The 133835-nt window shown below is 52.3% G+C and overlaps 8 protein-coding genes and 1 long non-coding RNA gene across 38 annotated transcripts in view; 5 read left to right on the top strand and 4 right to left on the bottom strand.

Moving 5' to 3' along the window:
* The window catches only part of CCT3 (chaperonin containing TCP1 subunit 3), a 17647-nt gene extending 1216 nt beyond the window's left edge, over positions 1 to 16431 (top strand). Inside the window, exons 2-14 of one of the 3 annotated variants that reach the window (XM_072829942.1) lie at positions 827 to 888; positions 1971 to 2021; positions 2110 to 2172; positions 3524 to 3620; positions 8309 to 8426; positions 9947 to 10133; positions 11023 to 11172; positions 12342 to 12474; positions 12656 to 12737; positions 13701 to 13881; positions 15080 to 15325; positions 15593 to 15724; positions 16093 to 16431. In XM_072829942.1, the coding sequence (XP_072686043.1) occupies positions 827 to 888; positions 1971 to 2021; positions 2110 to 2172; positions 3524 to 3620; positions 8309 to 8426; positions 9947 to 10133; positions 11023 to 11172; positions 12342 to 12474; positions 12656 to 12737; positions 13701 to 13881; positions 15080 to 15325; positions 15593 to 15724; positions 16093 to 16197 (1607 nt within the window). In that variant the 3' untranslated portion in view covers positions 16198 to 16431. The remainder of the gene's footprint in view (positions 1 to 826; positions 889 to 1970; positions 2022 to 2109; positions 2173 to 3523; positions 3621 to 8308; positions 8427 to 9946; positions 10134 to 11022; positions 11173 to 12341; positions 12475 to 12655; positions 12738 to 13700; positions 13882 to 15079; positions 15326 to 15592; positions 15725 to 16092) is intronic. The other 2 variants (XM_072829944.1, XM_072829943.1) reach the window with 2 other exon arrangements.
* A 3906-nt stretch (positions 16432 to 20337) lies between these two features.
* On the top strand, positions 20338 to 23163 carry GLMP (glycosylated lysosomal membrane protein). Of its 2 annotated transcripts, XM_072829951.1 has the most exons (6): positions 20341 to 20501; positions 20924 to 21181; positions 21364 to 21564; positions 21682 to 21900; positions 22322 to 22578; positions 22687 to 23163. In XM_072829951.1, exons 1-6 carry the CDS (start codon positions 20382 to 20384, stop codon positions 22850 to 22852), a joined length of 1221 nt encoding a protein of 406 aa, XP_072686052.1. In that variant the 5' UTR covers positions 20341 to 20381; the 3' UTR covers positions 22853 to 23163. The 2 variants fall into 2 exon arrangements, with proteins under 2 accessions (XP_072686053.1, XP_072686052.1); XM_072829952.1 differs by lacking the exon at positions 22322 to 22578 and having other exon boundaries at positions 20338 to 20501.
* Positions 22395 to 30329, bottom strand: TMEM79 (transmembrane protein 79). 4 transcript variants are annotated; one of them, XM_072829954.1, is made up of 6 exons: positions 30001 to 30329; positions 29370 to 29451; positions 28967 to 29084; positions 27365 to 28167; positions 26987 to 27200; positions 22395 to 24368 (listed from the first exon to the last, which is right to left on the bottom strand). In XM_072829954.1, exons 4-6 carry the CDS (start codon positions 28122 to 28124, stop codon positions 24155 to 24157), a joined length of 1188 nt encoding a protein of 395 aa, XP_072686055.1. In that variant the 5' UTR covers positions 28125 to 28167; positions 28967 to 29084; positions 29370 to 29451; positions 30001 to 30329; the 3' UTR covers positions 22395 to 24154. The 4 variants fall into 4 exon arrangements, with proteins under 4 accessions (XP_072686055.1, XP_072686058.1, XP_072686054.1 ...); XM_072829957.1 differs by having other exon boundaries at positions 28967 to 29080; XM_072829953.1 differs by having other exon boundaries at positions 29370 to 30329.
* Positions 30330 to 30390: 61 nt separating this feature from the next.
* SMG5 (SMG5 nonsense mediated mRNA decay factor) lies at positions 30391 to 56880 on the top strand. 3 transcript variants are annotated; one of them, XM_072829934.1, is made up of 22 exons: positions 30391 to 30637; positions 34572 to 34670; positions 35168 to 35291; positions 35631 to 35787; positions 38007 to 38096; positions 39011 to 39100; positions 39771 to 39849; positions 42413 to 42538; positions 42642 to 42710; positions 42848 to 43056; positions 43692 to 43829; positions 43989 to 44573; positions 46320 to 46495; positions 47519 to 47594; positions 48126 to 48301; positions 49114 to 49272; positions 52750 to 52809; positions 53241 to 53400; positions 53801 to 53891; positions 54782 to 54856; positions 55279 to 55417; positions 55600 to 56880. In XM_072829934.1, the coding sequence occupies exons 1-22, from the start codon at positions 30564 to 30566 to the stop codon at positions 55681 to 55683; spliced, it is 3036 nt and encodes a 1011-aa protein (XP_072686035.1). In that variant the 5' UTR covers positions 30391 to 30563; the 3' UTR covers positions 55684 to 56880. The 3 variants fall into 3 exon arrangements, with proteins under 3 accessions (XP_072686035.1, XP_072686033.1, XP_072686034.1); XM_072829932.1 differs by having other exon boundaries at positions 46215 to 46495; XM_072829933.1 differs by having other exon boundaries at positions 30403 to 30637; positions 39804 to 39849; positions 46215 to 46495.
* A 35-nt stretch (positions 56881 to 56915) lies between these two features.
* PAQR6 (progestin and adipoQ receptor family member 6) lies at positions 56916 to 62097 on the top strand. 5 transcript variants are annotated; one of them, XM_072829960.1, is made up of 9 exons: positions 56916 to 57629; positions 58832 to 58907; positions 59045 to 59162; positions 59309 to 59436; positions 59547 to 59752; positions 59997 to 60123; positions 60493 to 60589; positions 60755 to 60905; positions 61179 to 62097. In XM_072829960.1, the coding sequence occupies exons 4-9, from the start codon at positions 59330 to 59332 to the stop codon at positions 61451 to 61453; spliced, it is 963 nt and encodes a 320-aa protein (XP_072686061.1). In that variant the 5' UTR covers positions 56916 to 57629; positions 58832 to 58907; positions 59045 to 59162; positions 59309 to 59329; the 3' UTR covers positions 61454 to 62097. The 5 variants fall into 5 exon arrangements, with proteins under 5 accessions (XP_072686061.1, XP_072686060.1, XP_072686062.1 ...); XM_072829962.1 differs by lacking the exon at positions 56916 to 57629 and adding an exon at positions 58091 to 58212; XM_072829959.1 differs by lacking the exon at positions 59045 to 59162 and having other exon boundaries at positions 57031 to 57629.
* A 100-nt stretch (positions 62098 to 62197) lies between these two features.
* On the bottom strand, positions 62198 to 63070 carry BGLAP (bone gamma-carboxyglutamate protein). The gene is made up of 4 exons (XM_072829970.1): positions 62930 to 63070; positions 62760 to 62801; positions 62595 to 62664; positions 62198 to 62465 (listed from the first exon to the last, which is right to left on the bottom strand). Exons 1-4 carry the CDS (start codon positions 62997 to 62999, stop codon positions 62336 to 62338), a joined length of 312 nt encoding a protein of 103 aa, XP_072686071.1. The 5' UTR covers positions 63000 to 63070; the 3' UTR covers positions 62198 to 62335.
* On the bottom strand, positions 62959 to 100469 carry LOC140635373 (solute carrier family 25 member 44). 5 transcript variants are annotated; one of them, XM_072829946.1, is made up of 8 exons: positions 100303 to 100469; positions 94510 to 95147; positions 88979 to 89106; positions 86965 to 87152; positions 67728 to 67833; positions 67023 to 67123; positions 65859 to 66054; positions 62959 to 63095 (listed from the first exon to the last, which is right to left on the bottom strand). In XM_072829946.1, exons 2-8 carry the CDS (start codon positions 95132 to 95134, stop codon positions 63045 to 63047), a joined length of 1395 nt encoding a protein of 464 aa, XP_072686047.1. In that variant the 5' UTR covers positions 95135 to 95147; positions 100303 to 100469; the 3' UTR covers positions 62959 to 63044. The 5 variants fall into 5 exon arrangements, 4 of the variants coding, with proteins under 4 accessions (XP_072686047.1, XP_072686046.1, XP_072686049.1 ...); XM_072829945.1 differs by lacking the exon at positions 62959 to 63095 and adding an exon at positions 64369 to 64836 and having other exon boundaries at positions 100303 to 100468; XR_012032700.1 differs by lacking the exon at positions 62959 to 63095 and having other exon boundaries at positions 65916 to 66054; positions 66926 to 67123.
* On the top strand, positions 88220 to 98450 carry LOC140635382 (uncharacterized). 2 transcript variants are annotated; one of them, XR_012032702.1, is made up of 3 exons: positions 88220 to 89469; positions 90290 to 90421; positions 97387 to 98450. It is a non-coding gene; the product is annotated as an uncharacterized lncRNA (long non-coding RNA). The 2 variants fall into 2 exon arrangements; XR_012032703.1 differs by lacking the exon at positions 97387 to 98450 and adding an exon at positions 91108 to 92389.
* Positions 100470 to 105145: 4676 nt separating the features above from the next.
* On the bottom strand, positions 105146 to 130248 carry SEMA4A (semaphorin 4A). Of its 13 annotated transcripts, none has more exons than XR_012032695.1 (17): positions 123992 to 124176; positions 123522 to 123637; positions 122908 to 123072; positions 121296 to 121456; positions 120348 to 120410; positions 119994 to 120092; positions 119668 to 119773; positions 118826 to 118942; positions 118405 to 118529; positions 118078 to 118250; positions 116908 to 117058; positions 110578 to 110758; positions 108589 to 108701; positions 108338 to 108495; positions 107937 to 108067; positions 106477 to 107590; positions 105146 to 105376 (listed from the first exon to the last, which is right to left on the bottom strand). XR_012032695.1 is itself a non-coding variant. In XM_072829938.1 (16 exons), exons 3-16 carry the CDS (start codon positions 123041 to 123043, stop codon positions 106995 to 106997), a joined length of 2310 nt encoding a protein of 769 aa, XP_072686039.1. In that variant the 5' UTR covers positions 123044 to 123072; positions 123522 to 123637; positions 127378 to 127518; the 3' UTR covers positions 106347 to 106994. The 13 variants fall into 13 exon arrangements, 7 of the variants coding, with proteins under 7 accessions (XP_072686039.1, XP_072686036.1, XP_072686037.1 ...); XR_012032694.1 differs by lacking the exon at positions 105146 to 105376 and adding an exon at positions 105454 to 105759; XR_012032698.1 differs by lacking the exon at positions 105146 to 105376 and adding an exon at positions 105454 to 105759 and having other exon boundaries at positions 106702 to 107590.
* Between the last annotated feature and the right edge of the window lie 3587 nt (positions 130249 to 133835).

Raw genomic sequence — 133835 nt, 5'->3', positions numbered from 1 at the left:
GTAGCCACTGGCTTGTCTCCATTGGGAGGGCCCCAGGGGTGAGTGGTGGTTGTGTGTGAAGCCTTTTTTGGGTCTTCATTATTTTCTGGCACTAGTGACTATGACTGAGTAGGCTCCCTGTTAAAATCTGATGGTAGAGCGGTTAGTGAGGCATCCTTACTTATATCCTAGCATGCAGTGATTATCTTGCAAACTGAGCCACTCTGAGAGGACAGTCTAATTCCACAGCACACTGTGGGGGCGCTATCAGTAATTGTGCTGGGATGGTTAGTATAATTCTTCCTGCCCAAATAGGAAAATAAGAACCCCCAAACTCCTTCCTTTTTTTACAGAAAGCAATGACTGATGCTTTTTTTTAGGTTACCAGCTCTTTGAGAATAGGATATAGATCCTCTTCCCAGTCAAGAATGCAGTACCTTCCCATTTTCTCATATAATCTCTAGGAGTTTACCGTTCCACTAGCCCATTTATGGACCTCAGTATGAATCTTTGCTGTTAATTCGTGAATATTTGGTTAGTGGGAAAGAGATGACCAGGGTTTCATAGTTGAAGTGTTAGGGATTGTTTGTATGCCAGGGGTTGACATAAAAATGTAGCCATAAATACATGTTTTAGTGTTGTTGTTGTTTTTCACTTTTCAAAGGTATTTTGATATGTAATAACCTACATGTATCTAGAGCATAGGATTCATTGAGGTTTGTTCTTTGTATATCTGTAAAACCTGTGTGTGCATGTGTGCGTGTGTTATTTCCAAAGGTCAGGGAGTAAATAGTTGCTACACAGTGGGTGAATCCTGGTCTATCACATTTTACTTTATCTGTTTTAGGCCAGAACACAAAGCGTGAATCTGGAAGAAAGGTTCAATCTGGAAACATCAATGCCGCCAAGGTAGCATATCATTCATTCATTTAAAGATTAGATTTAGGGCAGCCCTGGTGGCTCAGCGGATTTAGTGCCACCTCCAGCCTGGGGCGTGATCCCGGAGACCCGGGATCGAGTTCCACGTCGGGCTCCCTGCATGGAGCCTGCTTCTCCCTCTGCCTGTATCTCTGCCTCTGTGTGTGTGTGTGTGTGTGTGTGTGTGTCTCTATGAATGAATAAATAAAATGGTTTTTTTTTTTTAAATAAAGATTAGATTTATTTATTTGAGAGAGAGAGAGCAGGAGCGGGAGAGAGGAGCACAGAGAGAGGGAGAAGCAGACTCCCTGCTAAACAGGGAACCCGACGTGAGGTTTGATCCCAGCACCCTGGGAGCTGAAAGCAGACACTTAACCAACTGAGCCACCCAGGTGCCCCAGTAGCATATCTTTTAAATAGTTTAACGTTGATGAGTTTGCTTTCAGCTGCCTTCCCTAGTATTTCTGTATTCATTTGCAATTAGGCAGAAGAAAAGTTTGACTTGCCTTTTTTGAGGGCATTTCTCTGATGGTGGTAGGATGCCCTCCCGCAATGAGTTAGGCTTAATAGTCTTTTCATATTGTGCATAATTCTATTAGCGTATATTTTATAATCTGTTTGTGTTTGTCTCACACCATGTGGAGTTACTTTAGGGGAAGGATTGTATTCCCTTTTATATCCCTAGCATCCATTGTAGATCCTGTCTCGGTATTCAGTTAATGTAGTTTGGATGAAAGAATGAAACAGCCCTGGAGCTGATTTAGCATGGTGTGGAGGCCACTGTCATGGAAAGAAGTACTAACACATGGACTTCCAGTTATCTGAGTTATGGGAAACTGAAGCTCTGGAAGCCATGTCCCCTCTTTTCCTGTGAAAAATTATTTATGCATCCACCTTGAACTCATTCCTGAAGAGGAGAACAGAATCCGGACATGTAATCTCCTGTATCTAACGTGGCTTCTCCTAACACACACATTCATGTGGTTATCTGATTGGTGGTTACATGTATTATATTTTCTTTTTGATAGACCATTGCAGATATGGTTACATGTATTATATTTTCTTTTTGATAGACCATTGCAGATATCATCCGTACATGTTTGGGACCCAAGTCCATGATGAAGGTAGGCCTGTCTCTTACTGAAAATTGACTACAGATTTTCCCTTTCTGTTATCTGGAAGACTTAAGTATAACTTTTACTTTGGCCCTAGATGCTTTTGGACCCAATGGGAGGCATTGTGATGACCAATGATGGCAATGCCATTCTTCGAGAGGTATGACTTTTTATTCTAGCAATTTTATAAAGGACCCGTAAAGTTATATATATATGATTAGTTTCTTAGGACTGTTCTAACAAGTTACTACACAGTGGGTGGCTTTCAACAAAGAAATTTATTTTCTCACAGACTGGAGACTAGAAGTCCGAAATCAAGGTGTCAGCAGGGCCCTACTCCTCCTGAAAGCTCTTGGAAAGAATCTTTGGTTTTGGTTTTTGTTCTTTGTTTTAAGATTTTATTTATTTATTCATGAGAGACACAGAGAGAAAGGCAGAGACATAGGCAGAGGGAGAAGCAGGCCTCCCACAAGGAGCCTGATATGGGACCCGATCCCAGACCCCGGGATCACGCCCTGAGCCGAAGGCAGAGGACACTCAACCGCTGAGCCACCCAGGCATCCCATGGAAAGAATCATTGTTGCTTCCTGCATCCCGTGGTTGACCATAATGGTTGACATTCCTTGGTTTGTGGACTTAGTCACCTTTTCAGATGTTATATGCCATTCTTGTGTCGTGTCTTTTATTCTAAAAGGACAACAGTGGTTGGGTTTAGGGCCTATTGTAATAATCTTGTATGATCTAATTTTTTTAAAAGATTTTATTTATTAATGAGAGACAGAGAGGCAGAGACATAGGCAGAGGGAGAAGCAGGCTCCGTGTAGGAAGCCCAATGAGGGACTCAATCCCAAACCCCGGGATCATGCCCTGACCCAAAGGTAGACACTCAACCACTGAGCCACCTACGCGTCCCTTGTATGATCTAATCTTAATTATATCTGCAATGACCCTGTTTCAAAACATTCACCTTCACAGTTTCCAGAGGTAGGAGGACTTCAGCTGTCCTTTTGGAAAACACAGTGCAACCATGACAGTGGGGCTCCCTGTAAATAAGCTAAGAGAGTACTGATCTGTCTTTGAGAAACTTTTTTTTTTTTTTTTTTTTTTTAATATTTATTTACTCATGAGAGACACACAGAGAGAGGCAGAGACACAGGCGGAGGGAGGAGCAGGCTCCATGCGGGGAGCCCGATGTGGGACTCGATCCCGGGTCTCCAGGATCACACCCTGGGCCCAAGGCAGGCGCCAAACCACTGAGCCACCCAGGGACCCTGTCTTGGAGAAACTTTAATGGTTAAGTTGGCATATGCATTTTTTCCTAAGAAGAAGGAGACTTGGAAAGAGGATTTATTTACATATTTTGGGGACCATTTTAAATCTTTCAAGCTGGTAAAATAAAGATAAGGGAGTGAGTGTGGAAGTAAGAAGCTCAAGAGTTAGGACCATGGAAAGTGGATTCCAAAGTCTTTGAGTAGTGCTGATTCAGTGGCAATCTGCATTTTCCTTTTCAGATTCAAGTCCAGCACCCAGCAGCCAAATCCATGATTGAAATTAGCCGGACACAGGATGAAGAGGTTGGAGATGGGACCACATCAGTAATTATTCTTGGTAAGTAAGAGGAGAACAGTGTTGATAGAGAAAATTGGATTGAAACATGAAGGTTTTTGTCAGAAAGTAGATCTGCATTCTAGTTTAAGAAGGAAATTGTTACCAATCCACTAATTACAATATTTAAGTAATTTTTTGCTAATTTCCTGTGTATTTTCTCCCAAGTGAACACAAAACACTCCTCATAGTGTAGGATGAACTAAAAATCTGGTTGAACAAAATATAGTGGTTTATTGTCATTCACAGTAAGTTATATTCTAGAAAGCTACCACAAATCCTAAACCGTCATTCCTGGGGGAAATACAGGTTAGGCCCCTGTCAGCCTCTTCACATACTCTGATAAATACATACTTTGGTTTTATTTATTTTGGAGAGAGCGTGAGCGAGCATGGGGTAGGAGGCAGAGGGAGAGAAACCCAAGGAGACTTCCCCACTGAACAGGAGTCTCATATGGGGCTCAATCCCACGACCCTGAGATCATGACCCAAGTCAAAACCAAGAGTCAGGGCACCTCTGTATCTTACTTTATGTGAGATTTTGTTTTATTTTATTTTATTCATGAGAGACAGAGGGGCAGAGACACAATCAGGCTCCATACAGGGAGCCCAATGTGGGACACTATCCTGGGACTCCTCTCTGAGGCCAAGGCAGATGTTCAACCACTGAGCCACTCAGGCATCCCTGTTTTATTTTTTAAAGTAATCTCTACTCCCAGCATGGGGCTTGAACTCAAAACCCTGAAATCGAGTTACGTGCCTTTTTTTTTTTTTTTTTTAAGATTTTTATTTATTCATGAGAGACAGAAGGAGGCAGAGACACAGACAGAGGGAGAAGCAGCCTCCATGCAAAGAGCCTGATGTGGGACTCGATCCTGGGTCTCCAGGAATGGGGCTGAAGGCAGATGTTTAACTGCTGAGCCACCCAGGCATCCCATGGGTTACATGCTTTTCCAACTGAGCCAGCTGGGTGCCCCTTTTCTATTTGTTTAAAGACACCTTATGGGGGCTTCTGTGTGGCTTAGACATCTGACTCTTGGTTTCGGGTCAGGTCATGATCTCCTGAGTCTTGAGATCAGGCCTGGCATCAGGCTCAATGCTAAGCAGGGAGTCTGCTTAAGAAACTTCTTTCCCGGGATCCCTGGGTGGCGCAGCGGTTTAGCGCCTGCCTTTGGCCCGGGGCGCGATCCTGGAGACCCGGGATCGAATCCCACATCGGGCTCCCGGTGCATGGAGCCTGCTTCTTCCTCTGCCTATGTCTCTGCCTCTCTCTCTCTCTCTCTCTCTCTCTCTCTATCATAAATAAATAAAAATTTAAAAAAATTAAAAAAAAAAAAAGAAACTTCTTTCCCTCTCCCCCTGCGTGCAGGGTATGTGTGTAATGAATCTTCAAAAACACCAAAAAATTAAAAATAAAAACACCTGGGACGACTGGGTGGTTCAGTGGTTAGTGTCTGCCTTTGGCTCAGGACGTGAGGATCGAGTCCCACATGAAGCTCCCCACAAGGAGCTTGCTTCTCCCTCTGCCTCTGTCTCTGCCTCTCTTGGTGTCTTTCATGAATAAATAAAATCTTTTTTAAAAAATAAATAAAAATAAATAAATGAATGAATGAATAAATAAAAACACCTTATGTAAAATATGTTGCTGATTCACTAACACTGAACTCAAGGCCGGTAGCATCGTAACAAATGCCTGAATGAAGCTTATATAATGTGCTGTTTGCTCTGTAAGGTACACACAGTCTTCTTGCACTTAGGAAAACTGGACTGTACTTTAGTGCTACACTTGGGGGCCAGTTCAAACAGTGGCATCACCAACAAAATGTACAAAAATGAGGGATCCCTGGGTGGCTCAGTGGTTTAGTGCCTGCCTTCGACCCAGGGGCGTAATCCTGGAGTCCCAAGATTGAGTCCCACATCAGGCTTCCTGCATGGAGCCTGCTTCTCCCTCTGCCTATGTCTCTGTGCCTGCCTCTCTCTCTCTCTCATGAATAAATAAAATATTTTTTTAAAAATACAAAAATGAAACTATACCTCGGAAAGTATGACAGCTGAAATAAGGCAGAGCATTGTATTGAGTGACTCAGAGTTTTCCACCTCTGCACATGTGTGTGACCATGAAAGTGTCCCCAATGCTGATTTGGGGCTTACAAATAACGTTTTTGCAAGTAATGAAGTTGACAAATGAATCTTGACAATGAGTCGTGACCATACAAGTTTTAATAACTGATCTCCCATTTTCTATAGGATCTTGGAGAATCACTTCTGAAAACATTGCTTTTATTTCTCTATATGTTTTAAGTCAATGGTGAATTTTTTTAATCAAGGCATTTTTAAAAACCTACATACAGTAACACATTGATAAAGAAATGAGAACTATTTTAAGGAATGCCTCTTTTTTTTTTTTTTTAAGATTTTTATTATTTATTCACGAGAGACAGAGAGGCAGAGACACAGGCAGAGGGAGAAGCAGGCTCCACGTAGGGAGCCCGACGTGGGATTCAATCCCAGGTCTCCAGGATCAGGCCCTGGACTGAAGGTGGTGCTAAACCACTGAGCCACCAGGGCTGCCCAGGAATGCCTATTTATAGTGTTGACTCACATGCCTAAAAGTAGAATCCATACAATAGAATTATTATAGGAACTTTGATTTAAATTTTTTTAAGATTTTTATTTATTCATGAGAGACACAGAGATAGAGAGGCAGACACAGGCAGAGGGAGAAGCAGGCTCCATGCAGGGAGCCCGACGTGGGACTCGATCCCAGGTCTCCAGGATCATGCCCTGGGCTGAAGGCAGGTGCTAAACCACTGAGCCACCCAGGGATCCCCTGATTTAATTTTTTTTTAAAGATTTTATTTATTCGTGAGACAGGCAGAGTGAGAAGCAGGCTCCATGCAGGGAGCCCCGATGCTGGAGTCGATCCTGGGACTGCGGGATCACACCCTGAGCCAAAGGCAGATGCCCAACCACTGAGCCACCCAGGCATCCCTTACGTGAACTTTTAAAGTGGCATTTTCAGTTATTTTTAGAATGTATCAAATTGGGTGGAGATGTACTGGAGTCACCACCAACTAGGCACTTTTTTTTTTTTTTTTTAAACTAACATTGTACATTTTTTTTTTTTTAATTTTTATTTATTTATGATAGTCACAGAGAGAGAGAGAGAGGCAGAGACACAGGCAGAGGGAGAAGCAGGCTCTATGCACCGGGAGCCCGATGTGGGATTCGATCCCGGGTCTCCAGGATCGCGCCCTGGGCCAAAGGCAGGCGCCAAACCGCTGCACCACCCAGGGATCCCAACTAGGCACTTTGTTATTTTAGTTTTGAGAGAGAGCCCGCATGAGTGGGGGAGAGGAGTAAAAGCAAAGGGAGAGAATCTCAACAGATTCCCCACTGAATGCAAGGCTCCATCTCACAGTTCTGAGATCATGACCTGAGTTGAAACCAAGAGGCAGATACAGCTGACTTAGCCACCTAGGTGCCCACTAAGCACTTTAGACCCAATTTTTATGAAGAGGAGTGAAAGATAATTTGGAGTCGAAAGAGGGAGGACAGATTTTATATGATTTCTTACTTTTTTGGTAGAAGATGAGCGGTAGACATCAGGCAGAATTTCTAGTTAACAATCTTTGTTGAATCTCCTGGAGAGCTTAGATGGGTTAAGTATCCATATGTCTAGGTAGCTCTGCCATTCCTAGACTCATTTTTCTTGTTAAGTTATCCTGACTTCTCTAGCAGGGCGTACATATTCTTTTCTGAGTGAACTTACTCAAACATCTTTTAAAATGCTTAATTATCTTTTAAAATGCTTAATTATCTTTGGGGGCACCTGGTGGCTCTTGGTTACAGCTCAGGTCATGATCTCAGGGCTGTGAGACTGAGCCCCGCTTCAGACTCCCCACTTAGTGCAGTCTTGTCCCCTCCTCCCCTTCTGTCTCTCCTGTATGCGAGTACAGACATGCACTTGTGCTCTCCCTCTCAAAATGAATAAATCTTTTAAAAATAAATAAAATTACTATCTTTCAGTGTACACGTTGGTCACTTAGAATTGGTGTAAAGTATTCAAGAATTCAAACATTTGAGGGACACCTGGGTTGCTCAGCCGTTGAGCGTCTGCCTTTGGCTCACGGCGTGATCCCGGGGTCCCAGGATCGAGTCCCACATCAGCCTTCCTGCATGGAGCCTGCTTCTCCCTCTGCCTATGTCTCTGCCTCTCTCTTCTGTCTCTCATGAATAAATGGGTAAAGTCTTTTAATAAAAGAAAGGCTTCTGTCACACCACCATTTAAAAAAAATAGGTCTGATGATTTTTTTTTTTTTATGAATTCCCTTGTATAAAGTATAAAATTTGAATAGTATTAACAGCCAATTGGCATAGCTTTTGGGACAGTATTTTAGGAAAAAAGATAATAGTATTTTGAAAACTCAATGAAGTTGCCTTGAGAGATCCCTGGGTGGCGCAGCATTTAAGCGCCTGCCTTTGGCCCGGGGCACGATCCTGGTGACCCGGGATCGAATCCCACATCGGGCTCTCGGTGCATAGAGCCTGCTTCTCCCTCTGCCTATGTCTCTGCCTCTCTCTTTCTCTCTGTGACTATCATAAATAATAATAAAAAAAAAAAATAAAGAAAAAGAAGTTGCCTTGAAATCCAGGTACTTTTAAAAACCATTATGGTGTATCTTTTTTCAGCGGGGGAGATGCTGTCTGTGGCTGAGCACTTCCTGGAGCAGCAGATGCACCCAACAGTGGTGATCAGTGCTTACCGCAAGGCATTGGATGATATGATTAGCACCCTTAAGAAAATCAGGTATTGAGATCAGAAGTTACTATCATCTCTGGGGAGCCTGGAAGACTGATCTGTTCTGAGGTGATGAAGCAAGGCCAGACACATCACACAATTTATACGCTGGTGTCCTGTGCTAGAGTGAGACAGGAGAGCAAAACCAACAGAGGATGAGAGATGTAAACATTTTGGAAAATGACAAAGGATACAAAGTAGACAAGAGGGACTCAGTACAGTTCTTCAAAATATCTCTTGGTGCTGTTTGCTTGTTTCTGTGTTAGGTGCTGCCATGGAAAATGTTAGATGCCAACGGGTGGAATTAGTTGAAGAGTTAGGTAACTGTAATGATTCAGGACTTAATAGTAAAGTGTTCTCCCAATCATGACTGATGCGGTCAGTGTTCTAATAAAATGCTGTGGAGAGTGTAGCCGGCAGTTTTCCATTCAGGTCAGAAGGAAGGGGGCTGAAAATGCTTTTCGAGTCCCATCTCAGAATTGAAGAATTTGCCCCAAGTCTGCTGAATACTAACAGGGTGGTGATACGACTGTGGAAAGGCAGGACTTCTAACATCAGAGGATATTAAGTGATGACATAATGCAAAATGCTTTTGATTTAAAAATTTTGTTTGAAACGTAGAACTTACAATGTTGTTCTCTACTGGGTCGCTGGGTACCTAAGTCTCAAGCAACTTGATGAGCTCTGTACTGTAGTGCCTGTCATTTAGAAACAGCATATGAGAACACGTGTCTAGCACTCGTAGGGAATGCAGTGTTTGCCTGAAGTTATTTATATGAAGTAAGGTGTGTAAGAATGTATAGATAACCAAAAGATTTATTGAGTTTGTGGAGCTGAATTGATAGAAAGTTTTTCTTTTCAAACAATAATTGTCTAAATATCTTAGATACTTGTAGAGCTATTGGTTCTTCCCTGAAATCTGTAATTCAACAATTATGTAATAGTAAATTGTGTGCCTTACGTTGTTAAAAAAGGGATTTCAGCAATAGGAAAATTGGACAAGATGGTTTCCGAGGTCTCCTACAACTTCATTTTTAGCATTGTAAACAGTCTGATTACGTATTAATGTATGCTGCTGTTAGGAATGTTAGGAAAGACCCAAGCACATAGACACAGAAAGCACCATATGATATACAATGGAATGGAATAAGGTGCTGGATAGAAGAAGAGAAGAGAATCAGGTGTTCAGTACAGATTAAGGGTCATCATTGGGATAAACTCTCAGAATTTGTTAGCTATGGGAAAAGGTTTCAAAGACAAAATGTGTTTTGGCTCAAGTTGTAAAAGTTGAGTTTATTTTGTTGAAGCAGAAGGTAAAAAACAAATAGTCTGGAGGGTTGTCAGGCAAAAGAACAGATTACTCCAGGATTTGAGACACCTTTCAGGGATGGGTTAGTTGTAATCTTGCTGAAAGGCAGAGGGATGAACAGTTCTGCCTGTTGGCCCACTCTGATCCCCACACTAGAGAGGAGGGACTTCTTGAATATGCAAGGTCTCTACTGAGCATACTACCTGTTTCTTCTTTCCAGTACCCCGGTTGACACCAATAACCGAGATATGATGCTGAACATCATCAACAGCTCTATTACTACCAAAGCAATCAGTCGGTGGTCCTCATTGGCTTGCAATATTGCCCTAGATGCTGTCAGGACTGTGCAGTTTGAGGAGAACGGTCGCAAGGAGATTGACATCAAGAAATACGCAAGGGTGGAAAAGGTAAGCTTTTTAAACAGTGTGTGTTTGGAAGACAAGTTCTTTCCTAGTATGAATTAGCCCACTTGTGGAGGACATAGGCTTAAGTCTTTATAGTTAGAATAATATTTGCTGCCCAGAAAACAAAAACTTGAAAAAGAGAGTTCCAAGGAAGCATTCCCAAAATAGTACTTCTGCTGCGTTCCTACCAAGGTTTACAGAAGCTACAGAAAGGCTTATTGGTGTCTCTATGTTTGTGCATTTTTGTACATACTTGCCACTTGGTGAGGATATGAATGAGGTCTCTACACTCTCACTAATAAGCCCCAAAGAACTCTCTTCCATCTCTACTCCTTTAAGGACAAAATGTACTATTAATAGCTTGTGACCTGTAGGGGGAGCTCTAGGTATAAAAATTTTGTGAGAATCTTGGGGAAATAGAGAATCTCAATCACTGAATCTTTTAGTCTCGGGCTGACCTTTTCAGATTGGGGTCATGGTCCGTTATTGGTGTGTCCTCCTAGAGGGGAAAAATGTGATTGTAACCATGTTTGTTTTGACGTTCAAGGAAGAAAGCTATGTTAGAAACCTGAAATAGGGCAGTCCCAGTGGCGCAGCAGTTTAGTGCCGCCTGCAGCCTGGGGTATGATCCTGGAGACCTGGGATCGAGTCCCACGTTGGGCTCCCTGCATGGAGCCTGCTTCTCCCTCTGCCTATGTCTCTGCCTCTCTCTCTCTCTCTGTGACTATCATAAATAAATAAAAATTTAAAATAAAAATAAAAAATAAAAAAATAAAAATAAAAAAGGGAAAGAAACCTGAAATAGTGCTCATTGGGGAAAGATGAGTGTGCAGGAGAAGAGTTGAGAAACTGTTTACTCTTGGTTGTGGATGAAAGTGGGTCTTTTGCTCAGATACCTGGGGGCATCATCGAAGACTCGTGTGTCCTACGAGGAGTCATGATTAACAAAGATGTGACCCATCCACGAATGCGGCGTTATATCAAGAACCCTCGCATTGTGCTTCTGGATTCCTCTCTGGAATACAAGAAAGGAGAAAGCCAGGTAAGGTTCCTGGCCCTCTTCCTTGAAGTTGGCGTGAAAATCTGATTGCTAATAGAGACAAGGGAAATTAAAGGTGTGTTCATTACATTGTCTGCTCTGTTGTGAGTGATCTTCATATACAGTTTCTGCTTCTTAACAAGAGCTGTTTGATGTAGTTAATACTTCAGTTTACAGAGGATCCGTGGGTCGCTCAGTGGTTTGGTGCCTGCCTTTGGCCCAGGGCGCGATCCTGGAGTCCCAGGATCGAGTCCTGCATCAGGCTCCTGGCATGGAGCCTGCTTCTCCCTCTGCCTGTGTCTCTGCCCCTCTCTCTCTCTGTGTGTATAATTAATTAATCAACTAATAAATAACTATCTTTAAAAAAATACTTCAGTTTATAGATGAGGGATCTAAAGCTCAGAGAAGTTAGGTTAATTGAGTAACACAACTGTATTGACCAAATCAGTATTTGAACCCAGCTCTGTTGGCTTCAGTTCCATACTACCATGCCACTTTTCCTAATGTATGAGAACATAGAGTAGGAGTTAATTTAGCTTGGAAATGCTAAAGAATTTCCAGAGGGAAGAGGTTCACAAGACTCTCTAACCTGTGGATATAATAAAGTAATTAAAGCTTGTTAATATAAGGATTGGGAACAAGATTTATTTCAATGTGGAAAGAATTAAGACCCAGAATTTTCACATTGACAAGACGGAAGAAACATTACATGGAGGTTCAGGGACCTTAGGCCACAATCTCCACTGATTGCCTTTGACTTTGAATTGCATTTAACGCATAATTAAGGAGTTAAGCTGACACCCTGGAGCTAAACTAGCTTCATAGATGTGGGCTCCTGGCTTAACAGGACTCTGACACTTCCTGCGGTGCATGAGAGGACTGGGTAGGGGAGCCTGGTACTTGGGATGATCCTGAAGAGCATCACCTGTCCAGGTTTTTTTTTTTTTTTTTTTTTTTTTTTTTTAAAGTCCATGATTTTCAGGACACTTGGGTGGCTTAGTGGTTTAGCTAGCACCTGCCTTTGGCCCAGAGTGAGATCCTGGAGTCCCGACATCATGTCCCACATCGGGCTCCCTCCATGGATCCTGTATCTCCCTCTGCCTATGTCTCTGCCTCTGTCTCTCATGAATTAAAAAAAAAAAAAAAAGTCCATGACTTTCTTCACCACATAGACTGACATTGAGATCACAAGAGAGGAAGATTTCACACGAATCCTTCAGATGGAAGAAGAGTACATACAGCAGCTCTGTGAGGACATTATCCATCTGAAGCCTGATGTGGTCATCACAGAAAAGGGCATTTCAGGTAGGACTCCATTCTTTTCCCATCCTCCTTTTGAGGTAGAAGAGGATGGGTTGACCCCTTACCCCTTGGGCATGAACAGCATAATAAACATGTGATGGTTAGGGTACAGTGAGGATGAAACCCGGTTCAGAAACCAGGAATTCTGACTTCTAGTTTGATACCTCTACTCTTGGGTTTACAGATTTAGCTCAGCACTACCTCATGCGGGCCAATATCACAGCAATCCGCAGAGTCCGGAAGACCGACAATAATCGCATTGCTCGGTGAGTAGGCCACATAAAAATAAGATTCTTCCTTCCCATGTGTTTTTCTTTTTGGAGCTTTCTAATGCAATGATCATTATCTGAAAATGTTTAATACAGGACACAGCCAAACCTGGTACAGGTGGGAATGCCCTGGGTTTAGCTGTTGTGTACCCTCTTCAGAGAATCTCCAGTTGAAGTTATCTACTGCAAGAGTCTCTTTTATACTGCCACTAGCCAGTAGTGATCCGCTCGTGATTAACCATCTGTGGTCCCTACCTTGGGGTCTGCTTTAGTCTATTTAACTAGCTCAGAATAGAGCACAAGCATCAATTAATTTCCTTGATTGTATCTTTAGCTGTTGTTCATGCATTTTTATCTTAAAAAGAGAAGTCTGTCCCAATAGCATATATCCAATCCAAGTCGAATTTTATACTTCGCTAGTTCGGAAATGGCTTTGGGCATATATGGGTACAAATGGTTGATTGCATGCCCACGAGTGGGGAAAAAGTGACAAATTAGTTTTGTTCAATGAAATTGAGTTAGACATACACTAATGTACTTATTTTCCTCCTTGCTTGATTTTTGCGTTGTCTGTAGTACAATTCTGTCACTGGCCTTGAGCTCTGGGCAGTATGGGACAAATTCTATCTAAGAAAGACCATTATGTGGTCGTATGCATATTAGATATGCCCGAGAACTCGTTTGTCCAGCTTTTAGTATCCACAAAATATTGAATTAAACTGCATTTGGTTATAGAAGTTGCTCTAGGGATATACACATTCATTTGTAAAGACTTGTTAGTGTAAGGAAACTTCCCTGTACATGTTTGGAAATCTATCTCCCCAGGCAGCCAAGACCTCCCAAGTTACATAGCAGTGTTTCCAGCAATCCACTTTTGGCCTTATTCCCAGCCACAGACCCTAGGGACTAGGAGGAAGCATAAAAGTATCTAAAATCACCTGCCCCCAATCTAATCAATAGAGCCTGTGGGGCCCGGATAGTTAGCCGGCCAGAAGAGCTGAGAGAAGATGATGTTGGGACAGGAGCAGGCGTGTTGGAAATCAAGAAAATTGGAGATGAGTACTTTACATTCATCACTGAGTGCAAAGACCCCAAGGCATGTACCATTCTCCTCCGCGGAGCCAGCAAAGAGGTTCTCTCGGTGAGTCCACCTTAGAAGTGTGACTGCATGGACCAGGTCCTTTCGTTTCTTGAGAGTCCCAGAAGACCTAAAATCCTCCTGTTGCCCATTCATAGCTATTTAATTTTTGATATGTGGTCACAAATACCATTTCTTAAGAATTAAAAACAGTTGTTTTAGGGACACCTGGCTTGCTCAGTCAGTAAGGCATTCAACTCTTGATCTTGGGGTCATGAGTTCGAGTTCCACTTTGGTTAGATTACATACATACAAACACATAATCTTTTTTTTTTTTAAAGAACAATTTCTTGGGCAGCCCCGGTGGCTCAGCGGTTTAGCGCTGCTTTCACCTGGGGTGTGATCCTGGAGACCTGGGATCGAGTCCCATGTCGGGCTCCCTGCATGGAGCCTACTTCTCTCTCTCTGTGTCTCATGAATAAATAAATAAAAATTAAAATAAAATAAAATAAAAAACAATTTCTTGGGCAGCCCGGGTGGCTCAGCGGTTTAGCACCGCCTTCGGCCCAGGGTGTGATCCTGGAGACCTGGGATCGAGTCCCACATCAGGCTCCCTGCATGGAGCCTGCTTCTCCCTCTGCCTGTGTCTCTGTCTCTCTCTCCCTCTCTCCCTCTCTCTGTCTCTCATGAATAAATAAAATCTTTAAAATATATATATATATATATAAAGAACAATTTCTTAATTGTTAAAAGTATGATTTACCATATTAATTTTTAAGCCTACGCATTCACGTTCTTGGGCAATAGATCTCAGGACCTTTTCATCTTGCAAAACAGACATTATACCTATTGAACAATGACTCATCATTTCCCCAGCAACCACTGTTTCCTTATTTTTTAAGTTGACATTGTAAATACCACTTTTTTTCCTCAGGTTAAGTACCCAAAGGTGCACAGCTAGTAACTACACCACGCAGCCTCTTAAGCGAACACAGTTGGGATGGGTCAAAATGGGGTAGTGCTCTGTCTAGCCAGACTTCACAGAGTGACACGCCTGCCCCCTGGCCCTCTTGTGCAGTTATAATTCATGTGTTTTTCCAAAGTAAAGGGTATCTGCCCTGCCCCACAAGGGTTCCAAGGGCCTTTCCTAGTTTGATTTTGATGGTTTACCAAACTTGGCAGTTAGGAAGCCCTTCAGTGCCTCTGATATATTCCTGAGTCATTGAGCTTTGGCTTCACATAGTCTGTTTGCTTTCCCAAGGAAGTGGAACGCAACCTCCAGGATGCCATGCAGGTGTGCCGTAATGTCCTCTTGGACCCCCAGCTGGTTCCAGGAGGTGGGGCCTCTGAAATGGCTGTGGCCCATGCCTTGACAGAAAAATCGAAGGCCATGACTGGTGTGGAACAGTGGCCGTACAGGGCTGTTGCTCAGGCCTTAGAGGTCATCCCTCGCACCCTAATCCAGAACTGTGGGGCCAGCACCATTCGTCTGCTTACCTCCCTTCGGGTGAGTTCCTTCCCATGCTTTTGCTCTTGATGGGGTGGGGAAAGCTGACCTCCACCAGGATAGTTTAAGAGGATGGTTCACATCGTGCATCAGGCTTTCCTGACAGCTTAGGCCTTCTAGTGTCCTCTCTCTGAGCATGCCACCTATTTGCTGTCATTGTCATCACCTTTTTTCATTTCATTGTTCTTGGTTTATTACCTTCATGTTCCCTGCCCGCTTCCTCGTTCTGTTTTTGCCTTGAACTGTTGATGCTTCTTCCAACTACAGGCCAAGCACACTCAGGAGAACTGTGAGACATGGGGTGTAAACGGTGAGACAGGTACCTTGGTAGACATGAAAGAACTGGGCATCTGGGAACCACTGGCTGTAAAGCTGCAGACATACAAGACAGCAGTAGAGGTGAGGCACCCTGAAACCTACGCTGTGCTGTTTATTTACAGATAACCAGAGACCAGGGTGTTGGGCTCAGTCTTGAAGGGAAGGGTACAGAGGCAGAATGTTCTCAGATCTCCTAGGGAATCTGTTCCCCTACTTAACTTCCAGCTCATACAAAAAGCAAGGTAATAGCAGATATGCATTGCTTGCTGAGGGAGAGGTGCATTTTACAGGCAAGGCTCTGTAAAAGCAGGCAAGGCTTTTTACAGGCAAGGCTCTGAAAAGGCAGATCTCAGATAAAATGCTAATTATGTAGGAGGAGCTAGGTTTTAAAGAAAACAAGTGTTCTTCCTTTCTCTGCTGACCTCTTTGGGGCTGTGGTTTTTCCCTAGACGGCAGTTCTCCTGCTGCGGATTGATGACATTGTCTCAGGCCACAAAAAGAAGGGTGACGACCAGAGCCGGCAAGGCGGGACTCCTGACGCTGGCCAGGAGTGAGTGAAGGGCAAGGTGACCTCAACGCACAGAGCCGGCAGAGGCTTCCTCTTCCCTGAGCCAGACTGCCAGGGACACTGTGGACGTCTCTGTTTGGAAGGGATCAGGTTGAGGGGCAGCCCTGGCCTCTTCCTGTGGTAGCTCAGTTTGCAAAAGGCACTGACATATAATTCTTCTCTATTGTAAGCTTTCCATTTAATGTAGTTTGCTTCCGTTGATTAAATCTAAGTCATTTGAGATGGTGGTATGTGTTTTTCAACGTTGGTTCACATCTCTGCCTCCTGGCAAAGAGACACGAGACAGAAGATTTTGCTGGGGAGGAAGGGAGATGGGAATGAGGTAAGTACCTGCCTCCCTAGAGGTGTATTTCAGACTTCTCAGTAGTTGCTGATGGGAGACACTCTTGGTTCTCTCAGAATTCAGAGGTTCATACTTTAAAACTTGAAGAAGCACTGCTTCGTATTCACCACCCAAAGAACAGGAGGAACCTGTCCAGACCATGGGTGTTCCCCATCTGTGGTTGTGAATAGAGCAACACCCAGTATGTGCTAGGGCTCAGGCATTTGTCCTAAATAACATAGAACATGTGTATTTTCTATTGTATCCTTCCCATCTTACCTGGAATGCTTCCTCCCCTGTTCTTCCTGACTGCAGTCTGTACTCTGGCCTGCTTGTGTCACAGGCAGAAATAGAAGGTTTAATCTCATTCTCTGCTTTGTTTTTATCAAAGGAGAAAAATAATGGCCATGGGATGCTGGAGGTCAGGTGGGGCCAGCCTGTGATTTCTTCAGTGTCCTTCCTCTTAGCTCCTGGGCCCTCCACACCCCCTTTGTCCTTATGATTCATACAATTAGACTTTATCTCCTTCCTGATCTCCGGACTTGGTCATATTAAGTTGAATACTAGGTAGGATCATAATAGCACATGGAGCTTCCTGTATGATAAACATTCTAGTTACTGTGCACATATTAGTCTTCATGATGACACTTAAGATGGGTAGTATCCCCCCATATTGCCATGGGGCATCTATCTGGTGCAGATAAAGTTGTGTAAGGGTCACAGGGCTGGGAAGTGGCAGACTGGATTCCTGTGTGGGCGATCTGCCTCCAGGAGCCAAGCTCTCAGGCTGTGCTCGCTGCATGAGGCGTGCAGGGGGCTCTGGAAGCCTCTGGTCTGTCCGCACCCGTGGCCCAGCGCCCTGCTCAGCTGCTCGAGGTCTTTGATCTTCCCCCTGTCCAAAGGCTCTGAAGTAAGCCCACCTCTACCTCATTAATCATCCCTTCAGAGCTCCAAGACCTTAGAGAAGAGATAAGTGAACTAGGTTTTGAAGAAAAACACAAAGACCCTGTGTATTCTTCCTCCCGTTTGTGATTTCCCCCATGTCCACTCTGGCTGCGGTTCTACCAGTCAGGCAGGGGGTAAATGAATGCTGGGTGGATGTGTGGTAGCCTTCCTGCTGTGGTCAGAGCCTCTCTGTGTGCCTGTCTCCTGGCGACTTCCATCATTACACACCCCTTTGGCTTTGAGAGCCCCTTCTAACTTTCTGGGCTGGAAGTGAACATGGTGATTATGGGATGCCTCAATCTCTGTACTTTGTGGTCCTGGGAACCCAGTTTTGCCACCTGCTTGACTTTGCTCATGGTCCTCCCTGTCAGACTCCTGGATTTCCTCCTATAAAGCAGCGTTTCTTGGGTGGTGGGGAGGCTTGAATCCCTGATTACCCTAGCTCCCTCTACTTAGGCAAGACTCTTGTTTCTATTTCCCCCAGTCAGTTCCCAAAGTTGATACCTCAGATGATACAAGTACTTGTCTCAAAAAAGTTTTTTGAGAAAACTTGAGTTCATCCTAGAGTAGCCGTTTGGGGGAAAAATGAAATTGGATCCCTACTTCATCCACTGTTTGCAAAATTAGTTCCAGGCAGCTGAAAGATTCTGATACAAGAAAGTGAAACTAGAACACATGACATTTTTTACTATATCAGAGTGGGAGAAAATAAAAATTTGCATTGTGAAAACAACAAACAGGAAGTAGGGGGTTGCGGATGCGGTGATATTTGTTCCAATACAAAAAGTAATTTCTTTAAAGAAATTTTTTTTGAGGGCAGCCCTGGCGGCGCAGCGGTTTAGTGCCGCCTGCAGCCTGGGGCGTGGTCCTGGAGACCCGGGATCAAGTCCCACATCAGGCTCCCTGCATGGAGCCTGCTTCTCCCTCTGCCTGTGTCTCTGTCTCTCTGTCCCTCTCTCCCTCTCTGTGTGTGTCTCACATTAATAAATAAAATCTAAAAAAAAAACAAAACTTTTTTTTTTTTTGAGATTTTATTTATTTATGAGACAGGCAGAGACATAGAGGGAGAAGCAGGCTCCCTGTAAGAAGCCCAATGCAGGACTCGATCCCAGACCCCAGGATCACACCTTGAGCTGATGGCAGACACTCAACCACTGAGCCATCCAGGCATCTCTCTTTAAAGAACTTTTAAAACTTGGCAGTCAAGGGGCGCCTGAGTGGCTCAGTCTGTTAGGCGTCTGCCTTCAGCTCAGGATTGTGTTCCCAGGGTCCTGGGATCAAGCCCCCCAGGCTCCCTGCTCAGCTCAGTCTGCTTCTCCCACTCCCTCTGCCCCTTCCCCAGCTTGTGTGCATGCATGCTTTCTCTCTCTCAAATGAATAAAATCTTAAAAAAAACAACAAAAAGAATTTGGCAGTCAAGGAGATAGGGCCCATAGAAATAATAGGCCAAGGGTGTAAGCTCCAGAGAAGTGACAAACACAGAGCTAATAACATTACTTGTTAGGGACATGCATGTAAGTGTGAACACTTAATGAAGCCCCTCTGGTACGTGGCCTGCCCATCAATAGACCTCATACACAGGTCAATTTGCCCTGGCAGTTTGAATCCTGGCTGCTTATCTTCTATATTTGGATTCAAATGTATATGAAATGCTGTACCTACAGAGAGATTCATTTCAAAGGGAAATTGGGAAGTACCACAGTTATGTTAAATGTATCCCTGGGACCTCCTCCTGCAGTAATATACTTAAGTGGAGAATGAGTTCCAGGTGCAGAGAACAGTCTTCAATGTGTAAGTGAAAAAGAAAAGCAAACAGCAGAAGGGTGTTTGGATTCCATTGCATGGTATTACATATATGTGCACACACGCAGTGTGCATGTGTACACATTGTGTACAAAACATCTTTTTTTTTTTTTCAAGATTTTATTTATTCATGAGAGAGACACAGGCAGAGATGCAGACAGAGGGAGAAGCAGGCTCCATGCAGGGAGCCCAACGTGGGACTCGATCCTGGGTCTCCAGGATCACGCTCTAGGCTGAAGGTGGCGCTAAACCGCTGAGCCACCCGGGCTGCCTTTGGTTTAGTTTTATTAAGTGGGCTCTGCCCAGCATGGGGCTTGAACTGTAGGCCCCAAGACCAAGAGTCGCACACTCTACCGACTGAGCAGGCCAGGTGCCCCTGCATGGAACATCATTGGAATGACACTATTACCAACGCAGTAGTTGTCTCAGGACCTGGGTTGCTGGGGAATAAAGATGACAGACCCCTTTCACTACCTTAGGAAGTTTGTGTCATAGGCATTTATTATTAGTCAAAATAATTGTTTTTTAGTCAAAATAATTTTAAGCAAAAACATCCAAGAACAACAAAGCGATTTATTCAGCCAGATATGAACTCTGACAAAATGTATGTGGTGTTCTCAACTATTTATTGAAGTATCTTTTCTCCGTAATAAAACTGAGCTCTTCTGGGACAGGAACCTGCATTACTTAGGGGTTCAATAAATATGAACAACTGGCAAAATCAACTGGGCTATACTGTCCCCCGCCCCACCCCTAATTTCTGCAGATTCTGCTCTTCCTTCTCTACAGCACAGTTGGCTTATTGGGATCATTGGGATCTTGGAGTCCGACGTCATGGCCATTACAGGTAGCCAGTGTGGCCAGTTGGGTAGGAGAGGCCGTATGGCTACGCACCTGTCTAGTCTGGGGTGTCTTGCTTGGAGCCCTGCTGGGGATGACAAGCTCCTAATTTCTGGGGTTATATTCTCTCTCCAACCTCAACTGGCTCAAGGGAGTTGTCTCTTTAAGAGCTGGTGGCAGCCCCGCCCCACAAGGAGGTCAGCTGGGTGTGTGAGTCACATGACTCCCAAGTCTCTTCCGCCCTCTGCAACTGGGGCCTCATGTGCCGCCATGAGGGGCCCCGCTGGGGCTGCGGGCGTTGTGCCCCCAGTTCCATGCTCCTCCTGATTCAGCTGCTGTCTGCAGCCCCGTTTGGCCTGCTGGGGGAGGAAACTCGCCAGGTGAGGGGCTAGAGCAGTAGGTGTTCCTGGAAATGCTACCCTGGGAGGCACCCAAGCGGCAGGGCTGGTGGGGCACCGCCAGGGCCCTGGCACAGGATTGTGGACGAGGGGGACTCCCGGGCTCCCTGTCTTAAGGGGACACCTGCCAGCGCCTGACTCAGCCCTGAGTGACCCAGGTCCAGCAAGAGTTGGGCTGCTTCTCACCCCTGGCCCCGTATCCTCGTCTGCCTGCTGGAGTCAGGGTGGTTGTGGCTCTGGCCGGCTCTCCAGGCCACATCCCTCCAGCCGATGCCTGTGCCTCAAACCAGATGCCCGAGTTCCCACACCGCGTCTCTTGCCTTTCCCCATTGTTCCCCAGCTGCTCTGTCCTGTGCCTCTTTCCTGACCTCGTTCCCTTGACCCTCCACTATGCCGTATTCCAGGTGTCTCTGGAGGTCATCCCTGACTGGCGAGACCCCTCCCCGAACCTGCTCCACATCCGGGCAGTGGGTAGCAACTCCACACTGCACTATGTGTGGAGCAGCATGGGGCCACCGGCAGTGCTGCTGGTGGCCACCAACACCCCCCACAGCACCCTGACTGTCAACTGGAGCCGCCTGCTTTCCCCTGAGCCTGACGGGGGCCTGAGGGTGCTCCCCAAGAACAGTATCCAGTTTTCTTCTGCCCTTGTCTTCACCAGGGTGAGGAGGTTGGGGAGAGCCAAAGGGGAAGAGTGCTGAGCAGAGGGTTCACCCGGGCCCAAGGTGGGGACCGAAGACCAGGGTATGGGAAGTAGAGTCAAGCATAGGAGCCATGGGGCGGGGGTGGCTCTGGGGGTAGCTAGACTCAGGCAACTCCTGTCCCATCTCACCCTGCCTGCCAGCTGTTTGAATTTGACAGTGCCAACACATCTGAGGCGTCAGCCAAGCCTCCGGGAAAACCGTATCCCCCGTATTCCCTGGCGGAGTTCTCTTGGAACAACATCACTGACTCATTGGATCTCGCTACCCTGAGCGCCACATTTCGAGGCCGCCCCATTCAGGACCCCACTGGGGCCTTTGCCAATGGCAGCCTGGCCTTCAGGGTAAGGGTGTGGGGAATGAGAGGAACACCAAAGGCTGTTTTCTGAGGGTGGGGGTGGTGGCCTTCACATACAGGCAGGTCCCTGCTTCCCATGCCTCGCCCGCTTCCCCCATCCCAGGTGCAGGCTTTCACCAGATCCAGCCGCCCAGCCCAAGCCCCGCGCCTCCTGCATTCAGCAGACACCTGCCAGCTAGAGGTGGCCCTGTTTGGGGCCTATCCCCGGGGAAACCGCTCCCTGTTTGGGCTGGAGGTAGCCACCTTGGGCCAGGCCCCCGACTGCCCCTCAGTGCAGGAGCAGCGCTCCATTGATGATGAATATGCACCTGCAGTCTTCAAGGTCAGTCTTCAGGCGGAGAGGCGGATGGGTGGGGGATGGTAGGACTTCAAAGAACCTTGTAACCAGTTACCAACTAGTGGTGCCATTCAGCTCATTCAAATGCTGGCCACTGTGCTGACCCAGCCTCTGCCTTCAGTGGGGAAGACAGAAGGCAGCCAGGCCTGGGGGCCGGGGGTTGGGGGAGCCTGGGGACCTGGGGCTGTGAGCTGAGTATAGGCTTATGGACGTCAGGGCTGGGAAAGGACCCAGTGTTCCCGAGCCACCTCTCTTTCTACAGAGGAGGGGCGGAGGCCCTATGTAAGCAGCCTTGGGGGCAGCCTAGGCCTTTGGACAGTTGGTAACATTTGGGAGGCCGGGAAGGGTGGAGGAACTGGAGGGTGGGCAAAGGTTGGTCCTCCTCATCCTGTTGTTTTTCTCCCAGTTGGACCAGCTGCTGTGGGGCTCCCTGCCCTCGGGCTTCATGCAGTGGCGGCCAGTGGCTTTTGCCCAGAGGCAGAGGGGCCGGGAATCATCCCTGCCCTGCCAAGCTTCCCCTCTTCGCCCCACCTTGGCATACCTTCTTCCCCAGTCTCCCATCGTCCGAGCCTTCTTTGGGCCCCAGACTGACTTCTGTGCCTTCAACTTGACATTTGGGGCTCCTACAGGCCCCGGCTACTGGGACGAATACTATCTCAGTTGGTGAGGGCCGGGGCAGGCTGGGGCTTTGGGAGTGGACGTGGGGGTGCCTGGCTTCCTGGTCTTCCTGCCTAACCTACTTACCTGTCTTTCTCACTCTCCCTGCCCTAGGTCAATGCTCCTGGGTGTGGGCACCCCTCCAGTGGACGCCTTGTCCCCGTTAATCCTAGGCATCATGGCAGTGGCCCTGGGTGCTCCAGGGCTCATGCTGCTGGCAGGAGGCATATTTCTGCTGCTGTGGCACAAGCAGTGCTCCCAATACCAGCCTATAAACTGAGGCCCACTCTCTGGAGGACGGGACATTAACTAGTGGGCCTGTGTTGCTGGTCTGCCAGTTGAAGGGTTAGCTGCTCCCTTCTCCCATCTTGCTTTTCTGCAAAACCTCAGGGAACCCCCAGGCGGGGCTTCCATCATACTCTCAGGAGGGACCAGCAACAGGGTGATTGCTAGAGGTGGGGGGGGGTCCCTTAGTGATACTCCTCTGCCCTTCCACCATTTTCCTGGCATGAGACTCACAGACATAAATCAAAGGCCTTCTGATTGGTTGGCTGCCCCAGAAGGCACAAAATAGACTTATTTTCTCCCTGGTGCTTGTCTCAGTGTGGATGTTGTGGGCAGGTGTTAGGCTGGTTCCAGGAACCAGAGGCTGAGATGTGGGCATGGTAGACGTGTCTCCCCTGGTGCGCCCCCTTCTCGTCACCAGGCAGACACTCCTCTCCCACCAACGGGGCAGCAGCTTCTGGTGCTCTCTGGGTCAGACGAGGGACAGACACCTGAGAGTGGGGGTCAAACATGAAGAAAGAGCCAAGGAAGACTGGCAGCCACTTCTCGTCACCCACATGCTCCCACGGGGTTGACATCAGCTGTTGGGCCCTGCAGCCAGTTCCTGGCCACCACGTGTGAGGGCACACACGCATGTACACTTGCACACACACCCCTCCCCCTCCCCTGAGGCGGGCCTCTTCTCCCCCCTGTACCTCTTCCCCTGGGAGACACATATTGTGGGCATTTCAGAGGTGGGAGGTTACAGGGGCCTAACTGGGTTGGAAGACAGGAGACCAGCTCTGGGCTGGAGCAGCTTTAATTATCTGAACTGAAGCTAAAGGTCCCACAAGGGCCAGCAGTGGAGGGTCCTGAACCCAGGCCCTCCAGAAGGTTTTCACCAAATGTGAAAGTCCTGATTGATCGGATGCCCAGTGTTTTTCTTCAGCCTGGGCAAGGTTTCCACTCTCCCTGCGGCCCTCTACTTAGACAGTGGCACAGAAACGGCCAGTTTGGCCGTAGCTCTGCCCGCTTGAGGCCTTGCAGGAGGCTGGAGGGTGGGGCAGGGTCCTGGGGGCAGTGCTGGGGCTGCTGGGGAAGGAAACACGCCCTTGCTCCTGGTGCCCTACCTGCAGCATGCAGAAGGGACATAGCTGTCCATCTCCTTCCCCACAAGAAACCAGTCAAAGTCCCTCTCTCATAACGGCCCCGGGCTCCTGAGGTGAAGGGCTACACCAACGGGGGGAGCAGGGACAGTCGGGGCAGTAGTGCAGCTTCTCCCCCGAGGTGCCAGGGCTGGGCTGAGGCTGCAGAGGCCTCAGCCCCAGGGCCTTGGCCTGTGCTCCGAGGCTGAGCGGGCATGGTCGGGGTAGTCCAGGCGGCTCTCAGCCGCAGTTAGCATGCGCTCAGGCTCCACCAGGAACATGTAGTAAAGGTTCCACACCAGCATGGCCAGCAGGGGCAGGAACGTGAGGCCATAGCCAAAGCCTCGGAAGGAGCGGCCCACGGCAAAGGTCAGCCAGTAAATGAGCCTGCGAGGGGAGGGCAAGAAGAGGTCAGCCTCCCCTGGAGGGACGTGCATCAGCTAGCTGGCCTGGAGGCTGATGGGAAGAGCAGATGGGGGTCAGTGGGTACTACCGATACTTCTAAACAGCCCATGCTCGTGCACCACTTTAGAAACACCAACGTACACATCTTCACATCTCCATGAGACGAATATATTATTCCCCTCCTCGTTCACTTTCCAAATATTAAGTTTAAAATTTTTACGTAGGGATCCCTGGGTGGCTCAGCGGTTTAGCGCCTGCCTTTGGCCCAGGGCGCGATCCTGGAGACCCGGGATCGAATCCCACGTCGGGCTCCTGGTGCATGGAGCCTGCTTCTCCCTCTGCCTGTGTCTCTGCCTCTCTCTCTCTCACTGTGTGATTATCATAAATAAATAAAAATTTAAAAAAATAAGTAAATAATCAAATTTTTACATAGGGATGCCTGGGTGGCTCAGCGGTTGAGCGTCTGCCTTCAGCTTAGGTCATGATCCTGAGGTCCTGGGATTGAGTCCTGCATCGGGCTCCCCACAGGGAGTCTGCTTCTCCCTCTCCCTGTGTCTCTGCCTTTGTCTCTCATGAATAAATAAATAAAATCTAAAAAAAAAAAAAAAAACAACCTTTGCGCAGGCAGGATACATTCACGTGGTTCAAAATGCAAAAGGCTCCAGTGCACATAGTAAAATGTCTCCCTGTCCTGATACACAGCCACCCTAACCTGGCCCCTCTGCCCCCACCTCGGATGTCCAGTGTCGTGGCGGCTTGCCCATCAAGCGCTGTTTTATGCGCAGATGAGCGAGTAAATGATTGATGTTTTCCTTTTCCCCTTTTCTGAAGTGTGCTAGCACTCTGTGTAGACAGACTATCCTGCACGCTGTTTTTTCCCCATTAACGTTATATCTTGGAGCTTAGTGTTCTATCAATACATGACCAGCTTCCTCATCTTTCACAGATGAAGTTCACCCCCCTGTAGGGATGTCTCCTTTTGCAGATGAAGAAACTAAGATTCCAAAGGGGTGAAGAAAAACCGGTCCAAGGCCACATGTCAGGGAAATAGTAAAACCAGGCACGAACCTAAGCCCAATCAGTATCCTCTCTCCTGCTATTTGAGAGGGGCAGAGGGGAAAAGAGTAAGCAAGCCATCTCCACGAGGGCCCGAAGCCCAAGGGATGGGTCTTTCGGCTCCCCGAAGATCCACTCAAATACATACCCCTCAATGCCAGGACGGCAGCAGTTCCCTCTCAAGCCATGAAGGACTACTTAGTACAAGACGGACATAGCTGTGCCCTCCTGCATGGGTCGGAGGGAAGGATGGAGGAAAAAGCCCCAGTGGGCAGCATGACAAAATTAATGCTGCTGCTGAGCATTCACTGCGCCCTGGGCTCCTGCGAGGGCTGCATGAACAAACTCGTTTAATTCCCCACAACTGTGCTGCACAGATGGAGGAGCAGAGGCATGAGTGCTCAAGGAAGGTGGGGAAGGGAGGGGCCTGGGTGACAGCCAGAGGGGCCTGCATTCCAGGCCTGAAGGGCCTCGGCCACTACCCTGCCCTGCTCTGCGGTGCTCTACTTGCTGTGAAATGGGTGAGCAGGGCCAGATAAGCACTGGGCCTTCCTGTAATCCCCTCACTTCTCTTACTGTGTAAGCCAACTTCTGAGGTCGGTACTCCTCAAGATACACATGGGAGAGTGAGTTCATCTTGGGAAGCATCTGGGAAAAAACAGGCTGCACAATGGCCAGCACACTGGTGGGACAGATGGTGCTAGACTACAGTCACAAGTGACAGCGACAGCAAACACATGCTAGCTCAAGAGGAAGAATGTTCTAGCAGTTAAAGGGACCTGGAATCCTGTACCAAAAGTAACAAAAGCAAATAGGGAAATAAAGTTCTGCATGCGCCTTCAGAAATTCAAAAGTGCCTCTGGGTTAACAGCAGTTGACATGGACACACCGTGAGATTTCAGGTGATTTCCAAACAAAGGCAGAGGAACGAGGCTGCATGAGAGCCAACAAGCTAGTGAGCACCAACAAGTAGGACAGTCTTCTGCTCCAAGGGAAGGTCATGAGACTCAGGGACAAGGACCGTTTGGTAAAGTAAACCCTGGGGGAGGAGGGTGTTGGAGTGGGGACATGGAGAGCTGTTGTCAAAGATCTGGGTTGTCCTGGGCAATTCCAGAGTCAAAGTCAGGGCAGCAGTTTACAGCACTTTCTAGTAACTGGGACCTTTGATAAATGAGACACACGGTCTTACACTGAATTGAGCTTTGGTGATAGGGGCTGTCCACCTGCAGGCCAAAGACCACCTGACCAGAGTCTCTGGGAGGAGTGGCAGCAATGGGTGGGAGGCTGATCTAGGCGACACCTTCCAGCTTTAGTAAGTTGGTCTATGGGTCTCTGAAATCAACTTCCTTTAAGAAGACACATAGCTGGTCACCTGCTACCAGGTGAGGTAAGGTGTAAGGGAGAAGGCAGACTCACCGATCCAGGTGCACAGCCGGCTAACACAGAATCCAGAAGGCTTCCTGTCCCTGTCATTTCCCCAGACAAGAGGCCTGGGTCCCTCCAGCACCATCCCCTCCCCCAGGCCCCACACCCAGCCAACTCACCGGGAGACAGCAAAGAGACCAGTGAGCAGAGGGAGCAGTTTGAGGGTCTCTTGGGGCAGGTAGGTGGAAAGCACAGCCATGTTGAAGAAGTACAGGATGAAGAGTTGGACTGACTGGGCCACATACCGCCTGTGGATCTCCACCTCCCGCCGCGGCTCCCCAAAAGGCCGCAGGGCCGAGAAGCACAGCAGACTCAGCCCATACACCAGGAGCCCTGTTGGCGTTGCAGGATACACAGGGTCAGCTGGGGGCAGCAGGCGGGAAGCCAGAGAGGTGTTATAGGGGGTAGGGAGGGGTGCACCCACCCCAGCCTGGGCTAGCCCGGGGTAGGGGATCTCCTGCCCCCCTACCCTGCTCCCTTCTCCCGGCCTGGCTCACCCAGGATAATGGGGAAGGTGGCAAAGACCCCGCAGCGCAGCGTGTAGATGAGGCGAGAGCTCATGGTAGGCAGCCGAGGAGCGTCGAAGGGCAGGAAAGTGTAGGCCCCATACAGCAGGCAGGGAAAGAGGACAAGGGCGGCCCCCATGGAGGCCACGGCTCTCAGCCCCTCCCGGCCCCCGCAGCCCCTGCAGCCCCTGCAGGAGCGGCCAGGCGGCTTCACCACGGCCTCAGCCCACTTGCGCTCGCGGGGCTCAGGCTGAGCAGCCCGGGAGGACAGGCAGGCCCGTCTGCACTCGCCCTCGCCCGCCTCACAGTGCACAGCTGAGTCCTCCTGGGGCCGCCGCTCGATGCACTGCAGGTCGATGGGTACAAAGGCCCGGGCCACCTTCTCGGGCAGCAAGTTGGCATCATCTTCGCACAGCTCCTCTAGCTTGGTGGGTGGCTCCGACCGGAGTGGCTCTGGCTCGATGTCCCGCCAGCCTGGGGGGTCTGGGAATGGGGCGCTGGGCTGGGGGCCGGTCCCCCATGGCAAGGTGGCAGCCTCACTCACTGTGCTGTTGAGACCATCCTCAGCCCCCTCTCCAGCCACAGGAGATCTAGCTGGAGACCCCATCTCGGAGGACTCAGCTCTGTGGGACTCAGCCCCACCTTCCTCTTCCGGCTGCTGGCCATTGGGGACCAGGGCCTGGGGCAGGCTCTTCTCCACAGCCTCAGACCCCTTCACTTGCAGCAGGGCCAGGGTTTCGGGTTCTGTCATGCTGGGGCCTCAGTTCTGGTGTCTACCATAAAGTCATATCACCCTGGAGGGAGTGGAGGAAAGCTCTGTTAGAAGTTCCTGGCTTCTGGCCCTTGGGACAGGTTGATAGAATTGGAATGGTTCCGGGCAGCTGGTCTCATGGGCATTAGCCCCTTCTGGGACCTTAGGGTGAACATGGTACAGAGGAAGGTGTTGACACAGGAGATGGGAGGGAAGTGAGCAGCCATAATGGAGACACCTTTTCACCATCAAAGGCCATCCAGCAGGAGAGGGTGAGTCAGGGGGCACAGGCGCTGGCAGCTGTGGCCCCGGCCAGTCCACCCACTCTTCCTAACCCCTCCACCCAAATCCCTGGGGTCATAGCCACCCTAGTGCGGAAACAGGAGGAAGAGTGGGTTTCTAGAGCTTTGCCAGGAGCTTCCTTCCCACTAGGGGCCTCCCTGTGGATGGAGAAGCTGCTCCTTCACCTTCAAACCTCCCCTTCTCCTTGTAGATTCCTGCTTGGAACTCTCCTGGTAACTGATACCAGGGATCTGCCAACAAATAAGTCCCAAGGAATTAGCAGCAGTAGTGCGTCCTGCTCTTCTGTCTCCAAGTTGTGTACCTGGGCAGTCTCCACACTCTTCCTTAGCCCCTGTCTTTCATCCTCCATCTCCAGAGGGCCTGGGGCTGTCCATTCTGATGTCTAGGTCTAATTATGGCTGTTCCCATGCCTCCTCTCTTGTCTTTCTCCCCTCCCTGTTTCCTCCATCGCAGTGCTGCTGGAAGGGGCTGAGTCCCGTCTCTCCACCTCCTCTAGGGCCTTCTATCCCTTGCCACGTGGACCCATGACACCCTCTTACTTTCCATCTGGAGAGGCGGAGGGTCCCCAACGTCTGGAAAGGAGCTGCCTGGGTCCTCTGCTGGCTCCGCAACTATTCCTCTCAGTCTCTCTCCCTCTACCAGTGTCTCCAAACCTGTCTGACCAGAGCAGGTGGGGCCCAGATTAAAGGGGCAGGCCCCGCCCTGCTGAATCTGCCGACAGAAAAGCCCTGGTGGAGGATATCCTGCTTTCTGAAAGTGGGGGTGCAGCTGGGCATAAAGGTCAGTGTGAGTTCCAGGCACATGGGATGTGTGGGAACTTGAAGTTCAGGAAAGCAGAGGATAAAGAGTGGGTCTGTACGTCAAAGGGTGTTTGGAATAGGTTGGGATACCCAGAAAAGAGGTGGAATTTCTACATTTATCCATGCAATATTTGTTGAGCACCTGTTTTCAGCTAAGCGCTCTTTTAGGCACAGACACAGGAGAGAAGATGACAGGTGAGGTCTCTGTCTTCAAAGAGCTTGTTCTATTGGGGTAACAGATGATAAAGACCTTAATCAAGAAGACAATTCGAGTGAAGAAAAACCTCTTTGCCAAGATGACATTTGGGCTGTGACCTGATGGGAAAGGAGGAGTGTCTCGAGGAGAGAACAGGGGAATGACCAGCTCAGGCAATTTCAGGAACAGAAGAAAGGCTGGTGGCTGGAACCAGGAGACAGGGGTGGGAAAGAACTCGTGTTCCTATTACAGCTTACACAGACCACGAAACACCTTGCTTTGTAGCCAGGTTCAGGGTTAAGAAAGCTGTAAGAATTCAGAGCGACTTTTCAAGCAGAAATGTGAGAGTGGCTGCTCATCCCTGTGGGACCTCACCCCAGAAGCCACCTGAGCTTTGTGAGGGCGGGACAGTGTCTGGATTGCTGGTCCCTGCATCTCCAGAGCCCTGGCTTGTGGCCAGGGGGCAGCAGGTGTTCCATGAATTTTGCTGGGCTGACCAGAGACACCAAGTGAAATCCAGCCGCGGGAGCCCAGGGCCGCGGCGCCCTGCAAGGGTCACGTCTCGGGAGAGCCTTACTCTTGTGTCCCACCTTTTCCAAGGAAACCTGCACATTCACGTTGTTCAAGTGATGGGGAAAAGGAAGAAGGGGAATCAGCAGTCATCTGAAAGAGATGCGGCTCCAGTGGGGGGCTGGGAAGGGTTGGAAGGATGGTCAAATGGCCACTGCAGGACAGAGCAAAAAGCCTCGCTCCGGGCTTCGGGCCCATCGGCAGCCACCCAGCACAGATTCGGCCCCACTGTCCGTCCCACGGCAGCTTTGTCAATAAAGTTTTTCGCAAGGACGTGGAAAAACCGGAAGGAGGCTGCGTTGCCCAGAGTTAGTTCTGGCAACTTCCCGGAGGGAAAACGAGCTTCGCGAGATTTGGTAACCTTCAGGCCACCGACTCGCAGCTGGGCAGCTGCTATCGCGAGATTTGGCGGGCGGAGGAGGAGCTGTCGCAGGCAGCCGCCTCACAGCGATGGCGGCCGAGCAGGGCCGGCAGCGGCTGCGGCTCCGGCTCTGGCCGGACACGACAGTGGTGGCGGTAGCGGCGGGCGGCGGGGGCCTGTGACCGGGAGCCGCCCCGGACCCGGGCACCATGAGCCAAGGCCCCCACCCAGGGGAGAGCAGCGAGCCCGAGGCGAAGGTCCTCCATACCAAGCGGCTTTACCGGTGAGTGGCCGGGGCGTGCGTGCGGCCGCCGGGGGAAGTGGGCGCCGCGGGGGCGGGACCGCGGCGGGCGGGGACGGGGTGCGGTGGGAGCGGGAGGGCGCGGCCGGGCGGCGAGCGGGGTCCGCGCGGTGGCGGGCCGGGGCCGAGGGCCGAGGGCGGCCGGGCGGCGGGGGGCGCACGTGGAGGAGGGCCTTGGCCGGGAGCCTGAGGCGGGCCCCGAGCTCTGCAGGCCGCGGAGGTGAGGATGCGGTCGCCGGCGGGGAGAACCTGGAAGGGAGAGGCGCTCCGAATCCCCCAGGTCCCAGAGGGGAGCGCCCCGGATTACAGCCCGGAGAGCCGAGCGCTCCATGTGACCTTGGGCCTCGCTCTCCGCATCCTGGAGGGGTCAGGCTTCGGCTGGATACGCTCTGAAGTCTCTCTGGCTCCAGTTTTGGGGAATTCGAATGAAAAGAGAGGCTGAAGACGAGTCGTGTTGGCCTGGAAGGGCCACGAAGGGCATTGAGCCCGGAGCGTTCCCTAGGTCATGGGCGCCTATTTCAGGGCACCTGAGCCCTCCCGCTCTTGAGCCCTGCCTCCTCACAGCCTCATGACTACTGCAGTCCCTGGCCAGGCAGCTTCCATTCCTGGTTTCTGGTTTCCGCAGCACCACTCACTGTCCTGCAGTCCTGTCTTCACCCCTCATCTTGAGGCCCCTATGCGCTCTCTCACCGGGGTTGGAGGATTTTTTATGCGGGGCTCCTGGACCGTGGGCTCTGGAACTGGGGCAGAGTGGGGTGAAGCATGAGACCAAGCTGAGGTTGCTGCTTTCCAGTAACTGGTAGGTTTGAGTTTTTCATTTAGCTCAGGCTCTGTAGAACAGAGCCCTCAGAGCAGTGGGCCCCATTTTGGTAGTGAAAGAGTCAAGAGCATGTTGTCTTTTCCTCCCTGGAGTAGGCATCCTGCTGGCTTGGCCTTTGTAAGTAAGAGGCAGAGGGGAGTATAGGCTCTTCCAAAAATAGAAAAGTGATCCAATCCAGCAGCCCCTGGGCGCCTACTGTAGGCTGCCCCAAGCCATCTCAGGGATCCTGAGAAGTCAGCTGTAAGTGGCATGTATGCCTCATCACGCTGCCGAATGTCAAGACTGCCTGTCAGTGTGGGCCCTGTCTTGTACTTGTCTCTAGCTTTTCATAATGGCCCTGGTTGTCCTTCTAATCCTTCTCAGGGCTAGTTCTTTCTAAACCCACTACCCTCACGGGACTGATGGTCTTAAAGTGATGTGTGTGCACGTGTGGCTTACATGTGTGCACGTGGGTACCTCTGCCTGTGACTGTATGTTCTTGGCTTTGAGCAAGGCAGAAACGTAGGGCAGGCAGCAGGTCTCCATTTTTATTGTTTATTAAAGCAGTGGTGATTGTTAGAAGGAACTGGGGAAGGAAGGTCTGATTTCTCTGCCCAAGATAAATGTGTTTTTATTTATTTATTTTTTAAAAAGATTTTATTTATTCATGCGAGAGAGAGAGAGAGAGGCAGAGACACAGGCAGAGGGAGACGCAGGCTCCATGCAGGGAACCCGACGTGGGACTCAATCCCGGGTCTCCAGGATCAGGCCCCAGGCCAAAGGCAGGCGCTAAACTGCTGAACCACCAGGGCTGCCGATAAATGTGTTTTTATTTTTATTTATTTATTTATTTTAAAGATTTTATTTATTCATTCATGAGAGAGAGAGAGAGGCAGGCTCCATGCAGGGAGCCCAATGCGGGACTCGATCCCGGGTCTCCAGGATCATGCCCTGGGCCAAAGGCAGGCCAAACTGCTGAGCCACCCAGGGATCCCCTAAATGTGTTTTTAGACTATGAAACTGTTACTAATAGCTTCATTAAATTTGGGAAATTCCCACAATCCGTTTACAGAAATGAGATTCTGAAATGTTTTAAGCCCCTCAGAAGAAAAGGCAGCGGTAGAAGGGGTGCTAGAAGGGCCACAAACACCAATTAATTAGGCCGATTAACTGTTTAAAAAAACATGTTTTTTGGGGTGCCTGTCTGGCTCAGGAGAGCATGCAACTCTTGATCTCAGGGTCATGAGTTCAAGCCCCACGTTGGATGTAAAAATTACTTAAAAAAAAAAAATTTGCAATTAGAACTTCCTAGAAAAAAAAAAAAAGAACTTCCCAGAGTAATGGTTATTAACCTTTTTTGGATTCAGAACTAAGGAGAGCTCTGGAACTGGTCCATAGAGATTTATGCACGCACTTCTGAGATCTGTCCACGGTACAGAAGTTAAAAAGCCCTGCCCTGGGGAACTAAGCTGGCATAGAGTAAAATCACTGATGGCTGTCAGACGGCCCTGGCATTGAGGGTCAGGCTGGCTGAAAGGCAGCCTAGAAGGCATCTGGAGAAATGCTAAGCTTTCAGCATTGCCTGTGAGAAGGCCTGGATTACCATCCCACCCCCTCATCTGGGTGCTGGTGGTCACTTTGCCCCATCCGGACAGCTTTTGCCAGTATACCACCTAAGCCACCGCGGGTGCTAACCTGCTGTGGCCCACTTTCCCTGACCCAGGAGCCCATGTCTCAGTATTCTGAAACAATCAGATTGTTTTGGGAATCATCACTCCTCGCCCCCTCCTCCCCCACCTTCTTTTGGTTGCTTTTGTGTGCAGAGGTATGTCTAAGCTTACTGTTCTCGCAGCTGCTGTCTTACTCTGGATTTTACCTTCTGGAGATGATACATACCTCTGGCACTTCTTAGCCATCCATTGTAGTTTCCTTGGCTTTTTAGTGTCTGGAGTCTCCCCCTTAGCCTTATGACAAGAAAGATGGAGACTAATACTTGAATACTCCGCGTGTACAAGGTACCTTTATGAGTGCTTTGTGTATTAGCTAATTTAATCCTCACAAAATAGGTGATATAATTACTCCCATTTTTTTTTTCTTTAAAGATTTTATTTATTTATTCATGAAAGACAGAGAGAGAGAGGCAGAGACACAGGCAGAGGGAGAAGCAGGCTCCATGCAGGGAGCCCAGTGCGGGACTTGTTCCCAGGTCTCTGGGATCAGGCCCTGGGCCAAAGGCAGGCGCCCAACAGCTGAGCCACCCAGGCGTCCCTATTACTCCTATTTTGTAGATGGGAAAACTGGGACATAAGAAAGTTAGATATTTTGCCCAGGACCCAGAGCCTCTCATATCAAAGAATCCGGAAGACCTTGTGACTACGCTGTATACAACTCAGGACCATCCCTGCCTCTCCCCCACCCCCCGCCCTATTTCCCCCATAATCCACTAATTCAGAAGTAGAATTTATGCTAAGAATGCCTTTCCTTTATGCCAGAGACCATAAGCCCTTGTGCAGTAATTAATTCATGTCACTGTTATTTGTTGAAGGCTGCCATATGCCAGGGCCACATGGAAGTTCTTCTGTCCTATCCTCTGAGGCAGCTGCCCTTCCTGCCCCATTTTTAGGACGGGGCAACTGAGGCTTGGAGAGCGTAGATAATTTGCCCGAAGTTATAGACTTAGACACACCAGGGGGCCAAAGCCTGGATTTTCTGGCATCAAGGTGGAGGCTCTTTCCATTAAGAGAGTCTAGCTTATATACAAGCTTTCTCTGCCGTGACACTGTGGACATCTGAGGCGGGTTATTCATTGTGGTGGACTGTCCTGGGTATTGTGGGGTATCTGGCAGCACCCACTAAATGCCAGTAGCAATTCTCCTTACCCCTCTCAAACCCCTGCCACAAGTAGTGACAATCAAATGTCCCCCAGGGTCGGGGGCTCTTCATCAGGAGGGAGACTGTGTTCATATTGTCTTGTGCAGCTTAGCCTGTAGCCTTCCCGTTCCCTGCCCCTAATTCTGTAGCTTCTCCTCTGGGATCAGTGCCTGTTCCCCCACTGCCCCCCACCCCGGCCTAAACATATGCATGACTCAGGGGCTGTTTGCTTGTATTTCCCTCCAGGGCTGTGGTGGAGGCTGTGCATCGACTCGACCTCATCCTTTGCAACAAAACTGCTTATCAAGAAGTGTTTAAACCAGAGAACATTAGCCTGAGGAACAAGTAAGCTGGAGACTCTAAACCACAGATCTTTACAGTTTCTCTACCCTTCAAACCCTGTCGCATATAGACACATATTCTCTCTTACCTCCTGTACTCATGGTACAATAATGGGCTGTGAACTCTGGCTTTCCTAAGAGATGAAATGGGGACCCCTTGCTCTCTCTGCAGCTTCTGCATCTAACAGACTGGTGCCATGTGAATGGCATTGGAGTTAGGGGAGCTGGCCATGCCATGTAATGACAGGAAAGAAAAGTGGGATTAAAAGGCAGGAATAAGGAGAGAAGTGTATAGAGAAAAAAGATTGTTGAAGCTTTTACTGCTCCTGCCTTTGTCCTTTGGGGCTCCCCCTGCTTTCCAGGACTGTTGTTTGTCCCAGGTTATGCAGACTGACCCTGGATTCTCCTGGGAAGTACAGGAATTTATCAGTCGGGGTATTGGCAGATGCCTCCTTGCCCCATCAAGGCTGGTGAGTCTTTGGTGCTCCCCTGTACCCTCAGGCTGCGTGAGCTCTGCGTCAAGCTTATGTTCCTGCACCCAGTAGACTATGGGAGAAAGGCTGAGGAGCTGCTGTGGAGAAAGGTGTACTACGAAGTTATTCAGCTTATTAAGACGAATAAGAAGGTAAGGCGAGGTCCTTGAAATTATTATTATTTTTTTTGAGGTCCTTGATTTTGAGAAGAAATGTGTCTAAAGAGGGAAGCTAAGAAAGGAAGAAACAACTAGGAAAGTAAGCCAGGGCATGGTTGGAGTTAGAGGAGCCAAGGAGAAGCAAGGAGGGAGGAACAGGTCAGAGAGGTGGGTCTAAGGCTGTGTGGATAACTCGTGAGTGAGAGGAGATGTGGATGGAGTTCCAGAGCCAAGAACAGAAGTTCAGTTCCTCGTGAGAGGAACCGTGTTAGGGTGGGGGAACCGTCCTCTGAGCTTACTGCTTAGTAGCCGCTCTCCTTTCCCAATGCCCAGCACATCCACAGCCGGAGCACCTTGGAATGTGCCTACAGGACGCACCTGGTTGCTGGGATTGGCTTCTACCAGCATCTGCTGCTCTACATCCAGTCCCACTACCAGCTGGAGCTTCAGTGCTGCATCGACTGGACCCATGTTACTGATCCCCTCATAGGTCAGTGAAATCTGAAAGATGGGTTTGAGGAGCAAGTGGGCTTGAGGAGCAAGGAGGCTGGCCACCTTCTTCCAGGTTCATGTAGCTTGTGACCTAGCCAGGCAGAGAGGATTCTAGCAAGACCTCCGGAAGGTCCATAGACTTTGGATTTATCCAGACAAGCACATGAGGTAGGGTGAAGATCTGAAGGAAAGAACAGTATCTGTTGGTTGGGACTGTAGATTGAGGAGGAGTCGGAGGGAGGGATGGAATGATCTAGAGCAGATCTGGCACTAGAGAATGGTATCAATAGCATTTGTTTTCTTGTAGTTAAATTTGGTTAGCACTGTTTTTTTTTTCTTTTAAGTTTTTATTTATTTACATAATTTCTTTTTTTTTTTAAGATTTTATTTATTCATGAGAGAGGGAGAGAGGCAGAGAGGCAGAAACACAGGCAGGGGGAGAAGCAGGCTCCATGCAGGGAGCCCGATGCGGGACTCGATCCCGGGTCTCCAGGATCATGCCCTGAGCTGAAGGCAGATGCTCAACCACTGAGCCACCCAGACGTCCCTATTTACATAATTTCTGTGCTCAACATGAGGCTGCAACTCAAGACCCCAAGATCAGGAGCTGCCCACTCCCCTGACTGAACTAGCCAGGTGCCCCCAGCATTGTTTCTTTTAATTTCAGAAATGGTTTCCTGGTTTATTTTGCAAGTATTGAAAGTTTTAGAAATCTTTGGGGATTATAGACATTCCTTCACAATAGCTTTGGTCTCCATGTGGCTGCCTGAGGTGCTAGTGGCTGTGGTTGACCTCTTTCCCTCCTTGTCTGAGCCCCTGGCCCCTCATGCTCCTTCCCTTCCCTCATCTGAGCCCTCACCCTTGCCAGACCTCTGGGACCGAGCTTGTATCTGTGCCACCAGAAGGCGTTCTCTGGTGAGAAGCACGGCACTGCATTTGGTGCATTTACAAAACTTTGTTTACAAACAACATTTCAGGGGCACCTGGGTGGCTCAGTGGTTGAGTGTCTGCCTTTGGCTCAGGTCCCCAGGATCCTGGGATCAAGTCTTGCATCAGGCTCCCAGCATGGAAGCTGCTTCTCCCTCTGCCTATGTCTTTGCCTGTTTCTTTGTGTCTTTCATGAATAAGTAAATAATCTTAAAAAAAAAAACCACAAAAAAAAACCCCCAACAATGTGACCAAAGACTGCCCTCCTAGACTTTATACATATGGCCAGAGAGGTCCATACCCCCCCCCAAAAAAAGTGAAGAACCCTTATTTCAAAGAATCAGTTCCCCAAACTCAATTTTTCTCCTCATTGGTATTTTCTCATCCAGCCAACTAAGACATACTTATAAAAAACACTACGAGGGGCTTTTCAGGATGGGAATCGCATAGCCAGCTCAGTGGATGTGAGGTGGTGTGGACAAGAGGATGTGCTCTGGAGCCAGTCTGCCTTTTAAGTCCTGGCTGTGCTACTTACCTGCTGCATGACATTCTCCTTAACAGTCAGGTGGGAGTGGTCAGAGTGACTCCCTATGGGGTTGCTGTGAGGATCTGTTGAGTTGACACCGAACAACACTTAGACCAGTACCTGACATGTGGGGAAGCTGTCTCCCAAAGAGCTCAGGCCCTCTTAACTGAGGTTACAAAGCTGCTTGGTTGAAGGGAGAGCTGAGAGCTCAGCACATTGGTCTCTGGCCACACTGGTCCTCAGCAGGCATGGCATGCTCACCTGTCTTCTTCATGGGTGGATTCTCATAGGCAGCCTTCTCTGCAGGCCTCCTCTCCCAGGTGGAAGCCAGGAGCACATACCTTGGCCTCTTCATTCATAGTCTATTCTTCCTATCTATCTATTCTATTCTAGGTTTCCCCTCTCTACCCAAACATTTCACCATTATGTGGGGAGCTTCTATGTAAGACACCCAAGGCTGTCCTGACACTTGAGCTCCTCTTCCTCCTTTCTAGAAGCCTTCCTATGATGACCCATAGGAGTCATATTCACACTTTCAAGTCGCCTTCACCCATTCCCTCCAGTGCCTTTCTCTCCTGTGAATGACTGCTACCTGTGAGCCTCTGTCTCTACTTGTGTCCTGGATACGTGTTTTTTTTCTCCCCCTAACACAGTGTTTCAGGATGAGCCATGGATTCCTGTTCTCCTTTCTCCACCTAGGAAAGGTGTTTCCCCATTGGTAGGGGGCTGGGGAATGGGCTTCTGAGTCTCTCTATTTTTCTCAGGATGCAAGAAGCCAGTGTCTGCATCAGGGAAGGAGATGGACTGGGCACAGATGGCCTGCCACCGATGTCTCATGTACCTGGGGGATTTGTGTAAGGATCAGAACCTTTCATTTTCTGGTTTGGGCTCCAGGACAAGCAGTAAGCTGCTTCAGTTGTTGGTACCACCTGGTATGTGATGGGAGAGCAGGAGTAGTTTGGCCTCTGTAGCTTTTCCTCTCACTCAAATGATGTCCCCTCCTTACTGTTCCTCCATGAGCCAGGAAAGACCAGTGACTACGGAAGAAGGAAAATGAACTTTGAGAAAGTCTGGGTGATAACTTGGTGTCAATAATGGATTAGGGAGATTTTAATTCGAAGATTTTCTCCTCCTTTGGGATTTGCTTTTCTGTTTATGGACTTCTAGAGGACTTGCAGTTAGGTCTCATGGAGGACTTCCTGCCTGACAAATGTTCCTCAGAATAGAGGAGTCCTCTTTTGCCTGCTGGCCCTTGCACGTCTGGTCCTGGTAGCACCTCTGGTCCTTTTGAGGCTGGTGGATGCCTCACCTTCTGTCTTCTGAGGCGCCTTCCCTCCCTGCCCCCTGCGGTGCCCTCTTAGGCAGTGTGCACAGAGACAGCCAGCTGCTTCATGTGAGACTGACCAGGTGTTCTCAGTAATGTCTTTACTTCAGAGCCGAGCAGCTGTATTCTAGAACCCAATACCAGAGGTCTTCCCAAGCAGTTTGTCTGCTGCAGATCCCCTGCATTAGGAAGAGATAAGTAGGAGCCTATTTCAAAACACTAAATATTCTTCACATGTTGAAGCTGCCAGCAAGGAAGAGAGAGTTGAACAATTTGCCCATAGTCATGCAGAGTTAAGATTGTGCCAGAGGCCCAAGCAGTGTACCTCCTAGCTTAGGTATCTTCCCAAACTCTTGCTACAACTCCACATGGTGGACTCCCAGATGAGGGGAGGTTTTTCTGAAACACGACATCATCAAGCTTCCTCTCTCCTCTCTCCTGCAGCACGATATCAGAATGAATTAGCTGGCGTAGACACTGAGCTGCTAGCTGAGAGATTTTACTACCAAGCCCTGTCTGTAGCTCCCCAGATCGGTAAGTGGCACCCCTGCTCGGGACTCCCTACACAGCAGCTTTTTCCAGGAGGAAGACAACGTTAAGAGGGCAAGCAGACTGCACTGGCTTCCCGGGATCCTCCCCATGCTCAGTCCCATGGTTGTGCGTACCCCTTTGGAACACACACTCAAAACAAATGCAGAGTCTTGACGTAAGGAGGAGGGAGGCAGAGGGGAAAGAAGAGAAGGCAGCTCCCCTGTCCCTGGGGTCTCTGTAGAAGGAGGAAATTATCCTTCAGTTCTCTGCACAGGAGGCAGAGTGGGAGAACAGATGAGGCTCCATCACAGGGAGAGTTGGGGGTTAGCTTAGTTCTTAGCAGGAGAGCTCAGGGCTGAGAAGCCTTGCTGAGATAGAGGAGATGGCTCCATGGCATTCTGACAGTCAGAGAAGAGCCCCAGCTGCCACTGAAGGAATAGCACCCATTGGTGCTAAACTCCCTGGCAGGCCAGGGTGGAATCCGCTGATAAGAAGTGAGTCTGTAGTCCATTTCCTGGGAAAATAGGGTTACGGTGCTCATTGCTGGAAACACAGGCGTCAGCTGCAGACCTGGCTGTTCTCCCCACAAATGTCCTAGTGCTTAGCAGGGGTTGCTCGTGGCAGCTTTGGATTAGTACTGTGGCTGCACGCTGCATGACCTCTCTCCCTCCAGGAATGCCCTTTAACCAGCTGGGCACCCTTGCAGGCAGCAAGTACTACAACGTGGAAGCCATGTACTGTTACCTGCGCTGGTGAGTGTCTTCCGGCTCTTTTCCCAGCCAGCTTTTGCGTCCGTGGGGCTCCTGCTTCGTTTTCTCTTTCCTGTCCCTTTCCTCGGCTCCAGGCTGAAACAAGGAGGCCAGGAGTGAGGGGTCCCTCCTGTCAGGGGCACCCTGATGCAGCCCTGCTGCTTGTTAAAGATCCACCTGGATTGGTAGGCACTCTGGCCACCAACTGGCTGCCCGTTGTCTTATGTAAAGTAAAGGATTGCCATCTTGAAGAAGGAAATAAATGTGATGGAGTTGATAAAATCTTATCAAGGCGGCGGCTAAACCAGAACTGCAGAACTGTTGAGTCTCAGTGTCTCAAGGTGACCATGGTGATGGTGTGGGAGGACCAGCTGAACTGCAAGGTGGCTCCCTGCTTCCCTGGTGCTGACACTCCGCTCAGAATGAGAAACCTCGGTTTCAGGACAGCTGAAGCTGACTGGGCTTAGGTCACCCAGTCCGTGGAGCCAAGTGTACGTGTGCCTGTTAGGTAGGCTGGGAACCACTGATGAGGTTATAGTTGGAAATGAGCTGCCTGGGCCCCAGCGGCTGCCACCTCATAGGGGCGGACGGCTCCACGAGAAGCCAGACATTTGCAGAAGACAATGCTGTGAATTAGGCTTCAAAGCAGAGGGAGTGGGGACGCCTGGGTGGCTCAGTGGTTGGGCGCCTGCCTTTGGCTCAGGTCGTAATCCCGGGATCCAGGTTCGAGTCCCGCATCGGGCTCCCTGCGAGGAGCCTGCTTCTCTCTCTGCCTGTGTTTCTGCTTCTCTCTCAGTCTGTGTCTCTCATGAATAAATAAATAAATCTTAAAAAAAGAAAAACAAAAAGTAGAGGGAGTAAATTGGTCTTCATAACTTTAGTGGTCACATGCTAAAGTGTAAAGTAAGATTCTGCCTTGTAATTCCATGTGCCGTGATCTGTGGTTCACCTGGTCCAGTAAACCTTTTCCCTTGAATTGGCACAGTGTTTTGCTCTTGCGGTGTCTGTCCCTTGCATTGGTACAGACTGGCCCCTGATGCTGCCGGTTCCATTCTTCAATATGGTTACCAGGTTCACAGGCTTCCGTTGCCTCTTCCCCATTCCTCTCATGCCTTCCAGGGAATCCCCCCTTACTGATCCTTGGTCCCTCATCACACTCATGACCATGATTTAGGTCACTTCCAAAGAGGGCTCAGCATATTCAGGTTTGGAGGTACCTGCTGAGGTCCTGCCCCGCTGTGCTAAAGCATTCACATCTCATGTTCCTCATGTTCGTTGGTTAGGCATTTGAGTACGACTCATTTGGGCGGTTCAGTTCCCCCAGGGGCCAGGTCTAGAATCAGTCACTGGTTTCAGCAGCCCTAGAGGGTTGGTATATCTGGAGCAAGGCTCATTTGGACCCCCTCCCACTCCACGTGGTCTCTTTTTCTTGAGAGACATGGATTGCTTACATGGTGGCTCAGTGCTCCCGACAGTGGATAATGACCTAAGAGATTTGTAAATAGAATCTGCCAGTCTCTTAAGGCCTGGGTCTAGAGATTGGCAGAGCCCCTTCTACAATATTCTGTTGGTCAGAGCAATTGCACTGCATATAGTTTTTTCCCCATGGTTCCTGAAGAGGACATGGTCCCTGAAGAGGTCTCCTGAAGAGGAGACACAGAACCCACTTCTGAATGGAAGGAGCATCAAAGAATTTCTAGCTATATTTTAGTCACTATAAATGTGTTTTTTTTTTCTAATGTATTTTGCGTTTTGTAACGAAAAGAGTTTTTTCCAGAAAAGACATTACAAACAGTACAATATACACTGTTGACATCATAGGCTGCAGCGAGGCAGGCTGGCTTGGACCCTGCTCTAGTATGCATTAGCTGTGGGGCCTGGGCAGGATTCCTGCTCTTCCAAGCTCCTCCTCCTTGTCTGAATGTGAGGATAGTCTCAGGGTGCAGTGCCTGGCGCTCAGTGAGGCTCTCTGCACACACGTATTCAAGGGAGTGTCATGTGGGTGACTGAAATTGTATGTAAATAACCTCATATGTGGTCCTCTTGTTAAATGCTACTTGTTAACTGCTTTAGAACAAAGATAGCCTAGTGTATTTCAGGGATGGTGCCTAACTTAAGTGCGTAACAACAGAGTAAGAGCAATTATCGAACCATAGGTACTAAGGAAGCAAAGGCATCATTTTTCCTGTGTGTGTTTTACTTTTAAAGATTTATTTATTTATTTATGTGTTTATTTATTTATGATAGAGAGAGAGGCAGAGACACGGGAGGAGGGAGAAGCAAGCTCCATGCTGGGAGCCTGATGTGGGACTCGATCCCGGGACTCCAGGATTGCTCCCTGGGCCAAAGGCAGGCGCCAAACCGCTGAGCCACCCAGGGATCCCCAGTTTTTCCTGTGTTTATCTGGAAGTTGTGTCTGTGTGTTTTATCAGGATAGATGGCCTTCACTCTGAGTCTGTACATGGAAGCAAAGCTGGGGCAGCATACATTTGCTAGAAGCATTGTTCCCTAAAGCTCCAGCAGAGCGCCATCCCTGCTCTGTAGCTTACCGCTGTGTTTCTTTCAGCATCCAGTCGGAAGTGTCCTTCGAGGGGGCCTATGGGAATCTCAAGCGGCTGTATGACAAGGCAGCCAAGATGTACCACCAGCTGAAGAAGTGTGAGACTCGGAAACTCTCTCCCAGCAAGAAACGGTGAGTAGGGCCTATGGGGCTGAGAGGGCTCTGCAACTGGGGCGCTAGGACCAAAGGGACTCTGGAGCCATTTGCCATTTACCTTGGGTTCCTCTCCTTCCAGCTGTAAAGACATCAAGAGGTTGCTGGTAAACTTCATGTACCTTCAAAGCCTCCTGCAGCCCAGGAGCAGGTAAGTGGAAGAGGGCAGGCCCTTGCCCTGCATCCTGCGAGCCCTGTCCAGGGTGGCTTTCTCTGAAGTGTCCCTGGCTCCTTGTGCCTGCCGCAGGTGGCATCACTCACCTCCCTGTCACTCCTGCCCTTCTGCAGCCCGGTGGACTCAGAGCTGACCTCACTCTGCCAGTCAGTCCTGGAGGACTTCAATCTCTGCCTCTTCTACCTGCCATCCTCACCCAGCCTCAGCCTGGCCAGTGAGGGTGAAGAGGACTATGAAAGTGGCTATGCCTTCCTCCCAGACCTCCTCATCTTTCAGATGATCATCATTTGTCTCATGGGTGTGCATAGCTTGAAGAGAGCAGGTAACTCCCTGTGCCCTGCTTCCTGTCCCAGGATTCTGGGTTCCTCACTTACCTTCCTGCAGCCCTTCCTTTGTGAACTTCCTCCCACAAAAAGTGCTTACACCATCGGTGTCACTGCTGGGCTCCTGATGAATGAACAAAGGCAACAACATATCTCCGCGCCTCCCCCCGCCTGCAGCAGATCCATGTTGGCCACAACCCAGGCAGACAGGGGCATCAGGATAGTTAGCTGATGATCTACACAGAATTCACATTTTGCTGTTGGGGGCAGTTAGGCAGTGCTGCAGACCTCTATGGCAGAGGCGCATTTGTGCAAGGTCAGGAGAGAGGGAGAGGCCGGGCTGGATGTGTGAGTGCTGGAGCTGTGAGGAAGAGCCTGTGTGGAGGCATCAGAACCAGGGAGGATGGCATGGGACAAGAGGGTATGCTCACCTGAGGACATGCAGAGTGAGCTGGCACATTGTAGATGATAAGATAACTGTGCAGAGACCTGAAAAATCTTTTTACTTAGAAGAAGCTTTGAGAAGTAGTTGGATCCTTGAAGAGGGGAAAACATGTGAGATGGGGCTGGAGCTAACGGCACCTGCTGCTCCTCTGAGGCCTGGGACCCTAACGCCTGGCTTTCCTGGCTTTAGGGTCCAAACAGTACAGTGCAGCCATTGCCTTTACCCTGGCCCTCTTCTCCCACCTCGTCAACCATGTCAATATACGGCTGCAGGCTGAGCTGGAGGAGGGTGAGAATCCCGTGCCGGCGTTCCAGAGCGATGGCACAGGTGCAGGCATGGGGGGATGCGACTGTGGCAAGGTCAGCCTGGGGCCTGGTGTTTGAGGAAGGGGAGTACAGATGTGGCTGGGGTGGTGTTGAAGAGCAACTTCCAGCTTCTGGGCTCCAGGTTGTCCCTAGGTCCCACCTGACTGTTCTCTTTGCACAGATGAGCCCTTGGAGAAGGAGGAGGCACCGGGGCCTGAGCCCCCTCCTGCAGTACCTCAAGCGACTGAGGTCAGAAAGAGCCGGAAGTTCTCTCGCCTCTCCTGCCTCCGCCGCCGCCGCCACCCACCCAAAGCTGGAGATGACAGTGACCTGAGTGAAGGCTTTGAATCAGACTCGAGCCATGACTCAGCCAGGGCCAGTGAGGGCTCAGACAGTGGCTCCGACAAGAGTCTCGAAGGTGGGGGAACAGCCTTTGATGCTGAGACAGACTCAGAAATGAACAGCCAAGAGTCCCGGTCAGACCTGGAAGACATTGAGGATGAGGAGGGTACTCGGTCCCCAGCCCTGGAGCCCCCTCGGCCCAGGTCAGAGGCTCCCGAGTCTCTCAATGGCCCACTGGGCCCCAGTGAGGCGAGCATTGCCAGCAATCTACAGGCCATGTCCACGCAGATGTTCCAGACCAAGCGCTGCTTCCGACTGGCGCCCACCTTCAGCAACCTGCTCCTCCAGCCTTCCACTGAGCCCCACACTGTAGCCAACCGCAGGTCATGTGTCAATGGAGATGCAGACAAGCCTTCGGAACCAGGTATCTGGGCTTCTCTTCGTCCCACTCTAGTCCGTGGTTCCCTGCCATCACCCGAGAGGTGGCTTTCCTGTCTCTGCAAGTGCCTCCATGTCCACCCTCACTGCCTTCCATGTGGTCTGGGTTTCCCCATTCCTGCCCGTGGTCTTCCCCTTTTCACATCCTACCCTGCCCCAAAGGCATGGGGCTTCTGTCCCGACACAACCATTGCCACCGTCCCTTATCTCACCAGGGCTCTGGGACACTAGAGGGACTGGCATCCACTAGGACAGATGGGCAAGAGCGGGACCTCTCTCTTGAGGATTTTTCCTGCACAGGTTAACAGCGGCCAAGCCTGTTCTCTGCTGAGCGCTGGGCTGGACTGTTTCCGGGTATTGTTGAACTTTCACGGCAGTCTTGTGGAGGAAGAGGTCTCATCCCTCTTCTAAATGCTGCCCCTTGCCACCAGCCTGTCGCTTGGCTAGTTCTTCTTGTCCTTTGGTTTTCTCTTTAAAATCACGTGGTCTGGGGTTTTTCCAAGGTTAGATTTCTTTTTGGGGGGCTCTTGTAGCCTCTGCCCCCTCCACAGCTTCGAGGCCTTTCCCACTCAGGGGAAGTTGTCTATTGGCTTGTCTGTGTGAGCCCGTGGAGGGCAGGATAGTCTTGTTTTTGGTCTTTCCTTGGATCCTCAGTACCTAACACCGTGCCTGTACTGGGTGGGACAAAAGAAGCACTGATGGGATAAAAGAAGCCAGGAAGCCAGTGTGCAGAGGTAGAGTGGCTCCATATTTGACCTGCTAGGTTGAAGAGCTAGGAGTTGAGGTTGTCTTTTTTTGTTTGTTTGTTTTGTTTTTTAGGTTTAATGTATTTATTTGAGAGGGGGGGGGGAGCATGCAGGAGTTGAGGGAGGGAGAGGGAGAGAGAATCCCAAGCCCTCTCCTTGCTGAGCATGGAGCTCAACATGGGGCTTGATCTCACTACCTTGAGATCATGACCTGAGCCAAAACCAAGAGTCAGACACTTAACAGAGTAAGCCACCCAGGCATCCCAGGGGTGGTTCTTTTATTTCTGTATGCTTTTTCTCCCTCCCCAGCAGCTCCCTTCTGATTGTCTGCCCTGCCTTCTAGCACAGAGTAGGACCTTTATAAACACCGGTTGAGAATAGCTGTAGGCCATCCTCACAAGTTAGCTTGAATCAGAAAGAACCATATTGTTTTATTTTTTTATTTTTTAGTAGCCTCCATGCCCAGCATGGAGCCCAGCGCAGGGCTTGAACTCATGACCCTGAGATCAAGACCTGAGTTGAGATCAAGAGTTGGATGCTCAGCCGATTGAGCTATCCAGGCACCCCAGAAAGAATTGTATTTTATTTTATTATTATTATTTTTTAAGATTTTATTTATTTATTCATGAGAGAGAGGGAGAGGCAGAGACACCGGCAGAGGGAGAAGCAGGCTCCGTGCAGGGAGCCTGATGTGGGACTCGATCCCAGGACTCCAGGATCACGCGTTGGGCCGAAGGCAGGTGCCAAACCGCTGAGCCACCCAGGGATCCCCAAGAATTTTATTTTAAAAGGCACCAGTCTCTTGGCTTGAAAGCAACTGGTTAACTGGCATAGAAAGATTAGGCAGGGGTATTTAATGATTTCCCCATCTTTCACCTCAGAACTCTGCTCCAGAGTGCAGGCAGGGCGATTGTGCCCTCCATCTTGGGGCCGAAGCCCAATGCCACGTGCCTGCTGTTCATCCCAGCTCTGTCTCCCACTCCCAGCCTCCGAGGAGGGCTCCGAGTCGGAGGGCAGTGAATCTAGTGGGCACTCCTGTCGGAATGAGCGCAGTGTCCAGGAGAAGCTGCAAGTCCTGGCAGCCGAAGGCCTGCTTCCTGCTGTGAAGGTCTTCCTGGACTGGCTGCGGGCCAACCCTGACCTCATCGTTGTGTGTGCACAGGTGCGGCTTTGGGTGTTGGGAGACACAGCCTTGGGGGTGCTGGGAGGCCCGTCAGGTGGCTCCATCCCGACAAGTTACCGTCAGGTACCTGCTTTGGGTGGGCCCTTATGCTTTTTACAGGGAAAGGATTAGATGTGATCTCTGCACTCCAGGAGCCTGTGGCCTGGCCTGGTGTACACATTCTGTGGACCAGGAAAGCAAGAGCTGCTTATTCCACTTTGTGTCCCGCACACCAGGCATAATGCCTAACGTGAGGAGTGGGACTGATGAAGGCGTATGTGTGAGGGCCAGCCTCCATCCTGATCCCAGAGTCCAGAAGGAGGAGGGGGCACTGGCGCCAGGGAGACAGAGTCCAGGGCAGCTTGACCTCCAGACAAGGCTGAGGTGTTGGGACAGGAGAGCAATGGAGGATGTGGTATCAGGCTGGCGCTGCAGAGGCTGGTGGGGGTGGGGGCTTCTCTTCCCCTGGTTCAGTCTGTCTTGAGGGCTCTTCAGTTTTTATTCGGTGTCGCTTCATCCCAGGAGCACAGAGCTATGCTGTGAAGACCCCTCCCCTCTGGTCACCCTCTTTCCCAGATGAGAGTTGGGGTTAAGGCCAGGGACACCCTTGAGTGTGTGCTTATGTGTGCCAGCAGCTGGTTATTCACTATCCTTAGGGGAAATGGGGTCGCAGCCCCACACAGATGTCCCAGGATGGGTACTTGTAGGCTGAATGGTGGGGGGAAGTTGTCTCTAGCGCTCTAGTTTTTCCTATTCTCAAGATTCAGAGTGTCCTTCCTTTGGCCTCATTGCTTCTCCCATGATCCTGCTGCTGGTGACACAGTGCAGCTGGGCCTATGGGCCCACTTCATGCCTCAGGGGACTGGCTCCCATTTTTCCAGGTCTCCTGTGAGCACCCCCTTTGCCTCTTTTGTTAGTTTTTCTCTCTGATCCCTCTAGGCCTGTGGCCGTAGACATCCCCCACTCCTCAGGCGTCATGCTTTACTTGTTCCCCACCATACTGAAAGTGTCCCCTCTCCACAGAGCTCTCAAAGTCTGTGGAATCGCCTGTCTGTGTTGCTGAACCTGTTGCCAGCTGCTGGTGAGCTCCAAGAGTCTGGTGAGTGAGTCCGCAGCACTGCCTCTGCTTCCCCTCTCCCTCAGTGGCCCCATGAAGCCCATCCCCCTCCTCCATAACCCAGCCTAGGGGGAAGGAGGTTAATGGGACTCACTGCCCAGCTACCCTGACACACAGCAGCCATTGTGGTTTCTGTGTCTCCGGTTTCCTCCAACACTGCCCCACTGTGGGCAGGTGGCCTGGCTGGCCAGGGAGTGTGCTCCCTGGGGAGGGCAGTGGAGCGGGCAGAAGTGGGGTGAGGGGAGCCTGGGAGCTAGCCTCAGGCACTGAGCATCCACCTCGGCCTCCAGAGCTCACCCCTCCTGCCACCTACAGCTGAACGTGCCCACCTTTCCCCACCTCTGGCCATACCTGAGAGGTGTGCATGTCCTTCTCCAGAGCTCTCCTGGTGTCCTTCTTGAGCCGTGTGGGATGGCCCTCCCTGTGTGTTCAGCTCCCTGTTCTCCAATGGAAAGGGCTCTGTCTCTCTGGGGGCTCCCACAGGACAGATGGTCTCACCTGTCTTCTCCCCAGGCCTGGCCCTGTGTCCCGAGGTCCAGGACCTACTTGAAGGTTGTGAACTGCCTGACCTGCCCTCCAGTCTGCTGCTCCCAGAGGACACGGCCCTTCGTAACCTGCCTCCCCTCCGGGCTGCCCATAGACGCTTCAACTTTGACACAGACCGGCCCCTGCTTAACTCCTTAGAGGAGGTGAGGATGGCATTTCTGATGCCACAGGCTCCATCATTAGGCTGGCCCAGCAGCAGAGCAGGTGACAGACCGGCACCAGACAGGCAGTGTGTCCCAAGGCTGGGCTGGAGGGCTTCCCTCCGGGGCTGTTGCCCTTTGCTCTCCTCCTCACAGGATGCTCATCTGTAGGCACCTTGTTGTAGGATAGGTCTTCCTCCATAATGTCCACCTTCTGCAGGGGGTGATATGGGGAGCCGTTATCATGCTCTTTCCCACTCTGCCCAGCATGGTGTGAGCTGGACAGGAAGCTGTCAGAGAGAGAGAGCTGGAAGGGAAAGTGCTACCCCCTAGGTAAGTCCCCTTTGCGTCTGTATCCGCGCGCAGGCTGTCTGGGGACGGCAGGGCAAGCCAAGCACACAGGCCTCCCAGCACCCTCGCCAGCGTGCACACAGGTCTCTTGTGTGCTCCTCTCCAGCCAGAGGACCTTGGATTTAGCTTGTTTCATGTTTTAGGGTTCTAGAGAAGATTTTTGTTTGGTGGGGAAGAATTGTTCTGCCAACCAAAAGAATAGATTGGAAATGTTGGTCTATTTCAGTTCCCTTGTTTTTACACGTTAGACTGAGAGGGAGGTGGCATTAGCGCCTGCTGGTTCGCCAGTCCTGCCTGCGATCTCCTTTCCTGGCCACCTGAGGCTCTGGGTCTCAACACCCCCTTCCCCCTCACAGACCAAAGGCCTTTCCAAAGAGCCCCTGCTGCTGAGGCAGCAGTGCGTGTGGGCCAGGTGCGGTGCGGTGGGCAGGGTGGGTCTGACTGGCTCCTGTGTCCCCTCACAGTCAGTCGTGCGCATCTGCTGCATCCGCAGCTTTGGACACTTCATCGCCCACCTGCAGGGCAGCATCCTGCAGTTCAGCGCAGAGGCTGGCATCTTTGTCAGCATCGCCCAGTCTGAGCAGGAGGGCGTGCTGCAGCAGGCCCAAGCGCAGTTCCGCATGGTGAGTCGTCCTGCCCCCCACCCCCTGCTCTGCTCCTGCCCACCAGGCTCACTGTCACACCCGGGGCCCTTGATGGAAGAACATGGTGGGTGGGGGTTTGGGGACGGGCCTTGAGCGGTGCTTTGAGTAGAGGCAGCATGGCACCAGGCCTGTGTCCAGACTGCCTGGCTTGAGGGCCATCTCTGTCCCCTGCTTGTCTTAGCTCAGCAAGTTACTTGACCTTGCCAAGCCTGTTTCTGTACTAGTTATGTGGCACTGGCAGAGTTGGCTTCACAGGGTGGTTGTGACCATAGAATGACAGCGCATCTCGGGCACCTGGCGTGCTCAGTAGGTGCACCCGGCCCTTCCTCTTTAGGGACGGAGACTGAGGGTAGAGTGAGTGGCAGGATCAGGGTATTACATGCGTGTCATGCAGGACCCCTCCCACCTCCAGGAGCCCCAAAGAGTAGGAAGTGTTTGAGTTCCCTCTTCCCCAGCGTCCACTCCCCAAACACTGAGATTGTGCGCTATGCCAGACCCATCTGTACCATAGGCAGCGAACAAGGTAGCCCAGGTTCTGTGGTGGGGCCTGTCTGGCCCGGGGTGTGCTGTCTGCATTGGGCTGGGTGGCACTACATTTTGGCGGGTGGTGTGTGGCGCCGAAGCTCAGCCCACACTGTCTCAGCAAGCCTCAGGGCTTCCCAAGCCAGTCTCCTCCCAGCAGACGCGGGCCTTCCCACCTTTCTGAACACCCTCTTCCTGCAGACATCTCGCTTGGGTGGGAAGGGCACAGGCTCCCCCAGAAACGCCCTTCTTTGAAGTCTTAAAAGCAAGTGCATTTTGTTAAAAAACAAATCTTTTGTATTAAGGTTTTTGTTGTTTTGTGGAGGAAAACACCAATTACAAAGATAATCGTGGGGAAATTACACAGCTTTTAAAAATGTTAGTTTTTGCAGGTATTTCCTTTAGTTTGAAACTCTAAGACTCTTCCAGGGGACAGGGGAGACCTGAAAGCCCCCATCACATGGTACTGGACACCAAGGTGACATCGCCTGCCGATGCCCCTATTCTGCCCCTATTCTGCCAAGAGGCAGGTGTCCATCCTAAGGGCTTAGCCCTTAGCAGCAGCATGGCTGTCATCATAGTGACATCTGCCGTCATGTATCGAGAGCTCTCTATGCCAAACCTGGTTTGCCCATGACAGCTTATTCACCCTTGGGCACAGCTCTGGGAAGTGGGCGCTTGCCCTCTCCTGCACTAGACAGAGGCACAGAGCCGCCGAAGAGGTATGGGCTGTGGGATTGGGCAGGCTAGCTCTTCTAAGCTGCTGTGGGGCACAGTTGGTCTACAGGCCCGGTGGCTGCCGGGGGCCACTGCTCCTGCTCCAGGACGCTTCTGCCCTGGGGAGGGACCTGTCTTGCCTGTGGTCCCTTGGGTTTCTTGTAAGGAACACAGAGGCCCACGTCTCTGAGCTGCTAGACCAGTGATGCAGAGCCTGAGGTTGGTGTGGTTCTCTCTCTTCCTGGATCCAGAGGGATGCCTACTCCCCCTGGCAGAGGGGCTTCACAATTCTAATTCCAGCCTAAAAGGCCATTCTCTGGACTTGATTTCTGCAGTGACAGTGCTCCCTGTCCCTGCCAGTCTCCCAACGGGGCCTGTGAAGAAACGGCCTCAGCTTCTGCTCATGTGCCTCACTCTCCTTCCTGCACCCATGTTTCTCCAAGGGGACATTCTAGGCATTTTGGACAGGGCTGTTCTGTCGTGCAGGACTCTGCAGGGGCATAGGTGGATCTTGCACAGCTGTAGTAATTGTTACAATGAAGACAATAGGAAAGCTGCAGTACTATTAACCACGGATTTTATTCAAATGTCACTAGATTTTCCACTAATGTTTTTTTAATTTTTTTTTAAAGACTTTATTTCTTTATTAGAGATAATGAGTTAGGGGATGAGGGAGAGGGAGAACCAGATTCCCCACTGAGGAAGGAACCTGAGGTGAGGCTTGATCCTGGGACCCCAGGATCACAGTCTGAACCAAAGGCAGATAGACACTCAACCCCTGAGCCACCTAGGTGCCCCAAGACTTCACCTACTGAGCCATCAAGGCACCCAGTAATGTCTCTTTTTCTTTCCCAGGCTCCCACATTGTGTTGGGTTGTGTGTCTCTTTGGTCTGTGATAGTTCCTCAGTCTTTTCCTTTCATGACCTTGACACTTCTGAGGAGTATCTGGGCAGTTAATTCGTAGGGTGTTGCTCAACCTGGCTTTGTCCAGACATGTCTTAGCCCCATGTGTTCATGGTTAGGATGAGATTATACATTTGAGGTGAATGTTGTAAAGCACTGCTCTGAGGATGTCGCTTTGCTCATCAAAGAACCTTCAGTGTTCCCCTCACCCTGGTCTTTAGGTCTCCTTTTTTTTTTTTTTTTTTTAATTTTTTATTTATTTATTTATTTATGATAGTCACAGAGAGAGAGAGAGAGGCAGAGACACAGGCAGAGGGAGAAGCAGGCTCCATGCACCGGGAGCCTGACGTGGGATTCGATCCCGGGTCTCCAGGATCGTGCCCTGGGCCAAAGACAGGCGCTAAACCGCTGCGCCACCCAGGGATCCCTAGGTCTCCATTTTTAACATCATCTTTAGACCATGTTAGGGAATTGGGGCATCATCCAGAAGACAGCAAAAAACCATCAGAGGACTTTTAGTCAGGGTCACGATGGACACCAGATGGTATTTCCAAGATGGCTTCGGTTGCAGGCAGGGAAAGTGGCTTGGGATAGAGGCAGGGACCAGGGAAGAGGAAGTTGTCATCGTCAAGATGGGAGGAAACAGCTGAGACGGGCGGGGGGGGGGCGGGGTGGTCAACAGAGACAAAGGGGAGCAGAAGTATGTGAGCGATGCAGTTGCGATGCAATTGGCAGGACTGGGAAGCAGTAACTTTGGGAGCTGAGAGGGAACAGTCACAGCCAGCTCAGCCTCCTCCCTGGGCAGACAGTAGCTGGTTTCCCGAGTCAGGGATCACCAGAAGGGGGGCAGCAGGTTTTGAACAGAGGGGGCTGTCTGGGCTGGAGATGCTGATTTGGAGGAAGTTGGCAAGTGGATGGTGATAGAAGGTGGGGTATGTGAGGACAGCAGCCCTGTAGGGCGAGTGGGTCAGATGGAGCAGAGGGGCAGAGATGGAAGCCTGATATGTAGCCAGGCGCCGCCCTTTGTGGGGACCATGCACAGCTGGCTGCTCCCTCACGTGGGCACCTGGGCTGGCCAAAGCTTGGGTGTGTGGGTCCCAGAAGTCGATCTCCGCCAGAGGAGTGGTTTTTCCCCCTAAAGCCTCCCTGTCCTTCACTTAGGAGCGAGAGAGCTGACTTCGTGTGAAGGCTTCTTGTTTCAGACCTTGGGAATTTCTACTGGGTGATGCTCTGTTAACAAGCTCTTGATCAGTGGGCAGGGGAGTACAGCCCTAGCTCCTGGTCCTAAGTTTAGCACGTGTTTCGCCTCCTAGGCTCAGGAAGAGGCCCGTCGGAACAGGCTGATGAGAGACATGGCCCAGCTGCGACTTCAGGTAGGTGGGTCGGGGCCCAGCTGCTCCTGTTCATGATTAGGGCATTGGCCAGACCTCATAGGTCCACCATCCCATCCAGCCGCTCCCTGCTGTCTGTTCTGCCTCCCCTGCCCCATGTTCCATTGTGCCTGCCCCTGCCCCGTACCCCCCGCCAAGCTCTGTTCCATTTCGCCCCTCCATTTCGCCCCTCCACGGCGACCTTTGTTTTAACCAGATCACCTCCCAGACCACCTTCTGCTCATTTCCGATCTGAGCCTTGAGGGCCCCTTTCTGCCCTCAATGCTGTCTCTTCTTTCATTTCCCTTTGCTCCAAGACCCTTGGCACAAGGAGCACCCTGTCCCCCTTGGCAGCAGGAGATGCCCCACAAGAGCCCCCTTGGGTTCCATGCTTCCCACCCGGCTGCAGGGCCCACTCTGCCCTCTGTCCCCAGCTCGAGGTCTCTCAGCTGGAAGGGAGCCTGCAGCAGCCCAAGGCCCAGTCAGCAATGTCTCCTTACCTCGTCCCGGACACCCAGGCCCTCTGCCACCACCTCCCGGTCATCCGCCAGCTGGCCACCAGCGGCCGCTTCATTGTCATCATCCCAAGGACAGGTAGGCTTACTGCAGAGGTAGGGGGAAAGGGTGTGGCTAAGAGACTTCAGGCTTGAGATCAGGAGGCCCTAGGTAGGGGTGGGGGGGCAGTTTACACACAGTGGCCTTGGTCGCTGCCACCTTTGTGAAGCTCAGTCACCTCCTCTGTGCAATGCATGTGACAGTCTCTGTTTAAACTCACAAGATGGGAGAAAACAGGAGAGGAAAACCTAAGTGAACACACGTGGTAAATTGCCAGGTACGTTGCTCACAGGCAGTCATACTCTGGAAGAGCGTGGGGAGCCCCACAGGATCCTGCAGCATTTACTAGATTGAGCTCAGCCGCTTCCTGTGGAGCCTCAGGCCACAGCAGCGGGAGCTCACCTCTTTTGTCCTTCCCCACCCCCACCTTGTCTGCCAGTGATTGATGGCCTGGATTTGCTGAAGAAGGAACACCCAGGGGCCCGGGATGGGATCCGATACCTGGAGGCAGAGTTTAAGAAAGGAAACAGGTGAGTGTGGGCCTGGCTGGGCCTCTCCTGAGCCCTGTGTCACAGCTCCTAGACAACAGATGCTTATTTGTTCTTTGGTCCCTGTGGGTCAGACACAGGCTTGCACTCCCTGCGTACTGCCTGGAGGGGGAGGTCCAGAGCCTTGATCATGGGCCAGGGTCTCAGGTGTGGATGGAGAGTAGTTAGAGGGCCTGGAGCCCTGTGAGGGAGCATTGCCCAGCTGTCTCTTTGACTCTGGGCAGATCAGCATCACCGGGGAGATGGGAGCAGATCTCATCATCACACAGCTCTGGGCTCCTTTGTGGGAGATTTTCCTGTGTCTGGGTCTGCCCAGTGATCAAATATACTAGGGTGGGAGTGCCTTCACCAGGCCAGCTCCTTCACCAGGCCAGCTCTCCTCCCATTGCAGCCATCGGGGATTGGCAGGTGGCAGCATGTAGGTGCTCAGGCAAGCACAGGCCCTCCCTTCTGGGCGTTGGGGCTGGAAGAGCACCAGGCAGTGGGTGCAGAAGAGGGAGAAGCTGGCACCTTCCCCTGCTCCCCCACTGCATCTGCTCTGCTGGCCAGGAAGCTGCACAAAGCCTGCTTGTTCGGACCTTGTCTCCAGAAGCCCTGACTTGAAAAGCATCTGCTACTCCTCCCTCCCCAGCTCCTCCCCCTGGAGGAACCAAAGGATCGATGTTATCAGGAGGAAAAGCGAGCTGGGCTTACTGGCCAGGAAGCTCCTTTGAAATGGCTCCAAAGAGAGCTGTGATGGGAGAGGTGCCCCTACCCTGCCCATAAGACGGGGGCCCCCTCCCCTGGGCCACAGTGAGGTGCTTTGTGTAAGGTGCTGCCCTCCTCAACCCCCAACCCCCACCTATACTCTGCTGCCTCCTCCTCCTCTGCAGGTACATTCGCTGCCAGAAAGAAGTAGGAAAGAGCTTCGAGCGGCATAAGCTGAAGAGGCAGGATGCAGATGCCTGGTAAAACTTGAGCCCCATGCTCCCAGAACCTCAGAGAGGCTGCCTACCTTGCTCCTCTGCAGGCACTCCCCAGGCCAGAGAGTTCTGCAGCAGAGAGCAGACCAGCCTGGGGCCTCACTTAGCCCACCAGGGGCCTCCTGCACGTGTCCCTGAAGAGGGAGTGAGAAGTGACCGCAGCCCTAGAACCCCTGTGGCCCTGAGATGCTTGGGCTTGGTGTCCTCACTCCAAGTACCTTTACCCAGTCCCCTGCAGGACACACTCTCCAGTACCAACTTCCAGAACTACTACCCCTGGCTGCCTGGTTTCTCCTGCTCTATCTCCTGGTCCCCTCCCTGTCCCCAGCTTCCCCTGTGCCCTGGGGCTCCTGGCATCCACGGTGTGCTTAATGCTGGGGGTTGGCCTACCTCCTCTTCCCTTCCAGGACGCTCTATAAGATCCTAGACAGCTGCAAACAGTTGACTTTGGCCCAGGGGGCAGGCGAGGAGGACCCAAGCGGCATGGTGACCATCGTCACAGGCTTTCCACTGGACAACCCCAGTGCGCTCTCAGGCCCCATGCAGGTAAGTCCAGGCAGTGGGGGACAGAGGTGAACCAGGGAGAGGTGCCAAAGCAGCCTCCCTCCTTAGACCACTCCATATAGTTGCTTTTCCTTCTTCCACCATCCCTTCCCCAGCCCCAGAATGGGTCCCAGAGTTTAGGAGGTCAGGCCCTCCCCCAACAGCCCCCCCTCCCCCTTCCACAGGCAGCCCTGCAGGCCGCTACACATGCCAGTGTGGACATCAAGAATGTTCTGGACTTCTACAAGCAGTGGAAGGAGATTGGTTGAGATGGACCCCCCCCAGGCCCTGCAGTGGGGCTGCATCCAGATCTCTCCTGCCCTCCCTGGCAGCCAGGACCACCACCTGTAGTCACCCCACCACACACAGAAGCACGCACGCAGGAAGGAAGCCCAGCTGCACACAGGCCGCAGGGAGGGCCCCAGGAGCTGCAGAGAAGGCCCCTAAACCCCTGGGAGGGTGGGTCCCCCTGTTGCGAAGATGACATCAGGAGAGTGAGGGAAGTGCTTGGAGCAGGAGAGGCATGTGGGCCTCCCGCCCGCCCTCCTGCCTCAGTGCCCCCACCCCCACCGCTGCTGTCCCCATGGGCAGGTGGCCGGCATGGGAGTCTGTCTCATTGGAGCAGTGTGTGGACCTCTGAGGGGAAGGGACAGAAGGGCCCCTCTTCCTCCCAAGACACGGCGGTGGGCGCTAGGGGAAGAACTGGGTATCAGAAGACGTCTGGGTGGTCCTCTGCAGTCCCTTCCCTTCGAGGACCTCCCATCGTCCTCTCCATGCAGGTGGGACAGCTCTGGAGCCTTGGGGACTCTGGAAGGAGAGGGCCTGGGAGTGGGGCCAGGGCGTGACCCCTCCTGCTGCCCCACTTGTGCTTTCTGTCTCCAGTCTCCATCTGCCCAGCTCAGTGAGCCCAGCCATCAATGGCCATCTGGCCCACGTGCCAGCCAAGGTTCCTGTACCCACAGCCCCATGGCCATGGTACCTGGAAGAGAAGGGGGTGCAGTGTGAGGCCAGCAGCCCCCTCCCTGGGGGAGGCCTGCATTGAGGTGGGCAGCAAAAAGGAGAGCCCCTGAGAGCTGCCCCATCAGGGGTCTGCCGTCCCTGTGGGGCTGAGCATGGGGCAAGCGTGGGCAAGTGGCAAGGGGAACAAGCCGAGATCATGAATAGCTCAGGGCAGTGGGCAGAGTGGCCAGCGCAGGCGTTTTGGGGGGCTCTGGCCCGGAAGCCTCAGCTCCTTACCCTAGGGCTGGCCAGGAGCTCAGCCAGGGGGCCGGAGTTCCTGGCTCTGCTGCCCCCTTCCTCAGCACTAGCCTGGCTTCCCAGGCTGTTCTTGGAGGAGAGTGAGCTTCCTGCCTCCTTCCTCTAAGACAGTCTGGGACAACCTGGGGCGGGGTGGGGTGACCCCCATGCCCAGTCCATGGCAGAGACTGAGACTAAAGCATCACTTAATAAAGACCCCTCGAAGCCCACTCCCTGTCTCCTGGTGCTGTTCTGTACAGTCGTGTTGGGATGTTGGTGCTTTCTCGCTGAAATGGCATTTTGGGAAAGTTTCTTCGAGGTGAACCCCTCAAAACTGACAGCTCAGGCGGAAGGAAGTTCCACGGCTGGTTTTGTGGAAGACGCGGTCAAGTTCGGAGGCCCTGTGAGCAGGGGTGTGGGCAGGAAGCTTAAAGAAGGCGGCTGCGCCCCAAGGGCCACACTCGGGGTCCCTGGCCTTGGTCCCCCTGCCGGGACTGGCAGTGTGTCAAGATGGGCAGGAATGGCGATTCCCTGGTGGTTGAACCAGCATTTACTGAAGGCATTTGCCCTGGACTGTGCCAGCCCCCAGGTGCTGAGAAGCATCCGGACACAGAGAGGTGCTTCCTGAAACCACACATCAGGATGGGGACTCAGCCTTGTCTGCGGAGGGGGCCATGCGGCTCCCGCCTGTCAGGGCCAGTCTGGTGTCCGTGGGTGTGGGTGGAGCTGGAGGGGCTGGCTGTGTGCAGGAGGCTGAGTGAGCTGCCTGCTAATGGGGCCGGGCCACCCTGAGCTGCTCCCTGGGGGCTGGACAAGGCCTGGATTGTTCCTTGGCTCCTTTTGTCTCACTCCCCGCCCAGGCCTGGCCCGCCTGCCACTCTCTCCCTCCCGTCAGACTGGCTGGCAGGAGCCTGGGACTCTGCCGGAGGAGCCCTGGGCCTGCTGACCCACCAGCGTAGGAGCACCGGCCAAGCTTGGGGTAAGGACGCTCACCTGGGGCTGTGACACCTGCTCTGGCTCCCTCCTCGGTTTCCATGGCTACAGCACACACTCCTCCAGAGACCCTAAACCCTGCTGCTGAGGGACAGGACCCTGAAGGGAGCTAGGCCCTGGCATCTTCACTCCCAGCCAGCTCCCAGGGAGATGGGCAGCAGGCAGGATGGGTCACACCACCCGATCCCATTCCTGGGAGGCTTCATCTTAAAAGCTTAGCCAGGGCATGGGGGCTAGAGACAGGGTGTATCTTTGCCTAGCAGGGTCCCAGGCACCTAGCTCAGGGGCCCAGGGCCTGGCAGGAGCAGAGGTGTAGGAGGGGGGCCCACTAGCCCTGTGAGGTCCAGAGTGCTCCGCACCAACCGCCACAGCTGGCGGCAGGAAGAGGGGTGGGGCCAGCTGCATTGTTGCAGGGATATTTTGGCCTGAGGAGGGGGAGGGTCTTACTCTCCCTTCCCCGGGGCGGCTCCACCCGCCTGGCTGGCCCAGCCCCTCTGCTGGTGCCAAGGAATGTGCCTGGAGTGGCAGGCGGGGCAGCGGAGCTGCGGCCACCCGGAGGCAGTGCACAGGTCTGGAGCTGAGGGGTATGGGCTCAGGAGGGTCGGGGGCCCCCAGGACACAAGTGTAGTCCTTAAAGAAGAGCCAGGCACCCACCCCCCATTCGTTGCCCCTCCCACGGCCATCTGGCCTCTCCAGGAATTCTCGGCAAGCGCCATAAACTTTAAGTGTTCAGCCCTGGTTCTGCGGGCCAAGGGGCTTTCTGGTGGGAGGGCAGGGGTGCTCGTGCTCTCTCTGCACTAACCACCCTGACTCGGGGTTCTTTTGAGACAGAAACTGCGGTCAGGGGACCTGGATCCAGAGTCTGGGGCTACTAACCTGGGCAGCCTTTGGGCTGGGGAGCACACTGCAGTTCCACTGTACAGCCCACCTCAGAGGGGGAACTGCTCTGGGCTACGATGGAGAGGGTGGGGTTACATGCTGTGATGACTTGATGACAGGAAGCTGGACGGCCTCCTCCCCCACCCCACCCCCCAGCCTGCAGGAGTCAACTTCACCCTGGCTCCCACCCACACCTGCAGTGTCCTGCACAGCCCAGCCAGGAGCTAGGGGACCAGACCTGGCCGGGTGAGAAGGGGCCAGTGGATGAGGGCAGATTCCTGATTCCCTCACCTTGCACTTTGTCTCTAGGTCAGCGTGGAGGTGCTGGGCTGCCATGCTCAGTCTCAAGCTACCCCAACTCCTTCGAGTCCACCAGGTCCCTCGGGTGAGGGGCTTGACCCACCAGCTCCCATTCCCCAGGCTACTTATGGGGCAGAGGCCCTTCCCTTGAAGCAATAGCGGGGGTGGGGGGTGGTCTCTCCTGCAGGCCGTCTCATCCCTACCATCCCTCTGCCCTCTAAGGAACCTGCTGGCGACCCCTCCCCAGAGCCCCCTCCTTCCCCGGGGCTCCCGGTCTGTGCCCGCCCCCGCCTTCCTCACTGTCCCCTCCTCCGTTTCTCCTCCGCTCTCTGGACCTGCGGTAAGATGGGGGTCCGGTTGGGTTTGGCTTTAGGGCTGTTGTGACCTCCATCCCAGTCTCATCGATGCCGCTTGCAGAGACCTCTCCCGGAGAGGGAGGGTCGGGCGCTGTGACGCCCCTCCTGTGTCCCACCGGCCCCTGCACAGGTGTTCTGGGAGGACGGCATCATGTCTGGCTACCGCCACCCCACCAGCTCGGCCCGGGACTGTGTCCTCAGCTCCTTCCAGATGACCAACGAGACGGTCAACATCTGGACTCACTTCCTGCCCACGTGGTGAGGGGCGCCCCGAGGGCTCCCCGGCGGGCAGGGGCCGGGGCTGTGCGGCCCGCGGGCGGCCGGTGGCCTGAGCACCTGCCCCCCCCTGCCCCCCCCCCGCCCCGCAGGTACTTCCTGTGGCGCCTGCTGGCGCTGGCGGGGGGCCCGGGCTTCCGGGCAGAGCCGTACCACCGGCCGCTGCTTGTCTTCTTGCTGCCCGCCTGCCTCTACCCCTTTGCTTCGTGCTGCGCCCACACCTTCAGCTCCATGTCGGCCCGCGCGCGCCACATTTGCTACTTCCTGGACTACGGCGCACTCAGCCTCTACAGCCTGGGTCAGCCCCACGCGGCCCTCGGGGGGGCGGGGCCCTCGGTGGCAGGGCCCGGGAGCTGCGGGGACCGGGCAAGGGCGGGTCCCGGGAGCGATGGGGGCATGCCCTGGGGTGTCGGGGGACGCTCCGAGCAGGAAAGGGGCGGGGCCGCGGTGTTCTGGGGGCGGGCTCGGACCTGGGCGTTCTGCCCCGGGGCAGGGGTGGGGCCTTGGGATCTCAGCTCCTGCCCCACCCTTTTCCTCTTCAGGCTGTGCCTTCCCCTATGCCGCCTACTCCATGCCGGCCTCCTGGCTGCACAGCCGCCTGCATCAGCTCTTCGTGCCTGCTGCCGCACTCAATTCCTTCCTGTGTACCGGCCTCTCCTGCTACTCTCGGTGGGTTCTCTGCAGGGGCGGAAGGGGCAGTCGGAGGGACAGGACCGGGCACCCCCAAACACACTGGAGGCCAGTGGTGGAGTTCCTGACCGACATGAGTGACCATGTCCCGACTCACCAAGGACTCAGTTGGGGTGCCGCTGGGGTGCTAGCACCACACCACACCTGTGCTAGTTCCACAGCTGCCCAAGGGAGGCAGGTGTCCCCGCTTCACAGCAGTGGTCATTTCCACAGGGGCCACCTGCCCCAAGGGCTTCACAACCTCTTAGCTACACTGACATCCGTCTTGGCCAAAGGACACCTGTCCTGAGACCACCACCTGGAGAAGGGTAACCAGCCTCTCCCTTCTTCCCTCCCTCCCTCCCCTAGCTTCCCTGAACTAGAGAGCCCTGGGCTCAGTAAGATCCTCCGCACAGCTGCCTTCACCTATCCCTTCCTGTTTGACAACCTCCCGCTCTTCTACCGGGTAAGGGGGCCTGGGGCCCCTGATCTTCCCCTAGAGACACTCCCCCCCCCCAGATACCCTCCCCCCATGGAGACTCTCCCCCACAGAGGCCCTCCTGCAGAGTCCCCCCCCCCCCAGACCCTCCACCCCCAGAGCACCCCCCCCACCTCTGCCGTCCTTTGCCAGCTTGGATTATGCTGGGGCAGAGGCCACACCTGTGGGCAGGAGGCGCTGAGCCCCAGCCACAGCTACCACCTCCTCTGTGCGCTACTCACCGGCTTCCTCTTCGCCTCTCACCTGCCCGAGCGGCTGGCCCCAGGGCGCTTTGACTACATTGGTGAGAGCTCAGGAGTGGTCCCTATCCAGGGAGGGGTGCGGGGGGCGGGCAGCATCCCAGGGCAGAGTGAGGGATGGAGTATCACAGCCAGAGACAGGGCCTAGGTCCAGGCTCACCCTCCTCAGATGATGATAAAACCAGTAGCATGTACACTGGGGGCCTGATGCACACCGGCTCACTCCCATGGGTAGGTTTTCTTATTCCCAGAGGATGCAGTAGTCAGGGTGGCCCCTGGACATGTGGTCTGTGCCCTGAGCTGCCCCCACCCCACAGGCCACAGTCACCAGCTGTTCCACATCTGTGCTGTGCTGGGCACCCACTTCCAGCTGGAGGCAGTGCTGGCCGATATGGGATCTCGCCGGGCCTGGCTGGCCATGCAGGAGCCGCCCTTGGGCCTGGTGGGCACAGTAGCCACGCTAGGCCTGGCAGTGGCTGGGAACCTGCTCATCATTGCTGCCTTCACAACCTCTCTGTTTCGGGCCCCCAGCACAAGCCCCCTGCTGCAGGGCAGCCCCTTGGAGGGGGTTGTGAAGGCCAGACGACACTGAGGTCCCATCTCTGAGCCTGCCCCACCCCACCCAGGGGAAGGTAGAGGCCAGGCTGGAGGCTGGGAAGGAGCCCAGATCCCAGATGGGGTCTGATGAGGTGGGGTGCAGGGGGAGCCTGGAGCCAAGAATGGCTGAGGAGAGAGGGCATAGGGAATGAGGGGGCAGAGGAAGTGCTGGCTGTAAGCAGGAGGGGCAAGGAATGTGTGCTTAGTGGGGCCAGGGCAAGTGCTGAGGGTCTGAGAGGGGCAGTGTGAGCATCCAGGCTGCAGCTAGCCCCCGGCAGGAGGCTGGGGACGGGGGTGCTGCGGCCCTTCCACCCACTTCTATCCTGGCCTGCAGGCCTCTGCCCAACACACGGGAGAACTAACATTACTAACGTAGCACCCCCCCACTATGCTGTTCATCAGGCCACGAGGCCCACTGTGCCTTCACCTCCCAAACCAGGTGCCACCTGCCGGCAGTGCTTGGCACCCGCCCCAGTCCCCCAGGATGTGCCTGTCACCACACATAACTCAGTGTGTCCAGGCCTTTGGGTCTTTCTGGATGTCATGGGACGGTGTGGTAGGGGGGCACCCATTATAGTTTTAGGAAGCTGCCTCCCAGGCTTCCAGTTGAGGTGGGTACAAATAAACCAATCAACAGCAGCTTTGGGGAAGTACTTTCTGGGCCTGAAGATGGTACACATCCCCTCCCCTGCCGCCCTCACACACCAATTCCACAGATGCACAGAGACAGCCCCACCAATTCCTCTTCTGGAGTTTATTCTGGAGCAGCTGTGATGACAAGGACCCCACACTTGCAGGGCAGGGAGGTCAGGGTGAGGGGAAGGGAGGGGTTCTGGGAGAAGGGGGGGTGAGGGGGTGGAGAGTGGGGCTGGCCACTCTAGACCGGGCCATAGAAGCGCTGGTAAGCTTCCTGGAAGCCAATGTGGTCAGCCAGCTCGTCACAGTTGGGGTTGAGCTCGCATACTTCCCTCTTGGGTTCCAGGGGATCCGGGTAGGGGGCCGGGGCGCTGACAGGCCAAGAGAGTGGCATCAGCCTCCAGGAAAAACATCTGCTGCCACCCCCCACCCTGGGGGACCTTGGAGTCCGCATCCCTCATCCTGGATTTGCAGCCACAGGGCCCTGGCCCCCTGCTCACCCCAGCCCAGAGTCCAGGTAGCGCCGGAGCCTCCTCACCACCTCGCTGCCCTCCCGCTTGGACACGAAGGCTGTGGAGCAGAAGGGCCAACATCAGGTGGCTGGGGGCTGGCAGGCTGCACACATGTTCCCCCCCCCCCCCCCCCCCCCCGCTCCCGCCTCATACCTGCACCACCTCTGCGGGATTCAGCACTGCTGGGCTTTGCATCTGCAAAGAAGAGTGCCCATTTCACCCCTGCTCATGGGGGGGGGGGGGGGCTGCACCTCCTCTCCCTCCACCAGGACACAGCCTGCAGGAGGGTGGTTGGACTGGGAGCTCGAGGTGGGGGCACTCACCTGCTGGACCAGCCAGGCAGAGGCAGAGTGCGGCCACAGCCAGCAGGGCAAGGACCATCAGGGACCGCATGGTGGGTCGGTTCTGTCTGGGTCTGTGAGCAGCTGCTGCTGGGTCTCAGCCGGCCTGCCTCTCACCGTCAGCACCCTTTATACTCTGGGTCGTGCCCTGGAGGCAAGGGGGGGCACCCACCATGCATGCTGTGGGCGGGCCACCGGCAGATCTGCCAGGGCTATTTGGGAGTCATCCGCCCTGGCTCTGGACGCCAAATCCCAAAGGATGTGGTTGGAACCACAGCTGCCTGGGCAGGTCTGGCCCCACTGCAAGGCATACACCCCAAATCGTCCAGCTCCAGTGTCAGTGGAAACACCAGCTAGGCAGGCCAGGAGGGGCGGGACAGGAGCCTGGGGAGAAAGGGGGGCTCAAGGCCTAAAATAGACTCCGGTAGAGCCGGGCAGCCCCTGGAAGACTGTGATCTGCATGGTCAGCCCGAGGGCAGGAGCCAAACCCCAGGGAGGGAGGGCCTGGGCAGTGATGCCCTCATTGACCTGGAAGCACCCTACCCTGTGGGACGTCCAGGGCAGGCCTGGTGTGGGGCTGGTGCCTCAGGCCAGGACCCCCAAAACCAACAGAGGTGGGCGGTTAGGAAGACAGCTCTTCTGCCTCCAGCAGTGGGGACCCTCTCCCAGGGCCCCTCACAGGTGGAGAGGCAAGGCAAGGAGCAGGGAGACAGGGTGCGCCTCTGGCTCCTGACCTCTGACCCTCTTCCTGCCCTTGTGGCCTCCTCAGTGCTAACAACCGCGGGGACCTGTCTTCCAAGACAGACGTCTAGCCTAAAAAACCCCATCTCAGCACACCTGAGGGTGAGGAAGGAGGGTGTCCTCACTCACCACCCAGCACAGGTGGGGACCTGACATGGCACTTGCTGCCCCCACCCCACAGCCCAAAGCTGGGCAGGAGGGCGTCTCATGTCAATGCTGCAGCTCCCTGGACTCTTGTCAGTGGCCCCAAACAGACCCAACCAAGCCTCCCTGGGGTGAGGTCTTCTCCAGGAAAAACAGTTGTGCACCCTACGTGTACCCATCCACTTCACCCGCCAATCAGAGGAGGCACCTATCCTGCTGCTGGCTGAGCACCCCAATGGCCAGCTGCCCTGGCCAGGGAAGAGGGCCCACCTGCCTGCATGCATGAGCACTCACTGCACCCAAGACCCAACGGAGGCCGCCACAACGAGCTCAACAGGCAGAGAAGGGTGGAAGCCAGGGGTCTGGCTTCTGTGACAAGGGGCCCTGCTGCCTCCTGCACATGGTGGTCGGGTTCACCCCTGCCAGCCCACCTCAGCCTGGAGGCTCCCGGGCACAGTGGCTGAGGCCTTGCTGGTGGAAAGGGGCCCAGGCCCAAGAGACTGGGAGAGGCCCAGCAGAGGAAGCATCCTCACAGATTACAGTGGAGGAAGTTTATTTACGGATGTGGGGAGAACATGGCAAGGGCCCTCAGGCTGGCCAGCAAGGGGGCAATCAGTGCAGACCAGACACAGATTCCCTGAGCCAGGCCGGGGGCGCTCTGGAGTGGGCAAGGGCGGGGCCCTGGCCTAGAGGATGGAAAGCCTGCTGCCTGGTTCCCAGCATGGGAGGGAGATGGCCAACCATCCTCAAAAGGATAAGAAAACAAGGATCTGAAGGTCATGTCTGTATGCGTGTGACCCCAAGGGAGCCCCAAAGTCAGGAGGGATGATCAGGCCTCATCCTCCAGCTAGTTACATCCCCACTCAGGACTGGGCATGTCTCGGTGGTTCTGAGAGGCAGCTCCCCCAGGCCCTTGACCACCATCTGCTCCTGATCCGGCCACCGTCTCCTCACTCAGGCTCCCCCAGCACACCCACCAGCTCCTTCTGTTCTCTGCGCAGGGCCTGCAGCGGCAGGAGGGAACAAACAGGACATGAGAATATCCAAACCCTCTCCCTCCACTCTGCTTGTCCCCAGGCCTCCTTCCCCTAGGATGACATGGAAGGCCCAGCAGGGCATGTGAGGGCCAAGGCCTATCAGAAGGGTCCCCTCTACTCCACAGGGGTTTAGGGCAGGCTGGGGGCTGTAGTCACCAGGGCTGGGCCTCCCCAGAGCGCCCACCATGAATATGAACCCCCAAAGTATGCCCTGATCATCTGACCTCCCACCAGCGATTTCTAGCAAAGATACTCTCTTGAGTTAGGTGAGCTTGCAACTGGGGAGCGGGCCATGGGGAGGACAGAGCCCTCCTGGTCCCACACAGGGCCCAGTACTTGGCTCATCCAGCCGACCCACTGCATACATGGCTGGGGTCTAGCTACATTGGGTGAGGGGCAGCTCTGAGCAGAGGCTTCGAGCCCCTCCAAACAGAAGAGTGACCCATGGCCTCACAGAGACAGAGTGGCGTTGCTGGGGCAGCATCTCGCCTGAGGACCCAGCAGGGCACCCCAGAGCCAGGGAGGGGTGAAGACAAGAGTGAAGAGCAAGCCACTGGCCCTGCTCCAAGGCATGGGGACCCACTCCCGTGAGGAACAGGACAGTCAGCTCCCGGAAGGCAGCTGCCTAGTGGTTATGAGTAAACACAGGCTGGACATCTGCATGACGAAGCAAGCCCAACACTGGTGCTGCTGCCCAAGCCCTACCAGCAATCCTGGATTGGAGCCACTTTTTGCATGCGAGAGGGCATACGGGGACAGAGGGAGGGGGAAAATCTGAAGCAGACTGCGCCAAGTGCAGAGCTGACCTGGAGACCACAACCCGAGCTGAAACCAAGAGTTGTCAACCGAATGAGCCACCTGGGCACCCCCTCACATATACGTCTTAAAGCTCCTGGGAAGTGGTCTTGTAGAGAACCCAGGGCCACGGGGTGCTAACCCTGACAGGAGGAGCCAGCCCGCAGTAGGAAAACACCTGCCAGGGCACCCACCTGCCAGGCCTGCTGCTGGGCCTGGCCTTGCTGCTGTAGCTCCTCCACCCGCCGGCGCCCAGCCAGGACAGCCTCTGCCAGTTGTCTGTTTTCAGCCTCCTGCCTGTGAACACGGCGCTGTAAGGCGTCCCGCTGCTGCAGGAAGTAGGGCACCATGGCACTGCGCACGTCTTCTTCCGGGATCCCGCTAGGGCGCCTGTGAAGTCACATGGGCCAGTGGAGGGGTTGGGGGGGACGTGTGTGGGTGATGCTCCAGTGGTCTTCCCACCTGCAGTCTCACATTGTATGGGTTTCCACGGCCCCTGCTCTGCTGATACACTAACCTGTGAAGCCTTAACTTGGGCGCCCAGGAACCCCTCTCCCTGTCCTCTTGCTCCATGTCTGAACCCATCACAGCCACATGCACCCCCACGTCTAACACTTCAGGGCAGGAGGCGACCTTCCAGCTGCTGCCTCATCCTGGGGACCAGTGAGCTGTAGCGTGGGGTGGGACTGGATGAGTGGGGGACCTGCAGAGGCCCCAGCAAGTGGGAAGGTGGGCAGATGAAGAGGCAAGAGTATGGGGGTTCTGAATGCTGTGTGAGGGGATGGGTTGGTTCTGATGGGCAGTGAGGTGGAACCTGCCAGAGGTTCTTTAAAATACTCTTTTTCTGTTATAAAACTTAATTCTCTTACGTGTTAAAATCACAAAGCATAAAAGAACTGGAAAGCATGAGGAAGGTGTTTCCTGGCTCTGGTCTGATGCTGTTCATACAGGGAGCCGGTGGGGCCCCATCCTGCACAGGACACCCCAGGCCACAAGGTTGCCTGCAGGAATGTCAGCTCCAGGGGAGCAGGACTTGTTCACTGCTGCATGTTCCCCAAATATTGTTATGTGGATGAGTGAATAAAGACCAGATGCCTAGGCTGGTCCAACAGAAGATGGCAAATCCACCCTTCCGCCTCCTGCCCACCCTCTCTGCTACAGCCAGGTGGGGCCTGAAAGGAGCCCCCGGCAAGGATGGCAGGCGTCCCTCCATCTGCCCCAAGCCCTCAATAACAGGCGTCTGCTCTGGGGCTCTCCTTACCCAGAGGAGACCATAGGCTGGCTGCACCCTGGAGGTCAGCGGCAGTCTCCCGCAGGAGCCTCCAGGGGCCGGAGCCAGCTCCAAGTGCCTTTCTCACCAGGCTAGCTCCGTGTGGTCTTTGCCTTCTTCCACGATCCTGTCCAAGGTGTTCAACACTGCTTCCAGGTTCCCCTCTGCTTTGATTTCTGAGATTTCCTCCTGAAAAGAAAGTGGTAAGAGTGCTAATGACACCAGAGAAGCCTGCAGTGAAAGTACGCCCCACTGCCGAAAGGACTCAGTGAGAGTTTGGCTAATTTCTGTGTCTTTGTACCAACATTCTGACTTATCTCCATCTAACTTTAATAATTAAGAACAGGAAGTAAAAGTAGAAAACACTTCACAGCCTGGCCGTTGCCTTAGGGTGCTGCGGTCCCAGGCCTGGTGCACCTATTCTGTGGCCCCAGACCCATCATGCTGCTGCCCAGGCCCATCTTGCAGTGTAGGGGCTCGGCCATGAGACCCTCTGCACAGATCCGATCCGTCCCACTCAAGCTTGGACTCCAGTTGTACGCAGGTCCACAGAGCACCATGTTGTGAAGCGCCTCCTCTGAGCCAGGCGCTATACCAGGCGCTGGAAGTGGGGAGAGGAGCCAGGGCCTGTGGGGGAGAAGGCCTCCGAGCACATATGCATGGCACCAGGGCATGAGGGCAGGGGCATGCACGGTGCCTGTCCATGGCAAGGGGCAACAGCCACTGCTCTGAGCCCTGGGGGTGCCCAGAGGAGCCCGAGCTGCCACTACCTGCTGTGCTCCTTGCCACTCACCTGGACAGACGTCTGCAACTGAGTGATGAACTTGTCATAGATTCTCTGTGTCATCTCAGGCTGCAGCTGGTAGAGGCGCTTGTAACAGTCGGTGAATCTCTGGTAGCTGGCAGAAAGGAGAAACAGCAAGGTGGAGGGTCAAGTGTACAGCCAGCCTGCCGCACCCACTGGGCCACCCCCACCTCCCCCTCGGAGCTCAGGGCCTGGTCAAGTTCATGGCCCTGAGTAAAGGCTGTGGATAAAGCTCCAATCAGCCCCACCTGCCCCCAGTCCCACCACGGTGCATCAAGTCACCAGGAGGGTGACTCTTCGTGGGCCACTCCCTCAGTGTCCAACCAGCTCCCAGGTGATGCTGCTGCCAGTGTGGGCTGAGGTCCCTGAGAAAATGGTCATCCCAGTCTCTCTGCTGGGCTAGATTAGGAAAGGATGTGTGGCCCCTGGGACAGGTGTCTCTCCTCCTCAAAGGAGCCACATGGGGTAGGAACAGGCACCCTTTCTGTAGGATGTGACTACACGTGCTGGAGGTGACACCTCCAGCTCCCAGCCACTATGGGGCCCCTGGCCTGAGGGCAGAGTTTATACCCTAAGTTGGTGACTGGAAGAGAACTGTGGTCTCTGAGGATGTCATCAAGCTGCTGAAAACCCCAAACCAGAGCCATCCCACATTGGGGCTGCTGGTCAGTGAAGTCATGGATGCCTCTCACTGTTCACACCATTTAAAATCCTGCCTCTGTCCCTGGCAGTGGAGAGGGCCTCCCTGATCCATCCTTGGAGCTAGAAAGATCAGAGGGTACCTAGGACACTCCCAATGGCTCACGCCCTTGGACAAAGAAATTCAAAGAAGGTAAAAGCAGTCTCTTGCTTTTTCTCTCCCCACTCCCTTTCTCGTCTCTTCACCTTCCACCAAGGTTCTGTGCTGGCTGCCCAGCAGGTCCTGGGTGTTCTTTTTTTTTTTGTTTATGATAGTCACAGAGAGAGAGAGAGAGGCAGAAACAAAGGCAGAGGGAGAAGCAGGCTCCATGCACCGGGAGCCCGACGTGGGATTCGATCCCGGGTCTCCAGGATCGCGCCCCGGGCCAAAGGCAGGCGCCAAACCGCTGCGCCACCCAGGGATCCCAGGTCCTGGGTGTTCTGGGAGGCTGCGTGGCGCTCCTGGAGTTCCCAGTAGAGAGAGATCAGCAGACACAAGCATGTGAACAAGGAGATGGCCACTTGTGGAGGCGCTTTAAAGGCAAGGGTTACAGGGACAGCCTTTAAGCTGGCATGTGGGGTGTTCAGTGAAAGCCTCTGATGAAGCAATGTTCAAGTGACCTACAGGAAATGTCGGAGCCAGGGAGTCCCCAAGCACACAAAAGCCCACATCTATGCTTGGCTGTGGGTCCCAATGCTCCTCAGTTGTGTGGCCAGGCTGGTTGGCTGCTGGACAAATGGGGGACTGGGTCCCTGGAAGCCCGTGCACAACCCCCACCCCCCTCGGGGAATCACCGCTGGTCCTTCCTTTCTCATGGCTCTTGACCTCCCCACCCAGTTCTTGCCCCTACACCATGTCTGTGACAAGTGAGAGCACACAGGGGCTTGCAAGGGACACCTTCTCTACTTTCACAGAGTCTGTGAGCCTGCTGTTCACCACAGCCAGCACCGGATACCAAATTACATAATCTAGCAGTAAATCATATTAAAAGCAATGGTACTAACTACTCAAAACACACAACATCCTAATCCTTCCACCACATTCTCCTTGCTCTGAACGTGGCTTACATCATCTGTCTGGAAACACTCTGTAAAGGTGTCTGCTGCCCATCTTTCCACAACTCTGTATTGGGCATTTACACTTTGGAAGCTGGCAAATGCAGTAACCTAGGGCTTTATTTTTGGAGGGCTGGATGCTGGTACACCATGGGGGTTAAACCTTGGCCACCAGTGACCAGTGCAAGAGACGGATCACGGGCACCCTTCAGCCCTCGTGGGGACTCAGGCAACTTGTGTACCACTAGCGCCACTCGCCACGCAGTCTGTGGCTTCACAAAGAACGTGGAAAGACACAGGATGCCCAGCCAAGCAGGGCTGAAATTGAAACCCGGTAATTGTGGCTTGAGATGGACTTGGATGGGACACTGGAGATCCTGTTCCTAACCAGCCCACTCACTAGTGGAGGGTGTGAGTGGTGGCCCCTTCCTGCACTCAGGCAGCAGGCTCAGTGGTGAGGGGGCCTGGGGCCAGCAGTCTTCCTGTGTCCCCACTTAGCTCTGACTCCGTGAAAGCGAAGCCCATTTGCACAGACCCCCAGAACAGTGAATGCCTGCCGTGAGGGCACGGAGAGAAGGCAGCCGGACTGGAGGCCAGTGTCAGCAAGACAGGACAGGGATCCTTGCTTTTTTTTTTTTTCCAGTTTTCTTGTGATAAAATTGCCATACCTCATTGTATGATGGTTTGACTCACATATACAGTGGAATGATCACAGGAAGTATAGTTAACATCCATCACCATCTCAGAGAGAGAAAAAAAAACAGGGAAGCAAAGTTTTTCATTGTGAATGGGCACTCTTACGATGGACTCTTCACAGAACGGCATGAGCTGCAATCATCCTGGTGGACTCCACACACCCAGGATCCATTCATCCTCCAGCAGGACACGTATGCCTCTGTCTACCTTCCTCCTACCTGCCTCCACACTGCCAGGAATTCCTTTCTTGAGAGCTGGCACAGGCCTGGGAAGGGTTTAAATGCCCTTGTGATCTGAGAAAATACTCTCAGGGAGAAGTAGGACAAGTGATGCATTTTAGAAACCATTCAGGGCCATCTCAACCCCTGGCTTGTGCCAAGTTTTGTCTTCTCATGTAAACTCTGATATCCCTGTGGGCGGGGAGGCCACCTGCAGAGTCACTGGGACCTCCAGGGTGCCCAGAACTGTTAGATGTGGCAGCACATAAGCCATGCTGCAGACCAGCAGCTGGGGCTGAGGAGACCCTACCTTACTCCCGGCCACCTCCCCACCTGCTTGGGCAGAGGAGTCTCCCTCATGAGCAGCCCCAGTGGCCTTCCTGCCAAGCCCCCTTTTGCTCTCTATTGGAATGGTGCCCTGGCCTTGGCCTTCCACGGGTACATAAGGGTCACCCAGCTACACACTGGTACATGCACTGGTTCTGCAGACTCACAGCCTGTCCCCTCTGAGGTTCAAATTCTACCTCTACCACTTGTCAGGTGAGTGATCTCTGACTTCTTTACCTTTATAAGCTTCAGGTTCTGCCTCTGTCAGGTGGGGATAATAAATGGATCCCTGACTCACTAAGTCACTGTGAGGCCACATACATAAAGTACTTAGTATAGTGCCTTGCACACTGACAGGCTCCATGCTGACTACAATTATTATAACTAATTTCAAAAAAACAGTCCTCACCACCCCCTCAGAAGTGCCAAACAGTGACTTCACTTGACTTGACTTCCCAGAGTCGAGATGTGTCTCCTGCCCAAGACAAATGCTTAGTAAAAGCATCCTAGTGGCAGCTGCATGCACAGAAGCCAATCCAGTGGCAGGAAGCACCCACTGGCCTCACGACAGAGAAAAGGCTAAGTTGTGGCCTCCGCAAATCATTAACTGAAGGTCACTGTTTGAAATGTATTTACTGAATCTCAAAATACAGATGACCATGTTAACTGATTTTAATCTAGTTTGTCTCCTACACTCTTTTATTTTTTTTTTAAAGATTTTCTTTATTTATTCATGAAAGAGACACAGAGAGAGAGAGACAGAGGCACAGACACAGGCAGAGGGAGAAGCAGGCTCCAAGCAGGAAGCCCGATGTGGGACTCGATCCTGGGTTTCCAGGATCACACCCTGGGCTGAAGGCAGGCGCCAAACCGCTGAGCCACCCGGGTTGCCCTCCTACACTCTTTTAAAAAAATGTTTTATTTATTTGACAAAGCGAGATAGACCATGAGCAGGAGGAGGGGCAGAGGAAGAAGCAGGGTCCCCTCTGAGAAGGGAGCCTGACATGGGACTCTACCCCAGGACCCTGAGATCGTGACCTGGGCTGAAGGTAGAAGCTTCACTGACTGAGCCACCCAGAGGCCCCCTCTTCACACTTTTTTGAACTTAATTCTTTTTAGTAATCTGTACATCCCATGTGGTGCTCGAGGTCACCACCCTGAGATCTAGAGTCGCCTGCTCGGACTGCGATGCCAGGCACCTGGCTCTTAAATCCTCTCTACACAGCATCTGAGACACCTGCATGGTCTGAACTCACTGAAGAAGCATTTCAGGGCAGCCCGGGTGGCTCAGTGGTTTAGCGCCGCCTTCAGCCCGGGGCGTGATCCTGGAGACCCGGGACCCGTTGGGCTCCCTGCATGGAGCCTGCTTCTCCCTCTGCCTGTGTCTCTGCCCCTCACCCTCATGAATAAATAAATAAATAAAATCTTTAAAAAAAAAAAAAAAGCATTTCAGTAACTGTACTAAAAGCTCACTGCAAACTGAGTTATCACATAAGTTTAACTTAAAAACTTCAAAATACCGAGGCACAGCATCAAGCCCCTGGGGTCAGCCTGGGGGTTTGTGCCTGCAGATGGCTCTGCCTGAACATCTGGCCGGCCACATGGCCTAACAGAGGCTGGCCCTTGCAGCTTGCTAAGCCCCTTCACGGACTGCCCCCAGAGGGCGCCTCGGTCCCAGCCCAGGGATAGGGGTGCTATCCCTGCATTCTGCACCTCCCCACCGCCTGGACGGCAGCCCTGAGGCTAGCAGGTGCTTCTCCATCAGCTCCTTCCTGCTGCCTTCTCAGTCCAGGGTCCACTGGTCAGCCCCAGGCCTGACAAAGAGACGGGAAGCCAAAAGGAGAAATGCTCCTAGATGACAGCACACGTCTGTGATTTATGAAGACAACTGTAGCAAAAGTTATCTTTTAAAAATTAATCTTCATTAGGGGCGCCTGAGTGGCTTAGTTAAGTGTCTGCCTTCTGCCTGGGTCATGATCTCCAGGTCCCCTGTGTTGGGCTCCTTGCTCAGCAGGGAGTCTGCCTCTCCCTCTCCCTCTGCCCCTCCCCACACCCATGCGAGCACTCTCTCTCTCTCAAATGAATAAAATCTTATTTTTTATTTTTATTTTTTAAATCTTTTTTATTTTTTTATTTTTTTTTAATTTTATTTATTTATTCATGAGAGAGATAGGGAGAGAGAGAGAGAGGTAGAGACACAGGCAGAGGGAGCAGCAGGCCCCATGCAGGGAACCTGACATAGGACTCAATCCAGGGTCTTCAGGATCATGCCCTGAGCTGAAGGCAGCGCTAAACTGCTGAGCCACCCGGGCTGCCCTAAATCTTATTTTTTTTAAAAAATTAATCTTCATTAGGTCTTTAGGTTTGCAGGCCCCCTGGACTAAAACTACTAGAAACTTAATAGTGAGAATCTGAAATTGAGATGCTTTTTCTGAAAAAGACTTTTTTTTTCCCAAAGGTTTTATTTATTTATTCATGAGAGACAGAGAGAGAGAGAGAGGCAGACACACAGGCAGAGGGAGAAGCAGGCTCCACGCAGGGAACCAGACGTGGGACTCAAACCTGGGTCTCCAGGATCACGCCCTGGGCTGAAGGTGGCGTTAAACCACTGAGCCACGGGGGGCTGCCTGAAAAAGACTTCTGATTTGAGAAATATTAGCACAAAGATTAAAAAAAAAAATCAATCCAGATATGTGTAGATTGGTCTCCCTTATCCACAAGGGATACATTCCACGACCTCCTGTAGATGCCTGAAACTGGATAGAACTATGCTTTTTCCTGTACATAAACACTTATATACTTATGATAAAGCTTAATTTATACACTAGGCACCATAAAAGATGAACACTGTAAAAAATGATTGTTCTATAAAATATAACAACATACTGTAATAAAAATTACGTGAATGTGGTCTCTCAATAACTTTTTTTTTGGTGGGGCAGACGGATTTATTAGGTCTTTTGAAAAGAGCTGGGATCGCTGGGGTCTGCAATCGCCCATCAGAGGCCACCCAAGGAGTGGCAGCGTGTTCCCAGGTGACAGTGGCTGGATGGACTGTGGTGAAGATGAGCAGTGGCACCCAGGGCCTATGGGAGGCTGCTCCAGATGGCATGAGGACCAAGCAGTAAGGTCTGGGTGGAGGAAGAGTGACCTACTCCGTGTGGTCAGGTCCTTGGTCACCAGATGGAGGTGGGAGCTTTCCCTATGACATACAGGACTCACACATCACTTGTCAAGGACCCCAGCCACCTGGAGCCTCAGGCATCAGAGGTGTATCAGTGGCCAGTGGGAATTTTCATATACAACATTTGTCTAGCCCTTTCTGTGTGAAACCAGCTGCAAGTTCCTGTTTACACACACAGAGGGAAGGAGGTTCTAGCAAGAAGCAGCAAGTGGGGAGAGCAGGTCGCTGCAGAAGACCTCATGGGCACCTGAGTGCTTCCACTTGCATGCAAGTGTGCACATGTTAGACACCCACAGCCCTGACCACGGCTGTAAAGATGAGGGCAGGGCCAAGGAGTGAATGGCCTTGTGTGCTGAGCTGATTCTGGAAGCAACCCTGAGCCAATGAACCCTTGTAACCAGAAGGCCATGCTCCAATGTGAGCAGCAAGGGAGGGGACGAAGCTGAGGCTGGAGGGCCAGGAAGGGGTGGCTGAGCATGAACTGCTTCAACAGGGCTCTGTATCTGATGGTGCAAGGGATGGGTTAGCACTCCTCAACCTCTGGCCTAGGGAATGAGCACTCGCTGGGCTCTTCAACCACGTTAGAGACCATGGAGGCAGCAGCCCTGTCCCCACCTTGCTGAGCTCGATGGTCCTGGGGACACCAAGAGAGTCCAGTGGTAGACTGCAGGAGCTGGAAGCTTGACAGATCAATGCAGCTTGGGATCCTCACAGCCCTAACTATCTACTGCATGTCAAGAGTGCTGGGCTGCGCGATAAGCAAAGTGGGGAGAGTGGTACATGAAACCAGCCAGATCCTGTCCTTGGGACCTCGGGGGTGGCTTGAGTGGGACAGATAACAGAACTGTGCACAGTCAGAAGTGTCGTGATAACGACTAACCAGGGGAGGAAGGTAGCTTTACAGAAACTCAGGAAGAGACAGAGGAAACCGTTCTTGGTGGAACAAACCTCAACTGCAAATGCCCTGAGGCAGGGAAGCTCTTGACCTAGGAAAGGAGGTCTCACTGAGGCCAGAGCATGGGAACTCGGGAACTCGGAGCCCAGCTGAAGGGACTCAGGGGAGCCCAAGGGCAGCCAGACATCACCTGGCATGTGCTCGCTCACATGTGGAGGAATGTGAGGAAAAACCAGGGCTCTCAGTCAAGGATGAGGAGAGGAGGAAGAGCCCAAGAAGGGGAAGTGGCAGAGGCTGGTGTGGGAAGCTGAGGGTCAAACGGCCAGGACAGAGATATGGACAGCAGCATCAAAGGCTACAAGGAGAGTGAGTAGGCTAACAAAACATCCACGGTAAGTAGCAACAGCGTGATTAATTATCTTGAAAGGAGAAGTTTCAAGGGAATGGTGGCAAACTGCTTCACGCTGAGACAGAAACTGGAGATGGGCACCTAGCACCTGGAAGGAAGAAGGCTGTGGCCACAACCCTGGACTAAGGGGAGTGACAGCAAGGGAGGACGTGCCCCTGGGTGGCTCTCAGCCAGGACCACAGATGCAGGAACTCATCTGGGAGCTCTCGGTGTTCTCCACAGACCAGGTGCTAGGTGCCATTCTCACTGCCAGGCACAGGGGGCGAGGGGCAGGGTGCAGGGATGCAGCCTGAGGGGCGTGATGACATTTACGGTAGGCGGAGAAGGGGAGAAGACAGCGGGGGCAGGAGGGGCCGGGCTCATAGAGGGGCCACTGTGGCCCAGCCTGGCTCCCAGCCGGGCTCCCACCAAGAAGAGGCTCTGTGGCGTTGCTGGGCAAGCTGGGGAAGGGGCCGAGGAGTGCAAGCAGAACTCAGACTGGGCCTGGCCATCCCTGGGAGGAGGGAGCAAAGGTGCAGAGAAGCCCGAACCTGTCCAAATAGCTTTCTAAGCCTAGACCTGTTTCTCTCCTCAGCCCCAGACAGATGGCACGACCCTCCACCCAGCCACCACCCACAAGTTGGGAGCCCTGGAGTCCCTGGCCCTCCGACCCCCAGGTGCCCCTGTCTGTACCACCACTGTGGCCCCTTCCACACAGTTAGGCACAGGACTCTCAGCTGACAAGCTTTTCAGGGTCAGGAAGAACATTTCAGACCTTTAAAAAATAGAATAGCTTCAGACACCTGGGTGGCTCAGCGGTTTAACGCCTGCCTTCATTCAGCCCAGGGCTCAATCCCAGGATCGAGTCCCACATCAGACCCTGCATGGAGCCTGCCTCTCCCTCTGCCTGTGTCTCTGCCTCTCTCTCTGGGTCTCTCATGAATGAATAAATAAATAATCTTTTTTTAAAAAGTAGAATGGCGGGCTCCCTGGGTGGCGCAGCGGTTTGGCGCCTGCCTTTGGCCCAGGGCGCGATCCTGGATATCCGGGATCGAATCCCATGTCGGGCTCCCAGTGCATGGAGCCTGCTTCTCCCTCTACCTGTGTCTCTGCCTCTCTCTCTCTCTCTCTCTCACTGTGTGCCTATCATAAATAAATAAAAGTTTAAAAAAAAAAAAATCCTAGAGAAGAAAAAAAAAATAAATAAAATAAAATAAAATAAAAAGTAGAATGGCTTAGAAAAAATTCCAGACTAAATAATTGTCATTTTTAAATGACTATAAAATGTAACATGTCAACTAGTCAACTGCAATTATATTTTTTTAAGGAATCTATACCCAATGCTGGGCTTGAACCTATAACCAAGACCAAGAGTTGCATACTACACCCACTGAGCCAGCTCGGCACCCCTAGTCAACTGAAATTTTAACACAGATAAAAATCAGGGCAGCCCCGGTGGCACAGCGGTTTAGCACCGCCTATAGCCCAGGGTGTGATCCTGGAGACCCGGGATCGTGTCCCACGTCGGGCTCCCTGCATGGAGCCTGCTTCTCCCTCTGCCTGTGTCTCTGCCTCTCTCTCTCTCTCTCTCTGTGGGTCTCTATGAATAAATAAATAAAATCTCAAAAAAAATCATATTCATGTGGGATGTGGATGCTTCCCTCTATAATCTGTTTTTAAAATTTAACATTATAATGTGATCATTTTCCCATGACTTGGCATTATTTAAAATACTGGAATTTTAAATACCAGCAGAGTATTTTATTAGTCCGAGTTACTATACTTGGGTAACCACCATCATTCTTCAAATGTTGGACGTGTTGGGTAGTTTTCTTTTTTTTTTTTTTTCTTTATTTATTTATGATAGTCACACAGAGAGAGAGAGAGAGAGAGGCAGAGACATAGGCAGAGGGAGAAGCAGGCTCCATGCACCGGGAACCCGACGTGGGATTTGATCCCGGGTCTCCAGGATCACGCCCTGGGCCAAAGGCAGGCGCCAAACCGCTGTGCCACCCAGGGATCCCGTTGGGTAGTTTTCAATTATTTCCCAATGAACGCTGTCCTATAATAAATATTTTTTTTAAGATTTTATTTATTTATTCATGAGAGACACAGAGAGAAAGAGGCAGAGACATAGGCAGAGGGAGAAGCAGTCTCCATGTAGAGAGCCCAAATGTGGGACTCGACCCCGGGACTCCATGATCACGCCCTGAGCCGAAGGCAGATGTCCAGGCATCCCAACCCTCCACAATGTTAACATTTTGTACAACTATAGTACGATATCCAACACCATATGATCCACAGAGTTCATTCAGATTTCACTGGCTATCCACGTACCTCTGTTTGTGTGGACATCTTCGTAGTATTATCACATGTGTACTCCAGTCAAGATCCTGCATGTTTTTTTTTTTCCATTTTTTAAAGACTTCATTCATTTGAGAGAGAAACAGAGTCAGGGGAGACACAGAGGGAAAGGGAGAAGCAGACTCCCCACTAAGCAGGGAGCCCGACAAGGGGCTTAATCCCAGGACCCCAGGATTAAGACCTGAGCAGAAAGTCAAGGGCTTCACCCATTGAGTCACCTAGGTGCTATTACTGGAGGTTTTTTAAAGACACTGACATAATGTGATTTAGAGTCTCAAAAAGAACCAGGCTAGACCTCTAGAAAGATCTTAAGACAGTCCTGCACAGTGGAGAACCTTTGAAGTCACTGTATTCAGAGCATTACAAATAAATAAATAAATAAGTATTTTTAAACTGGTGGAGAGACATCTCTCAAACATGGAGAAAAAAAAAAGATCAGTCATGACTTAAAGAAACATCAGGGGGATGCCTGGCCCGCTCAGTTGGTAGTGTGTCTCTTGATCTCTGGGTCCTGAGTTTAAGCCCTATGTTGGGAGCAGACATGACTAAAAATAAATAAAAAACTTAAAACAAAAAATGTGACTTTAAAAAGAAATGGATGGGGGATGCCTGGGTGGTTCAGTGGCTGAGCGCCTGCCTTCGGCCAGGGGCATGATCCTGGGGTCCTGGGATCGAGTCCTGCATTGGGCTCCCTGCATGGAGCCTGCTTCTCTCTCTGCCTGTGTCTCTGCCTCTCTCTCTGGGTCTCTCATGAATAAATAAATAAAATCTTTTTGAAAATTTAAAAATAAAAAAAAAGAAATGGATGGCTCAGCCAAAAGATTTTTTAAATAAGCATATAGAAGATTTTAATAAAATTGAAAAGTTCGAACTGACAAGTACAGAAATTTATACCCAAGAAATAGAAACTGCACATTTTTTTTAAGTGGAACATTCACAAAAATTGCCCACATATTTGGCCAAATGATGTCAAAGTGCTAAAGCCTCCCCCCCGTCCAAAATCAGTGTCATACAGACCATGTTATCTAATCATGATGCAATAAATTTAGAAATCACAACAGAAGGATAACTTTAAAAAAACTATATGCCTGGAAACCAAATAACATACTAGTAAATAATCACTGGTCAAAGAAGAAATCATAAGGAAATTTACAAAAGACACAGAATTAAATGACTATGTCCACATGTGAAAGAATGGAGTTGGACCCCTTTCTCATACCATACACAGAAACTAACTCAAAATGGATCAAATGCCGGGATCCCTGTGTGGCTCAGCGGTTTGGCGCCTGCCTTTGGCCCAGGGTGTGATCCTGGAGACCGGAATAGAGTCCCACATCAGGCTCCTTGCATGAGGCCTACTTCTCCCTCTGCCTGTGTCTCTGCTTCTCTCCCTCTCTCTGTGTCTCTCATCAATAAATAAATAAAATCTTTTAAAAAAATGGATCAAATGCCTAAAACAGAAGAGCAAAAACTATAAAACTCATTAGAAGAAAACACAGGTGTAAATCTCTATGACCTTGAATCAGACAGTGGTCTCTCTCATGATACTAAACCACCAGCAACCAAAGAAAAAATTCTTGATTTTTTTTTTGTAACCCCCAAACCTGGGTTTGGTGGGCTTTTTATTATTATTTATTTATTTTAAGAGTTAAGAGATTTACTTATTTATTTATTCAGAGAGAGAGAGAGAGGCGCAGAGACACAGGCAGAGGGAGAAGCAGGCTCCATGCAGGGAGCCCAACGTGAGACTTGATCCAGGGTCTCCAGGATCATGCCCCTGGCTGCAGGCGGCCCTAAACCACTGCGCCACCAGGACTGCCCAAGTAAATGATTTAAATTGGACTTCTCAAAATTAGAACTCTTAAAGTTAACAGTAAAAAGACACCCCACTTAAGAAATGAGCAAAACAGGCATCCCTCGGTGGCTCAGTGGTTTAGCGCCTGCCTTCCGCCCAGGGCATGATCCTGGAGTCCCAGGATCGAGTCCCACATCGGGCTCCCTGCATGGAGTCTGCTTCTTCCTCTGCCTGTGTCTCTCATGAATGAATAAATAAAATCTTTAAAAAATATTAAAAAAATAAAAATAAATTCTCACAGATACTGAGATTTATTTATAAAAAAAAGAAATGAGCAAAACAAAACATGGAGCATTTGGCTGGCTCAGTTGGTGAAGCACACAATCTGATATCAGGGTTGTGGGTTCAAACCCCACATGAGGTGTAGAGATTATTTAAAACTAAAAAAAATTTGGGATCCCTGGGTGGCGCAGCGGTTTGGCGCCTGCCTTTGGCCCGGGGCGCGATCCTGGAGACCCGGGATCGAATCCCACATCGGGCTCCCGGTGCATGGAGCCTGCTTCTCCCTCTGCCTGTGTCTCTGCCTCTCTCTCTCTCTCTGTGACTATCATAAATAAATAAAAATTTAAAAAAAAAAAAAAAAAGAAAAAAAAACTAAAAAAAATTTAAAAATAAATAAATAGGGGGGGGTGCCTGGGTGGCTCAGTTAAGTTAAGTGTCTGCCTTCAGCTCAGATCATGATCCCAGGGTCCTAGAATCAAGTCCCAAGTCAGCCTCCCTCTTGGGAGGCCTGTCAAGTCCCAGTTGGGTGGAGAGATTACTTGAAAAAAATTTTAAATCTTAAAAACAAAACAAAAACAAGACACCGGTTTTGATTGTTTACTTTATCCCAAAAGGATAAAGCACAAAGAGAAATGCAGTTATCCCAGGCCCCTCACAAACTATAGCTCCTCCTTTTCTCAGCCTAACTCCACATCCCTTAGCCAGAATAAATTGTGAGGCAATGCCTAATCAATTTATCTTTTAAAAATCCTTAATTTTCATGAAATTACTTTTTTTTCACCTTATGGTTGTACTTTTGGGTCCTTGTTTTGTTTTGAAGATTTTATTTATTCATGAGAGATACAGAGAGAGAGGCAGAGACATAGGCATAGAGAAGCAGGCTCCCTCTAGGGAGCCGGATGAGGGATTGGATCCTGAATCTTGGGACAGGTGTCCTTTGGGTCCTTGTTTATAAAGGCTGTCTTGCCGGTCCTATTTTTAAGTTTGCCCATCATTGTCAACTAAGTTCATCCATCCATACTTCATTTTGGGGTGTCCTTTATCATAGGCAGGGTCCTCGGTCTCCTGTGACTCGTCCCTTCTCTGCCCCCTGATCTGCTTGCCCATCCTTTTGCCTGTCTATTCACACACGTTCTTAATGCCATGCCTCTGTTGGAAATCCAAGAGTCCCTCTCCTTTCTCTTCTCTTTAAGATTAGCACAGCTATTTGAGGACCTTGATTTTTCCTTGTAAACTTCAGAGTGAATTCTTCTGGTTCCTCAAAAACATTCAGCTGCAATTTGGTTGGGATTGTACTGAATTTGTAGATCAGTTTGGGGACCGCAGGCATCTCTGCAATGACACCATCCAGCTACAAATGTGATACATTTATTTAGTCAGATTGTCTTTTATGTTTTTCCGTAAAATTTTAAAGTTCTTTAAAGAACTCATCCGTTCTTTACTAGGTTACTACCTAGTACACTTCATAGTTTTTGTTACTATTGTGAATATTCTATTTTCTTTTAAAATTCATTACTGACGACTTAGAGAAACTATTGCTTTTTGTAAGATAATTCTCTAGCATTCTTACCCTACTCTTACTAAAGTATAATAACCTCCTTCAAAGTTCACAAATCATAAATGTTCAGCTTGATAACCATTTTCAACAATGAGCACACCCATGTAACCAGCACCTAGATCAAGAACCCCAGGAAGTGCTCGTATCTCCCCTCCTCATCTTTACCTTCCACTGAAAGCATAACCACTTTCCTGACTTCTACTAACTATACATTAGTTTTGCCTGTTGTTGTTTTTTTTCCCACTTTATTAAATGGAATTCTGTGGTTTGTAATTTTTTATGTCTGGCTTGTTTTCTTCAACATTGCCTTTGTGAGGGCAGCCCGGGTGGCTCAGCAGTTTAGCACCGCCTTCAGCCCAGGGCGTGATCCTGGAGACCTGGGATCGAGTTCCACATCAGGCTCCTTGTGTCTCTGCCTCTCTGTCTCTCATGAATAAATAAATAAAATCTTTAAAAAGGAACTAACAAACAAAAATTGCCTTTGTGAGATTCACCCATATTGTCATGAAGGACTTGCAGTTAGTAAGCAGAGTGATGTCATTGTGCCTTCTTCCTAAAGTTCTGTCTCCTTTGTTGTGTTCTAACTTTTCAAAATGCTTTAAATTTTTATTTAAATTTAATTTTTATTATTTCCCCTTTTTCCATTTTATTTTTTTTATTTTTTAAGATTTATTTATTTACTCATGAGACAGAGAGACGCAGAGACATAGAGAGAAGCAGGCTCCACACAGGAAGCCCAATGTAGAACTTGATTCTGGATCCCAGAATCACACTCTGAGCCGAAAGGCAGGCGCCCAACCGCTGAGCCACCCAGGCGTCCCACAAACCTGTTTATTAACTGAAGATTTCTGTTCCTCAAAAGACATGATAGACAAAATTAACACCTAATACAGAAAGATCTTTCTTTTTTCAGTCTAACACTGACAAGGGTCACTCTAGAGAGGTCACCAGAGGGAAGGGCAGTGGGGGACAGGAAAACAGGCGATGAATACTGAGCAATGCAGATCCCTACACTGTACACCTGAAATTAACGTAACATGTTATGTTAACTGTACTGGAATTACAATTAGAAACTTTAATTATGGGACACCTGGGTGGCTCAGTGGTTGGGCGCCTGCCTTCGGCTCAGGGTGTGATCCTGGAGTCCCAAGATCAAGTCCTGCATTGGGCTTTTTGCATGGAGCCTGCTTCTCCCTCTGCCTGTGTCTCTGCCTCTCTCTCTCTCTCTCTCTCTGTGTGACTATCATAAATAAATAAAAATTAAAAAAAAAAAAAAAGGAAAATGAGGGGCACCTGGGTGGCTCAGTTGGTAAAGTGTCTGCCTTCAGCTCAGGTCATAATCCCAGGGTCCTGGGATCTAGCCCCACGTCGGGCTCCAGCCCCATGTCGGGTTCCCTGCTCAGCAGAGAGTCTGCTTCTCACTCTACCTCTGCCCCTCTGCCTGCTTGTGCTCTCTAGCTAATTAATAAATAAATACATACATACATAAACGAAATAAATAGATAGATAGATAGATAGGAAAAGAAAAAGCCTGGGAAAAAAAATAGCTGGAGGAAATGAGTAGGCCAGTGGCAGAAAAGGAAGCCCCACAACTGACAAGAGGAGGAAATGCCCAAAGCAGAGGTGTGTGGATTATAATCTGGCAGGACAGCCATTTCTACACCTTCAGAGCAGCAGGGGTTGGAATGGTGGATGCCTGGGACTGGTGAGGATGCAGGGGATAGAACAGTTCTTCTGGAGAGCAATCTGACAAGGTACCGACAGGTGCAAGCTCCAGAATGCAGAGGCTCCTCTCCATTATCTACCTCCATAAATGCTAGCCCTGGGACAAAGGCAGGGACAGGGACATTCACTAGGCATGACTTGTGGAGGAGGGGCCTGGAGGCAACCAGGGGTCTGTGACAGGAGATGGGCAGGAGCTGGATGCATGTCATGGAATGAAAAGCAGCCTGCAAAGCCCTGAACCACATGAACTTAGAGTACGTGGTTAGATCTTTAAAAAAATGGTGTTGAGTGAAAAGTCCTATGTAGCTCAATTATCATTCACATAAACTTAAAACACAAACATAGTTTACAAGGATGCAAACATACTGAAACGTCACTTCCTTGCACCCGTACTAAGCAGAACCCCCCCCCCATCCCACTGCTCTATTCCTTTCTCCTGATTTATTTTTCTTTATGGCACTCGCAGACCTACTGCATGAGAGCAGGGACCTTTCTCGCCTCTTGATCACTGGTTTATCTCCAGCTCCTAGAACATAGCCTGGGGCATTGTGGATGGTCAATAAATAACTGCACATGAACAAATGGAGAACATAGAGCCAACAGAAAGTGGGGTCTATGAAGAGAAGAAAAGAAGACAAGAATGAGTAGGAGGAGTTAAAAAAAATAAATACATAAAACAAGGGGGGGGGGGATCCTGGCTGGATACACGTTGATGGTGTCTTATGATGAGTCCACAAAAACAATTACAAATTATTTTACAAAACTCATTACTTTGGAAACTAGGTCCTGCACGAAAAAGCTGCCACCTGCATGTCTGTGCCCGCCTCCCCCCCACCCCCCAGCAGGCCTGACCACCTCAGGGCCTTTGCACAAGCTGTGTGCTTTGCCTAGCCTTCCTCATCCTTCAGTGTCCGCTCAGGGTCACTTGCTCAGCGGGCTCCTTCCAGCGTTGTCCTCGCCCATCACCTGTTCGTTATCTCATCAAGCTGGTGCCTACTCAGTTCCCTGCCCGTCTCCACCCCCCGAGAAACCAGCTCCGCCCACCGTGTGCGGAGTGGACCAGCCGCAGGGTGTGTGCGGGACTGAAGCGCGGCGGGGGCGGGGGGTGAGGGCGGAGACAGCAGGAGTTTCTCCCCAGCAGTCGACCGGGGCAAGACTGAGGTCCGGGGTGGGGGTGGGGTAGTTGGGCCTCGGGCTCCGGCGGGTCCGCGGGGTAGGCGGGGTGGGGGTGGAGGCACCGCGACAGCTCCGATCGCGGGGGACGACGGGGTTCCCGCGGAGGCCCCGCACGGACATCCTACGACCCGCACGCGCCCTGCCCTCCGCGCCCGTACCTCCCAGGGCAGGGGCACCGTCATCACCACCTCACTGACCACCGTCAGCGTTCAGCGGGCCAGGCAGGCAGGAGCGAAGGAACCCGAACTCCCGGCCCCGCCCCCTGGCGGCGCGCGAGACCACGTGACTGCAGACGGGGGGACGCTGGTCAGTCGCGCCCCGGCGCGAGGCCACGTGACCAGGCCGCCGCCACCGCCGCCCCACCCTCTACCCTGCCTTGCTTCCTCGACCTTACCTCCCGGCGGCGACGAGCTTCTGGAGAAAAGTATCCACCAGAGTGTCGAGGAGCTTCACTCTCGGAATGGTGGCGCTGTGGGGCCCAGACTCCGGACACGACCCCTCAGGCCCCTTTTCCTCACAACCGCCGTCTGCGTGGACGCCGCGCGCTGTGGCCATGTTGAAGTCGGACCGCCAAATCTAACGGGCTCGGCCGCCCCGCCCACCGAGGCCCCCGATTGGTCGGCCCCGGCAGTGGGCGCCTCCGGTTGGCAGTGGCGGGTGTCCATCCCCGAGCCGCGCGAGGGGCGGGAGGACGCAGCTGCGCGCCAGCGCCGACGTCCTACTTGGGTGGGGCAGAGTACGCGCCAGCCAAAGCTCAGGGGCTCAATAAAAACTTTTAATTACACGTCAGAGACTTCGTACAGTGCAGCAGTGAGTGTCCGCCGCTAATGTTCACAGGAGTACAGTGTACCAGACGCCTACCCAGTGTCCCACGTTCCTTCCAGTTCCTGGCCACGGACCAGCTGGCCCCCAAGTCCAGCGGGCGTGGCCTTCGGTCGCCTCCCCGCCGGGCGCCCCGTAACCCAGCCAGACCAAAGCCCCTGAAGTGCTGGATGGGAGAGCAGCGGCCAGGGCTTCCTGTCGGGAGACGCACGGCGTCCTATCGGACCGTGCGAGTGCGCGAGTGTGTGTGTGTGTGTGTGTGTGTGTGTGTGTGTGTGTGAGAGAAGGGGGAGGGGGTGAGGGCGATGGGGAGAATGGAGGGAGGTAAAGAGGGCGATGGGGGCGGGGGGAGGGGGCGGCACCCTGCCCGGGGAGTTGGGGGAAAGCGGTCTGAGCGCTCTGAGCCCACAAGCCTCTGGAAGTTGGGGAGGGCTGAGGCGCAGAGAGCAGGGTCAGAGGCCCTGGCCTCCATGCTATTGGTGGCTCTGGGGGCAGGTGGGTGAGGGAGGGGCAGGAGGTTCAGAGTCACCTGTGCACAGAGGTGGGGTGGCAACCATCAGCGGACAGACACTGGGGGATACACCGAAGGTAAGTAAATGGGAATAACCCTGGAAGGTTTGGGACCTAGACAGACAGAGGTGGTGGTGGCAGCAGCGAAGGTAGAGGAGCAGGCTTTGGCTCTGATCCGCCTGGGCGACAGAAGATGGGACAGCCGTAGGAAGTGTCAAGGCCTCAGGTAGCTAGCACCTTTCAAGTTGGCTCCTCGGCCTTTCCCAGAGGAATGATGAGAGGCCACACATGTGCAGTAGGAGTGCAGGGTCTGACAGGCGTTTTGTCATTAGGGGCACCACACCCCGCCTCGCAGGCCCAGTGGTGGAGGAGGGCTGGCTGGGCGGTGGCCACATCTGCTGGGCAGTGTCGGGCTGGTAAGTGCAGTCCTGGTGTGGGTGACCTCCTGACCCACTCCTTACTCCCCAGCATCCCTTGAGAGGGATGAGGAGAAACACCAGTGGTTCCACAACTCAGAGATTCCTGTTGTGAGAACTGTGTGAGTTCCGGTGACTGGGGTATAGATGTGAGTGGCCCCACCACCTCTCCCAGGCTTCACTGGGCAGCTCTCGGCAGGTGCACTAGGGCTTTCCAGAGCAGCTGTTCTCTCCACCCGGTGGTGCAACAGCACCCAGGCTGCCCCATCTACTCCAAACTAGGCCCCCCCACCCCCCCATCATCTGGACCAGGGGCAGCCAGCAGCCTGCATGTCCTGGGGCTGCTGGCTCTGAAGGAAGTGGAAGAGATAGGTAACTGGGATTGAGGGGAAAGCCACCTTTTCCACCTGTCTGAGCAAGGGGTGGGCTCTAACCGCAGGATTGGTGCCTCAGCAGTACTGACAGTACCTAGTTCACAGATGTTAAAAAAAATACACAAAATAAAGTATCAACATTTGTCCCCGACCTAATAACTCTCCAAAGAGAGGACAAGTGCTCTGAAGAATCAGAGGTCTGTGCTGCTCCTGCTCCCTGTGCAGAAGTACCTGGCACCTGGCACCATGCCCCGGTGGCAGGGAAAAACAGAACAGTCTGGTGGGCAGCTCAGTCCCAAGTAAAAACACCCAGCCTATGATACTAAGCAGGAAAGGGCTGATGGCAGCTGCTTGGAACCTGGGCTGAAAGCCCAAGAGGAAGACCAGTGAGATAGTAAGCAAGCTCTATATACAGCTCTTGTCAGGATCGCAGGGACACAGATGGTGGGAGAAGCCAGAAGAGTTCACAGGGGACAGGTGCAGCAGAACTGGTGTGGATGGTGGGTTTCCTTAGGACAGGACCGAGGACCGGGACTGAGCGAGGGAGCCTAGTTTGGCAAGAAAATGAAAAATAACAGGAGCAGGGGGTCCAGGTGTGGAGCCTCTTCAGCAAGAGCAGTTCAGAGTCTCTGCTCTGTCCCAGACAGACCACCTGGCCCAGGGCAGGCTGCAAATGTGGTGGGGGCACGTGGGGAGGGTGCTACCCGCCCTAGAGTAAGTAGTGTGGCAAACATTGGGGTTCACTCCCCACCATGGGTTACCAGTGTCTGGAGTCCACCAGCTCAGGTCGGAGGCTGAGTTTCTTGAGGCTCTCGTAGCCAACCACGATGACAATGGTAGAGGGCGTGGCAGAGATAATTCTGGCCGAGAGGCCCTTCATGAGGCCCCAAGGCCCCTCTTCGGCTATCAGCTGTCGGAAGGTCAGGGTGATGGAGCTCTTGCCTTCCACCTGGAAACGCAACAGAGCAGAAGGCTGTGGTCTGCAGTCAAAGCCGCTCAGCACAGTCTTCCTCTGCCTTGGGCTACCATGGGAAGAAGCCCCCTTGGAGTCTGGGGGCTGGATTGTGCTTGTGAGGGCCAGTGCGGCACGGGGCTGCCTGCCCAGGCAGAGTTCCGCTCCCTGGCTTCCTGACAGTGCAACCTCAGGGGGTGTACCCACTTCTCTGCACCTCAGTCCCCTCAGGGGTGAAACAGCAACGGGGCATACCGCCCCCCGTGGTTGTTCTGAGCAGTCAACACTGCTGAGAACAGCGCCTGGCAGACGCTCGAGTTCTGTAACCTCCAGCTATTATTACCACGAGGTAAGCCAATCAGCTAGGGTCCTTGGACTAGATGCTGCTCTCTGGCCCCGGGGAGACTGGGTCCTCGCGGCCTTGCCAGTCTGTTATTTCCATTCCATCTCAGTCCCTCAGTTCCACCAGCTGGAACTGTCACCCCCACATACCCCGGGACCTGTCTTCCCTACCACACTGCAAGTTTGGCTAAGGCAAGAATTTTCTGTTCCTTTTCAGCAGTACTGCCCCCTTCCCCTGACCACCCGTCCCCGGCCACCAAAACACACTTCGCCCCGCTCAGGCCCCACACAGACCCTCAACCACTGCAGGACACGGACTCCTTGACACACCTCCCTAGACTGGATGATGCTCACAGGGGACCTCTGGCCCTACTCCTCCCCACCTCCTTTAGCATCCTCCTCTATCCTCCCCTCTTCCTCTCCAGAATCTCCTCTGACCACCCATGCCCCCCTAGCCCTCCCACTCATCCACAGCCGAGTCCAAGGCCATTCCAGCAAGGCCTCTGGCCCTCATATGCACTTTGTCCTCTCCAGCCTGGGAGCGCCTCAGAAGTAGAGACCTGTCCTCTCCCTGGGATCTCCTCCTACAACACTCAAAACAAACCTCCAAGGAGAATGCAGAGGGAACCTGTGTGCTTTGCTATTTGCAAACCAACCAGATGCCCATTTATTCATTTAAAAGTGTGTGTGTGTGGCGGGGGGCGGGGGGGGGGGCAGGTCATTCTCTCCTAGGGACAAATACACCTAGATTTACCACCCACCCCATCCCAGCACCCTGACTTCACCCCCAATCTGTTGATTTCTTTCCCTCCCCTCCCAACCTCACTAGCGGCCCGACCTCCTGGTCAGCGGTCCTCTCATGTTACCCACCTCACACCTCCGAATCCCCGGTTCTCTCCACCTAACGCTTTAAGCATCAGAACCTGCTGCCTGATTGTCACACATCCATAGTTAGGTTCTATGGGCCTAACCATAGTTAGGTTCTTGGACTTGGTGCTGGGGAACTATCTTTGAGCTGAGTGAAGACAGGGATGATAATCTCTGCACAGCACCACCAAGGGCTGTCAGTGTCTCTGCTGAGTCCACACGGCACAGTCCAGGAGACCTTCTAGAGAACAGCCCATAGAGGACTCACAGCCCAGCAGAGAAACCAGACTTACAGAATTCACTGAGATGGCTATTTCTAATACCACAAGGTAAGGAAAAGGTGTCTGATGGGCTCTGCTAACAGGATGCAAGGCAGGGAGGAGCCAGTGAGGCATGGTGAGGACAGGAGGAGGGCATGCAAGCAGCAGACACCATGAGGGAAACTAGGTGCTTCACAGTGCTCAGCTGGTTTCTATAGATGTTGAGTCCTAACCACAAGGAAGGGGCCGACCAGGACCAGGTTGGCTGGGACTAGGAGGCTATGACACAGAGAGGTCAGGGATTGCTGGGAAGCCTACAGTTACCCTTCTCACAGGGGTAGAGGCTGGCCTTACCTGCACTCGGGTTCGGATGACATCCATGGGATTGGTGAGGATGGAAGCGGTGGCCGCAGCCAGGGGCCCCGAGACGGCTTGAAAGACAATGTGCGGGCACTCTTTAGGACAGAGGTACGAGAGTTGCTCTGGAATTGAGGGAAAGACAATAATACCTCAAGATACGAGATGCCATTCAATCTGCCCTCATGCTGCCTCTATGCCCAACAAGGATGAACCCTCTTCATCCTCAGTGTCCTTAGGCCCTGTAACTCCCATCTTCTCTTTTTTTTCGCTTCCATCCTAACCAACAAAAAATGATAAATCTCAGGCCCCTTCTGGAAGCCATGCTGGGTACATTGCCCACTTCGAATAGAAGATTCCTTTGGAGAAGGGGTTTCAGAGCCTCTTTGCTTGCTGCTTTCATCTGATGGACATAACTCCTTCCTGGTGTAAAAACCTTATTGCCTGTGATCTATTCCTCTCAACACACAGCCAGGAAAGCACATGAGGTACGTTTTCTCACTCATGCACGGAACAACGCAGCAAACAGTAAAAGCGGGCAGTGCTGACTGGCTAAGGGGCAGGGTGACCACAGAGGGTGAGGAACCTTTTTGCTGCATCCCCTTCCTTATCTGGTGAGTTTTGAGCCACATGAATACTTTTACTCTTCTTTTTTAAATTCCAGTTATTAACATGCAGTGTTATATTAGTTTCCAGTGTACAATATAGTGATTCAACAGTTCACTATCATACTCAGTGCTCATTATGATAAGAGTACTCCTCATCCCCATCACCTGTTCCCCCATCCCCCACCCACCTTCCCTCTGATGACCGCCAATGTGTTCTCTAGAGTGAAGAGTCTGGTTTTTTGTCTTTTTTTTGTTTGTCCTGTTTCTTAAATTCCACATACATGTGAGTTCATATGGTATTTGTCTTTCTCTGACTGGCTGATTTCACTTAACATTATACTCTCTACCTCCAACCATGTCATTGCAAATGGTAAGATTTCAGTTTTTTTAATGGCCAATATTCCATCATGTATATACCCATGTGAATGTTTTTAAAAATAAAAACAATGACACTTAGAAGAGAAAATCAGGGCAGCCTGGGTGGCTCAGTGATTTAGTGCAGCCTTCAGCCCAGGGCCTGATCCTGGAGACCCAGGATCGAGTCCCACATCAGGCTCCCTGCATGGAGCCTGCTCTTCCCTCTGCCTGTGTCTCACCCCTCTCTCTCTCTCTCTCTCTGTGTCTCTCATAAATAAATACATAAAATCTTTAAAAAAAAAGAGAGAGAAAAATCATATCCAACAGTGAGATTTTTTTCCAGGCTATATCAAGAAAGAAAAACTCATTTTTCAAAATACTGATGGAAGTGATGGCAGAGGACCGAGCCCCGTCCATTCCCTGGTCACTGGAAAACTTACCTGCAGCTGAACTATTTACTTTACCCTCTCTTGAGGTGAGAAACAAGAGCTCATTTGTTCAACAAAGGTTCATTAACTGGCTACAGTATGCCAGCCTCCCTGAGGATGGAGCAGTGAACGAATGAGCTCAAGTCCCACCCTTACTAAGTTTTCCATTCTAATGGGGGAAACACAGACAATTAACAAATAAAAACCAAAATATATAGCTACGTCAGAAGGTGATGCATGCCCCCTGTAGATAAAAATAAAGCAGAAAAGGGAGATCGGGAACGCTGAGTGTGGGGAATGAAGGGGTTGCTATTTTAAACAAGGCAGTCATGGAAGGCCTCTCCAAGAAGGTTGAAGTTTGAGCAAAGACCTGAAGGAGAGTGCAAGCCCTGTGGATCTGTGGAAAGAACTTTCCAAGCAGTGGTAACATCCTATGCAAAGGCCCTGAGGCAGGAGTGTGCCTTAAGTCTCCAAGAGCAGCAGGGCTGGTGTACCTGGAACAGAATGAGCAAGGGAAACAACAGTAGACGAGGTCTGCGAGGTAAGTCATTAAGGCCTTGGAGCCACTGTGAGAGCTTTGGCTTTCGCTCTGAATGAGGCTAGATGGAAAGTAGATTTATTATCTCAAAGACTCTCTCTCAGTCTTCTCTCTACAGTTCAGCTGTCAAAGAACCTTTTTTTTTAATAAGTAAGTAAATCTTTTTTTTTTAAGATTTTATTTATTTATTCATAGAAACACAGAGAGAGAATGAGAGGCAGAGACACAGGCAGAGGGAGAAGCAGGCTCCATGCAGAGAGCCTGACGTGGGACTGGATCCAGGATCTCCAGGATCATGCCCTGGGCTGCAGGCGGCGCTAAACCGCTGCGCCACCGGGGCTGCCCACTGTCAAAGAACCTTGAAGAACTTTTTCTCATGCCTCTACTTTTGGTAATTTGTAGCTACCTAAAAATCTTTAGGGGACAGTAGGAAGGTGGGGGGTTGGCAGGGCAGACGTAAAGGCCTCTAAATCTAGCAGCATAGTAGGACTCCTTAATGCCCTGCCAGAACCACCTCTCCCCTGGTTGTTAATCACCTCCCTTCCTCCAGAAGGTCAGCACAAACCAAGACAAAGTGACCTGTTGACACCTTCTCACCCATATCTTGTTTCTCCTAAGAAGCAAGCATCTTGAACCTACTGGAAGGTGGCATCTGGTCTGGTGCTGCTAGCCTCCATGGGCGTGTCTGCACTGGCCCCCAGGCCTGCAAGCCACAGCAAGATCCAGGTTCCAACTTAGTCATACACACATGCCATATTCCTTGGACTCCAAGAGAAGATGAAAAGAAAAAAGCAAGAGAGTGGGGAAAAGTGCCCCAAGTGCTTTCTGGGCACCTATTATCTGTGCAAAGCAGAAGATAAACCCACGCTGACTTGGTTTATGTCCCTTCTGGTTACATGAGTTTGGACAGTAATATAAACGTGTATTTATCTAATGCTACTGGATGCCACACACTGTGGTGAGCACAGGACATAGAGAGAAATGAACAGGGAAGTGCCTTCCTGGGACTCAATCTAATCCAGGAGTTGTGAGTCAGGGATAAAATGATCACAAATTATAACAAGTGCTATGAAGGAAACAAACTGAAAAAGAAAAGAGAAAGAGCCCTCTTGCCAACTGGGTGAAGAAGTCTGCTGTGCAAAGGTAGCATATAGGCTGAGGCCTAAAGCATGAGGAGGACCCTGCCACCAAGAGAACAGGGCCAGGGCACTCCAGGCTGAAAAACATTATCTGCGAGGGTGAAGAGCTTGATGTGATTCAGGCAGAGAGAAGGACCTTGAGGATGGAGCAAGGTCAGGGGAGAGGCCCCTCACAGGGCTGGTACAGCAGGCCATGCAACTCAAGGACATCTGTGCTGACCATGGACACATTTGATTTTACTCTAAATGCCCAGAAGGCAGCACTGGTAGATTTTTAGCAAAAGGCAATGACAAGAGCCAATCTACTCTTTCAACAAATACTTAGGAAACACACATGTCAGACAGCCTGGCACATAGTGCATGTTCAATAAATGTTAGCTTCCTCCCCTGTCCAAGAAACTTTCCAATCAATTCTATCTCAATAAAACTGGAAAAAAATGCATTTTTTTAAAAAAGGAACCTTTCCCCAGAGTGAAGAGATAAGGCACATACAAATAATATCAAGACAAGCGATACAGCTGCCTGAAGATAGCTTCAAGCCATGTCAGGGGGCTCAAGGGAAGGAAAGGTCACTTCTGGGTTAAGGGCCAGTGGAGAGATGTGAGAGGAGGCAGTAAGGAACTCTCAGGTAAGTTATGGCTTCACCAGGCAAGTGTGCCTGAGGGCTGAGAGGAACAAGCAGGGGTGGGAGACATGATGCACAGTGGAAGATCTGTGCATGATCTGACCTGGCTGCAGCACCCACTACATTAGGGGAGGCTTCAGTATAAAGGGAGGTGGAAGCCAGGCTGAAGAGATGGCCTTGTCCTCAGGAGCAGTGGGAGCCACTGAACACTGCAACTAGGGTTGAAAGAGTGACTCCATTAGGGATGTGTGGCAGGTGGGATGGGAGTCCAGCTAAAGGGCTGGTGCAGCACCCAGCAGGGTGGTCACTGAGACATGATTTCCAGGAGAGGCAGAAGGAAAGGACAAAAGTAGGGAAAAACATTCTGGGGTCACCAGGACCAGATATGGGGACAAGGAAGGAAGAGTGATAGTCTCAGGGATGGCCACTGAGAGAAGGAAGTGACCTAACCAGCTTGGTTAAAAAATAGTTCACTGAGCAATGTTTCAGATGTAAATGTGCACACCCAAGTCGAGAGGCCCAACAGAGTGCCTGTCCAGAGCTCTGGAAAGTTAGTCTGGGGATGGACAAATGTTTTCTGACATGTCAGAAAAGTACAAGTCAATCATAAATGAAATCACATAAGGAGAGAAGGGAGGAGACAATGCCAGAGAAAATGCTCACATTTCCTTGAGTTTTTCTTAACATTAAGATTTTTTTAAAAGATTTATTTATTTATTTATTTATTTATTTATTTATTTATTTATTTATTTATGATAGACACACACACAGAGAGAGAGAGAGAGAGAGAGAGAGAGGCAGAGACACAGGCAGAGGGAGAAGCAGGCTCCATGCCGGGAGCCCGACGCAGGACTCGATCCCAGGACTCCAGGATCACGCCCTGGGCCAAAGGCAGGCGCCAAACCGCTGAGCCACCCAGGGATCCCCTAGATTTTGATAATCTTAATTCCCAAAGGATGTGATGCAAAGGGCCAGGTGTGGAGTCCAGGTATGTGAATTTCACCAAATAGTCTAGAAGAAAGGGTGTGTGAAACAGAGCTAGCAATAAAAAAGAAGGTACAATCAGGAAAATAGAATTAGAAATGCATAGTACCAGAGGGACAGAATGATTATAGGTTAGGAGGTCGTCATGAAATTTGGTTAGAAAGGTCCCAGATGGATCATACAGAACGCCCACCACCAAGGCTCAGAAGCCCGCAGCAGGGGCTGGGGAGGCTTCCTCACGGGAATCTGCTGGTTGCCCAAAGCTGTGGATGCCGAGGGTGGCAGGCTCACCGAGGTCTTGCTCCTGGCAGTGCACTCTACCCTTACAGAAGGAAATCTGGCAACATACTTACTTTGGACCCAGTAATCCATTTCTGGGAAATACTTAAATAAAATGTCTTACAAACAAAAATACATTCTACAAGTGAAGGGGTTCAAGATTCTATGACATCTTGAATTTAACAACGCTGAGGAAAGATATCCAACTCAAACATTCAAATGAAATTTCATTTGTAATTTTATCTTCAAATCCCAAATATCCCATGAATTTTGTCCTTCCTCACCTTCCAATTCTCTACCAAGATTCCACTAACCCTCGTTGATTCTAATGCAGCCAGAACATACTTTATGTTCTACAGTCATCACTTTACTTATCTGATTCCCCCCACAATAATATAAGCCCCCTGAAGGCAAGAACCGTGTCTTATTCATCTGTGAATAGGGTCAAATGTTTGTTGGATGAACAGCCAATTCTCTCATGAAATCTTCCACTCCAGCATGCAGAGCTGCAGCATCTCAGCCCCATTAGCAGGCCCTCCCTCTACCCTCACTCTTCTGGCCTCCTCTTACCTGCATAGAAATGATAGAAGGGCCACCAAACAGCACTATTTGGGATGTAGGTAAGCAGTGAAGCCACGTAGCCTCGGTAGAAGCCTCGCAGCCCATCAGCCCGCAGGATCTGCCTGATGATGTCCTTGGTTTGGCCAAAGGCAACTACCCCTCGTCCGTCTGGGCTCCCTCGCACTTGGAAGCGGCCCATTCTCTCACCCTTGCGCTGCATCATCAGGTGCTGGGACACCACATCAATGGGCACTGTGATGCTCTGAGCCACGAGGGAGGCTGAGCCACCGGCCACCAGTGATTTGACGGTGTTGCTCTGGCTGTAGTCAGCGACAAATTTCCGGGTGAGCTCATATGTGGTGACATAGCACTGGCCAGAGATGAGGGTGAAGGTGTTGACCAGGAACCCCCGGTAGAGGCCAGTAACACCGTCTGCTCGCAGGATCTTGATGAAGGCATCAAAAGTCCCATGGTAGAGGCTCTTGCCTTTCTGAACCTGCAGCCGGGTGCGGATGAGGGTGAACGGGTAGACGCTGACACGAATCATCATTGTCATTGCTACACCAAACACATAGAACTTCTTCTTGTCCAGGTGTTCCCACTCGATGATCTGGATGTTGCGCTTGTCCTCCATGGCGCCTGAAGACCTGAGGATGTGAGCAGGTGGGAGGATGTAGAGAACGAGGCCAGAACTTTGCACTCTGCCCTGCGGGGTAGGCTCTGAACCCCCTCCTCAGGCCTCATCCCCTAGAGTTCTCACCTCCCCGAAGCTTAGACTCCACCCAGTCCGGCTTGGCCAACTCTCACCTGAGTCTTCCTTCAAGGATCAGGATGTGACCCCCTCCTCTCCCCTTCATTGGTCCTTCCCCAATTCCAGGAGCTGTTCCTCACTTCAGTGACTTCTCCGCTCCACTCCCACTTCAGCTCCCTGCCCCAGGCTGATCCACCACCTCTTCCAGTCCCTGCCTTTCCCTGGGCCCCAGTGTTACAGTCTGCTGTCCTCCTCCTCTGCTCACCCCAGGCAGAGCGCAGGATGCTGGGGATAAACCACCCAGCAGGATGCAAGGCTCTCCAAGGCTAAGGGGATATCACTCAGCAGGTTCCTACTGCTGGAGGGCAGGAAGCTCTCCATGGTGGAAGATCTAGTGGATGCTCCTGGGCGTGCTGAGGAGACACCGCCTTGACCTTTGGCCCTCTGCAGGGTGCCTCTTTTGTCACCATTTCCCAGCTTCCATCCCTCACTTTAGTTCTGATTTCCCTGCTGGCCCCTCTGAGCCACCCCCCTACACACTCACCACACTTATCTTTTCTCCAGGCTGCATTCGAAAAAAGTGTGGCACCCCCCTTTCTCCCCTCCCTCCAGTGAAAGGAGTTAGAAAGTTAGGAACAAGCCAAAGGTCAGAGTCCTCTTTGGTTATTAGATAACTCACTCCAGAGAAAGAAAAGAACCAGCAGAGCTAAGTGGTTTCCCTGAAGAGTCTCGAGAACCACAGGGGAGAGGACATGTCTGGCCCCTCTCACCCCTAAGCACAGAAATCATATCTCTGTCCTATATAATGAGAGTCAAGTGACAGGGGAGACACAGATTCTGCCTTCCAGAAACTCACAATCTGTTCCTGAGGACAACAGTATCCCTCTTGGGAACAGATGTAAGATACTGAGAAAGAAACCAGGGCACATCACTGTAATGTGGCTCTCATGTCAAGTGTATCCACTGCCTAAGTTTTCAAACAAAACTAATATTAATGTAATTGTATAAAATCAGGAGGTTGCAACTGAGAAACTATAAACAGCAGGCCATGATATATTGGTGACAATATAATGTGTTCCTGGGCAAGACACTGGACATTTTCAGCCAGAGGGGAAATGGGGAAGTGAAGTTGGCAGTGAGAAGTCAGGGGCTTCCCATGCTTTGAGAGAGACCCCCCCCCTCCCCTGCCCAGGCTGGGAAAGGAGGTGACCGCATCAAAGGGACAATCTAGAAGTTGAAATCTTCTGAAAGCCCATGCCTTGGCAAACCTCATGTCAAGTTTCTAAACAGAGTCCATCCTCTACCACCTTCCCCACTAAAAGCTCCCAACTAGCCTGAGGAGCTTCTTGCTTTTACAATGGAAGTCAGCAGAGAAGCACAGTGGGGTTTCTGGAACCCCCGAGCTGGACTACATCACCATCACTGAAGGACCTGCCTGTGGGGCAAGCTGCACACCTATGCGCTGAGGGGAACTTCAGCTTCCAGGTGAGGCGAGTGGGAGGCACCCCTGCAGGACAGAGCCACGTGAACAGAGCAGAAATGCATGAGGACAAAAGGAAGAAACAGTGGCCTAGAGCAGCCAGCTCAGCCAGAATGGAGCATCTGCGGGAAAGGAGCAAAGGGAAGTGACCATTCCTCCCCCGCCTCAGACTCCCACCAAGCCCAGCAGACCTCTCCTCTGAGGCCCTCAAGAGAAGGTGGTTATCATCTGCCCTGACCCAAGTGTTCATTATACAGGGTCCCAAGGTCATGTTTTCAACACCACTGAGCAATGAGGAGAGAGAGACTCTAGGATTTTCTGAATACCTATGACCTCATGTAATCCTTACAACTGAACCTGTGCAGTTAGACACTTCTGCTAAATGAGGACACCGCATCAGTAAGTTAAAAGGAACAGGTCCAAGGTCATGCCGCTGGTCAGTGGTAGAGACAGGATATGAGCCAAGATTTCTTCTCTACTGACCATGCCTTCTACCTCATGGGAGTCGCAGAGTTCCAACACAAGTCACACAGTTCAGTCTAAAGCCAAATCACTCCCACCTATGGGAGGCAGAATTAATGCCCTCAGGACCGCTGGTCACCCAAGGGTTAAGCATAAGCTCCTGGCCCTGCAGATGACCCGTTATTTCTCTCAGTTTCTTTCCAGGGAAACCAAGAGCTGCCTCTGCTTCCTAGGGTGCTGGTGGAGTGACAAGTGAAGAGGCTGGCCGGCACACTGTCGTCCCAGGACAAATACAGCAAGGCTCGTGAAAACTGCTAAGCAGGGCAGAATGGCAGAGCAGCAGATTCTGTTCCAAGACCTGGTGTTGTGGGCACCTCCTCAGTTGTCAAGCTGAAGCACAAAGTACCAGTATCTCCCTAGCATGAAATCCTAGGCAAAACCCAGTGTCCCGTTTCCCTGCTTTCTTCCATCTCTTATGTGTGCCCGGGGATTCTAAATTCCCAGAAGGAAGGCAGGGGACAACTCTCTCCGAGGCCAAAGCAGGTAACTCCTACCACTGCCATGGTGACAGGAGAAGCCACTAAGGGTCTGGCCTCAGATGGAGGAGCCTAGACAGTTAAAGAGGAGAGGGCCCTGCAATCACTCCCTCTATCCCTTCAAAAAGTGGGATCTCGGGCAGATCAGTGGCAACCACCGGGTGGCTCAGTGGTTTAGTGCCACCTTCAGCCCAGGGCCTGATCCTAGAGACCTGGGATCGAGTCCCACATCGGGCTTCCTGCATGGAGCCTGCTTCTCCCTCTGCCTGTCCCTGTCTCTCTCTCTCTCTCTGTCTCTCATGAATAAATAAAATCTTAAAAAAAAAAAAAGTGGGATCTCAACCTGCTCTTTGTTACATAACGTCCAAACTTCCTACTGAAATATCAAAACGAGTTCCTCCAGACGCCTGGGTGGCTCAGTGGTTGAGTGTCTGCCTTCAGCTCAGGGCGCGGTCCTGGGGTCCTAGATGGAGTCCCACATCTAGCTCCTTTTTTCCATTTTTTAAAAAGATTTTATTTATTTATTCATGAGAGACAGAGAGAGAGAGAGAGGCAAAGACACAGGCAGAGAGAGAAGCAGGCTCCCTAAGGGGAGCCCAATGTGGGACTCGATCCTGAATCCCAAGATCATAACCTGAGCCAAAGGCAGACACTCAACCGCTGAGCCACCCAGGTGTCCCTCACATCTGGCTCCTTGTGGGAAGCCTGCTTCTGCCTCTGTCTCTGCTTCTCTCTCTGTCTCTCTCATAAAAAAAAAAAAAAAAACTGTTAAAAAAATAAAAATAAAAAACTTGGTGTTTTTTTTTTTAAAGATTTTATTTATTTATTCATGAGAGACACACAGAGAGAGGCAGAGACACAGGGAGAGGGAGAAGCAGGCTCCACGCAGGGAACCCGATGTGGGACTCGATCCCGGGACTCCAGGATCACGCCCTGAGCCAAAGGCAGGCGCTAAACCGCTGAGCCACCCAGGGATCCCAAAAAACTGTTGTTTTACCCTTTGGAAAATCCTCTTGGCAGACGCCTGTACACACATTTCCTCCAGCCTTCCCTTCTCCCAACACGACCAGCCCCAATACTTTAAGGCTCTTTCCCAGATCCTTATTTGTGAGCAAGCTCCAATTCTGAATTTCCTTCTGTATTTTAACAACTGCTCAGGCACAAAGGTTGAAGTGCCTCCTATGGGTACCCAACAGATGACCCAGAATACCCGAAGTCATCAAATCTGATGTCAGAGGCAGAGCCTCCACTGTCAAGCCCAGCAAAGGAAAGGGACACATTGGAGGTCTCTGCATACCCCCCTTCCACTTGCATTCTTCCTGAACCAGAAGCATCACACCAGACTATTCACTGGGTCTGGGGATAAGATTCTGGTTTGAAACAAGGCAGTGTCACCTGGAAGGCCAGGTCATGCAGTGCAAAGGACACTAACTAGTATTCAAGAGACCCAAGTTTGAGCTCTACTTCTGTTCCTAACTGGTACCACTGGAACCATGTGTTCACTGAAACTGTTTCCTCATCTATGAAGCGGGGCTAGTCAGGCCTGCCATGGCTGGGTAATAATGTAGAGGCACTCACCGGAGGCAATATGGGGGAAAGTGTTTTGTAACAGCAAAGCATCTCCATCATTGCAGAAAGCTCTATCAGACAAGCCTGCTCTCAATCCTGGCTACTCAGGGTGGCGCACAGATCCCAGCCTGGGCGTCACCGGGAAGCTTCTTAGAAAGACAGAATTTCGGGTTGCAGGCTAGCCATGCTGAATAAGAGCCAACATTTTTCAACAAGTTCTCTGGGTGATTACTATGTGTCAGAGTTTGGAAAACACTGCTTTATTAAGGATCATCAGTATTATCATAACGATACAGCTACTCTAAGAGTCCAGGGCCATTATGACTCCATCCTGACTTGTCACCAGAACTGGGCCCAGTGATGATCACTAGACGCTGGCAGATCTTTTCGGGTCAACCACCCCCACCAAAGCAAATCCCCTTCTACAGCTCCAGACCCACACCCATGGGCTTGGGTCCCCGCTCCTCAGCCGGAACCACGGTCTGTGGTTCCCCAGCGGTTCCTACGTTCCCCACCCTTGCGTCTGCATCAAGACTCTGCATCCTGGGAGCTATCTCCCGCACGAGCGCGAAATGTACCGACGCGCTAGTCCACCGGTCCTCAGGGCGGGTCCCCGCAATGCCTGCGACCCCTCCTTCGAGGCCGTCTCTTCCCTCGGGCACCCGGAGGTGCCTCCCAGCTCTCCCGTGGTCGTCCACAGGCACCATGTGATCCCTCATCACAGACACCACTTGACACGGTCCGTGCAGCTCCCGCCGGCCCTCCGCACGGCAGCCCTCGGCGGGAGGCTCGGACTCGGCCGTCGCCACGCCTCCCGTCCCGCTCCCTCCGCCGTGGGCGAGCCTCGCGCTCCTCCGACAGAACAGACGCCGGGCTGGAGTCGCCCCTCATCCCCGCAGCGGCCAGGGGGGCTCCCACGGAGCGCAGGCACCCGCTGCCGCCGTGACAGGTCCAGATCCTCGGAGACCTCAACTGTCAGGCACCCTGCACCGGCGGTTTCTTACCTCCTCGGATCAGGGCGGTTCCCCCGCGACTGAGGCGAACTCCAAGCCCGGGCCTCTAGGCCACAGCTCCCACTCTAGCCTCCATGCCGGGCAGCCGCCGGCACACCCGGGCATCTTCCTCCATCTCGACCCGGCTCCGGGTACTGCCGGAACCGGAAGTCGGGACACTGTCACTCCCGCCCCGCGGGCAACTCCACCAATCGCGTGCTGAGCCTTGAGCCTCTCCCTTGTCGCCCCCTGGGAGGGGATGGGCGGGGCCCGCGTCCATCTTGAACTCGGGCAGAAGCCACGCCTTCACTGGCCTCGTCCCGCCCTCAGTTCCACGGCGCGTGCGTGTCCTTTCTCGTTCGCAGAAGTCAGGTCGTCTGGCGGGTCTTGAGGATCTGGTTGTAAATGGGTCACCTTGTGTTTCGGGTCTGTTGGAAATCCTAACTTCAAATCTAATCTGTAATTTTTGCGTAATTTTTTGTCATCTGTGGAGCCAGAACAGAGGCCAGTGTGCAATGTGAAATTAGACAACCAATCTTCAGATTTGAGAACTTAAAAAATTGCAGTAGGAGCCATCCTGGGGGCGGAGGACATGACATTAGGATCTCTAACGGCTTGGAAACTGTCTACTTATATTTGGATTTAAAAGCAGAGGAAGGGCAGCCCAGCTGGCTCAGCGGTTTAGCGCCGCCTTCAGCCCAGGGCATGATCTTGGAGACCCAGGATCGAGTCCCACGTCAGGCTCCCTGCATGGAGCCTGTTTCTCCCTCTGCCTGTCTCTGCCTCTCTCTCTCTCTCTCTCTCTCTCTCTCTCTCTCTCCTCTGTGTGTGTGTCTCTCATGAATAAATAAATAAAATCTTTAATAAAATAAAAGCAGAGGAAGAGGGGGCACCTGCCTTTGGCTTCTCCCTCTCCCTCGGCCTCCTCGGCCCCCCCCCCCCCACCGCCCGCCCCCGTCTTGTGCTCTCTCTCTAGCTCACTCTCTCTCTCTCCCTGAAATAAATAAATAAAATCTTTTAAAAAAAAATAAAATAAAAAGAGAGGAATAGCTCTTCAAATGAGGGACTGGAAGGCCTGGAGTGGAGAGTCAGTGCACTTCAAAATATATATTTCTACAATTCAACAACAAAAGACAAACAACCCAATTTAAAAATGGATAAAAGGGCTTGAACAAACGTTCTTCTTCATAGGTCAGCTCATCAGTAAGTCCATTCCTCCATGTGCACAGACCAAGGATCTGGGGGCATCCTTGCAAACTCTCCTTTTCTCATGCATAACACACAGCCCATCATCAGATACCATTGGCTTCATCTTAAAAATATGTCCAGAGCTTGGGCACTCCCCACTGCCTCCATATACCCTCCCTGGTCCCAGTCACCACACTCAACTGGACGATTCCAGTAGCTACCTCACCGGTTTCTTTACTTCCACCCTTGCTCCTGCTATGTTCTAATCAGAAGGAAGCAGTCGGGCTGATGCTCTTAAATTCTAGGTCAGATCATGCACCCTCCGCTGTTCAAAGTACTCCAGTGGTTCCCCATTTATTCAGAGTAAAAACCAACATCTACAACAGCAAAGGCCTATTGGTCCTACAATCCCCCACCCCTGCCCCCGGCACACCCAGTATTTCTCCCTTCATCTATTACTCTCACTCCTGCCTCAGGGCCTTTGTATGGGCTTCTGCTGTGTCTGGAAGCTTTTCCTACAGTCATCCACATAGCCTATACTTTCATTTACTCCTTTGTTTTAAATATTTTTTTAATTTTTATTTATTTATGATAGTCACAGAGAGAGAAAGAGAGGCAGAGACACAGGCAGAGAGAAGCAGGCTCCATGCACCGGGAGCCCGTCGTGGGAATCGATCCCGGGTCTCCAGGATCGCGCCCTGGGCCAAAGGCAGGCGCCAAACCGCTGCGCCACCCAGGGATCCCCTACTCCTTTGTTTTATTGCTCAAATTTCACCCTCTCAGCGAGATCTACTCTGAATCTCCTATTTAAAACTGTAGACATTCCTTCCACTCAAACTTCTTTCTGCAACTGTTTTCTTCCTTCGTAGCACATCACCATCCAATGCACCCTACCTATTTGATTTATTTATGTTATCTATCTCCCACACCAGTATGAATGCTATGACCATTAGAATTGTTTCTGCTTTGTTCATTGATGTGCCTGTCACATAGTAGGTGCTCAGTAAATATTTGAATGAATGAAAAGATTTCAGCATTAAGAGTATATGCCAGGCACACAGAAACCCAATGAAGCAGCAGCAGCAGCAGTGTATAAAATGGATTATAGTGAAGTGTGCATAGGGCACTAACTCTGTGTGGTAGGTTTGAAAAGAATCCAGAGTGGAAGATGTCCTAGGTGGAAGAAACAGCATGCCCAAAGGAACCTCGCTGTTAGTTAGTGAAGCCATTGAAGTTTTTTTCTTAAGTTTTTTTCATTTATTTATGAGAAAGAGAGAGAGAGAAAGAGTGCATGTGCATGGGGGAGGGGCAGAGGGAGAGTGGGAATCTCAAGCAGACTCCCTGCTCAGCGCAAAGTCAGATGTGGGGCTCGGTCTCACGACCCCAAGATCACAACCTGAGCTGAAATCAAGAGTCAAATATTCAGCCAACTGAGCCACCCAGGCACCCCTAGCCATTACAAGTTTTAGGCAGAATTTTTTTTAGTAAGCTTCTCTTGACCCTGGCCAGAGAATGGGGTCTGGATGGGAGTGGCAGGAAGGTGGAAGAGACTAGTTAGCGGTTGGCTCTGATTGTCTCGGTTGGCTCTGATTGTCTCGGTGAGGTGGTCAGGACCTGGTGGGACTTCAGAGGAGCTGAGGAATTCCAGGGCAAGTGAAGAGGAGGAGAAGAGTGGGTGGGGACCCAGTCAACAGAATGGAGGAGTGGGAAAGAGAAAGTGTAGGCTGAGTCCCAAGCCTCTGCATTGCAGTGTGATTGGCTAGCATAGGGAAACAGGGAAGAGGGGCAGGTTTGGAGGGGCTGATAAATTGAATTTGGGACATGTTGTGTTAAAGATGTCTGTGGCGTGTCCAAGTGGAGGTCAGCGGTAGCTAAAAGGGCATGCAACTGTTCCCCACAATACGTCTTCCCCAGCTTGTGGTGGCCCTGCCCCATCCCTGTGCTGTAAGCCCTGTGAGGACAGGAAGTAGGCACACTCATGTGTCTCTGGCTGTCTAGGTCAAGCTCTGGACCATAGCAGGTGCTGAGTGCACGTTTGCTGAATGGACAGATAGATGGATGGACGGACATCCTTCGTGAAGAGGTGGGAGAGGAAGCAGTAGGCGTGGGGCATGGAGACACTGCCCAAGGGAGGGAGTGTTTAGAGGGAGAGAAGAGAAGGATGCTGACAGGAAACTGAGATGCAATGGCAGGCATGTAGTGAGAAAGCACTGCAGCCAGAGCCCAAAGACAGGTCTTGCACCAAAGTCAAAGGCTGTAGAGAGGTCACATAGGGGGAGATGGACCAAGGATGTGATCTCACAAATGGTAAGCACATCAGGAGGCCTCCTGAGGTGCCTCACACTGCAGGCTGTGGAGGCGGCTTGAGATGCCCCCTGTGCCCTGGAGCATTGGCAGCCCAGCAGGGGTACTCCATGTACCACCCCACTCTCTGTCTCACAGCCTTATGGTTGGCTCAAGTACCTCCTGAGTGCTGTGTTGGGGGAGGATGATCGGCCAGGACAGGGGCCGGTTTGGGAAGATGGCACGGAAGCATCCAGACTGTACCCCAGGGGGAGATGAGGAAAGAGAAGATTCCAGAGGGGAGGCAGAGAATGGGGGAGAAAGGATGTGCTTTTAGGAGCCTCTAGGTCCCCTGGATGAAGATGTCCGGCAGGTTTGTCCTTGCATGGCTGGAGCACAGGAGAGAGCTCCCTCTGGAGTCACCCATTTGGCAGCGAGGGATCCATGATCCTTAAAGCAGAAGGAGCTTCCTGTGCATTCCTTCCTTCTGAGAGGCAAGGGATTGCGGCACAGACATGAAAGGTGGTCTGAGTCTGCTAACAGTGGACAAAGGCCCCAGCAGCTCCGTCCTGGCCCAGTGCCCTGCTTGCTGCCCCACATCTCTTGGCCTGGTGGTCAGGGAGCTGCAAGAGGAGTCTGTCAGGTGCTCAGAACAGTGAAATTCAGGCTGAGGATAAAAGTGCATTGGGGGATCCCTGGGTGGTGCAGCGGTTTGGCGCCTGCCTTTGGTCCAGGGCGCAATCCTGGAGACCTGGGATCGAATCCCACGTCGAGCTCCCGGTGCATGGAGCCTGCTTCTCCCTCTGCCTGTGTCTCTGCCTCTCTCTCTCTGTGACTATCATAAATAAATAAATAAAAATTAAAAAAAAAAGTGCATTGGGTGACAGGGGCAGTAGGAGCCAGCAGGGGAGAAAGAAATCCCTAGAGAAGCCAAATAACTGCACTAAAGAGGACATGGAAAGATCTTGAGGAGATACTTGGACACCCGTGTTCATTGCAGCGCTATTCACGGTAGCCAAGCACTGACACAACTTGAGTGTCCACCAACAGATGAATAGGCAGATAAACTGCAGTATGCACCTACAGTGGCATATTATTCATCCTCCCAAAAGGAAAGAAATCCTGTCACGAGCTACATGGATGAACCTTGAAGATATTATGGTGAGTGAAAAAAGCGAGTCGCAGAAGGCCAAATACTGTGTGATTCCACTTACATGAAGTACCAAAAGTAGCCAAATTCATAGCAAGCAGAATGTTGGTTGCCAGGAGCTGCAGGGACAGGGAAATGAGGGATGTTGTTCGATGGACTCAGATGTCCAAAATGAAAAGCTCTAGAAGCATTACACAGCAATGTGAATATAGTTAACGCTACTGAACTACATGCTTAAAAATGGTTAAGAGGATAAATTTTATGTTATTTGCTTTGTTACACAGTGAAAAATAAAAACATTTAAAAAATAAGCCATAGAGGGGATCCCTGAGTGGCTCAGCAGTTTGGTGCCTGCCTTCGGCCCAGGACGTGATCCTGGAGTCCCGGGATCGAGTCCCACGTCGGGCTCCCTGCATGGAGCCTGCTTCTCCCTCTGCCTGTGTCTCTGCCTCTCTCCCTCTGTGTCTCTCATGAATAAATAAATTTTAAAAATTTAATTAAAAATTTTAATTAAAAAATAAAAAGAAAAAATAAAAAGAAGCCATAGAGAAAGAGAATTATTGGAATGTGGTAGCAAAGCGTGAAGGTGGTACAGAGGGTATGGTCAGTGGGGGCTTATGGGTAGTTTTAGAGAATCATTTTTGCAGAGAGGTGGGGGAGAAAGCCAGACCACAGGGCACTCAGGAGGGTGAAGGCCTCCCTGGGGGAGCCACGGGCAGGCGGCCAGAAAGGACCCTGTCTAATGTTTGGTGAGAACAGGAAAAAGAGAACCATTGGTGGGCAGGGTAGGGGGGATGGTTGGGCAGCATCATCCTTTGTTTGGATCCTGCAGAGAACAGCCAGCACACCTGCGAGTGGGAGAGGGGAGGTGGAAGGTGAGAGAGTGGTAGAATGAGGGGCAACGCTGGCAGTCTCAGCAGAGGTGGGAAGAGGCTTGGGGATCCTCCAGGGAGGTAGCCCAGGGGTGTGGACAGAGCACTATTTGTCAGATTTGGGAAGTGTGTGGCCAGAATGGAGGTGGCTGTACAGTGTCTCCAAAAATTCAGTTCACCCACAGTTGACACCACCTGCGGCTGTGGAGAAGGGAAGGGGAGAGACAGTGGGACAGCAGAGGATCGGAAGCAGCGGGGGTTATGATGGATGAGGTGCTGCCCAGGCCAAGCTGAGGCTGCTCCACAGGGACGGCTCTGGCCTGAGCTCAGAGTTGGAGGCACTCTCTGGCGATGCCCGAGCAGAGGAAAAGGCTGCGGGGTTGGTTCTGTGCAGGAAGCTGGCAGGGGCAGAAGAGGTGGTGTACAGTTGGAGAGAGCAACCACCCCACAAACCAAGCATTCCTCCCTGCTGCAGCCCTAGGGCTGCCTGCCCCCTCCACCCCACAGTCCTCTGCAGCAGCAGCAGCAGCAGCGTTTTGCTCTGACAGAAACAGCACCAGCAGTGAGATTTGTCTTTTTAATAAAAAATAAACTGTCTGTGACAAGCAGTTTTCTGAATCCCAAAATAAAGGAAAGGGGAGAGGAGAGAGATCAAGGTCAGCCAGAAAAAGGAGTGAACAAGGCTCAGATTACCCCTGTTATTCTAGCCGGGCCAGCAGGGACCAGAATCTCCCCCAAACGAAACAAGAAGGAAGGTGGTCAAACTTCCAGAAGGACTTCCCAGGAGTCAGCAGTGCACGGTTGATAAGGGAAGCAGGAGCCCTGGGAGAGCAGAGCCTTGGTGGGTGGTATGGCAGCTGCTGCTGCGGGGGCAGCGGGCATGCAGGCTTGTTTATACGTTGGTGAACACTCACTCACATGTTGTAGGGTCTCCTGAAGCAGTCTGTTCCTGGAGGATCTTGGAATGGCCGGAGCTGAAGGATCCGCTCTTATTTGACCCAGGTTGGGACAGGCGGTTGGAGAGCCCGCGTGTGTGGTACAGGGCAGGCCCCCAGGGGGTCAGGCCACTGTATCAGCCTCTGAGGGCCACTGTGTCAGCCCCACTGAGGGCCACTGTGGCATGGCAGGAAGGTGATCTTTTGTGCTATGCTGTCCCAGGTCCCCCCAGCTAGTTGCCCAGGGGCCCCCCTCCCCCAGCCTGTGCCCAGAGTTTAAGCCACATCAGGGCCTAGATGGTTGTTGTCAGCGTCCACATTGCTGGCAGAGGTCCTGAGTTCCTTGGGAGGTTGGAGGTGCTGCTCTCGACTCAGGGGGGCCTTCTCCCCCGGGGGCAAGGTCTCACAGCCCTGTACCTTGCCCCGGGCTCGGAGCACCCCCAGCGGGGAGGTGAGGAGGAGGAGGAGGCCTCCTGAAAGCACCAGGGCCAGGAGTACTGTAACTGTGAGGAAGTGGGGCCAGTAGGACCGCGGAGCAGCCAGGGCAGCCCCACCACCAACCCTGGTCAGTGGGGCCTCCATGCGCTCCCGGGGAATGCCCGCCAGTTCAGGGTCCAAGGCCAGGGGCTGGTCCTGGCTGTGCACCCAGTAGGAGACCACAGGGTATGAGAAGCCATTCTCTGTGGCCCAGCACTGGTACAGGCCCCCCACCCCACCACGCAGCAGCAGCACCAATGAGCCATTGTAGACCGCGGCAGCCGAGGCTTCTGGGACCTGTGCCAAGCCACGACTCCAGCGATAGGAGGCCAGGGCTGACAGATGGGGGCAGGGGAGCTCCAGGATGGAGTTGGGGATGGCCAGGACTTCTTTAACTGGAGATGGAGGGAGGGGGAGGCGCATGAGGGAGGGGGAGCAGGAGCTTGGAGGAGTACTCCCAGCATTTGGACCTGACTCCCATCTCCAGCTTCCATGGCAGTTCCCAAACTCAACTCTGATCTCTCGTCTATCTCGTCTGGACCCCAAACTAACCTCAGTCCATCCGACTCCAGCTCTGACACCAAAACAGACTTCAGCCTCAATCCTGAATCCCAGCTTAGATTCCTATCCCGCCTCCCTAAACCAGGACTCAAATCCACCCCAAGTCTGGGTGCTGAGGGAAGAGATGAAGGCAGAGACGCCCACCTGAGCCTTCCCACTACCCCCTGGTTTCACACTCACTCATTTGGGGGCGGCTCTGAGACTGGAAGCTCCTGCCCATGGGGCCAGTGGCACATGCCCAGTTTGGATTCCCTTGCTCCATGTCCTGTCTCCAGGACTTCCTGAGAAGGCAGGGAAAGCAATCCTCAAGCCTTGACAGGGACCAAAGTGGGAAGAGAAGGAAGAAGGAGAGGGAAGTGGGCCCAAGACAAGACAGCCAGAGAGGAGGGGAAGGTGAACCCAGGAGGGCTAGAGCGGCTTCAAGCCTGTTTGTGGCAACTCTGTCCCAGGAAGAACCTGCCACAGGATAGGGATTCTGGGAGGGAATGTGCCAGTAGTCCATGGAGGGAGGAAGGATCATGCATGCTGGGTGAGAAGATCCTGGTGGGCCCGTTGCGACCCTGTCCAGGACAGGCACTCACGGGATGGGAGTAGGCAGGAGGCAGCAGGTTCGAGACTCAGGGTCCCAGGCACAGTGGGGGTCCCGGGCAAGGACACAGTCTACACAGCTCTCATAGATGCTACAGTTGGCTCGGGGAATCCTCCAGATGCCCCCTGAGAAGCCCACAAACACTGTGCCCTGGAAAAGAGAGGGATGGTGACAGGATGCCTCACCGCACCCAGGAGGGATCCAGCACCCAAGCCCCCCACCTTGCCAGAGGCCCCTTGCCACCTGCGCGGGGGCCAGCAGCAAGTTGCGGACAGGTTCAGGGAACAGCTGGATTTCCTCCACCAGATGGGCACTGTTGTCCTCACTCACCACAGCCTTATGGAGGGACCCTGTGGCTGTGGGGAGGGAGAGAGCAGAGCTGTCACCCCATCCATAGACCCCCGTCAAGCTGCCTCTGACCCCAGATGGCCTCCCAACTATCAGAACATTCCTTCAGAGTGAGCTGGGCACGGACACAGGTCTGTTAGGCTGCTCCCCTCTATGCCGGGGAGATAACGTGATTTCTGTTATAAATGGCTTGGAACCCCCTGTCCCTCTGTCTTTGCTTTTCAGGAACCCAACCCACTTCCTCTGTGGAGTCGGGCAGTGGACAGCCGAGTGCTTCTGTAGAAAGCTCGCCGCCGGCCATCCTCACCTCCAGTATGTGTCCCTACTCCAGGACATATCAGCAAGGTCCACACCGACTACCCGGTACCCACTGCCACCTCCCCAGCTGGCTTTCCTGATCCGCCCTCACTCAAAGTCGACCTCTGATCTCCTAACACCCTAGGTCATGGGCTCATGTGGCATGTTTGTTGTGCATCTTGACAGATTCCACCAGCACCAAGCTTCAGTGTGTTGAGCTCCCCACCAGAGCCCAGTATGTGTGCGGCTAATGTCGTGGTCGGGCACATGTCCTGAGAGAATCAGCACACTTGCAGGTTTCTCCCACCCAAGCTCCAGCTCATCCACCCCCATCGGGCCCTCCACAGACATGCCTGGCAGCCTTCCACATCGCCCTGCCGACTCTCCCCTTCTCTCCACAGTGACTTTTGAATCTACCTCTCTCTCCTCAAGCCTCCCACCTTTTCCACCTCTTGTTCCCAGCCCAAGGTACCGTGTCCTCCTCCTGCACGGAACACAAAAGCCTGTCCATAATAGCTGTGTCTGCTTCCCAGCCTTACCTTCTACTTCTTCATCCCATCCCAGCCTGGGGGCTGCCCCCTTCCTACATTCTGGACTCTGGCTTCCTGCTCCTTCTGCGACTTCACCTGCCAGTTATCCCCTGGCCTGCTCATTTCTTCTCCATCTGCCTCCCTCCTGGATCCCCATGACCTTCTCATCTTTAAAAAACAAAAGCAAAGGGGATCCCTGGGTGGCTCAGCAGTTTGGCGCCTGCCTTTGGCCCCGGGAGTGATCCTGGAGTCCCGGGATCGAGTCCCACGTCGGGCTCCCTGCATGAAGCCTGCTTCTCCCTCTGCCTGTGTCTCTGCCTCTCTCTCTCTCTCTCTCTCTCTCTCTCTCTCTATGTCTATCATGAATGAATAAATAAAATCTTAAAAAAAAAAGCATGCTGGTGGGACCCCACAACTTCCCCCAGTCATCCCCCTCACCCAAATTCCCCTTCAAGGCCAGCTTCCTAAAGGTGTGGCCCTGCCCTGGCTGCTCCAAACTACCTGCCACCTGCCCAGTCTTCACGGCTCTGGCTCTGACATGGCTTTTCCAGTTCTGGCTCTGACATGGCTTTTCCGGGAGACAAACAGCTCCTCCTAAGGCCACCAGAGCCCTCTTTGTTCTCTCCGCCTCTAGACTCAAAGTTCAGAAAGGATGGATTCTGGGGGATCCCTGGGTGGCGCAGCGGTTTGGCGCCTGCCTTTGGCCCAGGGCGCGATCCTGGAGACCCGGGATCGATTCCCACATCGGGCTCCCGGTGCATGGAGCCTGCTTCTCTCTGCCTGTGTCTCTGCCTCTCTTTCTCTCTCTGTGACTATCATAAATAAATAAAAACTTAAAAAAAATATTTAAAAAAAAAAAAAAAAAAAGGATGGATTCTGGGCTGTTTGGTTACCCCACCGTATTCTTGGAGCCTAGCAGGGTGCCAGGCCCACTGTACATGTTCAGAAAGCGTTTGTTGAGTAAAAGCATGAGTGAAGGAGCTCCACGGCTTCCCTTGTCAACCTGGCTTGCAATCCCTGCTTGGTCACAGGGAGACACCTACAGCACTTTACTCACCGGTGCCCAGGTACATGACCAGGTGGCTGTGCCCATCGACGCCCTGGGCTGTTTCCACTGCCAGCCTCGTGTACTCCACACCCGACTGCACCAGCAAGGGTGTCCCCATCACCTGCTCATCCATCAGGAAATGGTCCTTCATGAAGGTCAAGGCTTTATCAGAAGAGGGGCCTACGGAGCACTAGAGGGGGAAGGAGGCACCTCAGGTCAGCACATGCCCTCCCAGCGGCTCACCATTGCTATTTCCCCTCCTCCCTCCCAGTGCTCCAGAGGAGGTCCTCATCTTCTTATCTCAGGTGTTGAGGGCACAGGGGTGGTGGTGAAAGCTCTGGAGCGGCCTGGCTTTGATTTGCAGGCTCTGCACACAGTGCAGTGTATCATCGGCCTGCTGTGAGGAGGCAACGCATGAATTTGTGAAAAGTAATTAGAACGGGGCATGACATGAAGTAAGTAAATGTTAGCTGTTATCTCTCCCTCTCCTTGGTGCCCTCACTAGGGGTGCCTGGCAGTCAGCAGGAAGTAGGATGAGGGAAGATGCACTCACGTCCATAGCCCCAGGCTCACTCAGCACAAGACCTGGCACACAGCTGGTACCCAGGAAAGGTTTGCTGAGTCAGTGACTAAATGAAAGATCTCACAGAAGGAGGGGGTACGGCAGGGAGCACTCCTCCCCACGGTGTCACATGAACTTGCTACATGAATCTGGCACAGCCCCTTCTCTATTCTGGGCCTCCTTTTTTCACCCATAATATGGAGGGGTGGAGGGCAGGGGGTGGGCCGACTGTTCTGTGAAGACCCTGCCAAACCCAGCATGCTGTATCCTGATCCTCTGTACCCTAAGGGTGCCATCTCAGGGCCAGTCCCACTCTGTCATCTGCCAGCTGTGTCCTCCAACAGGCTGCTCCACCTCCCTGAGTTTCAATTTCCTTATTTGCAAAGTGACGTAATAACATCTATATTTCATTCTGATGCCAGAATGAGCACATGCACCTCCTCTCACTTCCTCCTCACCCCAGAAAGGGGAGAAGAGAAGAGGAGCAAAGACAGCCCCAGTGTAGAAGCTGGAAAGCAAATGAGCGAATGGTAAAAGACCTAGCAGAATTTTCTTAAGCCAGCCCTGGGGTCACCAAAACTATCTGATTTACAAGGCAGAATTCCTAAAGGTCATGGATGAGCGGCCCCCACTGGGAATGGGGCAAGGGAGGGGCTGTGTCAGAAGAGTATTTGAAGGTGTGTAGTTGGGGCCCTGACCCCGGACTGGAGGCTCCTTCTCTGGGGAGGGTAAAGCAGAGGGTGGCAGGCACACCACGAAAGCTGGGGGTGAAGGCAGGGAAGCAAAGCACTTGTGGAGACTCTTCCCCCATGGCCCCGCAGGACCAGCAGCTAGGCTATCTCCCTCCAAACACAAGGCTAGAAGAAGGCCCCAGAAAACTGACTGGGCGTCAGCAGTAAGACCTAATACTATTGATATCAAGGGTCTCGGAGAAAAGCTCTCAGCCAGGCCATCTTCTCTGGGGACATGGGGGGGCCCAAGCAGACCAGTCACATCTCCCCCTGTGCAGCTTCCAAATGGCCTCACATCCTCGCTCTGAAATGTGAGCAGAGAGCCCAGGGCTACCAGACACATGAGTTAAACCATGAACATGAAAGAGACCAAAACAAACAAATGGAACAAACAAACAAGAGGCTAACTGATTCAGAGAAAAGAGACATTCACAACAAAATATGATCACTTCCTGAAGAGAAGAGCGTGTACCCATGAAACCAGAACAAAAGAGGACTCCCGACTTCAGAGAGGGAGCCAGACATCATGCGTATCCCAAAGGAAGACCCACAATCATGGTGAAGGGGTCTTGCCCCCAAGTCAAACTCTGACTTGACCAAGCCTTTAGGCCCAACCTCCAGTGAATCTACAGGAAATACTGCAACCCCACCCTAGAGATGCATAGTAACCAAGGTCTAGACTGAAAAATTCAACATGACAAGTAAATGGCAAGAGAAAATAAGAAGATAGAAAAGAAACACAGGGGATCCCTGGGTGGCTCAGCAGTTTAGCACCTGCCTTCGGCCCAGGGCGTGATCCTGGAGTCCCAGGATCGAGTCCCAGGTCAGGCTCCCTGCATGGAGCCTGCTTCTCCCTCTGCCTGTGTCTCTGCCTCTCTCTCTGTGTCTCTCATGAATAAATAAATAAAATCTTAAAAAAAAAAAAAAAAGAAAAGAAAGAAAAAAAGAAAAGAAAAGAAACACAGATTAAAAGAGACTTAAAAGAACAACTAATCCGAGGGGCACCTGCCTGGCTCAGTCAATAGAGCGTACCACTCTTGATCTCAGGGCTGTGACTTCAAGCCCCATGTTGGATGTAGAAGGTACTTAAATACATAAACTTAAAAAAAAAAAAAAAGGAGAGAGCCAATCCAAATTTATATATCTTATGTAGATTTTGATTCAAGTAAACTGTATTTTAAACAACTCTTATGACATCTTGGAGACTATTGGAAATTTGAATGCTAAATGCATATTAAATAATTAATCATGGGATCCCTGGGTGGCGCAGCGGTTTGGCACCTGCCTTTGGCCCAGGGCGCGATCCTGGAGACCCGGGATCGAGTCCCACATCGGGCTCCCGGTGCATGGAGCCTGCTTCTCCCTCTGCCTGTGTCTCTGCCTCTCTCTCTCTCTCTCTCTCTGTGACTATCATAAATAAATAAAAATTTTTAAAAAAATCTGATAGAAGGATTCGAAGATATAATTGAGACACCCTAGGCAGCCTGGGTGGCTCAGAGGTTTAGCGCCTCTGCCTCTCTCTCTCTCTCTCTCTCTCTCTCTCTCTGTCTCCTCTCTGTGTATTCTCTTTTTTTTCTCTCTCTCTCTGTGTATTCTCATGATTAAATAATAAAATCTTTAAAAAAAAATTGAGACACTCTCCCAGAATGTAGGGCAAAACCGAAGACCTGGAAAACTGGACAGGATTTATAAAGAAGACCAGTCCAGGAGGTCCAGTAAGATGTGACGAAACATTCCAGCAGGGGAGTCTGCTCCATGAGGGAAGAAACTTCTGTTTGCTTCATTCACTGCCGTGTTCCCCAGAGCTTAGAACAGCAGCAGGCAGCCTCGGAAAATATTCATTAAATGAAAAGATAGTAGGAGGAAATTGTTCAAGAGAACTTCAAGCTGAAGGAACTAAACGTACAGGCTGAGGGTCAGGTTACATGTCCAGTAAACAAACACACTCCCATCAAAGCGCAACATTTCAGAACAACTAGGGACCAAGAGAAGGCCCTATAAGATTCCAGTGAGAACAGGGACTTTCAGAGACTGAAGAATCAGAAGAACTCTGCACTGCTACCCCCCTGGAAGACAAGAGGGCAAGCCTTCAAAGTTTTGTAGGAAGATGATTTCTAATCTAGAATTACATGCACACATCAAACTACCAAATGCAAAAGTAGAATAAAGACATTCTCAGACATTTTTAGTCTCAAAATATTTACCTGCCATATATATCCCTTTCCAGGAATCTATGGAGGCTCTGCTCCACTTAAGACAGTAAAGGGGCACCTGGGGGGCTCAGTGAAATATCTGCCTTCAGCTCAAGTCATGATCCCGGGATCCTGGGATCAAGCCACACATCCAGCTCCCTGCTCAGTGCGGGGGGCGGGGGGGTGTCTGCTTTTCCCTCTGCCTCTCCCTCTGTGTGCTCTTCCTTTCTCTCAAATAAATAAATAAATATTTTTTAAAAATAAGATAGTAAAAAAAAGGGGGGGGGTGCCTGACTGTCTCAGTTGCAAGAGCATGTGACTTGAACTCAGGGTTGTGAGTTTGAGCCCCATGTTGGGTGTAGAGATTACTTAAAAATAAAAATCTGGAGCACCTGGGTGGCTCAGTTAGTTGGGCGTCACTTTTGGCTCAAGTCATGATCCAGGGTCCTGGGGATCAAGCTCTGAGTCGGGCTCCCTGCTCAGCGGGGAGCCAGTTTCTCCCTCTGCTTCTGCCCCTCACCAAGCTCATGCTCTTTCTCTCTCTCTCTCTTCTCTCAATAAATAAATAAAATCTTAATAAAATAAAATTAAAATCTTAGGGGCATCTGGCTGGCTCAGTTGGTTAAGCATCTGCCCTTGGCTCAGGTCATGATCCCACAGTCCTGAGATGGAGCCCTGTATTGGGTTTCCTGCTGGGCAGAGAGTCTGCTTCTCCCACTCCCTTTGCCCCTCATTTCTAATCATGTTCTCTTTCTCTTGCTCTCTCTCTCAAATAAATAAAATCTTTAAAAAATAAAAATATTTTATAAAAGATAGTAAAAGAAAAAAAAAAGAGGAAGCTATGGGATGTAAGAAACACGAGAATGTCACAGAGATACAAAGGGAATGCCCAGAATGATAAGAAGGGAAATTCCAGGGCAGCAGCAGTGCCCAGGACAGAGGGGCCCCCAGTGCAGACTGCAGCAGGCAGGAACCACTTCCAGGAAGATGAGACTGTTAGAATGCCTAATCCATCTGTCTTCAGAAGAGATGCAGATCATTGAGGAAGAGTTTGTGGTTGAATTAATGATAAGGACTTAGAAAACAAAGCAAGCCAAAAAGAAGGAGGAGGAAGAGGAGGAGGAGGAGGAGGAGGAGGAGGAGGAGGAGGAGACAGAGAAAAAAGAAAGAAAAGAAAAGAAAAGAAAAGAAAAGAAAAGAAAAAAGAAAGAAAGAAAGAAAGAAAGAAAGAAAGAAAGAAAGAAAGAAAGAAAAGAGAAGAGAGATCATTATTTACCCCAAGGAAAATTTTAAATTATGCAAAAAGGAAAAGTAATCATGGCCTGCTACCTGGCTCAGCTGTGCATAAGAGTCCTAATATAAATATTGATCTAACCAAAATTATTATATAACTATGTTGGGAGATGAGGGGTGGGTGCAGTGTTGTGCTGGTGGAGCAGTTCTGGGGTGGGGGTGGGGGAGCCCTGATTTGTAGTGTTTGCTGAATGCTGAATGTCATGGCACGCACTTCCAGCATGGCTAGTTTCAGGCTACCAGTGTTATGTTGGTGCACGTGAATTTGGAAAGAGAAGCCAAAAACAGTTCTTGCTGGTTGCTCTAGGCCAGCTCCAGCACATACGTAACTGGGTGGGGGGTAGGAGAGCACGGGTAAATCTTTAGCATCCAGAATGGGAATTCAAACATCAAGAAGTAGCAATAAGGGATCCCTGGGTGGCGCAGCGGTTTGGCGCCTGCCTTTGGCCCAGGGCGCGATCCTGGAGACCCGGGATCGAATCCCACATCAGGCTCCCGGTGCATGGAGCCTGCTTCTCCCTCTGCCTGTGTCTCTGCCCCTCTCTCTCTCTCTGTGACTATCATAAATAAATAAAAATTAAAAAAAAAATAAATAACTTAAAAAAAAAAAAAGAAGTAGCAATAAAAGTATGGCAGAGATTTAGAGATTTGGAGATAAATACAAAAAGGCTAAAAGAATTAAAGGTGGTTATCCTTCCAGAGAGGGAAAAGTGTAGGACAGGGAATAGGACTGTTTTTTGTAACGAACCATGTAGAGGTATATGATTCTATAAATGGTGGCCGTATACAACTCTGATCAAAACACAAAAGTTGGGGATCCCTGGGTGGCTCAGTGGTTTGGCGCCTGCCTTTGGCCCAGGGCGTGATCCTGGAGTCCTGGGATCGGGTCCCGCATCGGGCTCCCTGCATGGAGCCTGCTTCTCCCTCTGCTGTGTCTCTGCCTCTCTCTCTCTCTCTCTTCTCTCTTTCTCTCTCTCTCTGTGTGTGTGTGTGTCTCTCATGAATAAATAAATAAAATCTTAAAAAAAAAAAAAAACACAAAAGTTAGGGGATCCCTGGATGGCTCAGCGGTTTAGTGCCTGCCTTCAGCCCAGGGCGTGATCCTGGAGTTCCGGGATCAAGTCTCGCATCAGGATCCCTGCATGGAGCCTGCTTCTCTCTCTGCCTGTGTCTCTGCCTCTCTCTGTCTCTCGTGAATAAATAAATAAATAAAATATTTTTAAAAAAAGTTAAATAAGAAATGCAGATGAAGATGCCCAGCCAGTCCTTGGCACAGCCCGTGCTCCCTTGTTTCCTCACTGATACACCCAGGTATTTGGTGTGCAGGTATTTGGTGTGCACTTAGTGAAGGGGGGGGATTTCTCTGTGTGTAGAATGGGTTGGACACCTGTGGCATCTGGACCGCTGGAGCAGGTGTGCACCTGAGCGGACAGGACTGGTTAGGGCAGGAAGCACTAACATTTACTGGACATTTATTGTGCCATGACAGGTACTTTGATGTGTGGGATGTGTGTGTATCAGTGGCAGTGGGGCATTGCTCAGTTTTGGGGGTGGTACTCACACTGCCTGGCCGGGGACTGATCTCGGGGACTCCATAAGTAGTCCAGCGTGAAGTCTCTTTATTCAACTCCTTGTACTTCCCCTCAAAGACACGCTTGATGTCCTTGAGAGAGAAGGCACAGACAGCAGAGCTCCTGGTCCCACCAATCTGCCTGTGGACAGCCAGAGGGGACACGATCATCTCCTCTGCTATTCCAGGAAGCTCTTCCTCCAGCCCTGGCCCACCCTGTGAGAAAGCTCTGGAGGGCAGGAGTATGGAGGGCTGGGTTGGCCTATTGCTACCTACTTTCCCCCCAGCTGTGATGATAAGGGCTAGAAGAGACCCTGACTCTGGCTCATCTTAGGATTTGAAGTGTGATTATCCTTAAGGACAATTAACTGGGGTTCAGGCCTTGGGGTGGCTCCTGCCTTTCCTGCCCAGACTGGGCTGTACCCATGGAAGGGGCAATGTAACCAGCTCCCAACAGGCTCCAGATGAAGCCCTGCTCCTGTGTCCCATGGATTTCTGATCCTCAGACAACCAACCAGAGCCTGACTATGAGATTTTTCTTATTCCTTCCGCCCCAGTCTGTGGAGACAGAAGGCTTCTCTTGTTCTCTTTAACCTGATTGTGGCACACACATGTTCTCAGCTCTGGATGCCACTGATACCAGCCCCTGCTTACAGCAGATAGTTCTGATACCTGACATGTCATCAGCAGGTACCTAAACAGTGGGGCCAGATCACAGCAAATCAATGAACTTTTCTCAGTCTCTCATCAATGACTATTTTTATCTTAGTGACACTGATGATGTTTCCCTCTTTGCTCTGGCCACTAGGAAGCTCGCGGCTAACAGAGCATCCCAACATTGCATAAATGACAAACGTTTATGATGTGCTGACGCTATCCCTGCCTTCTTATTCTCCTTTCACTTCCATTTCTTCATCAGTTTTACCTTGTCTGGTCTCAATGTTTGCCTTCCGTAAGCTGACTCCTATCCATTTTGGAACCGGGTGGGATATAAACGAGTAAAAACCTGAGCTGTATTTTCCCATCTACACGAAGGGCGCAAGTCAGATTTCTGGGACATAATGATGGTCACATGCCTTCCTAGGTGAAGTGCTCACGTCACCTAGACCCAAGGGACCCCCGACCCGCGTGCGGCCCCCTCGTTCCCGCCTAGCGGCTCACCACTGAGAGCTGAAGGTCGCGTAGACGCGGGGCTCGGCGGGGGCAGCGGCGGGCAGCAGGACGGCGTGGCGGATGACGTTGAAGGGCAGCTGCCCCGGCTGAGAGCACAGCAGCTGGGCCTTCAGGAAAGTGGTCCACTTCTTCTGCAGCAGCTTGTCCCCGCCCACGTCGTTCTGGCGCCGGGGAGCGGGGTCAGGCACGCCCCCCGCCAGTTCCACCCACGGCGCCCGCCCCGCTCCCATTTGACCCTGGGCGCTAGGCCCCGCCCCTGACTACTCCCCATTGGCTTCTCCCACGGCCAGCCCCGCCCCTGCCTGGGCCGCAGACCTTGCAGACTCTGGCCACCCGCGACGTGTGGAGCTTCTCAAAGAACTCGAACTCGCTGGCTGTCTCCTCGAAGAAGAAGTAGACGAAGTGGGTCGAAGGGATGGCTGCCACGAAGGAGGCGTCCGCTGCGGGGCGGGGCACATAGGGTTAGGGCTGGGACACCCCGAGGCTGGTTCTGCAGCGGCTGGCCGAGGGAGCTGGCCTGGGGCGGCTCCGGGGGTGCCTGCTCCTCCCTCGGTTTACTGGCGCTCCCTGGGGGCGGGAACTGCACCCCTCCCCCAGCAGTGCTGCCTGGCACCGACCCGACTCTGTGCCTCAGTGCGGAGGACCGCGGGATGCAGTGACCGCGGCTCTCGGCTCTCGGCCCGCGCTCTGCGCTCAGGGCAGGGCCAGACCTGTGCTGGGGGACTCGGGTCCTTACGCTGCAGCCAGCGGAGGAAATTGTCGGTCTTGAGGACGGGCTGGGGTCCCAGCGTGCGGATCAAGATGGGCTCGCTGCCCAGGAAATTGTTCATGGTGCCAGAATAGAGCATCCCATCTAGGGCAGAGGGCAGAGGCCTCGTCGTTGGAGGGTGCCTCTGCCCATTTCAGGCCTGCCTCTACTCGGCCAGCACTCACATCCCTCTCCAGCCTCCCTGTCTGTGCTCCACGCCCTCCTGCGGCGCCCAGAGTCCAGGGCACAGATGCCACTGGGCACCCTCGTTAGAGAATATTGCTACAGGGAATAGCCACCGCAAGTCCTTCTGTGTGCTCACTCACACACTCAGCTAAACCAGCTGCCAAATAGAATCACCCTTTCTTCCCCAAAGGTGGCTGTGTCTTCTGCTTCCATACCTTGGTCCTACCCTCCTCTTCCTGGAACATCTTCCCTGCCCACCTACCTATCTTTCAGGGTCCCACTCAAAAGCCACCTGGTCCAGGAAGCCAGAGTGGAGAGTCTGTCATGGTTGGTGTCAGGAGGGCACAGACTGTAATCTCTGAGTAACCTCTACAGAACAAATGGCTGAACCTCAGGCCTCTTCTCTGCCTAAGACCCTTCCCAGACCCTCTTGCCAATGTGAACCTCTCTGTACCTATCTCCCTCCACCTCCTTTGTGGCAGCTTCAACAGGAGCTGATGATTGGGGTGCCTAAGTCTCTCTCTGATCTGGTGCTCAGAGGCTCCTGGCTCCCCTCCCTCAGTCCCCTGCCTTCCAGGAAACTGTCAGCTTCCATATTTCACAGAATGACCCAGGCAAGCAGATGTTGGGAACCTGATACTCACCTGCTAAGACAGCTGTGTGCTTATGGGCAGGGTCAAAGGGACTTTGGCCCTTCCCTTCCACAACCTTGTCCTCAGAGATGGGCAACAGGTAGGAATCTTGGAGTTCCTAAAGGGGGGGAGAGGCTGGGGGCCAGAATGCCAGAGTCTCATGTCTGGGAAATGAGGGGCCTGAGGGAGGGAGAGGGACATGGAGGGGAATTCGGGCAGGAAGCTCACAAGTATCCTGCATCTGGAAGAGCAGGGTTTTCCAGAGCTACAGAGGATGGCTCAGGAGTAGATGTGAGAAGGGATGCTTGGGTCTGAGAATTGAGTTCCCAGTAACTCACAATGAAGGTACAAGCGGGGCTGAAAGCGAAGGTGCCACAGGCATACAGGTGGGTGGCATTGACAGAGACCAGGACACGGATAAAGTTGAAGCACTGTGTCTGGGGAGACAAAGAATTCAGGTGTCCAGGCCACTTGCCCCACACTCTTGGGCTGCACGGGCTACCCCTCACTTCCCAGTGGGAAGAGGGCCCAGAGTTGTTGAGGCATCCCTGGATGTCTTCACAGAATGTGACGTAGACCATCATCATAGAAAGAATCTTCCTCTACTGCCTCCCCAACCTGAGGTCATCCGTGATGGTCTGGGGACTCTGGGGCTCTCCACCCAGAGCCCCTAAGCCCCCACCTCCACTTACCTCGATGCTCTTCTTCTTAAATGCACATTCATTCTTTTTTTGGTCACTGGCTGGCCAGGGTATCTGCAGTGGGGAGTTGGGAGGGAGAGGATATGAGGTCTTCCATTTTAGCTTTGACCTGCTGTCCTGTCCTTGGGTCTGGTGTGAAGCCACCAGCAGGCACAGTGATCAGTGACAGGCTGATGAGCTGTAATAACATCAATTTGTGACCATGGCTGTTACTCTGATGATACTGGTATTCATTTTAGGACATGGCTCTGTGGTAGAACATGGCCTATGGAATCAGACCTCAGTGTGAATCCAGGCATGGCCACTTACTGGTCGAGGGGTCCTAGTCCATTGTGCAGGCTTCTAGAGGACACAACCAGGAACGTACGTAAAGTACCTAATACAATGCATGCTACACGGAGCAGCAGTTGACAAACCACACCTTTCCTGCGGAAATTGTTTAAAATGTGAGTTCCTGGCTCACACCTCAGAGACTCTGCATTTTCATTGAGCATCCTTTATGCACAGGTGGCCCACAGACCACACATTGAGAGACACAACCAGAGAGATGTTCAGTAATCATAGCTCTCCCCCTCCTTTCCTTCCTTCCCCCTTTCTTCCTCATATTGTTCCCATTAGCAGGGTGACTATAATTTAATACAGAAGCTTCAGTGATTTCTACCGGTGGATGGATATCATATTATTGATATAATTTGAGTCAGTGTTTCTGTTGTATGTCAATGATTTCCATATCAGCCACGTTAGCAATTAATATTATTCAATCAAGATGCACAATGCCAGCAAATAGTGAGACCACTGTGGTATTTCTTATCTGTCCGTAACAGGAATTACTCATTACTGCTCTTGGACAGTGAGTCACACATGGGCAGTCCAGGCACCGGACAGCTGCCAGCCCCCACCACACTCCCAGCCCAAGCCCTTCGTCCCTGGCCTCCTCACCATGTTCTTCAGCTTTGGCATCCCTGAGTCCTGGATATCCAAGGCCAGAATGGTCTCTCGAGCCCCCACATAGAGAGTGCCTCCATCACCACTCAAGAGCAGAGTGTCAAAATCCTGGAGGCCCTTCTGCTGGAAGAGGCTGAGAGCCCTGCGTCCATCCCCTGTCGGGAAGTGACGAGAAGGGGTGGGTGATGAGGAGTGGGTAGGTAGGCAATTGATTTTGTGGGGATGGGGAAGCATTGGCACAGTGTGGTCCCAAGGCCATGGCAGCTGGGCCCACTTGCCATCGGCAGCTCCCCCTTCAGCCACCCTACTGGCAGCACAGGAGCTTTGTGTTGAGCCAACAGTGGAGAGAAAAGGCAGCCAGAGACAGGGTAACGACAGCCCAGGACTGGGAGAAGATGGCCTGCATCCAAGAGATAGACAAAGCGACAGGAAGTAGAGTGAGGCACCTGGATCCTCTTCCAGGCCTGAGGGGCTGGGGGGTGGGGGAGGATCCGCTAGTCCTCCCCCAGGGAGGAGCAGGGTGAGCAGAAAACAGACAGACAGGACTGTGTGTCTTGGTAGCTGTGGGTTGTAGGGCCACACTCACCGACCCCCCTTGCCTTCCTCTAGCAGGAAACGTATACCACTAGAATCACTGTGCAGGCTGAGCAGAGAGCAAACATGTTTTCAAAGGCCCTGTGGGCATGCCTGGACGTCCCCGGGGCAGGGGAGATGAGTTGGTTACCGTAGGCTGACTGAGGCCCTCCTCATCACTTTGGTGTGGCAGAGGGTGCTGTGCGTGTGCTCCTGTCCCTGGGCACATCAGTGAGGGGCTCACGTTCCTCAGGACTCTCATGGGTGTCTTTGCACCTCGGCCCTAGTTAGAGGACCAACTGGCTAAGTGTTACCTTCGGAAGCTCTGACAATCTTGGGACCAAAAGGAGAAGTGGGTACAAGGTGCTGGAGAGGGTAGCCTCCCCCAGAGTGGGAGAAGCCCCTTGGTTACTGAGCTGACCAGCCTGTGGCATAGCCGGCTGCTCATCTGCTTCCCCCCCAGGACTGCCAGCACCCCAACGGCAGGGCTGAGTCTCATGGCACAGTGGCCAACACTGGGTTGCCCCAGACAGATGTTAAAGATGCAGCAGTGCTCAGGGAGTCCTGCCCCTACAACTCCTGCAGAGCCTGAGGCCCCCTGAGCCTTCTCCCTGGATGTCAGAGGGCCAGTGGGTGCCCTGAGTCCTCTTCCCTGGGCCCATAGACATGGAGGCTGCGCAGTCCAGCACGGTCTGTACCGCCAGGTCCACGGATGACCTTGGCTTTGGTGGCCCATGAGGGGCGTGAAAGCACTTAGAAGTGCCAGCCTGATGACTGCACCAGGTAAGGAGGGAAGGAGAAATCACCTCCTCAGAGAAGCACCCGGCCCCTCCTCCCCGCTCAATCTTCCCCCAGCCACCACATAGTGTTTCTTCACTCACTCCTTCCTCAGTCTCTGGGGCTCTGACACCAATCTGACATCAATCTGAGACAGTAACCTCTCTGTATCCCTTTTCTCCTCTCTCCCTCCATCCCTCCCTTCCTTGCCCTGCCAGCTTAGCTGGCGCCCCATGCCTGGCCATCAGACACTCACCTGCCCCGAACGTGACCCTGGGCAGGGGCCCCTGCCCACTGCCCCCTGCAGTCAGCGGCAGCCATGCCAGAAACAGTTGGAAGAGGAAAAGGCACAGGAGGCTCCAGGGGTCCAGGCCCAGGGCGAGGAGGGCCATGCTCAGCCAGAGGCTGTCACCAGATGGCTCTGGGGAAACAGGCACCCAGGCACTCCCTGGGTGAGCAGTCCTCACCACATCCCCCCCGCAGGGACCAATCACTGAGCCCCAGGCAGCAGAAGTACTCGTGGGGGTGGGGGTTGCCGGGGAGGGGACAGGTTCCTTTGCACAGCGCCCTCAGAGTCTCACTTCCATCATCCCTAGGCGCCAGCCTGCTGCCTCATGTTCCCCTCTGGGTCGGAGTCCTGCCGTCAGGCCTGTCCTTCTGACCCCTGGCCACCACTGGCCCTGCTCTGCCTTTCCTCATCTTACTCTTAGCAAGACCTCCCTGCTGTCTACTCTTTGCCCTCCCTCCCCATTGTCCAGAACTCAAACCACTGTCTGGCCCCAGAGAAGGGGACTCCCAGGGAGCAGATTCCTTCTCTCATAACATAGATCAACGGGGGATCCCTGGGTGGCGCAGCGGTTTGGCGCCTGCCTTTGGCCCAGGGCGCGATCCTGAAGATTCGGGATCGAATCCCACGTTGGGCTCCCGGTGCATGGAGCCTGCTTCTCCCTCTGCCTGTGTCTCTGCCTCTCTCTCTCACTGTGTGCCTATCATAAGTAAATAAAAATTAAAAAAAAAAAAACAAAAAAAAAACATAGATCAACGGGACCCATCTGCCCCAGCACTTTCAGGTTGGATACCCTGGTGCTGCACCCTTACCCCTGCCCTCAGATGACCCCGGCAGGCCTGCGCCGGCCTGCTCCAACCTCTCCCCTTGCCCCAGCTGGGCGCAGGTCTTTGATGCTCAGGCCTACATGGCCTTCTCATTGCTGGGAGGTAGGCTCCCAGCACTGCCCAGAGCCTCTCTGCAGCTGCCCTATCCCTGGGCTCTGTGTCCCTGGGTGGCTGCATCAGCGTCCCCAGGACCTTGGACCCCCAGCCACCCACCGAATCCTACATACCCTCGAGCCAGCCACAGTGCAGAGCCCCCAGGTGTCTGGATTCTTGGGTGGAGGTGCATCCAAGAGAAAGGAGGGGGTTCCCAGGCCCCAGAGGCAGGGGATGGAAGGCTCAGCCTGGCTGGGCCGGGAGTGCGGCCCTCCAGGAACCCATAGGGCCAGAGCCAGCACTGGGTGTTCTGGAAAACCAGAATTTCAACCTCTCGAGTCCTGACAGATCCTTGGCTTGGGCGGAAGTAGGGGGGGGGCAGGGCGGGCCATAGAAGGAGACTCGCCTCCGTCTCCCTTCCTTTCACTCCATCCATCCAGAAAGTTGAAAAGACCAGAAAATTTCTGGGTCATGTCAGCCACCCTCTGCCCTCTGCCATACCACAACCCTTCTAACCAGCCCAGGAGTGACTTCAAGAAGCAAGAGCTCAAGACCTCACAGATGGGAGACATGACACCCTCCTCTATTCCTCTTTCCTCACCCGCAGGATGAGGTCCCTCCACAGCTGTGTACTCAGAAGTGCCTGCAGCAGTCTGACCTTCAAACCTCCATGTCCAGCTGGGGTTGCAACAGCTGCAGGAGGCTGGCCCCCTGGCTGTGGCTGTGGCTGTGCTGAGGAAGTCCCCTCCTCACCTCGGCCTCCCTCACTCCCAGGGCAGCATCAGGTCTCCGGAGGACCCCAGAGCTTGTCCTATCTGAGCTCCCCGGCAGGACTGCTCACCTCTCCTTGGGGGCCCTGGCGGGGAGCCTTGTAATGCAGGGTTAATGAGGCATCCAGCACTGAGATCTCACAGCCTATAAAGTGGGTTGTTTCCGGCCCACTCAGCCCAACACTGGCTGGCAGCTGGTTTAAAAGCACAGCTAGCCCAAGCTAACCTAACTCCCACTGGAGACCCAACTCCTTCCCTGACAACTGGCCCTCAGGCAGGACGTCCTTCCTGTCCTGAGACCGCCATCCCTCTGGCATGGGGCAGCCCTGGTCACCCCTTGAAAGAGTTCCTTGGCCTACTTGCCCTCTTTCCTTGCCCCTCTGCCCCTATTTTCCCTGTTTCCCTGGGGGTTGGTCTCAGCCAGTCCCCTTCTGACTATTTCGACTCTCCCAGACTTGCACAGAAGCCGGCAGCCAGGTCCTTGGGAGAGGCCATGGGCCAACCCACTCTCAGAATCAAGGGAAACTCCCACCTGGACCCCACCTTCTGCACCTCTCCAGAGCCCAGCCCAGATCTGGGACCTGCCCTGGCCCTGGGCCTCTCTGCTCCAACAGATCGGCTTATCTGGGTCATGGAGGAGTTCTGATGGGGGGAGGGCTGTGGGGGAAGCACGCTCCCAGCCCGATGCCCTTCTTATGCCTGTGGAGGTGTTCGATTCAACATACTGGTCTTATTTCATCCTTCCCCAAGACCTGGGGGTTTCCCTCCCGGCCCAGGTCAACTTTCCCAGCCCTCCAGCCAATATGGATAGTTTGCATCATTAAGCTTTGGTCTAACCACCAATTTTAGCAGATAGGCACCATCATAGCTCCATTTCACAGGTGAAGAGAGTGAGGGTCAGGGAGATCACACAGGGAGAAGCCAAGGTAGGCTCAAATCTGCCTCATTCAAAAAATGAATGCCTTGACCACCCAGAGGTCAAGAGATCTCTCCACCCAGAGACCACTCCGAGAGGGAGTGCTCGCTCCTGTGATCCTCCCTTAGCTCTGAGCCACTTGGACTGGAAAGACAGCTGGGAGGGTGGGGGTGGCAAGCTCTGGCTCTGCTGGACCCAGAAACCGTATCTCAGGGACTCCTGACCCAGGAGGGAACAGAAACCTCTCTGGCTATCAGGTGGAGGTCTGGGCCCCTCATCCAGCAGGGCCATCAGTTCCGGTTCTGTGGAAGAGGCTGACAGGGACGAAGGGCACCTGCTCTGCCACTGCCCCTCTCTCATGGGAGGCTCTGGAGTTACATGCAACATCACACAGCCATCGCCATGCTGCAGCTGGGGGTCCACAGCCAGAGTGGCTTCAAGGGCACATGACCTGGGCAGTTACAGGAGCCCACATTCAGAAAGGCCCATGCAGGTTCTGCTGTTCTGCCATCCTGAAGGTGTTTGATCATTCTGGACACAGGACCACAACACATCTTCATTTAATACCAGGCCTACAGATGATGCAGCAGGTCCTGCCCACAGCATCAAGGAGGCTCACAGCTGAAAGAGCCCCACCTCCTCCTTCACTGTCCAAATGAAGAAACTGAGGCCCTGCAGGGGAAGTGTCTCGGTGAGAGCTGGAGTCGTGCAGCAGTTGAGGGGGATGTTGCGGGTGGTGAGAAGGGGTCAGATGTTCATGGACAAGGCCTTAGGGGCTATGACATTTCATAGCCCCACTGTGGGGGCCCCCAACTCCTCTCTCTCCAGCCTGGAGACCCCCCTAATAACAACAATATTGTCCTCCACCCCAGGATCCCCCTCCCCTGGAGACTGCTCCCCGACGGCCCCTAGATCACAGCAGATAGTGGCCCTTTCCTGCCAGGCTTTCTGGCCCAGGGTAAAGATCTAGTTGTGGGGGGTGGAGGTGGGAGGAGAGATGGAGATGTCGTTCTCCATCTTGTCCTGTGCTCACACCCTACTCCCTTACCCCATGCTCACCCTCTGCACCCCTACGCTGTGCTCATCCCCCGCACCCCTGTCCCATGCTCACCCCCCACACCTCTAACCTCTGCTCACCCCCTGTACCCCTACCCCATGCTCACCACCCCCCATACCCCTACCCCATGCTCATCTCCCCACACCCGTACCCTGTGCTCACCCCCTGCACCCCTACCCCATGCTCATCCACCCTGCACCCTACCCTGTGCTCACCCAGAGAACTCTGGGGCACTTTGTCTCTGTGGTGCCCCAGGGCACATAGATACTTCACTGAGAGGGGTTCTAGGGGTGGGAGAAAGGCTTTGCCAAGGACCCAGCAGGTCCAGTGGCCCCTTCTCCATCTCCCTTCCAGCCTCAGGGGCAGCCCCTGAGAGCACAGTCCTCAGGAACATCAGCCTCCTGGGTCCCCTTCCTCAGCTCCATATGCCCTGCCCCTGGTTGCCTTCTTTTTTATGATCACAAGCAAGTCAAATCAACTTATATTTAGGTGCCTACTGTAAGGCACTAGGGATGTCCCTAGCTTCTACTCCCCCAGCATCCCCACATCTCTTCCCACCCACACCATCTCTCAGCCTCCTTGCCACCCACCCAGCCCAATCCCCCCTAACCCTTTACCCAAGGCCTCCTAGGCTTCTTCCTCCAATCTGACTGTGCTGGAAGGCTGAGCTGAGTGCCGCACACAATGGCCCGACCCCAGCTGTCTGCCCCCTCCTCAGGGCAAAGCCAGCGCCAGACAATGGCCCGCCCCCTCCCTTCAGTTCTCCTGTTCCCTTACCTGGAGTTTGGGGATGCACCGTGCTTCCCTCCCCTTGGAATGCCAGGCAGTTCCTGTCTCCCAGTGCCTCCGTCCCTGCCACACCCCCGCCCCCCATCCTCAACCCCATCCCGCCTCACTGGTCCTCAGTCACCATGGCGACCGCATCTCTAAGTGGGAGGGACTAGAATCTCCCCATATTCTTTCTCCTCCTACCCGTGTCCCCCCCAGCCCCACCTTCTGCGGCTCCTGAATCCACATGTGTGGGGGAGGTGGAAGGGGAACACTAGCCCCTGGGGGGGAGTCCTTGCTCAGCTCCTCTCCCCCTGCCAGGCAGGCATCCCCTTGCAGATGTCTGCCAGCTGGGTTCAGGGGTCATGTGGGGCCAAATTCTCTCTTACGGTCAGTGTCTCTGGGTTTCCCTCTTGCGGGGGAACTGCATCTGTGTCAGGGGGGAAGGGGTCCTACCTGGCTGCCAGCCAGCCTGACCCCATGCAAATTGAGTTTGCCAAGGAGGCAAGGGAACATGCAAATATCTGTGCAAATAAGCTGAGAGGCAGGGTCTCGGTTGAGAAGGCTAAGAAGGCTCTCTGTTCCTACTATCCTGACTCTCCTGACTCCCCTGGGAAGGGGTCCACTGCCAAATTCAGATTCTGCCATTTCTTCCCAAGCCACTGTCCCAGAAGCCTTCTTTGGCTAACCCTGTGAGACCTGTTAGGAGAAGTGCTAGAAGAGGAAGGATGAGGGCAGACTGCAGAAGGGACTTTCCAAAGGTCTAGACCAGATAGGGATGAAACAGACACAAGCCTGAGCTGGCTTTCTTCCCACCTATGAAAGAGTAAGCAGGGCTCTGGCTGGAAGCTTTGCATCTGGAAGCTTTGTCCTCTCCCAGCCCCAATCCTGACCAACCCTACTTGCCTTCCTATCCCCGCTGGACCTCAGCTTCCTCACTGGTAACATGAGAGTTGAAATAGCCCTTCTAGGTTGGCCGCTCTCCGCTTGGGGGAGGACCATTAAAAAGGCTCTGTGGGGCCAGGGAGCAGAAGCCCTGGGTCCTTGCTGTGTGATCCTGGGCAGAGTTCTCGTTCTTTCTGATTCACATTGGTAAAATAAGGGCTTTCCACCCCACCTGGAGCAGTTTGGCTCATTTCTAGACTTCATAGTATTTCTAAGAAGAAGGAAGGAAGTGTGCTGGTGCCAGCCCCAGGCAGAGGGTTCCAGAGGCCAAGTTTAGTTCCCTTTCAGGTCTGGGTCCGGGTGGTAGATGAGCATTTCCTTCTGGGGCGGGGTAAGGAGGGTAGGCATGTGCTGAAAGCAGAAGTGGATTCTGAGCAGAGCCTTATCACCACACACACACACACACACACACACACACCAGTACAATTCCTCATTCCTCGCTGCGGCTGCTGTCAGCCCCTTGGCCTTGGGGTCCTCAGGGCTTGCCCACTTGTTCTCTTCTCCCCCTGCTCTGGGGCACATGGTTGCAGGAAAAGAGATGATTGCAAATTAAGGTGGCAAGGCCAGAGGCAACCGAGCTAGTGGTGTAAGAGGAAGGAAGAAGGTCGGATTAAAGAAGGACTTGTTGCCTGGGAGTGTCCCTGAGTCTTTCCTCTACCTCCTTCCCTGCTTGGGGACTTGGGTGCAGCCTCTGGAGCAGAATTGTAAGGGCTACATTTCTGAACTACTCCAAGGAAGCAAGGTAGAGGGAGCCTGCAAGCTTCTCCTGGCTCTCTTCACCCTAGATTATGCAGGGGACCCTCTCCTGGCCTTGCTATATGGAATCAGAACTTCCAGGCAGGAACTAGGCTGTAAGGCAGAAGGGACCTAGTCTCAGGCAGTGGCCATGGCTGTTGTTAGAAATGTGCTGAGGTGGGGCACCTGGGTGGCTTCATTGGTTATTCAGCTTGGGTCATGATCCCAGGGTCCTGGGATAGAGCCCATGATGGGCTCCATGCTCAGTGGGGAGTCTGCTTCTCCCTCTGCCTCTGCCCCCTACTCGTGCTTGCTTTCTCTCTCTTAAAGAAATAAATGAAATCTTTTTTAAAAAGAAAGAAAAAGGGCAGCCCCGGTGGTGCAGTGGTTTAGTGCCACCTGCGCCCGGGGCATGATCCTGGAGACCCTGGATGGAGTCCCACGTCAGGCTCTCTGCATGGAGCCTGCTTCTCCCTCTGCCTGTGTCTCTGCCTCTCTCTCTCTCTCTCTCTCTCTCTGTCTCTATGAATAAATAAATAAAATATTTTTAAAAATAAAAAAGAAAGAAAGAAAGAAAGAAAGAAAGAAAGAAAGAAAGAAAGAAAGAAAGAAAGAAAGAAAGAAAGGTGCTGGGGTGAGCTGGACACTCAGTGCCTGGGTCCTGTTCTGGGTGGAGAAGGAGCGAGAAGCTTTCTACAGCCTAGTCTCCATCTCTCCTGCTAACACACATGCAGTTCCATTTCCTCTGGCTTGTCTCACCTCAGTTTTCCCATCAGTGCAAGGATGGGGTGTCAGGGCCCCCTGTCTGTAATTACAGGAGGGGCAGCGGGTGGCTGATGGAATTTATCACAGGATGGTCCCAGGAAAATAAGATGGGACAGTGAGGAGACACAGTCATCCTGCCCCCCAGGCTCTGCCCCCACCCTGAGATTTCAAGAGCTGCCCTCCCCGCTCCTTGTCTGAGGCCACAGGACCACCGAGAAGGACCCCCTATGTTATCCACTGAAGTTGGCACAGATAGTCTATGCCCAAAGTGCTAGGAGACTGGCACCCTTCCCTCCCCCACTCCCCCAGGGACCATGGTCCCCCTCACCCATCACTTTCCAGCCTTACCCCCAGCCCAGAAGAGGAGACCCTAACCCAGGCGTCCAAGACTTCCAGCAGAGTCTGCACAGGGCAGGGAGTGGAGCAGTGGCAGGCATGGCGGGGGGGAGGGGGGCCCTGCCAGCCGCCTCCAGTGCCCCAGTTCCCAGGCAGCTCTTAAAGGGACCAAGACGAATTAGCTAGGGACAGCTTAAGGGGGTGTTTGTAGAGGCAAGTGGGTGGTGGGAGAGGATTAGCTCTGCCAGGGGCAGGAGGACCAGAGTGGGGGACCCCACACCTCCTCCATTGCTCCGAAAGCCCTCAGATTCTTCAGCCTAGCCTTTCCCTCATCTCATGTGACCCCCACGTTGGCCACCCGGCTTCTGACTACCACCTCCTCAGTCCTGGCCCCTATTCCCCTTGGGCCCCTGCCCACTTCCTCCTCCTCCCTCATATTCACGCCACCTCAGTCTCTGGGTGAGAGCTGCCAGCTGGCACCAGCTGGTACTAAGCACGGAGAACCAGTCCAAGGATTGTCCAGGCCTGTGGCCTGGCCCCAGAGGAGGAGGGGAGGCCACCACCACCATGTCGCTCAGGGGCTGGGCAGCAGAAGGCACCTTCTCCTCCCAATCCCGCTCCAGGTCTTGCTGCTCCGCCCCTGGCCCTTGGGTGTGGGGTTAAGGGCACTGGGGCTGCTGGAGCTGCAAGGAGGCAGGGTTCACTCCCCCCATTGCCCCCCCGCCCTGGGGTCCTAGCCTGCTAGGTAGAAACAATGTACCAGGTTCCCTGTGGCTACAGAGGATCTGGGGCAGCTGAGGGAGACATGCAGGCAAGGAGAGAGAAGACCGACTGAAGGACCACAGACAGTAAGCTGGTAGGAAGTGTGCGCTTTCACCTACAGGGCACCCCACCCTCCGGCTCCCCAGTGCCCATAGTGAGGTGACAGGTGATGTCCCAGGCTGGTATTCCTGTGGGCATAGGTAGGTAGAGCCTACCTGCTGGACCTCGCCTTCCCTATAGTCTAAATTTATACTAAAGCTACCTACAATGGGACTTCCTCTTATTTCTACCTGATAGAATTTCTTTTTTTTTTAAGGATGACATTTTTTTTAAAGATTTTATTTATTTATTCATAGAGAGAGAGAGAGAGAGAGAGAGGCAGAGGCACAGGGAGAAGCAGGCATCATACAGAGAGCCTGACGCAGGACTCGATTCAGGGTCTCCAGGATCATGCCCTGAGCTGCAGGCGGCGCTAAACCGCTGCGCCACCGGGCCCGCCCTAGAATTTCTTTTTTAAAAAAAGATTTTATTTATTTGAGAGACAGAGAGAGAGAGAGTGAGCGAGAGAACAGAGGAAAGGTCAGAGGGAGAGAGAGAAGCAGGCTTTCCACTGAGCAGGGAGCCTAGTGCAGGAGTTGATCCTAGGACCCTGGGATCATGACCTGAGCTGAAGGCAGATGCTTAACCCACTAAGCCACCCAGGTGCCCCAGAATTTCTTTTTAAGTAAACTCTGTGTCCAACGTGGAGCTTGAATTCATGATTCGAGATCAAGAGTAACATGCTCCATTGACTGAGCCAGCCAGGCACCCCCCAAGAGAATTCTTCTTGTCCTTCCCTGCCCATCCCCAAAGAACCCCTTCTTCCAGAAAGTCCTCCTGGGTCTTCCCACAGTTTTCTGAGCTGCTACGGTATTCCCTGGGCATCAGGAGCCCTGGGCTCCACCACCAGCAAGCCGGATGACTTGGGCTGAACCTCTCTCCTCCCTGGCTCTGAGGTGCTTTGTTTCAGGTGGGGAGATTAATCCCCTGTCCCTCAGCAGGCAAGACAATTCTCTGCAAATGTGCTCACACAGTGATTCCTGCACTTACAAACACTGACCATGTACCTGTTATGCAGTCAGGCTCACTAGGTGCTGGGGATACAGCATGAAGAAAACGGATGAAAATACCTGTTGTCGGGTGCATGTAGTCCAGTATGGAGGACAGAAAATGAACAAATATGCAATGAAATATGTCCAGTGGTGCAAAATATCCTAGGGAAAAGTAAATCAGGGAGGGCGGCTGAGAAGCGTGAGGGCTCAGGAGGAGGGTGAGGACGCTGTGTCATAAAATTTTGTCGGGGAAAGCTTAACTGGATGGTGATGTGTGAACAGGGATCTGGAGAGGGTGAAGGACCAAGCAAACAAACATCTTCTGGGAAAGGTGGTCCTGGCAGGAGGGGGCCACTGAGGCAGGCATGCATTTGGTGGGTTCTAGGAACCTCACAGCGGGCCTGAAGGGTGAGGACCAGGGACTCAGTGGGTCCTGTGTGCCATCATCGGGCTTTCATCCTGACTGCTTTGGGAAGGCTCTGGAGAGCTCTGAGCAGAGGAGTGAAAGCTGCTGCTGTGCAGAGAATAAACCGTCTAGAGCAAGGGCAGGAGACCAGTGAGGAAACTCTGCCCTGATCCAGACAAGAGGTGGTGGTGGCAGTGGTGGTAGGGCTGGAAGAACGGGCTGGATTCCAGGTGTATTTTATTTGTTTTATTTTATTTTATTTTATTTTATTTTATTTTATTTTATTTTATTTTATTTTATTTTATTTTATTTTTAAAGATTTTATTTACTTGGGCAGCCTGGGTGGCTCAGCAGTTTAGTGCCGCCTTTGGCCCAGGGCGTGATCCTGGAGACCCAGGATCAAGTCCCATATTGGGCTCCCTGCATGGAGCCTGCTTCTCTCTTTGCCTGTGTCTCTGCCTCTCTCCCTCTCCGTGTCTTTCATGAATAACTAAATAAAAATCTTTAAAAAAAATATTTTATTTACTTATTCATGAGATACACACAGAGAGAGAGGCAGAGAGAGAAGCAGGCCCCATGCAGGGAGCCCGATGCAGGACTCGATCCCGGGCCTCCAGGATCATGCCCCGGGCCAAAGGCAGGTGCTAAACCGCTAAGCTACCCAGGGATTCCCCTGATTCCAGGTGTATTTTAAAGAGCCGACCAAATCTTCTGGGGGGCTGAATGTGGGACTTGAGAAGGCAAGAGGAGCTAAGGATGACCTTCAGGCTTCAGCCTGAGGAGTGGGGAGAAGGATGGTCACCAGCCGGCATAGGGAAAATGACAGGCAGAGCAGACAGGGGTGCGTGGTAGACCAGATGGGCTGACTTGGAGAGGTGGCAGGTCTGGGGTTCAAAGCAAAGCCACGAGCAGAAGGTATCCACTTTCGATGCGGATGGTGTTTAAGGCAGTGAGCCTGGACCAAGTGTCTCTGGGCCCCGGTGTATTCAGAGATAAGTTGGGCCCAGGCACTCTGTCCGTTGGAGGTGGGAGAGAAGTGGAAGACCCAGTGATGTGGCCTGAGAGAGACCAGAGTGTCATCTGTGAAAAGCCAGATCAAGGAAAGTAAGGACTGAGTAGAGACCACTGGCTCAACCATGTGCAGGGTGCAGGGACCTCAGCAAGAGCAATCCCTTTGGAAGGAAGAAGGAAACAGGTGAGTGGCTGAGCGCAAGGAGGGGAATTTGAAGAGACAAGAGAAGGCATTACATAGGCATCTCGGGGCTAGGGACAGGAGAAGAGATGGTGATGGTGGCAATGCCAGGGATGGGTGGCCATGAATTTCAAGTCTTATGGCAGGGTGCCTGGGTGTCTCAGCTAAGCATCTGACTTCAGCTCAGGTCCTGATCTCTGGGTTTTGGGATCCAGCCCCTGGGATCTCCACACTC

This window comes from Canis lupus, chromosome 6 (genome assembly GCF_048164855.1).
Source record: "Canis lupus baileyi chromosome 6, mCanLup2.hap1, whole genome shotgun sequence".
NCBI classification, from domain to species: domain Eukaryota; kingdom Metazoa; phylum Chordata; class Mammalia; order Carnivora; family Canidae; genus Canis; species Canis lupus.
The sequence above is the reverse complement of the archived record's forward strand: the minus strand, read 5'-3'. Positions and strand labels throughout refer to the sequence as shown.

What these genes read in the sequence shown, in the direction of transcription:
- GLMP (XM_072829951.1), top strand. Translation starts at nt 20,382, where the DNA reads ATGTGCCGCCATGAGGGGCCCCGCTGGGGCTGCGGGCGTTGTGCCCCC. An exon ending in TGGGGGAGGAAACTCGCCAG is followed by an intron (nt 20,502 to 20,923) that starts GTGAGGGGCTAG and finishes GCCGTATTCCAG; the next exon opens with GTGTCTCTGGAGGTCATCCC. An exon ending in GACGAATACTATCTCAGTTG is followed by an intron (nt 22,579 to 22,686) that starts GTGAGGGCCGGG and finishes TCCCTGCCCTAG; the next exon opens with GTCAATGCTCCTGGGTGTGG.
- TMEM79 (XM_072829953.1), bottom strand. Translation starts at nt 28,124, where the DNA reads ATGACAGAACCCGAAACCCTGGCCCTGCTGCAAGTGAAGGGGTCTGAG. An exon ending in CACCTTCCCCATTATCCTGG is followed by an intron (nt 27,201 to 27,364) that starts GTGAGCCAGGCC and finishes CAACGCCAACAG; the next exon opens with GGCTCCTGGTGTATGGGCTG. An exon ending in GGTCTCTTTGCTGTCTCCCG is followed by an intron (nt 24,369 to 26,986) that starts GTGAGTTGGCTG and finishes CTCCCCTCGCAG; the next exon opens with GCTCATTTACTGGCTGACCT.
- SMG5 (XM_072829932.1), top strand. Translation starts at nt 30,564, where the DNA reads ATGAGCCAAGGCCCCCACCCAGGGGAGAGCAGCGAGCCCGAGGCGAAG. An exon ending in CATACCAAGCGGCTTTACCG is followed by an intron (nt 30,638 to 34,571) that starts GTGAGTGGCCGG and finishes ATTTCCCTCCAG; the next exon opens with GGCTGTGGTGGAGGCTGTGC. An exon ending in TGTCATCATCCCAAGGACAG is followed by an intron (nt 53,401 to 53,800) that starts GTAGGCTTACTG and finishes CTTGTCTGCCAG; the next exon opens with TGATTGATGGCCTGGATTTG.
- PAQR6 (XM_072829958.1), top strand. Translation starts at nt 58,154, where the DNA reads ATGTGCCTGGAGTGGCAGGCGGGGCAGCGGAGCTGCGGCCACCCGGAG. An exon ending in ACCTCCCGCTCTTCTACCGG is followed by an intron (nt 60,590 to 60,754) that starts GTAAGGGGGCCT and finishes GTCCTTTGCCAG; the next exon opens with CTTGGATTATGCTGGGGCAG. An exon ending in AGGGCGCTTTGACTACATTG is followed by an intron (nt 60,906 to 61,178) that starts GTGAGAGCTCAG and finishes CCCACCCCACAG; the next exon opens with GCCACAGTCACCAGCTGTTC.
- BGLAP (XM_072829970.1), bottom strand. Translation starts at nt 62,999, where the DNA reads ATGCGGTCCCTGATGGTCCTTGCCCTGCTGGCTGTGGCCGCACTCTGC. An exon ending in ATCCCGCAGAGGTGGTGCAG is followed by an intron (nt 62,665 to 62,759) that starts GTATGAGGCGGG and finishes TCTGCTCCACAG; the next exon opens with CCTTCGTGTCCAAGCGGGAG. An exon ending in TACCTGGACTCTGGGCTGGG is followed by an intron (nt 62,466 to 62,594) that starts GTGAGCAGGGGG and finishes TTGGCCTGTCAG; the next exon opens with CGCCCCGGCCCCCTACCCGG.
- LOC140635373 (XM_072829945.1), bottom strand. Translation starts at nt 95,134, where the DNA reads ATGGAGGACAAGCGCAACATCCAGATCATCGAGTGGGAACACCTGGAC. An exon ending in CTGGTGGACTCCAGACACTG is followed by an intron (nt 67,834 to 86,964) that starts GTAACCCATGGT and finishes CCTTTCTGCCAG; the next exon opens with CTACCAGAGATTCACCGACT. An exon ending in AGTTGCAGACGTCTGTCCAG is followed by an intron (nt 67,124 to 67,727) that starts GTGAGTGGCAAG and finishes CTTTCTTTTCAG; the next exon opens with GAGGAAATCTCAGAAATCAA.
- SEMA4A (XM_072829935.1), bottom strand. Translation starts at nt 124,050, where the DNA reads ATGCACCTCCACCCAAGAATCCAGACACCTGGGGGCTCTGCACTGTGG. An exon ending in GGGTGGCCAGAGTCTGCAAG is followed by an intron (nt 118,251 to 118,404) that starts GTCTGCGGCCCA and finishes CCCCGGCGCCAG; the next exon opens with AACGACGTGGGCGGGGACAA. An exon ending in TCAGAGCCGCCCCCAAATGA is followed by an intron (nt 107,591 to 107,936) that starts GTGAGTGTGAAA and finishes CTCCATCTCCAG; the next exon opens with TTAAAGAAGTCCTGGCCATC.